The sequence below is a fragment of the Cryptomeria japonica genome, chromosome 3 (assembly GCF_030272615.1).
Source record: "Cryptomeria japonica chromosome 3, Sugi_1.0, whole genome shotgun sequence".
NCBI lineage: Eukaryota > Viridiplantae > Streptophyta > Pinopsida > Cupressales > Cupressaceae > Cryptomeria > Cryptomeria japonica.
In genome coordinates, this window is record NC_081407.1 from 316,817,027 (window position 1) to 316,961,205 (window position 144,179).

At 37.1% G+C, this 144,179-nt stretch overlaps 1 protein-coding gene across 2 annotated transcripts; it reads left to right on the forward strand.

Annotated features, from left to right (window-relative positions):
• Window positions 1-25,272: 25,272 nt before the first annotated feature.
• On the forward strand, window positions 25,273-99,612 carry LOC131035924 (uncharacterized). Of its 2 annotated transcripts, XM_057967694.2 has the most exons (11): window positions 25,281-27,378; window positions 29,466-30,295; window positions 30,394-30,627; window positions 52,820-53,004; window positions 53,248-53,593; window positions 53,700-53,777; window positions 54,059-54,877; window positions 97,961-98,203; window positions 98,320-98,423; window positions 98,573-98,903; window positions 99,124-99,612. In XM_057967694.2, exons 1-11 carry the CDS (start codon window positions 25,560-25,562, stop codon window positions 99,520-99,522), a joined length of 5,388 nt encoding a protein of 1,795 aa, XP_057823677.2. In that variant the 5' UTR covers window positions 25,281-25,559; the 3' UTR covers window positions 99,523-99,612. The 2 variants fall into 2 exon arrangements, with proteins under 2 accessions (XP_057823678.2, XP_057823677.2); XM_057967695.2 differs by lacking the exons at window positions 97,961-98,203; window positions 98,320-98,423; window positions 98,573-98,903; window positions 99,124-99,612 and adding an exon at window positions 67,765-67,953 and having other exon boundaries at window positions 25,273-27,378.
• The last annotated feature ends 44,567 nt before the right edge of the window (window positions 99,613-144,179 follow it).

Sequence of the window (144,179 nt, forward strand, 5' to 3'; positions counted from 1 at the left end):
ACTCCGATGCAACCGCCTCAGCTTGGTGATTTGACTACAAATTTCAATAGCCTCTTTGTCGGTGATCTATTGAACACACTTGCATCCTGCTTCAAATCGATGATTTGTTCAACCAAAGGAAAGCCTCAAGGTTTATAACCTACTCTGATACCATCTGACACAACCATGATTCAGAGAGTCCTCAAAGAGAACAATCCAGATCATGCCACTAGGGTAACACAACAGAAGCAACAACAACACATAGATAAAATGTTAATTTAGACATCTGCAACATCATAGATTCACCATAAACCAACTTGCAACATCCAGTATACATACAGGCTTACAGGCCTAGAACAACTTACATTCTAGATTACAATCCATCCAAACCTCAAAGAGGTATCCAAATTACAAAACATGAAATCATTGTCTTACAATCTCTCTCTGTCCCTCAAAGGATTAATTAGAACAATATAAATAGCATCTGGAACACATTCGAGTCAGTCATAAAAGATTACATTCCCCAAGATAGGAAAATGAAACATGTAAAATAGGTCGGACCCAAAGCGTGAAGATATCCTCCGCCAAGGACAAGAATGAAGTGCGAACCACCAAGGAAGGTCAGCTAAGGGCGTAGGAGCATTGTGTGTGGTGCCAATTATATCCACAAGTTGAGAAATTTCTCCGCACAAGAAGAAATCTCCAACTAGCCAATAAGCTCAAAACTGCCCTGGAAACCAAGAAACAACCAATACGAAAGCAATAACTTGTCGGAAAAGAGTCCAAATGAATTGAAAATCTAGAACAAGAAATAAGAACACGTTTGGAAGCCAATAATTTGATCCACAACGAAAAATGAACAACTACCAAAGAATTTAGGAAGTAACACAGAAACTGCAACATAAAATAAGAACAACTAAAAATAAAATATATTTTTGGTTGATGCAATATTGCTTAACGACCGAGGTGTTGGCAATTGACACTCAATTGGTTGGTTTCACTATGTTGTCATTGATGGCAACATGGTATCTTGTTTCGGCTTCATGTTTTGGTTCAGTTGTGTACCGACAGGCACTTCACAGACACTACACTGACACCGACACCGACATGATAGAAGGATTTCTTTGGTTACCGGCAATGCAGGCCGACATGGTTTAGAAAAAGTTTATCGGTATTGGAGGCCGACATCGGCAATTATTTTTGTTACTCATGTATTTATGTTATCTAGCCGACATGTAATTTGATATTGTAATAATCTTTGTAAGCCGACATAAGGCATGATAAGTTGTATAGGGTATATAGGTCAGTTGGATTAGATCATTTTGATATCATCATTGTAATGAAAATGTAATGGAGATGTGGATGTGATATTATGCGAAATATGTCAGAGAGACTATGTATGTGAGGATATTTTTGTAAGGTTTATTCCGATAAAGGGTTTAGGGTTTCAGACCAGAATAGACAGAGCTTAACCAGAACTGTATTTTGGCATAAAAGATGCTATCTTTTGCAGTTCAACACTTCTCCGGATTGTAGTATGGATTTATATGTAGTCAATGAGGCTCCTTTTGTGATTGAGCAGTGTGCTCTAGGTTGTAAGCCTTCCTGCAAGTGTTGGCCCCTTATATTTTGTAATATCTCTTCATATGGCTAGTGGATTGATATTGTGGGTCACAAATCCCACCGTGGTTTTTCCTCTTTTAGGTTTTCCACGTATAATTATGTGTGTTATGGTTCTCATTTTTGTGATTGGCTTATTGGTTTATTTACTTCTTTCAATTCTGTATGTACCGGTATACCAGTTGGTGTATGCATATTTTAATAAAGCTAAAATTGTTCTTTCCAATATAACACTGATTCACCCCCCCCTCTCAGTGTTATTGGATTCCAACACGGGGATGCTCTTGCATTAGCATATAGAGATCATAAAATATGAATCCATCATCATAATAATTAATGATAGATATCATCATCCACATAAGTCATCAAACATCATATGTCCATACAAATGTCTATCATCATGAAAATATCATATGAGATATCAATAGAGTCATACATATAAATAAAAATATCATATGAGATATCAATAGAGTCATACATATAAATAAAAATATCATATAAGAGTCTAGGTAAGTCTATCCATGCATAAATAAAAAGATAAGTCGAGGAGGGACACTACACATAGCTTGGACATAAAATATCAAATTCAAAGAACAAAATATCAAGATCTTTTGTAATTAAACCATAGAAATTAGGTAAAGTTGAAGGAGGTATGTTCTTCAAGACATTTGAATGCTCTTGGTTGGTATTGGAAATTCAAATTATGTAATTGGTTCAACAATATTTTTCACTTTTTCTACCATTATGTATATTGACTCTTCTGTTGATGTTGACTCTCTTTAGGATGTTGATTCTTTTGAGTTGTTGGTTTTCTTTTTACACTAATGTGTTCATGTAACTCCACTTAATTCTTGTTTGATGGAAGGGATCTTCCTAAAGTGTAGATCTCTATCACTGCATGTAATATTAATTGAGCTTAATAGTTGTCTTCCTACACTCTATTAATAAGTAGTTCAAGGTTTGTCTTGAGAAATGTATTGATCCTACTAATAACAATGAAAATTACAAAACCATTATAGATAAATAAATTTCTAGAACTTAGAGATTCTAAATGTTAACACCACGCTTGGTAATAGTGCCAAAAATCTCTAACTCTATCTGTTTAATAAATTAATGTAGAGAGGACATGCATTCAACTCAAAGGACCAACATATCCGGGAAATTAAGCAACTTGTTAACTTAGACATTTTTTAAAAAAAAATTGTCACCCAGGGAATCGTATGTTCTTGGATGGTGCTAGCGCTATATGTGTAGTTAAGGACTCCAAGCTATCTTATCAAATATGATTAGGAAAATTAGACTAAATAAATCCCATTGGAAACAAACTTAACTATAAATGTAATTGTTATGGAATAAAACCTAATGCTATAACAATTGCTACAGGTAACTGCTCCTAATGATTCAACTATGTTGTGACTTAATTGCACACAACTTATCCTAAACTACTATCGATAACAATTGATCATATTAATGTGGAATCAAGAAACACAACTTAATAAGTTATTCTAATATCAATAACAATCTAAACTACAAGGAGTCTTCTCGTTATGTCAAGTGGCCCTTGCTTGGATAGCTTAGCAATCCCAAAATATTTTGTATCAAATCTTAACTCTGAGCTCCATTGGTAGAATATATTCTTTATTGCAATTCAGAAAGAGTAGACGTATTGATAACACGATATTGATTCAACGAAGGTATTGATAACCATATCTATTGACTAACTATCAACTATGATAGGATCCAACATATATATAAGATACTAAGAGTATGATTATTCTTGGATTCAAAACAACTTGTAAACAAATGTCAATTCCCAAAAAATATAGGGATAAGACTTATTCTATTCTATGGAACAATGAGAATCTAATTATGCAGAAATGTGAGTATCACAAACTTTTACAACTCTGCATCATAAAGAAAACATTATAATTGAAAATGTGAAAAATAAGGGCTCATTAATTAATGAACCATAAGCTACCATTCCCACAAATATCTCCTTATTTTTGCAATTGTATTTGTTCCTATTGACAATATCAATAAAGGTGAAATGATTTATAAATATACCATTTCTACATTCCTCATCTATTTCCTCCATCGACTTGAAAGTTCAAATATTTTGTAGGTTATCATGTTTCAGTTGTGGCTTGACAATTATCATTTGCTACAACTTATTGTTCTTCAAAAGCATCGTATCAACATTAATATAAAACTCAATCACATTCACAAAACCATACATTCATTTATCATATAATATATATCATCCTTAATGCTTTAATACCTAGGATAGTTAGAAAAGTCTAGATAATATCTTAAAAGTATAAAAAATGTCATGGGAAATGCAAAGCTAAAATCAAAGAAATGAGGATAATACCAGGCTTCATCATCAACCACGTGTGATTTTAGGACACAAGCAAAGTCAAAGGCCTTCAATATAGATGTCCTGAGATAGAGAGGGTGTGACTAGCTTGTTTGTTGCGTGATGTGAAGCCCAAATTTTAAAGCTAGAAGGGCTAAGTGCAAGTTTTAAGAAATTATACAGGGCGTTACTATGCTCAACTCATTATTACTAGATAGGGAGATCGCGAGTGTGGATCAAGCACATGATGGTCACTTTGAATGTTAGATGCCAAAAAAGGAAAATTTGGTAGGTGTGCAACTACAAATAGGTGCTTAGAGAGTTAAAACCCTTGCACAAAGATGTGCCCTTGGAGATACATCCCTCGAGTGAGAGAATGAAGGTCCAAAAAACTTGAAGACCCTTTTTTTGAAAACCTACAAAACCACAATATTAGATAATGCCAAGGAATGAAACCCCAATGCCTCTTGTGTTGCATAGAGGTTTGGAAGAAGTAGGCCAAATGACCCTATAAAAAGATATTCCAAAAATCTCCCTATGTTATGAAACAATAAAGACACCAAACATAGTGGAAGCCCTAAAAAGTTCTTCATTGTTGCAAGAGAATTTTGTGCAAAAGCAAAGAACGTATACATTTTTGTATAGGGCATGACCATACAAATCATGTACCAGGCAATTAAAAAATAAAAATGAAAGTTATCATTTGGAACAGAATTAAATGTAATATTTTATTTTTCAAGCCTTTCAAACACACCGACTATGTTTGTTAAAGTTCACAACACTTCCTTGATAGAGCTAAAAGCTTAGTTTGCCAAAAAAAAAGAGAAGGAACTTGTGATTTAGTGCTTGAATACCATGTTGGAGCAGTAAACAATGAATACAAAATTCAAAACATCCACAAATGAATGAAGTGCAATGCAATAGCCAATAATATATCCTTATGTATAACTTCACTTATTTTATTTTTTAAACCTTCACTAATATTTTAATAAAAAAATTAAATTTTTGGTTGTAATTATATTCCATAACAACAACAACAACAACAACAACAACAACAACAAGAATAATAATAATAATAATAATAATAATAATAATAATAATAATAGCCATCAATCTAATCGAAACTTTATTAAAATACACATTGATGAAATTAAAATTAAAATTTATTAAACTAACAAAATTCTTAATAATATATCTATTTTTAACTATTCTAAATCATCCTTACTCACAAATTCCATAATAATTATTTTTTTTAAACCTTTACTAATATTTTAATAAAAAAATTAAATTTTTGGTTGTAATTATATTCCATAATAATAATAATAATAATAACAACAATAACAATGACAATAACAACAATAACAATAACAACAACAACAAACAACAACAGCAACAATAATAACAATAATAATAATAATAATAACAATGTGTGGGAGAAAAAGCGAGACTAGGTTATCATGCCCTAATCCTACCTTTTGACACACATTACGGAATACGAAAGAGCCTAGAGGTATCACACAATTGGCTACTTCTTTTTGTGAAAGAGAGAGCCACAAGCTACCTATTAGGATTTCTATTCCTTCGTTGTATTTGAAAGGTAAGATTATGCAAGTTCAATTCCTAACCCTAAAATGCAAGTATGAGCTAACAACAAGATTGCAGAATTGAACTTAAACAATGGAAAGCTGTAAACACAAGGATAAAACAAGAATGCAGATGCGTACCCGGAGTCAAAATTTGACTAAAAATGTTCGGGATGGGGGCGCGGGCGCCACTGTCCTGATTCTGTCCCGAAACTGCACCTGAAACTGCTGTTTTGCACTCTGGAAATTGTCTGAAATGCTGTCTGTCAGGAGGACCAGGGCGCCCAGCGCCTCTGTCCCAGGGACTAGGGCGCCCAGCGCCCCTGTCCTGGTAGGACCAGGGTGCCCCACGCCCCTGTCTTGGTATTTTGCTCTGCAATTTGGTGTGGGGTGTTGTCTCGGCCTGCTTTTTTCGGATCTGCAACCTGCGGCGTCGTCCGAGTCTCAAAACCTACACTTGTATCTGAAAAAAGGTTTTTGGGCAGCTATATAGGGTTTTACCTTAGTCAAACCCCCGCTTTGGTGATTTCCACCTCCACGAATAGCCAAGTTGTATTGTAAAAGTAATGTGTGTGCAGACCTTGTGTGTGTGCAAGATCTAAAATGCAAGTAAGTAAACTAGAGCAACCTAGAAAGTAAACCCTAATTGCTTGTCAATGATAATGTAAATGCTCTAAATCAAGATGCAAAGTGATCTAAAGCATGAATAAATGAGATATTGAAGCTTATGCAAAGACATGAAAACAATATGAAATCATACCCAACCCCTAAGGGAGAGGTACAAGCCAATCTTCAGTCGGTAATCTCCTATTGTTCTTCAATGTCTTCCAAGCCCTAAATGGATGAATGGATTTGATAAATGCTTGATAGAGGGATGTTGAAAGTTGTTGAAGTCTTCAAAGATCTGCTCTTTCGCTGCATATGAGGTTCCTGAAAACAAAATTTCGATCCCTTCAAATGAAGAAAGAGAGCTCTTATGTATGAAACCCTAGGTCGCAATTTCGTCTTTTGGCCGACCTAGAGATTGAATCTCCCGCCAATTTCTTGGGGTTAAGCTTTATTTTATGATTGGATCGTGCTCCTAAAATTTTGAGAAAAATGTCCGGGACCATGTGCACTCCGGGCGCCATGGTCCCGACAACTTTTCACCAAATTTTCAGGGCCGTTAGATATGATGATTTTAGAGAGAATCCCGAAGTTACAGGTGATTTCGAGATGTTTTGACCCCCGAAATCAAGCCCCCAAGTTTGAAATAGGACTTAATTAGGGTTTTTGATTAGATGATGTATTGGAGGAATAACATGAAAAGGGGCACACTTTAACGAAAGGGCCTGACTTTATGATGTGAAGGATGATGAAATAGGACCTTAGACCTAATTAATTTGATTAATTAAGTGCTAAAGGAGAAATGCAATGCAAAATACAAACCGCGCCAAGGCGGGTGCTAAACTAGGTGTGAAATTGTATTGCCCTAGCAAGTGCGTACAATTTACGACGCTACATTTAGCCCCCACTTTAGCGGTCATATGAGTACTACGTGCATATGCAAGCTAAAGTACAGAAAGTAAACATCACTTGAAAAAGGATATATCCATAAGTTGTCGGACGAAGCCCCCAGCGGTATCTGTAGTACACAGTTAGGAACCGCACCCTACAAAACACACGTTAGATCGCAAAATCACCTAATGCTTACTAAGGAAAGTGATGAAACTTGTGAGTAGCTATATGCCCCCCCCTGTTTCGACTTGCTTATTAGGGAGGTGAAACAGGGTAGCATGTTTACTTACGACAAATTGTGTAATAGAGTATTGATGAGGGGTGTTCACTAAAAAGGCTTCATCAGAGCACTTTATGGAACATCCCGAGAGTAGGGGAATGAAAATACGATTCCTACGCAACAAACGGTTCGAAAATCGCATCTCCTAAACTCAAGTTATGATGAAATGAGTGATAGGGAAAAATTAGGGTTTTGAAAGTAAAGGTAAAGGAATGAAAGTATATACCTTGAAAGTGACATTTGCATTTGTCACTTTGTTGATTTCTGAATATTGTTTATTGCAGCGGAGCCCACATAGCCATCATCATGCCTTCACAACGACCGGAGCGTCCCACGAGGATTGAGATCCTGCGACAGGCCGTGATCGACGACGAGCCACTGGACGAGGTGAGTTGACTAAACGTTGACTTTTGATTTTCTGCATTTGACTTTCTGTGATCGTTTGCGGGCCCTGGAATCTGACCGTGGGTCCCACACAGGGCGCCATGGTCCCTGTGGGGCGCCATGGTCCCTGATAGGGCGCCATGGTCCCTTTAGGGTGCCATGGTCCCTGACAGGGCGCCATGGTCCCAATCAGGCCTTGGCGAGAGATACCAGGGTTAGCATACGATGTTCGACAGTTTGCATGAATGATTTTGATGATTGAGTACTGATTATAGTTATGTTTTTGTGTTGCAGGGTCTCCCATACATGAGAGAGCATACGGCGGGGCAGATTCTTCGCAGTTTGCGAGATCAGATTCCCCGGCTGACTCAGGCAGAGAGAGACACATTGTCGATCGTGGGTTTATGGTCTATGATTCTTATGTCGACCATTCGATTTCATCCCACGATGCTGATGGCACTCATGGAGCGATGGGATCCTGACACATGCACGTTCCAGCTTCCAGTAGGGGAGATGACGGTGACACTTGAGGATGTGTACCACATTCTTCGCCTACCGATCAGAGGAGCTACCGTGACATATGCGACCGATCAGTCAGTAGAGGATCATCAGAGGGAGCAGGTATATTGCATAGGGAGAGTCATGCCGAGTGAGATGAGAGGTCGTATCATGGTCAGCTGGCTCTTACATCCTACAGGATAGGTGCCCCTCATGAGACGTCTTATGATAGCCATCATTGCACTAGCTGTCTGCCCTAATGGGCGAGGTACGCACATGCATGGGGGTCTCACATGGTGCATCAGGGCTATGGAGAGACATAGGAGAGTATACGCCTGGGATCGGAGTATGCTTGCACATCTCTATCACGACCTCAAGGAGTATGTTTTCGGACAGGGTTGCAGCTTGATGACATGCACACTTCTGCAGGTGTGGATATTTGAGCACTTTACATGCACCAGGCCTGTCGGCTATCCGATGAGTGCGGCTAGCGAGCGACCTAGGGTATTTGCTTATCCACTTACCAGCGAGTGGAGATTTGGAGATCTACTGTATTGGAGAGTGACATTTGACAGATTGACAACTGAGGTGACTGTGTGGAGACCATATCTGCGGATGCACAGATGGGATGGGATGGAGAGACAGTTAGCATGCTTATAGAGGAACCGCCTACTGAGAGGGCGATATCCACACATCATAGTCCCATTCTAATTTGACCGAGTGCGGAGGCAGTTTGGACTAGAGTAGTGTGTTCCAACCGATGTGCCCATCTACACTCGACACTCACGAGTCCTTCCCAGACCCAGAGTAGTAGCGAGACCTATGATAGATGATATCGAGATCACAGATGTAGAGGGGTCCGACCAGGATGTGGTCACTGATTATGCTGCAGATCCCGAGGCACAGTGCAGGTATCTCTCATCGTTTATGAGATCATACCCAGGACCTATCTTTCCACCAGATCACCCGACAGGCCACCCAGGCCCATGGAGACATGGAGACCGAGATGAGGATCAGGGATCTAGGTCGGAGGAGGGAGAGGGTCATGAGGAGGCAGGAGATCCTGATCCACCCACAGGGGATCAGCCTAGTGCCGAGGAAGAGGAGGATGATGACACAAATATAGATGAGGAGAACGAGGATGCAGGTGAGGATGCAGACGAGGATGAGGATAGAGATGATGAGGAGGGGTCAGATGCTGCTCCCCACCATTCAGGAGATGATACTATAGCCCTGGATCCTCCTCTTATTCCCCAAAAGGGGGAACATGAGGCGATACGGAGACCTGTTTCTAGTACGGGCCAGCCTACACCCATTGTGCACAGATTATTCGAGCGTGGGGAGCCTAGTAGTTCCCAGTCACAGATGCTACCATATCACGATCCCTACTGGCGTGAGGGAGATCCAGGTATAGTAGGTTTAAATTGATTGATTAATGTTTTGATGATATAAAATGGTACTAATACATAATCTGTTCTACTGCTATAGCTAATGTTCAGGAGTGGCGTTCTCTGATCCAGCAAGCAGTGACAGATATCTCCACAACGGCGCAGATCCCTAGTTCCTCACAGGTTGCTTATAGACCTCAAGGGAACGCGGGTCGGCATGATGATTTATTTTCTCCATTTCGAGTACAGGTAGAGATATGGAGGGAGAGAGAGCGAGCTCTATCAGAGGACCTTCAGCGGTCATAGCGTGATCTAGCAGCAGCTCAGGCCGAAGCTACCTCGTATCACGCGATCCTTATGGATAGGGATCATAGGAGTTCCTCTCGGAGCCATTCACGATCTATATCACGGTATACCCCTATGGGTCCACCTGCACGGCCGGATCAGGAGGGAGCATCTAGTCGTCACTCTCCATCCACCAACCCTAGGGATAGGAGATGATCTATTGATGTAGGGTAGGTCACATTTTGGATGTATAATGACCTACCTTTGTATATTGATCCACACACACACACACACAAATATATATATATATATATATATATATATATATATATATATATATATATATATATATATATATATATATATATATATATATATATATATATATATATATATATACATGCTTCTTTGTCTCAAACGTGTTATCTTTAATGTCTAAAACAATGTGTATTTTGATTAAAGTTAATACATTTGGTAGATGTACATGTATGTTCTGAATTTAATTTCCATGTGATTGATTTCTCAATGCTCCATGATTAAATTGATACATGTGTGACTTAATTAAAATATTTAATCAAGTACTACATTGATGATAGGGAAGAAAAATATGTGTTAAGCCTAAGAATCATATAACTAATGTGATTTAATTTGAATTAAACACAACATGACATGATTCAACTTAACACATAAAGATATTGTATAATATGTCAACATAATGAAAAATGTGAATCTTTTGCAATTTACATAAAATGAATTCAAGACAAACCATAAAGTAAAGAAACACACTTGTCAGGAACGAAGCAATATAGATTAAACAAAACATCATTTAATTCCATTTGCTCTAACAAAGATATGCTAACATATTATCCAATTTTGAAGAAGTGAGAAAGGAAGTAGATAAATGATAAGGAATGAGGAATTAAGCGTAGTATCTACGCAAGTGCATAGCGTTTATAAGGTCTTTAAGAGACGTATCGTCTACACCCGCTAGTTTGTAAGCACCTGATCCATAATCTTCAATAACGATATACGGTCCAAGCCAATTAGGACTAAATTTTCCCTTTTCTTCAGGTAAGGCATTCACATTGCGTTGATTCTCATAGAGCACTAAGTCACCCACTGAGAAGGAATGTTGAATAACCTTATCATTATAGCTTCGTTGTAGAGTTTTGTGATACGCTTGAATATGCTCAAGAGCATTTATACGCTGTTCATCAAGCATCTCAAGTTGTTGAAGTCTTTTTTCTCTATAAGCGTCATCATCTACTATACCTCTGAGAGAAATTCTAAGTGACGAAATCTCTAATTCTAAAGGCATAATAGCATCAGCACCATAAACAAGATTATAAGGTGTAGTTCCGGTAGCAATTCGTACGCTTGTTCGGTAGGCCCAAAGAGCATAGATTAGCTGAGTACTCCAATCCTTACCATGCTTATTCACAGTTTTATGAAGAATTTGTTCAATTATCTTATTAGATGATTCGGCTTGACCATTTGATTGAGGATAGTATGGTGTAGAAAATCGATGTTTTATATGATACTTCTCAAGGAATTTCTTCACGTCCTTGTTCTTAAATGATGTCCCATTATCAGAGATTATAGTGGAAGATATCCCAAATCGAGAAATAATGTTTTCTAGAAGAAATCGACAAATCACTTCAGTAGTAGTAGAGCGAAGGGGAACGACTTCTACCCACTTTGTAAAGTAATCTGTTGCGGTGATAATGAAAGTATGTCCTTGAGATGAAGGAGGGGAGATTTTACCAATAAGATCCAGCCCCCATGCAAAGAAAGGCCAAGAAGCTACATGAGAACGAAGTTCTTGGGCAGGAGCATGAATCAAATTGTTGTGTTGTTGACATTGATGACATTTTTTAACAAATGAAAAATAATCCTGCTGCATAGTTTGCCAATAATATCCCATGCGAAGCAATCTTTGAACCAAGGATTTGCCTCCAAAATGCCCCCCACAGGCACCTGAATGTGCCTCTTCAAGAGCAATAGGGATTTTCGATTTATTAAGACAACGAAGGAGAAGACCGTTATAACCCCTTCGGTATAGAATATTAGAAAGAATGATATATCTAGCGGACAGCTTGCGAACTCTAGCCCTAGTGTTCCTATTAGCGGAATCAGGAAAGGTACCATCAGTCAAGTCTCTTACAATATGCGAATACCATTCACCTGAGTCTATAAAGTCACAACATGTCACCAAGCTAGAATCGTCTACAATAGCTGGAGAAATAAGGTTGTGAATAACAAATTTAAGATCAACCATAGGGTCCTCTAAAGATACCAAAGAAGCCACACATGCCATTGCGTCCGCATGTCGATTATCTTTTCGAGGGATAGGTTCCATGGTGTAAGAATCAAATTTTTGTAACAAAGAGATAGCAAGGTCTTTATATTGTGATAATTTGTCTTGTTTCGCTTGATATAGTCCTGTTACTTGTCTTATAATCAATTGAGAATCTCCAAAAATATGTATGTGTTTTATATTCAAAGCTAAGGCTGCCTTTATTCCTGCTATAAGAGCCTCATACTCAGCAATGTTATTGGTACATAGGAAATTGAGACGATAAGATAAGGGAATAGACTTCTTTGTAGGAGAAATCAGAACAACACCTGCCCCCGATCCCGTACGACACTTAGAGCCATCAAAGTATAACTCCCAAGTTTCATCTTTCTCTGTACAAAGGATGAAGTCGTCAGGAAAAGACTCAGAGTTAGGGAAGGAGAAAGGTGAAGGGGCCTCAGCTAGGTGATCGGTCAATGCTTGCCTTTTAATTGCTCTTTGTGAAACAAATTTAAGGTCAAATTCAGTTAACATCATAACCCACTTAGCTAGGCGTCCTAATAAATCAGTTTTAGAGAAAAGATGCTTCAAAGGATCAAACTTTATTATGACGTGGACTTCTGAATTTAAGAGATAATGTCTCAATTTCTGAGTCGCAAACACCAAGGCCAAGCATTGTCTTTCTATCGCAGAATATCAGGTCTCATAATCGAGTAAGGTACGACTTATATAATAAACCAGACACTCCTTACCATCTTTATCATGTTGTGCCAATAATGCTGCAAGAGCATGAGTGGAAGCAGCTGTATAAAGAAGCAAGTGTTGAAAAGGTTCGGCCGGTCGAAGGATAGGAGGATTAGCCAGATACACTTTTAAATCTTCAAATGCTTGCTGACAATCTTCATTCCATTGAAAAGTGATATTCTTTTTGAGAAGTTGAGTAAAAGGAAAAATACGATCCAAAAGTTGAGATACAAACCTACGAATAGCTTGAATCTTTCCTTGTAAGCTTTTGAGTTGAGACACATTTCGAGGAGGTGGCATGTTGACAATAGCATCTATTTTCTTAGTATCCACCTCAATTCCACGATGCGAAACTATGAATCCTAATAGTTTTCCACTATCCACACCAAAAACACATTTTCGGGGATTCAAGCGCATGTGATATTTACGAATCCTTTCAAAGATTTGACAAAGGATTTTAATATGATCTATGTGAAGAATGGATTTGGCCAAAATATCATCAACATAATCTTCTAAAATCTTATGCATATAATCATGAAAGATAAGGGTCATCGCTCGTTGATAAGTTGCACCGGCATTTTTAAGTCCAAAAGGCATCATTATCCAACAAAACGTACCCCAAGGAGTGGTGAAAGCAGTTTTGAATTGATCTTGAGGGATAATGTAAATTTGATTGTATCCTGAAAAACCATCCATGAAGGATAACAAGGCATGTCCTGTCGTAGAATCAACTATCATGTCAATGTTTGGAAGAGGGAAATCATCTTTTAAAGAAGCCTTATTTAAATCTCAGAAATCGGTACACATTCTTATTTTATTATCTGGTTTAGCCACAACGACAATATTTGAAATCCACGGGGAATAATCAATAGGGCGGATAAATCCAGCCTCCAATAATTTTTCAATCTCAGCCTTAACAAGCAGAGCCACCTTAGGATTCATCTTTCAAATCTTTTGTTTCACGGGCTTAGCATCAGGAACTAAGACAATGTTATGAGTAACAATCTTAGGATCTATACCAGGCATGTCAGAGTATGTCCAAGCAAAGATCTCGGGAAATTCATGCAATAAATCTTCATATTGTTTTTGTTCCTCTTCATCTAAACATTTTCCAATTTTAATAACTTTTTCTTCATTGCAAGGATCCATCTTAACATTAGTGGTGTCACTTATGAGAAGATTACTTTGTTGAGGAGGATCATTTAACTGAGGGAATTCTTTCACAATCTCATCATTATCAATCTCTTTTCCAAAATAGGCTTCAGTGTTCAAACAATAAGGGAGTCCCCTATTGTGATGATAATGAGGAAGAGCATCATATGCTCCTAAAAACTCAGCTAAAGCATCATCGGTAGGGAAAACATCAAAAGCACAAGCACACGAAGGATCCTCCTCAATGTACTCAGGGTGTTGCATTGATAGAGATGTAGAAATAGCATTAACACTAATACATGGTCTCTTAGAAGCTTTAGTACGCTTGCAGGGATTATAGCCAAGTCCAAAGGCATAATTGTGAAGATTATTCTCTAGAGGAACTTTTATCCCTTGTTCGTGAGCGCCACAACCATTTCCATGATACCCATGCTTAGCAAAAATGCGAAAACCACGACCATAACGATCAGCCATTTCAGAAAGAGAAGGCGGTTTTTCATAAGACAAAGAATCAAACTCTTCAGAATTAGAGGTGTGAGGAGAAGAAGTTTGAGAAGCGGCCACAAAATTATTACTCATAGGCTCAGGTAATGTTGATTGATTTTTAGCTTCTTCCTTCTTTTCAGCTTTAAGCTCTCTAGAAGGAACCTTATATTCACCTACAAAGGTGGGATTAAAATCGAGGGATCCCCAATCGTCGTCTGCGAGAACCTTCTCAGGATCAAAATCCTTCTTATGTGTAGTTTCAAGTCGAGGAGAGTCTTCTTCAGGAGCTCCAGACTCCTCCAAAGAATTTTGATCATCAGAGAGCGAGGATTCATCGATAGGTATCTTGTTTAAAGAGTCATCACTAGACGAGGACGGCTTAGAAGAACCCCCTTTGGAAGTAGATGTTTGTAAACAAGCTTGGAAATTAGTATCACCTATCAAGGTATATGTCTTATTGTTATAGATAAACTTAACTTGTCTGTGCAATGTAGAGGGGACAGCTTGCATACTGTGAATCCAAGGTCTCCCTAATAACAAGTTGTATGTTAGATTTCCCGACATAACATGGATAGGAGTAGGCAAAGTAACAGGCCCCACTGTGATGGGTAAGGTGATAGTACCTAATGAATTTTTAGCCACATTATCAAAGCCTCGAATAGGATGAGAGTCCGGCTTAATTAGGGATGTATCCACATTCATCTTATGCAAAAGATTAATGCTACACACATTAAGACCAGAGCCATTATCTACTAGTGTTCGTCTTATAGCAGTGTCTTTCATGATAACCACAATCATCAAGGGATCATATTGATGTTGAATTTCACTAGTAGGCAACTCATCTTGGGTAAACACAATTTGAGCTTTAGGATTCATCACAGAGTTAACCAAAGATGCTATATTACTAGATGTATTCGGTGGAGGAACATTCAAATCTTTCAAGGCATCTTGTAACATTCCATGATGAGCGGAAGAAGTTTGAATCAAATCCCAAAGGGATATCTTAGCAGGGGTAACTTTAAGTTGTTCTATGAGATCATATTCCTTACTAAGAACTTGTGAAATACGGGGAGCTTGCGGAAGAATTTGTTGAGGATTTGGAAGAGAAACTGGAATAACAGGAGGAGGACTAGGCTGCCTATTATTTCTGGTATGATAAGTATGGGAAACCGCATGATAACTCTCTCTAGTTATTTGCTTGGCATAACTATAAGGACTTATAGGTTTTCTTCCTTGCACAGTGATGATTGGTTTATTCGGAGTACGAAAGGAATCATGATCATACCCTCCTTGGACAGTAAGGAGAGGTGATTTAGGACCTTGAAAGGTAGGAGAAGGATAAGCACCTTGGACTTCAAAGAGAGGCTTTTTATGCTCATTTAAATTTATCATGTTAACCAATTTAGAAGTCTTGTTCTTGTTTAAAGATTTTGATAAAGCCACAAAGTCATCAAGAGCATCATCCAACAAAGTATGGTCATAGTTATCAAAAGGTTTATCTTTTGGTTCGAAAGGAGATATCTCTTCATAGAGGGGATTGTTGAAAACAACCATGTTACTAGATTTAGTGGAAGAGTTGATAGGAATGTACCCTTGAGAGGAATCATTCAACTTATCTTTCTCATCACAACGAAATGGCATAGTAACAAGGTTTATGAATTTTTGGTAAAATGAAGGTTTGGCATCTTTAGGGTTCAAAAACTCATCTAAAGCTTCATCTAATTCATCTTGGCTATACTCATAATAATCATCATAAGCATGAACATTTTGCAAATAAAAGTCTGACATTTTGAAATGAAAGTTGCATGAAAATTAAACACACAATGCAAAGAAACACACACTTTTTTTTTCCTTTTTAATGAAAATGAAATGAAAACACACTAAATCTAGATCTAGATCTAACAAATGCAATGCAAGAGGAAGCAAAGATAGATTCATGTCAGGTTCACCAAAATGTGTGGGAGAAAAAGCGAGACTAGGTTATCATGCCCTAATCCTACCTTTTGACACACATTACGGAATACGAAAGAGCCTAGAGGTATCACACAATTGACTACTTCTTTTTGTGAAAGAGAGAGCCACGGGCTACCTATTAGGATTTCTATTCCTTCGTTGTATTTGAAAGGTAAGATTATGCAAGTTCAATTCCTAACCCTAAAATGCAAGTATGAGCTAACAACAAGATTGCAGAATTGAACTTAAACAATGGAAAGCTATAAACACAAGGATAAAACAAGAATGCAGATGCGTACCCAGAGTCAAAATTTGACTAAAAATGTTCGGGACGGGGGCGCGGGCGCCACTGTCCTGATTCTGTCCTGGAACTGCACCTGAAACTGCTGTTTTGCACTCTGGAAACTGTCTGAAATGTTGTCTGTCAGGAGGACCAGGGAGCCCAGCGCCTCTGTCCCAGGGACCAGGGCGCCCAGCGCCCCTGTCCTGGCAGGACCAGGGCGCCCCACGCCCCTGTCCTGGTATTTTGCTCTGCAATTTGGTGTGGGGTGCTGTCTCGACCTGCTTTTTCCGGATCTGCAACCTGTAGCGTCGTCCGAGTCTCGAAACCTGCACTTGTATCTGAAAAAGGTGTTTGGGCGGCTATATAGGGTTTTACCTTAGTCAAACCCCCGCTTCGGTGATTTCCACCTCCACGAATAGCCAAGTTGTATTGTAAAAGTAATGTGTGTGCAAACCTTGTGTGTGTGCAAGATCTAAAATGCAAGTAAGCAAACTAGAGCAACCTAGAAAGTAAACCCTAATTGCTTGTCAATGATAATGTAAATGCTCTAAATCAAGATGCAAAGTGATCTAAAGCATGAATAAATGAGATATTGAAGCTTATGCAAAGACATGAAAACAATATGAAATCATACCCAACCCCCAAGGGAGAGGTACAAGCCAATCTTCAGTCGGTAATCTCCTATTGTTCTTCAATGTCTTCCAAGCCCTAAATGGATGAATGGATTTGATAAATGCTTGATAGAGGGATGTTGAAAGTTGTTGAAGTCTTCAAAGATCTGCTCTTTTGCTGCATATGAGGTTCCTGAAAACAAAATTCTGATCCCTTCAAATGAAGAAAGAGAGCTCTTATGTATGAAACCCTAGGTCGCAATTTCGTCTTTTGGCCGACCTAGAGATTGAATCTCCTGCCAATTTCTTGGGGTTAAGCTTTATTTTATGATTGGATCGTGCTCCTAAAATTTCGGGAAAAATGTCCGGGACCATGTGCACTCCGGGCGCCATGGTCCCGACAACTTTTCACCAAATTTTCAGGGCCGTCAGATATGATGATTTTAGAGAGAATCCCGAAGTTACAGGTGATTTCGAGATGTTTTGACCCTCGAAATCAAACCCCCAAGTTCGAAATAGGACTTAATTAAGGTTTTTGATTAGATGATGTATTGGAGGAATAACATGAAAAGGGGCACACTTTAACGAAAGGGCCCGACTTTATGATGTGAAGGATGATGAAATAGGACCTTAGACCTAATTAATTTGATTAATTAAGTGCTAAAGGAGAAATGCAATGCAAAATGCAAACTGCGCCAAGGCGGGTGCTAAACTAGGTGTGAAATTGTATTGCCCTAGCAAGTGCGTACAATTTACGATGCTACAAATAATAACAATAACAATAATAATAATAATAATAATAATAATAGTAGCCATCAATCTAATCGAAACTTTATTAAAATACACATTGATGAAATTAAAATTTATTAAACTAACAAAATTCTTAATAATATATCTATTTTTAACTATTCTAAATCATCCTTACTCACAAATTCCTCTTAGTACACCCATTAACTTAAATACCATTGCTAATTATATTCTTATGAAGAGATGGAAAAATAGTAATATGAAACATGGAAGTGCTAGGAATAGCATAGGGAACATTGTTACCAGTAGGAATAGTATAAGAAACATTTCTAGTAGAGCTCTCTTTGGATAAACATAGATGCACATAAGAGGATAGAGCACAATGAGACCCCATGAAAAGTGAAAAGGTGGTAGAAAATAAAGTCTACTGATCATTTTTCATACTTCTAAAAGCATACATGCCAAGAACTAGATTTGAACTGGTCACACAAGGATATTTAGTCCTCTACTCTACTAACTAAGCTATCCCGGTTGTTCCTCTATGCATCATATTAGCATAGCAACCAAACTCTTGTCAACTAAAAACAAAAAAGGTAAAAGGCAACATTTGAAAGAGTAGATTTCTTATCCATTTTGAAGAGCTTATGTTGTCATTGGAGCCATGATGAGGTTTATATCTATTATAACAATGAAAAGGTTGATAGTGGACAAAGTTGAGATGACATTTAGAAAAGCTTGGAGGATTTATATTCCAGAGATAGATCATGAAGCTTGAAACCTTTTTCAAGAAACTGTAAATGACAACTAAGCAAAAAACCTTGCGAATATGACAATCTATGCAACCAACAACAAATCTACTCAATATAATCAATATCCTAAGTTAATCTTCTTCATACATTGTAAAAACATTTTGAATTACAAAAACATTTTGCATAGCTTGCCGATTTAATGTATAAATTGCACCCATTCATATTCAATTTTTCTCCATATTTCAAGGTCAACATTAAATATTGATTTAGACACATATTTTCTTGTAATACTGTTGGTGAACAGATTGTCCTCTTACTTAATTTCTTTTAATTTACTCTATGCCCAATGTTATGAAGAGAACAGAATCATTCACTACAGTTGAGAAAGTATTAATTTTACTTTAACTTCCTCTCTGAATTTTTTTACAGGTACAGCTCCCTTATCTGATTTACAATGAATTCAACTTTTATAATTACACTTTTTCCTAAAAGTGCATAAGGTTCTCTCAACTACTCTTAGGTAGTGAGGTAATTACAAAATACAGATCACAAATGAAAAGATTCACGTACATATAATCAATAAAATCTATCTCAAAGAATGGATTTTCTGCTAGATTTTCAACATATATCAAAATAGGAAATAGATGAACTTATGACTAACCAACAGCAATAAGGAAATTTCGAATCGCCGAGTTATCTCCACAAAGTGATAATAATTCAACACTCAGAACGCAAAGTTTCAAAGCATAACTCAAAATTTTTCATATATGTATATCCAACTTCAATGCACAAAGTCTTTGGAAGCTAAAACATGCATATACTATCCTTGATCACTGTACTTCCGAAAAATCTATCTTAAAACTATATTTAACTTGCTATTCTTTTTTTCTCTATTGCTAATCCCCCTAGCCCGTTTTATGCCCCAGCATTTATAGTCCTTTTTAAAATCCCGAAGGGCCTCCCTTAGAACCCAGCCCTATCGGGTTAATACAAGAAACCGTTATGAAACTAGAAAGCAGTTATCAAAAAGATAGAACACCAGCGGGTGACGATTCAGTTCCCACTATATTCGCCGGCTTCCTCCTCATTTCCGACGGTTTGTCGTACCAGCTTCCAGCTCTGGAAAGTAGACATGAATTCCTGCGTGGCCTGTGAGTGCGGGTTCTTTAAACTCATCAGCCGGGCTCTACATGCATCCTTCTGCCACCTGTACTCCTTCATCTTTAGGCTCTGACATGGCATCAGCTTCTCATTGAGGCGCAACATGGATTCTATACCTGCCAACGAAGTGAAATCATCGACCTTGGGTGTTTCTTTATCTCTAATCTGTTCAACTGCTTCGGTGAAACTTTTGGTTAACACTTCAATGTCCATGCTACCTTCATCCAATTGTAAGATGCCTGTGGGGTTGACAATCTTCATGTCTTTAACCAGTTCCTTATGCATGTCTGTGATTTGATTCTTGACGCCTTGGACCTCTTTGATGGCTTCTTTGTAGATGGACTCCTTCCAGCTCATATTACTTTTCAGGATAAATAATGTGCACGGGTCCACGGCTTTCATGGGGTTTTCACCTAAGAATTTGAGAACTCCAAACTTTTCAACCTCAGTTACCCGGGAAACTACGGTTTGGCACCGTGACAATTCTGTCTCCCATACTGGTATCAAAGTTTGAATCTCCCCGAGCAATGCTTCACCCTCGGAATAGATACTAGTAATTTCGGAAATAAATTTATTCCCTTGCTCTAATATGCTATTTACCCAACTAACCACAGCCTCAGACAATAATTTTCCCCTCTGCATCTGTTTCATCAATTGCTGGCTTTCGGCGGAATTTGGATCGAATGGCTGAGGCAGCTGGATTATTGGGTTAGCCCCTAAATTAATCAGCGAATTGATGTATGTGGCCATCGTCACCACCATTGCTTTCAATTCTTTCTTCTCTTTAGAATCTTTTTCTGATTGAGTGAGCATGTGATCAACAAAAAGTTTAAAGAAATTATTACCAGTACTCCTATTAAGGGTACCTAGTTCAATAGAAGTGACTTTGAATCCTTCCTCATCAATTTCCCCTGATTCCCTTTTCTATTTATAAGTAGCCACCTCCGCTATGATTTTCCCCGTCACTGGATCTTTAGTGAGACAAGCATCCGTTTTCATTTTCTTTGCTTTAGATCCTCTAGCCGCATACCTAGTGACAATATCTTTTACTGGCGAGGCCACTGGTTGTAAACTCCGTTTCTTATTGATTGAATTTGACAACCATAAAGGAACAGTGGGAGTGGTTGATATCATCTGAGTATCTTTAATCGGAGTCAAGAAATTGGGTTGATCTGTCTTTGGTGTTTCAATGAATTGGACTTCATCGTCTGCTTCATCTTGAAAAGGGGACTTATCACTTGAATCCCGCTCTGGTGATGTCATTTTCTGCTTCTGGGAACTAGGCTGCTTCAAAGCTTTGTTCCTGGAATGGGATCTCGTCCTAGGCACCGTGACTTGGGAAGGAAACTTTATTTTCTTATCTGAGGCCAATGTATCACCTGCAACATGAGAAAGTGGAATGTCAGATTGAAGCGGTTCCGAGAGAGAAATCACCTTAGGAGAAGACTCATTGATGTTTCCATTTCTTTTCCTTTGCAGCCAGTCATCCGTATAAGTTAATATGGATCTGGCTCTCAAATTAATATCGTCATCTTCCTCCTTGCTCCAATCAACTGTCAAGAATTTTGCTTCGTTTGATCCTTCCCATCCGGGTTCAACTAAAAATGAACCATCTTCGACGATTCCCTGTGTTTTGAACTTCAATTTGAAAGAGCTAATTTGCTGCAAGGTGAGTCTAGAATGATCCCTTTTCAAGACTTCTTCTTCATTTTCACAGTCTTCCCATAGATCTTCTAGCTGCGGAGCAACTGATGAGTTGATTTCAAGGCCGAGGGTCAGAGCTGCATATCCTTTACTATCGAAGTTTCTCCTGCTGCGGTAGAAACCAAGATTGAATCCCAGCAAATTGCTTCCGATGATGGAAGCGTCATTCATGTTATTACAGACCAAAGAGTGCAGCTTAATAGGGAAAGCCGTCTCCCATTTCTCCTGAGGGAGATTATCCTTAATGATAGCAGAAAGTTGCCTGCACAATTCGGCTAAAATGAAACAATCAAGGGCATATCGAGGCAACCTCACAGGTTCTTCCTCAAACCCTCCGACTCTCAAATATGTGAACCTAGGAAACTGAATAAAAGAACTCCCATAATGTTGAACCAGCCTCAGCGATTCAGAAGAGAGTCGTGGCATCTGAACACCTTCTAGAGCCAAATAAATGTTTTCAAACAATATATCATGCACCTTACGGAAATCCTCCAGAACTCTGTCTTTTTGCAACAACGAACAATATTGGAAGATGGTCATTTCCTCATTCCATACCTCATGTGGAAGAGCGGCTAGATCACATGTGCAGGCAATACAATAAGTCAAATACGAGGCCATACGAAAATCTTCTCTAGACTCTTTGGCGCGTTTGAGCTGGCTTCTCAGGGAAGTGGCAATGATCTCCGCCCAATCCATCCATTGTTCACCTTTTAAGATAATTTCAATGTACCTATACATCCATTCTTCGAACAAACATACATCAGCTGAACCTTTCACCCTGTGTAATAATACCACCAGGTCGTGTATGTGGGGTTTCATGTGGCTTCTAGTAATGACCTTCGGGAGTCTAGACCCACCTCCATAGTTAACCTTGGTCCATTTCCTAGCAAGGGTGTTTCGGTACACACTAGGGTTTTCCCGATACTCAGCTTCAGCTTGAATGGGTGAGAAAGCGGCAAAGGTACTTGCTGTTAATTTCAAAACAGAAGAAATGGTTTCCCTGGAGACAGGAAGTATGACATTACCATTTTTGCTTACTATGCTCTTGCTTCTTACATCATAATGGTCAATGCAAAGTTGTAGGAGTTCAGGGTTTACGAAGGCGGGGGGAAACGCAACAGCTTCAATTAACCCGCTCGTTAATATTTCCATACATCCCTTAACCTCTTCCGTATTCGCAAGAAAATTTGCTTGAAGACTTTCCACATTTACCCCTTCTAAATTGATATCACAAATCACTGGTCTTTTACATTCAAGGCTAGAAACATTACCGAGAAAATGCATAACCGACTTCATTCTCAACTTAAACAAGCAAGACCTCTTTCAGACAAACCTTTGAAAATAACAGTTTTGCAGAACAGAACAAAGGTTACTAAACTCTCACCTGTTTTCCATTGAAAAGCAAATAATCTCCTCTAGCTTCCCTAACTGCTCCTTCTCTCCGAAATCAGACCTCCTCTCCTTTATCCTTTTTCTTTGTTTTTTGGATAACTTACCAGGCAACTGAATGAAAATTTATCACAGGGGAACTTTATACATGGGAAGATCGGATAATGATAGTTCATCACCTCACATCAGGATTGACATGCTCGAGGCGTCGATGCATAAATGCCTCGATTAATGATTTACCCTCTCGCATGAGTTAATAATAATTGATTTCATGCGATATCCAGTCATTCATAAAACGAAGGTCTACTCACACTCATAACAATGATGCCCTTTTCCTTGAAAAAGAAATAAAATCTTTTGATTTGACATGCTGACGGGACCATTGATTGCTTTGAGAGAAAGGAGGCGCATCGTACTCCAAAAATAAACTCCCGCCGTTAATACTTGCCAAAAACCACTTTGAACTACTTCGAACCGAGCTTCAAAATGGTTCAAAGTATTTCAAAGAAGACTGCCGCGATAAAAGATACTTCCTGCCAAAGAAAGAGTATTAGTATGAAAAATTTGGTCGAACCACTTTGAACTACTTCGAACTGAGGTTCGAAATGATTCGAAGCGATTCAAAAGGGAGGGGAGGAATGACCGTGGAAGCTTGAGAACTTGACCAAATTTCTTCAAAGGACGATAGACACTTAGATGATGAAGGGGAGACCTCGAATAAGATAGGTGTGGTTTTTAAAGGGGAACCCTTGAATTAATATGGCGACTCTAAACACAACTAACAAATACATATCTCTCTTTGTATATTCCTAAATTGAATTCTATATTTTTGTTTCAAAGAAATACATAAATAGAGATGTATCTTGTTTTTCCAAAAAATACCTTGGTCCTTCTTATTGTTCTTAGAGGAACTATTGTGTTTGACATACATTCCTTTTATAAAAATAAGAACAATCACATCTTAAGAAAAACAATGAGGAGCAAGGCATTTCTTTAAAAATTTAGGATATCATTGATGTTCTTCTTATTTTATTATTTGAAATTAAATTTTTTCCATTTGTTATACATCTTTTTATGAAGACATCACTAATATATGATTTGAACATTTAAATAATTATTTTAAACATACTTTTACTTTTATTTTGAACTTTGTTTAAAATTGATTTCAGCATTTAAATAATTGCTTTTAGCATACTTTTATTTTTAGTGAGAACTTTGTTTGAAATTGTAATATATTTCTATTGTCTTGATCCTCTATGGAATTATAGATTATTACCATTTCAATAATGTTTTGTCATTATATTTCTTTGCTTCTAACATTTCACCATGCACAAGAGTAAAGTTCTTCCTTTAGTTGAAAATTTGTTAGAAATTATGATATATTTATATTTATACGATTCTCAATTACAAAATAATTACAATTATAAATATAATAAATAATAATAATATACATCTATAATATACTAACTTACAAATATTTTCTTATGAAACTAACCCTTGCACCTCCTTGGTACAAGTGCTAGTATATCCATTTTTAACTATTCTAAATGATCGTTACTCACAAATTCCTCTCAGTACACCCATTAACTTAAATACCATTGCTAATTATACTCTTATGTGTATGTTCCCATCATTTTTAATAAATAATCTTTAATAATATTTAATAAAACATCATAATAATAATAATACCCCTTTGTTGAAAAGACGTTATTTTGGCACGAGTTGGCAGTAGTTACGTGGCATTTGTTATGAAGCGTGCATCAGTCTAATCGAAACTTTATTAAAAGATAGATAAAGAAGAAACTCGGAACGTGCCCATTTTGATTTACATTAAATTCGGGTCTCACATAAGTTCTTCAAAAACCATAATGTCTTGAGTTGTTAGCCTTTAGCCTTGCATTCAAATTATAACAAATAAATAAGGTTAAAAAAATCCCCTGTCGCTGTCAGACACCAAAAATGGCGCAAACGGGACGCGAGACGGTTTTCGCGGAAGGCGCGCAATTGAGTAGAATTTATATAATAAAAAATAAAATGAGTGGAATTTGCTACTACGTGTACGGTCAATACATTCTACGTCATGTCTTGATGTGACTCGCGCTATTCTCCTTCCTCTTTTTCAGAGCAATTACGAGGAAGCTAGCGATTCAAATTCTCTGGAATTTTGAACATTTACAGATGGAATGTAACAGTATGAAAAAACAAGATGCAAAACTTAGTATGCAAGTTAATGGAAAGGAGTATATAAAAAGATTGTTCAGTGGACGCCTTTCGTTATCAATCCTCAGAGGTGAGCAGTGGGAAGTCCATAATCAGTATAACTTTAGCCGTTACGCATGCAGTGTGCTATCTGAATTATAGCTTAGGCGGCGGCTAAAGATTTGCTTGTAAACCGTTTTTACAGTGCAGAAAGAATGGAGAATAATAATGGCAGAGGCAGAGGCAGAGGCAGAGGAGGAAGGAGTCGAGAGTTTTCCGGTGGTCAAAGAAGTAATGATAATAATAATAATAGCAGAGGAGGGGGCAGAGGAAGGTTTCGAGGCTCAGGAAGAAGTGGGCAACAGGGAGAGAGGGACTCTGATGAAAAGCCGCTCGCGGTAGCAGCCAAGTTACAGGTCGGAGAGATTTTGGCTTTACATTCGAATGAGAATTTTGGCTTCATTAAATTGGAGGGCGCTTCACAAGATGTGAAAAAAGATGTGAAATTCAGATACGGCGACGGTTCGAAAACCGACACAGGGCTTCTGGATCTTGAAATCGGTGATGTATTGCAATTTACTGTAAATGATAATTCAGACAGGCCCCGGGCAGCTTACGCGCGTCTTGTGCAGTGCACAAGGAGGAGTCCGGTGGCTCTGGAAAGCTATCTTGATAAGCTTCTAGGTCTCTGCTCAGACGGCCCTGGAAAGGTACTGCGAGAAATTACTAAATGTCCGGTAGGGTTTCTTCTCGTTTTGGAGCTACGGCAGCCGCCGCAAGGTCTGGTGACTCGAGTGCTGGAATTGGCGGAGATTCTGCAGCAAGGAGGTGCGGCTTTCTACGGTGCGAGGGTGAAACAATTTTACAAATTCTTCTGCGGCACCGAGTTTTTGAGGTCGTCGGGCGCATTAATGGAGTATATTAGTATATTTTTGAGGTCGTCGTGCAGGAAAGATGATGGAGAAAAAGGTTTGCTCATCGAAAATTTCATGCTCCGCCTTGTCTCGCAGAGTCCAGAAAGCGTTAGCGATCTTTTGCCGCTGATTGAATCGATGATAGAAATTGTAAAGCAAGACAATTTTACTCCGTCTAGATGTTGCGATTTTCTTTTGGAGCTTCTGCGTTGCCATGCTCGGGTTTACAATTCAGGCGCCTCGGCGGTCGAGGCAGCGTCGCTTGAGAAGCTGCCGTGGGACAAAATGCCTCTTGTTCCAGTCTCTGCAGAGGTCACAAGCGGACAGCAATGGGCGCTTAAACCCCTTCCCTCCGTCAAGAAGAAGGGAAGCTATGGCTCTGTGGACGAATACCTAGACACTTATTACACGCTTTTAAGGGAAGACTGCTTTGCGCCACTGAGAAAAGGCCTCGCCGATCTCAAAGCGAACAAATTGGATCCCAGAGATATGAAAGTATGGACAGATGGACAGGTCCTAGGAGTCCATTTTAGTAGAAGAAAACCAGGCATTACTTTAGCAATAACGGCTCAGAGACTTGGCGGTGAAGGACCTGCACAACTTCCCATGACAGGAACCCTTCTCTGTATATCTGACGCCGGAGGAAATTTTGAGTCTTCGACTTGGGGTGTGGTGGCCAAATGCGAGGAGGACAAGAAAGCCCGTGTTATTTTCGTGGAGCCAGTGGACGGAAAAGGAGGCGCTGGAGGTTCATCGGCTGAATGTATGAGCAGACTGTTGGGATCATCCAGCCTTGTTTTTGCTGAAAATCCAACGTTTTACAAGGCGTATGAGCCGATCTTGAGAGGCTTGCAACAGATGGATTGTCACAATTTTTCATTCCTTGAAGAATTTGTGCATGCTAGATGGACACACCAACCTGCGAATTACCTTTCGGACCCGGCTACCACTGTGGACTGGGGATGCTTGTTTGGTGAGACTTGCGTTCGGTCTGGGGTTAAAGAATTGGATAATTTAATCAAAGGCGGGTACAGGACCACTCTGGACCCAAGCCAGTTGAGTGCAATTAAGCTTGCAGTAAACAACCGCCTGGTTTTGATTCAAGGACCTCCCGGTACAGGTATGGGCAATCCATTTCCACCACATATAATTTTCTTTGTAGGGTTCAGATGAACATGAATTTATTAATTGAGTTTTGTTGTTGGCCAAGTAAAGGGCAATATTTGAAAAGTGTTGGAACATATAAATATCTCAATTGCATTTTACATATGATCTTTTAAGAAATTGCACATCCCTACAGCTTTTTTACTTTCAGTCTCTTAAATCTGCTTTTGCCCTTTATGAATGTGGATAAGAAAACAGAGAAACGGTGAAAAACATCCCATAAACTGTTTCAACCTGAACGCTGAAAGGTCAATTTTGTATAGATAAATGCAGAGGTCTTTTCATTTGTAGGTTGTCGGAGAGACATTCAATTATTATGCTTGGTTTTCTGGATGTGATTAAAAACATTCATTCATTTTGCTGAAATCTAGCAAAATTTGTTAGATGTATTTTATTGTACAAAATAATTTTAGGACTTTGTTTCAATAGTAATCTGGGAAGAGTAATCTCAAGCTACTAAGTTTTCAACAAAGGAAATAAGTGTTGGTCATATCTATTTTATATCTTATTATTATTACTTTTTATATGTTATTATTATTATTTAAATTGATCTGGAGGTTAAAAGTGGAGTTTCCCTTTCATCAACATATACAATTTAGAATCATAATAGAAGTCTACTAGTCACCATTTGGAATTCCAATTTGATGTCATTTTGGGTATTTGAACAACCTTGCCATTTAAACACAACCTGATTAATCATATGACATTTTATATGTTATTTTTATCACATAATTTTTTTTTTTTCAAAATATATATTTTAAAGAATTTGTTTGTTAACTTTTTGGAAAATAATTGTTTTGGTTTTGATTCAACTTTAAAAGTATTTGGTTCTAAAGTTCATTTAATAGAATGCTACACACACATTTACATTTAATACAAACTCAAATTCATAATTATTTAATAAATACTAAGTTGTTGGTTCCCATTTAGGTTCAGGTTCAGTTTGGCTAAATTTTTTTTTTGAGTTTGGGTTTGACTAAATATCAAACAAATTGTATTCATTTATTAATCTTTCTTTGATCATATATCTAAATAAAAAATAGATAAAATCTTAAGATAAGTAGTACTAATGATTCTCAAAGGTTTTATAATTTTTCAAAAGTTCAAAGGAAAAAAAATTAAATTCAAATTTTACTAAAAAATAAGATTCTAAGATTTTTTTAACCATTATAAGTTTTACATTTTTTTTTTTTTGTGCTAAACTTATTTTAAATAGATATATTTAAGATATTATAATTTATATTAATTATTTAAAAAATACTTTTATTTATTTAATTTTTTTATATTTTATTTACTTGAATTTTATTTTATAATTTTAATTATTTAAAATCGTTTAATAAAATACGTAAATACATTTTTTTTATAAAAAGCATTAAATAGAAGATTTTTTAATTTTTAATTAAAATACTAAAACTTCAATATCTATTCAATTGTCAAAACACATGATTTTAGGTGTAATTGCGGAAACATTCGAATCTTCATCCCCAACAAAACGATTATTTTCAATTTTATGTAATTTGGTTATATAATTTAATATGCTTCTTGTTTGAATATTATTTTTTAAAATGTTTTATATGTATATTTTTAAAATATATTATTTAGTTGTGAAATTAATTTAAAAAAAATATAATTATAACTATACGTATAATTATTATCATTTTTCTATATTTAAAACTATTTAATCAATAAAAATACATATGTTGTAAATACGTCATGCAGCCATCAAATTTATATTCTTCTTCATATCACCTTTTCCTTTGGCAGGTTTATAAAGGGTTTTGTCTCTTAAAATAAAAAGCTACCTATAGGTATATTTTATTTTACCCACGTGTCAATTTTGATTTTTCTTTCTAGGGTACCACCTGCCACGTATCCTGTGGATGGGTAATGAACTGTTTTCAATTAATTTTTACATAGAAAGATGGTCCATTGTCTTCAATAATTTACTGAAGTGCACATCTCTATGTGGGTATTTACGGTCCATGTATCCTAAAAAAAAAAAAGTTTGAGAGCTTTTTTCTCACGTTTCGATCCATCAAACAGGCAAATCGTTTGTGGGAGTGAGGATATTGCAGATAGTGTTATCTGCAGATACATTGCCAGCGGGGCCTGCACTGGTAGTGACATACAAGAACCAGGGTTTGGATCACTTCCTCCAGTCCTGTTTAAACTTCTGCCCTGAAGGAATTGTGAGAGTGGGAGGCAGAAGCACTGAGCCATCCTTGGATAAATTTAATTTGTTTTCATTAATACCGAAATTTGATGAATTCACACCGGATTACTTCGACAACACAAAAAAGCTGGAGCGCGCCCAAACAGAAATTGAAGAAGCTCTAAAACAGCTACCGGAAAGCCGCGACTTGAAAATAGAGTCGGTGCTTCGCCACATGACTGATTTTCAACTGAGGCAGCTGATTTCACATGTTTCACAAGTACCTGCTGGCGCTGCTGATTTTATGCCGTCAGAGGAAATTTCTCTTTCGGATTTCCTTTGCGAGGATTCACAGGACTCTACAAATTTGCTTTACGTTATTTCCCAAGCTCTCAAAAATTGGATGCCCAATAACAGGACTTTTAAGTTGGTACAGGATTGCTTTTCTCGTCAGAAGACGTGCGGAGCACTGAAGCAGCAAGCAACCGGATGTGCTACAAATGAGACATATAGTGATGTTCTTGATGGGGAGAACAAAGATAACGTCAATGTGTTAATAGAACAATTTCTTGAAGCTAAGCCCGAAGAAGAAGAAGATTTGGACGAGCCTGATGAAAAATCATATAGAGGTGGAAAGAAAAATGAATGCCGTTGGCTCAATGAAACTTTCTTCACTTACAAATCCCAAGCAGTTGATGCAAGTTTAACAGCATCAAATGATGTGAGTGAATATCCTGTATTCTTCCAGTTCCAATTATTAAAAAATGTGTACTGGTTCTTCTCTACTGAAAGTTATAGAGAAGCGTTTTGTTTTTGCAGATAGATTTTGAGCAGTATCAGTGGCTGCTGGATGAAAATCCATGGGATCTGAACGAGTCCCATCGGGCGATATTGGTGCAGTTGATCATGCAAACTAGCCGCCAAAAAATAGTCAAGAAATTGGAAGAGGCAAAAAAAGCATACGATGAAATATGCCAGGACATGGAAGAAATCAGCAAACGGAGACAACTTGAAGTGTTGAAAAAAGCAAAAATTGTTGGCATGACTACCACGGTACGCCATGTTCTCTTTCGTACACTCCCGTATTTTCCCATTTATTAGTATGACATTTTTTCCTTTTTAATCCTCGGTACTCACGCATTTTATTTATTTATTACTAGGATATTTGTTTATTTGAATTTCAAATCCTCACACCGTCACACGTGTTTGTTCATTTAGTTAGATGGTATTTATGGTACGTCTCTCGTGTTCTTCCACTATTGACGTGCGTATGCTTATAAAAGCAAAGAAATATTACTGCGTAAAAGCATTCATTTTTCTATAGAGCTGTATCTTTATTTAAAGTTAATCTTGAGACACGAGCTGTATTGCTTTATTTGCTTTCAAGTAGTTCAGAATATTTTTATACTGCAGTACGGATGGGAGAGTGGGGCACAACTGCTTTTCTAGAGTTGTGAAGATGTATGATAATATTATTGTTTACTCTTCATAGAGCGGAAAGGTTTCATTTGTCGTACATGTGAAGTTATTTTGCAAAATGCACTGATACATATTCTCATGTGAATGCGTATTTGACCAATGAATGTGTTCAATTATACATGCAACTGCATTTCTAATATAAGACATGTTGTTTCAATATACTAGCTTTTATATTTTTTAAAATTCTTTATGTTTACAATAACCACTCACTTGCATAGGGTGCAAAACTCAAATAGGGGAAGAGCACCAGTAGTCGTCATAGCTAACTTCACGCACCCACAGATCTTAAATGGTACATCGGATTTTGATTTTTTTTTAAGTTGTCTTCTTATGCGACTTAACTGCTTATAGCTATCGATCTGGCTTCTGGTAGTAACGATGCACGCTGTGGAATCTGTTATGCGCTCAAAGGTCAAAAAGTACACATTTCAAAGTGTCGCCTGATACCTAACTAAGATGTTCCAGTAACCGTCAACTCAAAATTGCTAGTACTTGTTGACAAATGTCCCAATAGTTTTGCATGTAAACATTCCAATAGTGGTGCACAAATGGTCCAATTATGAACAAAAAACTGCAAAAATTGATCTGCTATTGGTACAAAACAAATTTATTAATGGTGTTTTCACTATGATGGCTATTGGGGGGTCAACATGGCAATAAGGTGACGGTTATTGGAACTATGTTATCTATTTGGTGCTCTTCCCCTAGATTATATTTACACATCTTCATGTACATTTATTGGTTCTTAATCTGCCATAAATTCAAGCTCCTATCAATTTTATGGCTATAAAATGCACATTCTCCCATACTTCCTCTCACACATTTGTTAACTCCATCTATTATGTGTACTTGCATTAACAATAAATGGTGTAAGGCTCCCCTACTAGACATCAAACAAAATATAATTCATAATTCAATCATTTCAATGTAGAATTCATACAGAAATGACAATTATAAATTCAAATGATCAAATCATTATTAAATTAATTCCAATTTCAAAGTCAACAACCAAAGAGAATGCATTTGTTTTTCAAATTTGAATAAATTGAAAAGAGGGAAATAGCCAACTTCATTTTCACAATGCAACAACACTATCGCTTTTGTCTAGATTTTTCACTAATACGCTCTGCATGCTATAGAGCATCAACAAGCATCCTTTGCACATTCCTCAAATACTCAGGCATCTTCAGGTTGGTGCATCTTAATTTCATTGCCTTATCAACGCAATTTCTAAATGACTACATAAATTCACAACGATATATATGGTTATTAAATTCCATGTCCACAACTTTTTGTTATGACTTTATATTTTTTATATTCATGAAACTGTCTATATATGTGTTATTTTTCTTACCAATTGAACAGATATATGCTAGTACTAAGCTTTTATGACACTATGTTACTCAAACAAATATTATAGTTCGGTCATTTGTTTTTTTCATTATGCATCGCTCTCGGTTGGTTGGCTCCATCACATATGATATGCTTGTGGGATACCCTCCATGGTTCCAAGTGACATCAACCTATCATTTGTCCAATCAATTTGTAGACAATGATGCTCATGTACCTATTTTGCTCAACTAATCAAATCTTTCTCCCTTCATTGTGCAATCTGTATAAGGGTTCATTCTCATTATCCCATTGCCCTTTTTAGGATGAAAAAATCAAAAGTTCATGTATAATCATATGCCTTCATTATTGATGGTTTAATTCTAAAAACCTTCATTTCCATTCATCAATAGAGAGTCCATAATCAACACAACAACATACATTCATATATATATGGCTTCCTATACATGATTGGTGAAGCATGTGATCAAGTTCCCTATATTTAGATGATAAAGAAAAAAAACACCGAGCTTCATTTTCATGCACATTTATTGGTTCCTAATCATGATAAGCGTTTGCTATTGTCATCCACAATGTCTGAGGTGGCCGTGTTTTCACATATACATATATATATAATCAAATTAAGTATTAAGCATATGTTTGCTCCATTGTTCCTTAGAAACAATTATCACCTTTCAGTCATATGGTTTTCTCACCATGTATGTTTTTATGTTTATGTTGTTGTCATACATATTTTTGCTTTTGTCACAAGTATAATTGGTTATATTTTTGCTTTTGTCATACTTATTCATTAACAATGCTACAAGTATTGCTATTATTTGCCTGACGTTCAAGTTTAGTGAAAAATATGGCATGAGGTAAAAAGGGAAAGAGATCATTTGGAAGTTGCATAGTTAGAGTGACTTGTTGTGACCTAATCACACATCACCCCATCCTAGATGGGGACCCCCTACTTTTTAGGCTCTCTCGGTCTTTTGTTTTTGGTTTTTGGGGTCTTGGTGGCAGTCTCGTCAGCCTCTCTGCTTAGCAAGTGTTTGGGGGTCAAATTGATCAAGTTTGCTTTTCGTTTGAGCGAATTTTGGTTAAGTCTAGGGCTTGTTTTGTAAATTTTAGGGTTTCTGCCTTCAGTCCTAGATTTTAGGAGTTTCTTTTAGGGTTTTGGAAAAACTAAATGTAGAACTCGAATCAGGACCCTTTGATGAACCTCCTTGTAAAATTTGAGCGAAATCGGAGCTAGAATGTTCCTATTTTTTAGGGATTTTACTGTGTCCCGGAATGTCTTCATTTTGCCAAAAATCAAACTTACTATTTTTAGTAAGTTTCTATTTATAGTAAGTCATCATGTGTCCTGTTTTGGGCTCTAACTTTGACATTTTGAAAGGTTTCTATTTTGGGAAAGTTCATTTGTGACAGGTCCCTGATGGCAAACGATGAAGACTGAACATTCCTGAGGAATCTGTCTAAATTCGGAAGGTCAAAAAACAGATGAGATTGATAAAAAATGGCTAAGTGTTGGCATCCATTCCTGGAGTGGAAAGTGATAAAAAATGTTCTAAGCCTGGAGAAATCCACTTCAAAACCCAAAATGGCACTTTAGTCTGGAGGAGGTCAAAGTTGGCCAAGTATGGAAGGAACAGGTAAAATTCCTTGGTTGAGTAAAATCCAGGCCCATTTCCCAAGAAGGGCGCCAAAAGCAAGGAGTCAGGGAAAATCCAAGATGGATGGAATTCCATCTCCAAGTCAAAATTGCGCCCATAGAGGAAGAATGGCGCCAAAGTGGTCAGGTCAAGGATAATGAAGGAAACAGAGGATTCCATGCCTAAAGGAGATTAGCGCCCAACACATGGCCATGGCGCCAAATAGAAGGAGTCAAGGAAGATGGCAAAAAGTTAAAATTCCTATGCACATTGAAAATTGCGCCCATGTCTTGGCTAAGGAGCCAAACAAAGGTATCCATGGAGAACACTGAAAATGCTGAATTCCCTCCTCAAGCCAAAACAATGCCCATGCCAAACCAAAAGCGCTAAAGGTGGGGTATCATGGAAAGGTCAAGGAATTGTGAATTCCTTCACACATGGAAAATTGTGCCTAGGAGAAGAGTCAGGGCGTCAAACTTATAGGAAGCCATGGAAAATGTTAAAATTGAGAAATTCCTTGACATGATGCAAATTCCGCCCTAGTCCTAGCAAGGGCACTAAAATCACATGGTCTTGGAATATTTATGGTATTTTGGGCAAATTTGATGTAATGGGGTGCATTTAATGCACGTATGGATGCCATTTTTGTGCTTATTTGAATTGATTGTATATGGGCTTTGTGGGTATTAATTGCTGATCCCCACCTTGTTACATCTTGAGTGGAGAATCTTTTGGTAGAAACCCTAATTAGAGTTTTGCATGTAATCCCCCTCACTTGTAAGGGAGGAGAGATTGTTGCTAAGAGTTTTTGAGTAATCACTCAATACATTGTTCAATTGTTGGTGTATTCTTGTGTTGTTTCGAAGCTCGCATGGTCTCACTCTCTTCAATTAGATTATATTTGCTTTCGTGTTGTTAGATGAACTGGATTTGATTGGGTTGCTTGTTGAAGAATTTAAGCTCATACCTTTTGTGTGCAGCTGATTGTTGTACACTTTGCAAGGTTAGTCTGAGCCCATTATACGTGTATGCTGAACTTCAATCATCGGTGAAGATTGTTGAAATTGATGGTTTCCATTGATGACTTGAAAACCCTTTACACACCCTCTAAAGATTGCACTACCTTCGTGTAGTTGTGCTCTGTTGGCAAAACGAAGCGTGGTTTGATTTTGCATAAGTAATTCTGTCTCCTTGTTCATAGGATTAGATTAGATTTAGGTTAACATTCTAAACCCTTTCCCATTTACTTTCTTGCGTATCTTAACCCAAACATCCAAAAACAGAGCTTTCATTGCAAATCATTCGCATAGAAATCCTTGAACCTACAAGTTTGTTAAAATCTTCTGTGAGCATATGTAAGGCCCCTTGGGTTAACAACAAACCCATCAACTAACTGAGTCACATCCATGCGCAAAAGGAATCTTGAGATTAGCCATTTGATCTTTCTTTGCAATCTTAGCATACGATCTGATTTTAGCCACGAGAGAGTGAAGTGACCGTTGGGAACTTTATTCTGTGTTAGACGTAGTCCTAAAAAACACATCAACATGACTCAAGGAGTGAAGTTCACTTCTGCGCAATCTAGCGAGGACGGTACAACAATGCCCAACTAACAAAATGTTGTTTATGAATGTGTAGACCACTCAACACATGATTCAGGTTTGGAACCAACCGTTAACATTGATCAATTAGGTTTAGAACCGGATATTCTACTTATTCACTTGCTCAATCAAATGATGTGCACTTGGTGTCCTCAAATGTCTCCAAATCTTATTGGTCTCTTTCTAACATGCAAAGTATAGTAGAAAATCATGAAGATAACCATAGGTCCATCAAGGTTGCAATGATCAAGTGGGGAATCCTGCCTAGTAGCTTGAGGACATGGCTGAATGGAGTTACCAACAACAAATAGAGGGGGCCATGAACCATTATATCTAAGGGGAAGGCTGAAGTTTCCCAATGGTGCAAGGACATGGTTGATATTGTCCATGGACTTCAAGCTTCTCAACTCAAATCTTGTATGGTTCACGTGATTGAATGTAGGCCTAACCGTTCAAAGATGGGATGTTGGGGAAGTCATGGTGGGAAGGGTTTGAATTAGACACCTAGATTTGATGATTAGAATTGTAGAGGTGGTGGACATGGATAGAGAAATGATTTTAAGACCCTCCATTGTTGCATCCTTTTATGACCACTTGCATAAATTATATAGTGAGCACCAATATCAATCTAGCGGAATTTGGAACTGCGATGAAATTGGTGTATAGGTTGGCAAAAATTGTAGCATGCGGGTGATTGCAAGAATGGGTTCTAAATGTGTCCCCCACTTAATCTCCAAAAGCAAGGACTGGATCACAATTTTAGTATGCATTGGTGCAATGAGAAATTCTCTCCTTGGTTTCTATCTATTTAAATAAAAAAGGCATATGAAGAACTATATTATTAATTGTGAGTTGGGGGTGTGCATGGCAGCCCAAGAACATGCTTGGATGATAAAAGAGTTATTTATCAATTGGTTGGAACTTTTTTCTACATCAATCTTAAGTGGGGTGTAACCTACAAACAAAGCTCTTCTTATTTTTGATGGCCATGGCAAGCATGTGGCATTCAAGGTAATAAAGGAAGCAAGGTGTATAGACATTGACTTGCTCATCCTCATTGCACATATTGGGCACAAGTTATTGCCCCTGGACATGAGTGTCTTCTCTTCATTCAAAAATTATTTTCAACAACAAAGGACATTATAGACATCAAATTGCCCCCAAATTGAAATAGGAAGGGAAGAGTTGGCGATTCTTGCTAGCAAGATATTCACATAGGTAGTGATTCCATGCAATATTATTAGTTGCATCCAAAGAACATGAATTTGGTCGTTAAATCACAATGCACTTGACAAGTATACGAGGTCAAGTAAGGATTTCACAGTTGGAGAAGAAGTAAATACTACTAGAGCTGAAAATGATGCCATGATAGTGGAAGATGATACACAGTTTATTATGTTATTGGGTTGCCTAGGGAAAGCCCCAAATCGTGGTCCGGTTTGAACCCGTTTCAGGGTCTAGGTCTAGTCACTTGTTGATTTAGATAGGGTTCAACTCATAGCTCATGGGTTCAACCTAGAACCCGAGTGAACTTGGGTTGAGTTTCGCTTCTAGCTATGCCAATCCACCAAATTTGGGCATTTTTAAAACTTTCTTTTACTTTTTTGACTTATGTATTCCGAAAAGTCAAAGGACTTGGTGTTTGTGCATTCAATAGATCACACTCAAAAAAGGCAAAGGACTTGGTGTTTGTGCATTCAAACTTGTGGCACCTTGCACACAAACAAAGTGGCTACAAAGAAAGGGAGACAAGGAAGTGAGATATCAAGAGAGTATCGAATTGGATGCTTGCACTGCTCACTTTGCTGCACTTGATGTTGATGATGACTATGAGCTTAGTGAGCAGGAGAGTGTTAGTGCCAATGCTCGTGGTAGTGCCAGTGCCAATGGCCCTATTTGTGGTTCCAATTTACCACAACATAGATCATCTAATATGGATGATGACAATGATATTTTCGATGATCCATACAATATTTGATCAATGGTGGGTGATTGTTGATGCTTGACATTATTATTTTTTAACTTCAAAGTTTAATATATATCGTGACATTTGAGTTTTGACTAATATTTGACTATTAATATGGTAGTGTATTTTGAACTTAATTATTGCTACAAATATGTATATATTTCTTGTTTTTAGATGTTTTATTATTGACAAACTTAAAATGAACCCAATCCCCAAAAGATTTTTGATTGAACCATCAAACTTGAACTTGAACTGGTAACTTAGATAGTTTGTTGCAGCTGAAACTTGCTTGTGCATTGTTGGATATAATGAGGATCAAATAGATGAATTTGTCCAAACATACAATGCAGATAATGCCCCCATTGCAATAAACGATTTACAAGAGGAATGCACACAATATCCTGATATTGAATTGTGGGACAATGAAATCTCCGCTATTCAAATTGTCTGCAATGAGGCTACAGATAATGGAGAACGTCTAAGTTTGCCCACACAAACAAGTCAACCAGAGTGGTTGAAAGAAGCAGTTATAAATCTTAGGATGCAAACAAATTTCAGTGAAGTGGATGTCGGTCTAGATGTTAGAGTGCCAACAATTATTCTTAGTATCTTTTATCATTTAAGAGTAGCATTTATTTTCCAACTTTTGTAATTATCTTTTCCTACAAGCTAGAATTTATTTGGTTGATTTAAAGATGATGATGAAGCTTGGTGTTCCTTCTTTTTATCAGCTCAATATAGGGAGCTTGATCACATGCTTCACCAATGGTATGGCTTGACCATTAAGGCTTACCTTATATGGCTATTGAGTTCTCCAAATAACTTCACCTCCTAATTGGGTTCCTTGCTTCCTTAATTGGACCATGTATTCTTCTAGTTGGTCCTTTCATTTTCTTATAATTTTTATTTATTATCATCCATAAAATTAAAATAATAGGACAAGATCAAGAATTGATTAACTTATAATTTTCATTTTATCTCATCAATCATGTAATAAAATTAGTATAAGATCAAGAATTGATTAGTTTCTAAATTCCTCACTATTTCAGGATAATTTCTTTAGAACCAAAGAATACACAAATTCCCTGAAGTGATATAGGGTCTCTTTGTTGAATCATCTCTCTAATAAACACAACTAGATATTTTTAGTCTTCATAAGAAATAAGATCTCGTAGAAGGCCATATTTTTTTAAGAGACAATAAAACTTATCAAAAATATCATACTACACAAAAATAAAATACTCTTCCAATCCAAATCACTTATTTACACACCCTCTAGAAAACCTCAAAATCCGATGAGCTCAAATGGCACAAAGTATTTGCACTAATTAAAGATGTCTTTACGATATTTTGATACATGGGACTAAAATAATATTTAATAATCCGACCCCTGCTACAAGATACATCAACTCCATTATGATTGACACAACAATCCACCATTGATCGTCACCTTCAAAGAAAATAAGCGCAAATAGTTGAGATGTTTTAGAGTATTAAACTCGAGTTGATGGCATGGAATGAATGAACAAATAAGTTTAATGTCCATGAGGCTAAAAATGGCCTATGGGGCAGTTAGCCTTGCCATTTTTTTTCTTCTGCATTTCATTCCTTTTCCTATTCAAGGAGAAGATGAGCATACCTAACTTCTCAACAGTCTCTTCACTGGATAAAATGTTCCATCCAAGAAACCACTGTCATGATATGGACATGTTTGTCCTTGATGTCCTTGAAGGCATTACGCTCCATAATAAAGTGTTTTTCTGATTCTACTATCCCAGTAGTGCAAAATATACACACTTTCTTCCCACATTTATTTAATTCTTTTCCATAGGCTCATTTCACATCAGAGTTAATGAGAGATGGTTCTTAATTGAGCAATAAGAATCTTAGCTCTCCATGGAATACTAGGTGCTATGTATGCCTTTTATAGATGATCACACATGGGGTTAAACTCCTCAAGATAATCCATCTTCTTTCTCCCTTGCACTTTACCACATATGCGCTTGTGGAACTTATCGAAAACAAAAGCCTTTATCAATGTACATTTTGTTTTTTGTTGATGTTAGTGTAGAATAACTCTAGATGTTATTAATATTTTCATGTACGATGACTGCCAAATTTAATGTAAAGTAAAAGTTTTTGTTAACAATGTTATTACTTTTACCATTTCTGTCATTGCTCTCCAAAATTTAAAAATAGGAATATATTGCTCTAGATGTTAAGAATTGATTTGTCAATTTGTAGAAACTGAACTCCTTGATGGCAGAAGTGAAATTGACACAAGGAAATGAATTTAACTTGTAGAAATGAAATGACATAACACTGACAATTTAACTGATATACATCAACTTGACATACTTATATTTGAAATAAAATAGTAAAACTTGCAAATACAAAAATTCTTCTCCTTTAATCAAGCCCCTAAAACATTAATTTTATTGCAACAATCGAATTTTTAAATATAAACTATATGTTATTTTTAGTAACAAAATGAAGATATTATTTCTAGTTTAAAACACCTTTCACCCCATATCCCGCCATTTTTGCTAACTGTACTGCTGTCCAAGGTTATCATGATTTCCACCTCCATTAGCTAATGTGCAGATATTTTCATAGGAATAAAAAGGAGGCCATTTCACCTTTATTTATTTTTTATTTTTTGGAAGGATATGCTATTCAGGAGTGTATGAAAAGCCACATTAGATACTTTTCATTGTTGGAAATGGAAACCTGTGTCAACTAGGTGGTTACAATTACTTGGTGCCTACATTATCAAAGTGAAACTGTTACCTCACCCATTGGCTATGTGTAGCGGAATTCACCATGCTACATGGATCTTTTGTCCAATTTGGTATGTTTTTTTCACTCATTTTGCATTTTGCCCTGTTTCTGTGCCTTATTTTCTTACATTTTGCTTATGTTCCAGGTTGATTAGTTTTCAGGGTTTTAGCTGGGAAATTTATGGAAGAAATATTTTTGGGTTGGAATGTTGAAAATGCTCCAGTGAAGGGTTCACCAGCCAGTTTTCTAGGTTAGTTGTGTAGTCTTGTATTGATCTCAGAGGCTGTAGTAACCTGTCTAAACCATGTATATATAGTCATGGAGTTCATACATGATACATTGTGTCATGGTGTTTATAGATGATACTTTGCATCATGGTGATTACTTAGATTGTGTATGATAGCATTCATATTAGTAGGGATGCATCTTGTGTATACAAAAGATACATGAGAGGTTTTGCAAAGAAGATATATAAAACCTACTTGCTAATAGTGTGAATTTTTGCTTTCATTACTTGTGTACCCTCTTTCTCTATGGACTTTTTTTGTCTCCTTGTTAATTACTGTACCATGCTTCTATATGTTTTTATGTACTAGGTAACTCACCCATTGGATAGTCAACGAACAGGATATCAGGCTATTGTATAACTTATCATTATCACTAATATTTATTTAATGTATGACATGCTTTGTTGCTTTAAAATTGATGAACATTATATCTGCGCTTGTGATTCTTAGTTGAATGGCTTTAGATGATTTGTGAAAGTTACTTAGAGCTTAAATGAAGTTATCATAAACTGGATGGTATGAGAAAGTTGGTCTAGAACATTTATATGATGGAAATGTTTGTTATAACAGTTCGAAATTTGGTTTTCACATAGTATACCTTTTGAAAAATTGGTACAGATCTGGTCTCTATCTAGTCTAATATAGCAAAGGTCTCTGCAATAGGCGTGGTATGTGTTGACGTAGCTAAAATCGCGGAACTACGACTCTCTCCAATCAATGCAGAGTAAAATGCTAAGTATCCTATCCTCTCTTGAGATAAGGAAATCCCTAATGCTGTTTTAACTGATCAATGGGGACGACCTCAAGGTTTCGATTGTCAGGTCTCGATTGCAGGATAACTCAACAGTTGATGTGTTTTGCTGGAAACACAAAGGCGACTTACGGTTAGACAGAATTGGTTTCGCATAGGTTCCCTAAGATCTTACAGTTTGATTTCATCTGATTTACCTTTAACATGATGTTGCTTTAGCTTTGACTTGTGGGTTAAAAAAAAAAAGGAAAAAAGGGATAAGGATAGAGAGTAATAAGAACAACTAGCTAACTTAACTAAGACAACATATTGAGACACATAGATGGAAATCTTAAAATAACCAGAAATTACTTTGCTAGCAAACGAGCACAACTAGGTAAAAACTGATGCAATCATCTTGGAACTTTAAATTTTCAAGTTGTTGAAAATAAATGCTGGATTTTCACACCCATTCATTCAAATTTAACAACTGAACTTGGGATAAAATTGGGCTCAGACTAACCATACAGAGGAAATAATCAGTTATTTCTTAATGTTATGAACCAAGATTTCTATCAAATATATATATCTAAACAAGCTATCTAAAAATTAAATACATTTGTAGAAATTTAAAAAGGGTGGAGAAGAGGACTATGCACTCACACTATAAATTTTGCCAGAGCTTTTGCAACAATCTTTAACTTCTTACTAAAAATAAAGGAGAAACCAACTCCTTTATATAGAGTTTCAAAATGGATGAATGACCAAGATTAAACTTAAACAAGTGGGCCAGATTCATCCCTTAAAACAAGGCTGCCCATACCCATAAATGGAAAGCAAAATATCAACACCAACCATAAAGTAACTAATAACTGCCAACTACCAAATATAAAGCTGCTCCAAAAAGTGCACTTGCACGGAGCTCAAAAAATTTACAATGACTTTGGTAGTTGGAAAGAAACTTTATGTTGAAAAAGTGCACTTAGAATTTGAAAGAAACAAATATTTTCAAGAAAGCAGTTTTTCCTTCCCCGTGGTGTACTTTTTCTCCAAAAATTCATCCTCTTCATGCAAGTAACCTTTCCAGATGTCCCGGTGTGCCGCATGTTCTTCCCGAACATATTCTTGAAATTTTATACAAACGGGGAACAAGTCCTCATTAGGGGGAAAAGGAGGATTGCGCATTTTGAACTTCGTGGCTTCAAGATGAGAGTCGACTATCCCTAGCCGTTCGCGCCAATCCGATTGTTGATCTTCGAAGCGCAATATGTCTGTATGCAGCTTGCTGATGCACTCTTATGTCCTCCACAAAGTATGTTGTTTTATTGGGCTTCAACCTGGCATTCCATCGTGATACTACATCAGCATCCTCCATGGTATCTGTCCAGCCAATGACCAATGCCTTATGGATATTTTCACCGCCATTTTCGATATGGGATAAGTCCATCTCACATTCCTCCTGAATTTTCTTAACGATGTCCGCCATGTCCATCTTCATGCTGACGATCCAATACCACTCTTTCAAAGTATTCACATTATAGGGATCTAGGATAGAATGTAGTGCTGGAATCCGAGTGTGAGTCCAGAAAAGAGCCCTCATGAGTGGCTGAGCTAAGACAACCACTTCCTGAATTTTGGTGTACTCCCTTTGCACCTCCAACATCTCTATCCGTGCTGCTTGTATTTTGATTGTTACTTCAAATACATCATTAATAATCTTCTTTCCTTTTATTTTAATGCCTCGAATCCATTCCTTGATGGCCTTGGCAGTGTCACGCACTCCTTCAAATTCAGTTGTAGTCTTTTGTGCTAGCGCCAATGGGGGAACATGGGATTCAGCGGCATGCTGCAACGGTTTCAACAGGTGATCTATGTACCCCTCAGCTTGCTCAGCACGAGCCCGGTACATATCTCTCTCAGCGGTCATTTCGTCGAGCTCTCTGAGCATATTTTGCATGGAATCTTTGAATTATTCCCTCTCCTGCTCTTTGGTGGCTCGCCCTATTGGGATGGTCGTGACGTTGTAATCAGCCAATGCAATCTGATCTGCTGGTTTGTCTACAGGTGGGGTAGCAATATGAATCGTGCGGTTCCTTTGCTCGTCTTGGGTAATCCTGGTGTAAGTCTTCGGCTTTTTCTTGCCTTTGGATTTTATTTCTCCTATTTGAAAGAAGATATCCTCCAGGTTAATTGGTGGCTTGATAGCCGCTTTCCGCTGTGCACGAGCTAATAACTAGTCCTGAGGGATGGTCTATCCAGATGTAATTGTTAGATTCTGACTCTGTTCTTTGGAGGCCTCAGCTGACTAGCTGCCTATCTGTAACTGATCGGGCATAGGAGGAATGGGTGCAGTATCTAATCCTTTACTCATGGCTGAGTTCTCCACCACCTCACCGAAGCAATTGTTGGGTATCCTCTAGTAATGGCTGCTCTTCAGTTTTGCTAGGTTCTTGAGTCGCATCTTCTTTCTATTCTCCCTCAACTGTGGTGTCATCTTTGTTGCCGCTTTCCGGCTGCAACTCATGCCTGCTCTCTTGCGTGAGCTCATGTTTACCAATCCCTTGATCAGGTGCAATCTCTCCCTCCTCGACCTGATTTCCAGGTTCATCCAAGCCAATGATCCTCACCTCTGCCTCTTGCTCATTTTGTGTTTGAGGATTATTTGCCTCGAATGCAACAGGATCATTTTGTGAAGGTGGAGTGGTGTTGTGACGTTTTCACACATCGCCCCATTGCAAATGGGGACCCATGTTTTTTGCTCGTTTTGCTCATTTTCGCTTTGCTTTTTTTAGGGTTTTGTTAGTTTGTTAGTTGTCTGGATTTAGGGTCAAGCCTTAGGGTTCTAATTACCGTCTTTTCGGACCAAAATCCAGTCACTTTTGAGAGCTTTTTGAATTTCCTTTTCTAGAATGCAAATTTTGAATGAAATGAATTCGCCAGAATGGTCTAATTTTCAATTGGAATGTTGATGCAGAGCTTAAATTTGTCTAAGTGTTGAAGATGAAATGTGAATTTTTGTCCAATTGAATATTTTTGACCAAATTTTGACTTTTTTTGAATTTTGATCCTAGGCATTTCAAATGATTTGTTTTCGCCTTGTAAAGTGATAAAATGTGTAAAATCATGATATTTTGGCCTGTAGGAGCAAAATCGCTCCTGTCCCTTAGTGAAGGACGGGAGCTCGTTTTCAAATATCTTACTATTCCTGCAGAGTCAAGATGAATTACGAATTGGAAGTGATGGAGAAAGGCGAGATCTTTCCATTGAATATAAATTGAAGATTTTCATGAGCACAGAAATGCCTCCAGGGGAAAAATCGCTCCTGTCCCTCAGTGAAGGACCGGAGCTTAAAATCAAATATTGCTTTGTCCTTGCAGGATTTTAGCATCTTGACGATGTGAAAAGGTCCAAAGAGGTACATTTTATCAAATGAATATAACTTGAAGTGCTGTCGGGGAGATCACATGGATAAGCAAGTCCGGCTTGAGTGAGGTCCTGATCCTGAAATTTGGCTAAGTCTGGAATGTCCTGACCCTGAAATTTGACTAAGTCTGGAAACTGAAAAAACCTCCAAAAACTAGATTTTGCAATATAACTCCTGGAGGTCTGAAACCACTCTCAAACATCCTGAAAGTATATATGGAATATAACTTAAAGTATAAGAAAGAAGAAACATAGAAGGAAATGTCACTTATACTTGAATGTTATATTCCATTAAAATTGTCCTGATCGAGAGTGCGAAAAGTCAAATTTCGCTCGTGTCCTTCTCCAAGGGTCCAGAGCGAAATGCGCTCCTGTCCCTCTCCAAGGGACCAAGGCGAATCGCTCGTGTCCCTCACCAAGGGTCCAGAGCGAAAATGCTTAGTTGAGCCATTCCTGACCTTGTTTGGACGAATCGAGACATCAAAGGCATGGTGAAGGACGAAATGAGCATGATAGAACATCCAGACTTGATCAAAAACAATGAAATGATGAAGTTTTGCCTAGAGGGTCAAATTCGCTCCTGTCCCTCACTGAAGGACCAGAGCGAAGTTCTTCATAAGGTACGTCCTGAACAAAGACCAAGCAAATTTTATGTTCGAAGGCAAGAAAGGAGGTCAATCGAACCCGTTGAAGACAAATTGAAGATTATCAAACGTCAACAAAGGACCAAAATGCTTAAGTTCGCTCCTGTCCCTCAGGAAGGGACCAGAGCGATTTTTGTTGTAGATGATTTTCTCACCAAATTTCAACCGATCTCAAGGCATGATTGAATGAAAGGAGGCATTGCGAATCCGTTGAATATAATTTTCGAAGGTGATGAAGTGAAATGAGGCCCATAAGAGCAAAATCGCTCCTGTCCCTCTCCAAGGGACCAGAGCGATGAGGTACGTCCACTTCATTTTCATATTTTTGGCGCCAAATAAACATTTCAAATTTTCCTTAAATGCCAAAATCGATAAATTTTGAAAATCTTATTAAATTAGCATTTAATATAGCATTGATCATTTATTAATTATTTTGCCTTTATTAAAAATCGAAATTTTACAAATTAAAAAACGTTGGCAAATAATTAATTAAGTTTTTTAATAAAAATTGAGTGGAGCGCTTGATATTTATTTGTTTATTTTACCAAAAGTCGGCCTTTTACTTTATTTTAAATTCGCTTTTAATTACAAAGTCGGCCTAGTAGTAATTAAGGTGTGAGCGCTATAAAGGGAGGGTGAAAGATTTCATTTTTACATCACCTTTTTATCATTCAAATGCGATCAAAGGGAGAAGTGCGAAGTTGTATTCAAAGAGGCGAATTTTATTTCAAAGCAAGGTGGTGCGAACTTGAAGTTTCCATTTGAGTGAAGTTGCCTAGGACGTCAAAGACATATCAAAGATGGCGAAATTGCTAACTTGAAGAGGAGATCATGTCCAAGACTTGAAGGGTGGCGAAGTTGATAAGAAGAACGTTCTTTTGAAGATCACATCAAGACCATCTTATTTCAAATTTTGCCTAGGCGATTTTATTCATTTTGCATTTTAGAGTTAAGCTCTCGAGTAAGGTATGGCAAGATCTCTTGTTTTAATTTCGAATTTTGATTGTCATTGCCTTAATTTTGAATTTTGAAATTTTGTTTTTCCTTAGCTCAATCGTTTTTTAGGAAATGATTAATAAAGGACTTATCATTAAGTTTCCTAAAAAATTGCTCTCTAATTTATGTTATGTATTGCAAAATCATGGTACTAATTTTGAAATGTTGTGTAGGCATCAAATGGAGGTCTCTTCAAGGAAAATCAAGCCGGATCCAGGACGGTCTTCGCCGGGACGGTCTTAGCCAGGACATGGGCGACCTCTTTCAATCCAGCGTTCCAAGGCGAGGTACATCATCTTCCTGCACATCAAGGACGCAAGGAGTTAGAACAAGGGCTCGTTGAAGAAGCAAAATAGATCCAGAGGAATTAATTAAAGCAAGTTTCTCAACAACATCAAGATGAATATCTACCAAGTTACAAGTGTTAGATGAGGTGGCGTCCTAGTCATCATTTCTCCAGTCAGTGTGTTCCACCTCAGCATGTCCAGATTCAATGTACTTAACTCATGGAAGGTGGCACAAACTCCAATGTACCTACCCTGGCTATCCATTGGTCGATTTTTCTAGAGGGGACATGTGTCCAAGCAATACAATTTTGTCATTGGTCAAGCATTAAATGTTATGTAATGGTTGTAACAAACCCTAATTAGGGTTTTTCATTGTTGAATCTTGGCCATTGATCTTGAATTGATCTAAGCCATCAAATTGTATTGTGGGCACTATATAAGCCCAAACATTTCATTTGTAAAATATAATTTAGAATTAGAGAGAGATAGTATAGAAATAGTTGAAAGAGTTAGTAGATAGAGAGTAGAATAGGAGGACAAGGCAAGAAATTGTTGCCATTGATTGTAAACAAACTCCATTTTCATTGAAGTAATGGTGAAATATGTCGTTTTCTTGCAATTTGCATGGTTTCTTGTTGAGTCTTCAATCTTAGATGGTAGATAATTAGATGAATGGAGGAAATGTGCTTGATTGATGGTGAAATTCGTATATCCATACTACTAGCAGTTTGTTGATTGCAGACTTGCCTTGCGTAGTCAACTGGAATCGTTCAGCCTAAGCTCAATTTCAATTTGTCGCCTCTTCATTGATATGCATCAACTTGGATGGTATCTATGCCTGCGGTGATGATTTGAACATCATAAAGCTTCCCATAGAAGATCGCACTAGTCTTGTGTAGATGTTCCATTGATGTCAAAACAAGACCTAGTTAGAGTTTCATCAAAAGTCAAGTCATTGCTCCTACATTCTTCGTATTAGGATTAGATCCTCTCTTCGCCCTTATCCTTTTTTCATTTTTCAAATCTAAGTTAGTCAGAGCCTGTGTCCAGCAAAGCAGATCGGAAGTTCAATGTAAGTCCCCTTGTGATTCCAGCAAATCACATCATACCACTGGAGCTTGTCCACACGTGGAGACCCCACTAAAAGAACCTTGGAGTCCATCTAACTGATCCTTTTTGCAGATCTTCAGCAGTTAGAGACTATTTTCTCAAGAGAGGATAAGATGCCTTTAGGTATTTTATTCTGTGTATGATTGTGTACAAAATACACGTCAACAAGTGGGTATGTAATCAAGTTCAACCACATCATCCTCTGAACTGGGGTCCTTGGATGAGGAAGTAACCTCTGGCCGCCTGACTGGGATCTTTTCTCTTCTTGTTCTTTTCGATGTTCGAGTCCCTCTATTGGCCCTTGCTTTCTTTCTCTTCCTTTCAGGTTTCTCAACCTCTTCCTTTGGCGTGCTTGAGGTTCCTTCACCTCTGAAGATTGGGAATTGAGACTACCCATCAAATTGTATGTGAATTGGGTACCTTCATGGGTCAACCTCTCAATTTGTTGGGATAACCAGTTATCTGTGTACCTTATTGGACCTTCCATGACTGCTTCAAAATCTATGATTGGGTCTCGAGTCCAATCAATGGCTAGCGGGAGGTCCTTAACTGCTTCAAATTCTCGGACTTGCAAGCAATTTCCATAGTCTGTCACTTGATCTGGGACCTGGCGGTACTCATAAAGCCGAATTTGCTGAACACTCAACCTAGAATATTCTCGCCGACGGACCTCAAAGTCATCTGAACAATTGCTCCAATAGTCCTCTATCGATGCCTTGGCCCTGTAATGCTTGCCGCAGGCCTTCTTTCCCAATCCCTCATGGTCAAAGCATTTCCTGGGGAAATGCTCCTATAAGCAATAGGATGCCAATTCAGCAAATGACTCTTCAGCTTGCACCGAATTTTTGAAGTGCACATCAAGATTACCCAAAATCATGGGGAAGGTGAACCTGGATTGCTTTGTGTCTCTGAGTAAGCTGCCTGCTGGGTGTGCCTGCCTTGCTACCTCCTTGAGGACTACTTTGTCTGATGGATAGCGCGGAAGCTGGAATGGTGTTCCCTAAAAGCCTGCTATTCTGATGTAGGTGAACCTGGGGAACTGGATAAATCATGCACCGTATTTCCGGATCAGGGTGGTAGCCTATTTTGACAGCTTTATATGCAATCCTCCTTGCATTAATCTAACCAGGTACATTGTAAAAGTATCATTAACACGCTCGTACTGACCAATTGTGTATGCGATGTTATTCTTTTCTCTTTGGGCAATGTCATAGTAATGCAAGTTACAACTGAGGGTAGCAGTCGTATACCTTAACCGGATTTGGCCCATTCCCAATCTCACCTTTCTTAATTAATCCCGTCAGTGCCTGGTGTCGAGCAAACATGTAGACCAAGTAGGAAGTCATGGCAAAGTACTTTTTTTCTTCAAGCTCAACCAGCTATGAATATTGTCGCTGATGATTTGAGCCTAGTCGAACTTAGACTTCCTAGTAAATACTTGCTCAGTGAAGTAGAACATCCATTCCTCAAAGAGATCGGATTGAGGAAGTCCCATGACTCGGCTGAGTAAGGTAACCGTATCACCATACTCATTGTGAAAATCGCTTCTGGGGGTCTTTTTACTGATTCTAGTGCTTGGTGGTCTTCTCTCACTGAACCATTCCTCGTTTATCAATGTTTTGCACTTAGCAGGATTCATGTCATAAACAACCTGAGCCTCATCGATAATTGTGGCAATGGGATCATCGGGAAACGGGATATCGAATGCTTCTCCAAGGGCTTCAGGCGTGAAGTCAGCTAGTACCATCCCCTTCAATACCACTAATCTGGTTTCCGACTGATAATGTTTAGCAGCCTTAACCACTAATTCATAATTCTGCACGACCGGAGGAAAACTAGCAGCCTGAGCAATACCACTCTCCATCATCCGTCTGGGCTTGCCATAGGCGTTCGGAGAGTACACTCTGTTCCTGAAATCCTGAGTATAAATGTCCTAGGTTCGTGTCTCCTATGTTTTCCCACACTCTGGACCTTTGAGTCCTTGACTCCTCCTTGGTACTGGTACTTCATTTTTTCGACCTTGCGGGGAATGTCAGCTTTGGAAATCTAGGATGTTCTAGTTGTGCCATGTGCTTTTGAGGACTTTGTCGCCAATTTAGGCATCTATCCTGCGCAACCGGACACAGATTACAAGACGACATTAAGGTAACAAAAACGGGTTAGCAAAACCAGAATACGGCGTTAGCGTTAAGATTGACGATCAACGAGGTAATCAAAATTTGAAAACATTGCTAAAACACGACATTTAAACAATTTAAATCTGATCCTCTGGAAGCTAAATGCAATTTGAAGCTGAAAGTCAAGTTGGTTTGGTTAATTGCTGTTCTTGGAGCCAATTTCAAAATGTTACTCCTGATTGTTAATGGCGGAAAGTTGCAAACGTTCTGGCTTGCGACTTAGTGTTTGAATGTTTTGATAACTGTATGCTGATTGTTTCAAGAATGTACTTGGAAAAGAGTGTTTTGGTGAATGATTGATTGTTTCCTAAGGTTTAAGTTTAAATTTTCACAATTTATTTTTCAAGTCCATCTTAAGTAAAAGAAATATGATCATTTTTCAACCATGTGAAGGACTAATTTAACTTACCTGGCAGCAATATGATAGGTTGTTGACCAAAAACAGTTGAAATTCGGTGATGAAGGGAGAACTTCTTGGACTTGACTCTTTAACCCATGCCCTATTTATTTTGCATGATTCCTCTCAAATGAACTTAACTCCTTTGCGATTTTTGGCTTCGAAAGCTAGAATGCAAACTTTGAATCTATTACCTCCAAAATGCAAACTTATCATTTTCGGCTCCTAAAGGGGTTTGAGCGATTTAATATCTTAGAGCATGATGGATGTGTTTGAAAATATCGGCAGAATGAAGGAGATTTAGAATTTACCTTCCTTTTCGGCTTCTCATATGATTCTTTCCTTGAATGATTTCTTGTGATTTTTCCTTTGACGCGACTATGCAAACTTGTGGATTTTCGGCTTGAAACTTACTTTCGCGATTCTTTGATGCTTTGGTTATTCTCGGCTTCATAAAGGGTTTCGCGTGTTCTAGAAAACCATTTTAAGTTTTCGGCCTTTGACTTGGTATTTAGCGAATTATCTCTCTGACGATTCTCATATTGCATGAGTTTCCTCCTTGATGCGTTTCACGATTTCCGTCCTTGACGATTTTCGACCTAGAAGTATGATTTGCTCGAACTTTCCTGTACTCTATTTTCAGGGAAGATGGCTCTTTTGCGAGTTTAGTTGTTCCTTTATCGATCTTTATTGAAATCTTAGGTCATACATTTTAAAATGCGAGATGATGTAAAATGAAGATAACCCCCTATGTGGATTTCGGGCTAAAAGGGCTTTTGTGCGATTTATTTCTACCTCTCTTAGCAACTTCGGTTTGAAAGCTGATTTTACAAACCTTCTCTTTTTGGCCTAAGAATTACTTTGCGCGACTTCGACGTAAGTTTATTTTCGGGTGAAATGATTATCGCGTGAAGTGAACCTTTTGAAGTTTTCGGCCTAGAAGTATGATTTTGTGAGATTTAGTCCTTATTAACTTTTCGACCTCTTAAGTAGTTTTGCGAGATTAGCCATTTTCGGCCAAAAGACCTCTATTGCGCGATTTAGACTCTATTAACTTGTGCTTTTTCGGGCCAAAGGCTATTTTCGGCTAATGCACCAATATTGTGAATTTGATTTGAAATTTTCTTCTTCATGCTCGATTTTAGAGCTCTCAAGTGGTTTTCGAGCTTAAAGGCTGTTTTGTGAATTTCGTCTTAAAGGCCGATTTGGAGAGCCTTTGCTTATTTTCGGCCTAAAAGGACTTTTCGCGAGTTTTGCCCATTTTCAGCCTATAGGGCCTTTTTGCAAACTATGACGTGATTTACTTCTTTTCACTTTTCGGCCTAACAAGCCATTTTGCGCGATTTAGATTTTTCGGGCTAGGAGGCAATGTTGCGAGTTTTCTTAAGTGACCTCCAACTTTGGCTTTATGGCCTGAATTTTGAACTTTTCCTAGCATTTCGGGCTAGTTGACCGAATTTCAACTTTACATTGTAATGTTTTGGGACTTAAAGACTGTGAATTCGCATTTTGGCCTTAGGCGATTTTGGATCTCGAGAGGTCCTAAAGACATTTTCAACTCGGCCATAGGATTATTTCAGAAACTGAGAATTTTCAAAACCCCCTTGGTGGCTTGGTCATCTGACTTGGATGCAAAATCTTGCCTCTTTTTTCCAAGATGTAAACACTCCAGTACCTAGAACTGAGGCTAGTCATTCTCTCATCATTCAAAAATTTCTTAGCTGCTACATCTTCCCTGCGAATTACCAGAACTCCCTACTCAGAATTTGAGCGAGGATGAGACGAGAAAACAAAAAGAAAGGGGGGGGACCCTGTCGACGACGGGGAGTGTGTGCAAGGCACAACAGTATGGTTTAAAGTTGCTTAGTTTAAATATGTATATTGTTTCCTTTGAAATATCTAAGCATCTTAAGTGAGAGCATATAGCCCACGTTGTAACACTGGAACAGTTTTCACTTGTTTAGACAATGGATCTCTATTTGATTGGCATTAAAATACTTGTATCTAATGTTTGTTCTGAAGGTGTATCCCACTTAGTTTCAGAACCAAAAAAGAGGGGATCTTGGCCCTATCTTCAACACCTGGAGCTCAAATTTCAACCATTCATTGCACACAATATGACCAATTTATGGCCTAGTTGCCTAAGTGCTAATGTTTATTAATTTGTTTTGCATGCACTTTGTGCTTCTACAAAGAGTATATATATATGAAAAACTTTCATGGGTTTGTATTTTATCAATTCTCTGCCCTTCTCTGTAGTAAGATCTTTGAGTCCTTAATACAGATCACTGCTTCATTCATAGGCGGGAACAAATTTAAAGTGTAATATGCTGTTTTTCTGTTTGAATAAATGATTTACTGCCATTTTTGCATTTCACAGGGCGCAGCATTGAATCAGGAAATATTAAAAGCATTAAACCCGTCAATTGTATTTGTAGAAGAAGCAGCAGAGGTCTTGGAACCTCAGTTGTTAGCCGTGCTTGGCCCAAGTGTACAGCATCTTATTCTAATCGGTGATCAGTACCAACTCTCCCCAAGTGTTGAAGTTTATGAACTTGAAAGAAGGTAATATTGGTATTTAGAAATTGTACTTTCTGATTGTGTGCGCTTAAAGTTTTTCTTTCACCTATAAATAATTAACTTCTGATGCTTTTTTAGGGTGATAAGAATTAGTGCTGAAGATGTTTACAACGGCTAGTAAGACATGTTGTATAGTTATATGTTAAATTGCCCTGGGAAAATTAGAGAGCTAATATTTTTTCAAGAAACACTATTAAACATTTCTAAATTATTTGTAAAATGTTTCAGGCATGGCTTTGCAATTTCTCTATTTGAAAGACTTGTGGAGCATAACAAATTGCCTTTTCAAGCACTGTCCTCACAGAGCCGAATGAGAGAAGAGTTTGTGCCCATGATCTTACCTATTTATCCTAATTTGCAGACCAACACTCAATTTGTATCAGGAGAGAGAAACAGAGCACCTATGTGTATGTCAAGCCCAATGTATTTTTGGTCTCATTCATATGGAGAGTCTAAACAACGCAGTGTTACGAATGAGGGTGAAGCCAAAATGGTGATTGCCCTTGTGCACTGGATGATAGCTGAAGGACAAAATCCTGTCGAAATAACTGTCCTTGCTGCATATAATGGGCAGGTATGAATGCATTAATATTTACAGAATATTATGTGTGATCACATGTTATTGAAGGTCATCTTAGAAGGATTTATACAATACCATTGTCCTGGTAAATCTTTGCCAGGTAACACTATTACGAGATATGATGAAGGTAATCCCTGCTGTTGAAGCCATACAAGTCCTCACTATAGACAGATTTCAGGTATGTCATCATCTCCGTCTAGAGTTTGTTTCAAGTAATGCTCCATTTTGCTCTTATCTGGTAACTAAAGAATGCCCTTTTGAGTGAGTCATCCTAACATCAGCAGACTTGCATTTATTTTCATATAGTTCTGTTTCTTCATTTCCATTGTAGGTAATTTGTTAGACATATTTTTTCTTATGTTATCATTGCTGGATGTACTTCTAGCTTTATTGACTTTGGTTATTTACTGACATTTTTATAGTTTCATTTTATTCTAAGAAAACTTAGATTTGTTGCAGGGTTCTGAGAATAAAATTATCATACTGTCTCTGGTTCGTTCTAATGATGAAGGGAGCATTGGGCATCTAGCAAAGCGAAATAGGTTGTGTGTAGCAGTTTCAAGAGCAAGGGGGGCAATATATTTTTGTGGGAATGATATATCTTTGACAAAGAAGTCTGAGCATTGGACAGAACTTCTTGAATACTTGGCTCGTAAGAATTGTGTGGGTGACACGATACATCTCCGTTGCCCACGACATCCACTTAGCTCACCCTTTAAAGTATCTAGCAAACTTGTTGAGAACTTCAATCCTCTTTTGTGTAAAAGGACATGCAACAGTCAGCTGAACTGTGGTCACTATTGCCAAAGTACCTGCCACTACGGGAATCATCCAAAATGCACTGAACCTGTACAGTTTATATTCAGTGTTTGTGGACATGAAATAACAAAGAAGTGTTCAGAGGATGGAGAAATGAGATCATGTCAGGAGGAACTAATGTATACATTTGATTCATGTGGACACAAGAAGCTTGTCAAATGTTGGGAGAAAATGAAGAAAGAGCTGAAATGTAATGAATTATGTCGTAATGTTCTAGAATGTAGGCATCCTTGTATGCTGAAATGCTCTGAAAACTGCAGAGCAAAACCTTGTTCCACGTGTACCGAAATAGAAAGAATAAAGGCAAAAAAGGCAAAGCAACTTGAAGCACAGCAACTGAAAATGAAGCTTATGGAAATAAAAGCAGAAATCAAGAGATTAGAGCAATCTACAGATGACCTGAGAATTTCGGTGATAGATATAAGTCCAACAGGAGATTTTGCAGCTGAATACTTCCAGGTACAAGCTCTGTATTCCAAATAACGGGTGGTTTCTGAAGATGTGTTTTTTTAATTTTTGAAGTAATTTTGAGCAAATATTTCTTTTGTAATATAAGGAACAGTTTTGAATATTAATAAATAGATTTCAAATATAATATGCCTTAGAAAGTACACACATTTTTACCTAAACTGTCAAATTGACAGGCAAAATTTGAGCCATGTGCAAGTCCAAAAACTATATTTCTGTAAAAACACCGAGGAACTAACTAATGGGAAATTCTCTATCAAATTTACACCAGGAATTTTTGCAGCAATTTTGATTTCCTTAACTTATTCCTCAACCACAATTTTTAGCATTTTCAGAAGTTTTATGTTCATTTTAATTCGAATCAATAATATTCATGGAAACATTAGCCAAAAATTTATTAGAAACGGCAAAATCTATTGCATAAATATGCACATTAGGTACACTGACATGATCAGCCGGTCAGTGGTGAAACAATCAGAAACTAGTAAGAAAAGAAAACCATTGATGTTGTCAGCAATATTAGGTTCTAGATGAATAGCAATTAAGCTAGGAGCCATGTTGTTCCAAGTTCCAATTAATAGGACCTGAGGATGATAAATAGGACTGTCCACCAATGTGAATATCTCAAGATTTTCTCTATTCATGAGTTGCAAACTTTAATGAACCAAATTTGTGGAGAAAGATTCTAACCATCCTTTTCAAATTGTCTTCTTGATGAGCCACATACAAGTTGTTGGTTTAAATAATTATTCATCATTGATATTATTACACCTTACTTAAGTTTACTTAGGAAATGCATTTCATAGTAGTTTGGGTGTGAGACACTTAGGTGTTTGTGCCACAATGGGATAGTGTGTGTAGGAGAATTTCCACCTTTTATGGTGTGATCTTGTTACTACTTTATCATATCCACTTATTGTGGAGTGATAATTCCACCTTTGGTGGGTGATCCACCTCATGTGGAATATTTTATTGTTTCTCCTACCTGCCCACACCTATTTCTTATCTACCCTTGTTTCTTATTGAGCCACATGTCATCTTTGTGTGCTCACATATCCATATAGCCTTGCCTATATAAGCAGGCTCATATTCATTGTATGTAACAACTATTTGAATTATTGATCATTTATCTATTGATGAGAATATAGTTTATTCTTGTCCTATATCTTGTCTCTATTTTGTACATTTCATTGAGCTCTTGATCTTGGCAAAATCTCACATGGTATCACAATCGTTAGAGCGTCATTTATTCGTCCTTGAGAGGCATTATTGTGATGTCTAGAGGCAGATCTGAGGAGCAACATCTTTTGGAGGCGTCCTAGACCAGATCCGACCTCGCCATTGCGTCTGGGTGGTCGCTTCCATGAATTTTGACTATAAAGTCGGCCTATTTTGGTGAGAAAATTTTTCGCCAATTTTGCTATATTTGTATGGATTTTTTTTTTTTTTTTCTGCAAATTTTTTTTTTTATTATTCCGTAGAAAAATTTCAAAGATTGTTTTTGAATTTTTTTTTTTTTTGGAAAAAAGGCGAAGGTTATTTTATTGCAGGTTTCGTGCTCGTACCACGACGACATCTGCCCTTTCTTTGGTCGGCTTTGCTTCCGCTGCCCAGCGACCGCAGACCCCATACACCGGCAACCCCTAGTCTGCCGGCACCGCTAATCTCCCTCTGACTGGCATCCAACTCTCCCCAGGCCCTTTGTCGCTAGCCCGACCCCTGCTGTTGCGTCGATGTCCATCTCCGGTCAGGCCCCTGCCACCCTACTGGACCGACCTCCCTGCTCGCCCGACCTCTCTTGCCAGCACCGGCCTCCGCAGCCCCGCCGACTGGCTTCCAATCAACGACAACCTCCACTGCTGCCGGCCTCCCTGCTAGGCCCCATGCAGACCACGTGGACCCCACCGAGCCACGTAGACAACGCCAACAAACCCCCCACGTCAGCAATGCCATCTCGTCGAGCCACGACCTCTGCCATGTCTGCAGCGCCACGTCAGCTCTGCCACCTCAGTAGTCCTGTCATCACCACGTCATCTGTCAGTACAGTACGAACGCCATGCAGGCAGGGAGGCAAAGTTTTTGCGAAGACTAGACGACCGTCAAATTTAGGCTCACAGTTTGCTGACATCATCAATTTTTTGAAATTTTTGTAGGCCTCTCTCATTGAGCTTTTTGATTTTGCAGTTCAACTTCAAATGGCCATATCTTGCTCATTTTTGCTCCTTTTTTGGTGCAATTTTTTTTGAAATGGGCTAGAATTTCGTGTACTTTCTCGTGGTGGCATTATTTTCTGATTTTGATGGATAGATTTTTCAGAAATCTCAGTTTTTGGTGACTATACCTGTCCAATCCTCGTTTCTGCAACTTCCAGGACTCTATTTGGGCTCATATGGACTCTTTTTCAGGTGCTGTTTTTTTTGAAAGTGCATAAGTTTTTGTCTACTCTCGTAATATGCTATCAGTTTGCAACAATTTTGGGTAGAAATTTTACTTTCAGCATATGGTCGTTTTTGGCCAATTTGGCAATTGTATTGCATAGATCTATCTTGTTGGTCTTTTGCATTATAGTTCTTAGCCTATTTCTGCAGTTGTAAAACAAAATCAGAAGTCCAGCTTGCCATTGTTTGCAAGTGGCCTATTGTACACGCACTACATATAAAGTGCCAAAATCATCATTTTTGGGGGGGGGTGTCTCCTGTGCTATTGTGCTCTTGTGTTCCTTCCCTTTTTCTACTATGGGTTCTTCTAAGTTTCCTCTCTTAACTTCTCATAATTATGCTACTTGGAAAATTGATGCATGGAGTAAACTTATGGAAAAAGGACTAACTCATTATATTGATGGAACTATTGTTGCTCCCGTTGATCCTAAGGCTGATCCTGTTGGTCACTTGGATTGGCTCACTAAAAATATCATGGCAATTGGTACCTTAAGAAAGTATGTATCAAAGGATCTCATTTTTCATATTGAGAAATGTATTCTAATCAAGGATGCTTGGCAAAAGTTTCAAGACTTGTATGGTCAAGTTGATGAGATTAGGGGATATCAGATTGATAGTGATCTCACCATGTTAGATCCCAAGAACTTTGATACTATACAAAATTATGTCACTAAGACAAAAGAGTTGAGGGCACAACTCAAGGATTGTGGCATTGATTAGAAGGATACTCAATTGATCTTCAATTTGATGGGCAAACTTCATCAAGAATATGCAGCATTTGTTTCTAGTTTCTAAACCCATAGGATGACAATGGGTTCAAGCTACACAATACCTACATTTGATGCTTTTGCTGAAATGTTGATGATGGAACAAACTAAGTTGATAAGCATGGGCATTCTTAAGGCTTCTAAGTCTCAAGCATTAGTGGAAAATCAAGGGAACAAAGGAAATCAAGGAAAGGACAACTCCAACAAGAAGAAATGGCAATCAAAGCCTAAGGACAAAGCACCATCTTCTCCACAACAAGGAGATTCATCCTCTTCCAAGAGGGACAATTCACCAAAGAGTGAGAGACCTACTTGTGCCTATTGTAAAAAGTTTGGTCATGAGGAGCGTCGTTGCCATTCTGAGAAGATTGATGAGCTCACACACATCCTCAAAAAGCATAACATTGATTTGCCTAATGTCTACAAGAAGGATGATTCATCAACTTCCACTTCCTCACATTCAAAAGGGAAAGGGCAAGCATTCATGGCTTCTACAAGTGGGAAGACTCACTCTTTTGGGACAAGAAAAGGAAAAGCTTTTTGTGCTACTACAAGTCATGATTCAGGGAGATGGCTTTTAGATTCAGGGGCTTCTCATCATATGGCATCTTCGCAGTCTATGTTTTCTTCATTTGAGCCTTGCACCATGCCGCAAATTTTGATGGGCAATCATACATACATGGATGTGATTGGGAAAGGAACTATTGACATTGGGGATAACTCCTTCAATGATGTGTTGTGTGTACCCCATTTGACAAACAATCTCCTTTCCATCTATCAAATCACACATGGCACAACTAAGAGAATTGTGGAGTTCACACCTGAGTTAGTTTTCATTAGAGACTTGGAGACTAGAGCTATCATTGCGACTGGGGTGGTTGATCATGCATCTCGGTTATATTCCTTTTCAGATTTTGTTGATGATAATGATTTCACATATGATGATTCTACACATGATGATCACACTTCTTGTGATGGTTCAGATTTTGAGGAGAACTTTGGGTACTTGAACTTGGGGATTCTCACATGTGACCCCGTTCTTGAGCCTTGTGTTTCATCTCCTCTTATTGATATCACATCACCTATTGCACCTGATGATGCGGATAGTGCGACAGTTTTGCCTTCATGTGATTCAGTGCAACAGGATATTCATTGTCTTCCAGCTTCAGATTCATGGGATGAGTACTTGACAAACATTGCAGGTTTGTTTGTGGAATCCTACATTGCAGATTTGAGAGACATTATTGATGATATGCATCTTCTCTTTGATGAAGATGATCCTTCTTCGATTGTTGAGAGGGAACACTCTGACCCTCTTGTTCATTCTTTACATGATCATTCTTTCGAGGTTGATATGATTATGGATTCTTATGTACAGCAGTTGAATGAGGTCTCTTTATGTTTAGAGGAGATATGCGAGTCTTTGGGACATGTTCTACATCCATCTCCACTGGATCTTCGAGTGCCTTTTTCAGCAGCGTGGAGCAGTTTACCACCTTTGGAGGTGGTATCTTTTAACATCGACATGGGGACACTTGAGCAGTTTTCAGAGACTTCATTCATCATTAGTTTTTTTCATACATCTTCCCTTCATGATTGGGGAGACTTCATGGATACACCTTTGGTTTTGTTTCTTCCTAAGGGGAGGAATGTTGTTCGATGTTCGTGGAGCAGTTTCTTCATACATCATCGAGCCTCTATCATTGGTGCAGATTCTACATTGAGGGGGGGCTTCCTAGCTTCTCTTCTTCTCTCATATGAGGGGGACTTTTTCCTCACACGAGGTTTTGTTCCTCACATACTTCTATGAGAGTTCTCTTGTATAGTTTTCATCTCTCTTTTGGGGGAGGGTTTTTTCCCATTGGGTTTTTCTCTCTTTCTCCACTTTGCGAGAGATTTCATTGCATTGGTTTGCATGCATTTGCATTTGTACATGGGTACTTAACATGGCCTTGTAGTCAGGACCCATCTTGCATTGCTTAGCTGCATTGTAGACTTAAGTGCATTCCCCTAAGTTGCACTTAAGGGGGGGTGTTGGTGTAAATAATTATTCATCATGGATATTATTACACCTTACTTAAGTTTACTTAGGAAATGCATTTCTTAGTAGTTTGGGTATGAGACATTTGGGTGTTTGTGCCACAATGGAATAGTGTGTGTAGGAGAATTTCCACCTTTTATGGTGTGATCTTGTTACTACTTTATCATATCCACTTATTGTGGAGTGATAATTTCACCTTTGGTGGGTGCTCCACCTCATGTGGAATATTTTATTGTTTCTCCTACCTACCCACACCTATTTCCTACCTACCCTTGTTTCTTATTGAGCCACATGTCATCTTTGTGTGCTCACATATCCATATAGCCTTGCCTATATAAGTAGGTTCATATTCATTGTATGTAACAACAATTTGAACTATTGATCATTTATCTATTGATGAGAATACAGTTTATTCTTGTCCTATATCTTGTCTCTATTTTGTACATTTTATTGAGCTCTTGATCTTGGCAAAATCTCACACAAGTGATATGTTTGTTCTAGGATATATATTTGGTAGACATCTTCAAGAATCCGTTGATCTTCTTGAAAATTTTCCTCTTTCTCTATCTCTTTTGTCAATTGGGGAAAGTTGTTTGATCATTTTTGTTCATTTGCATCTGGAGAGATATGGGAGATGAAATCACAAGAAATGTGACTTCTTGATTGAAATCTCAAAGACCCATAGGTTTATCTTAAAATGACTTTGAATTGTCTTTTTTCTACACATTTGTGCATGAAATGCACTATATTGCAATCCCGTGTTGGTGGGCTCCTAGACAACTAGTTGTAGTTTCTTCTAAAGGAATAAATGTAATACTAGGCTTTTTTTAGATAAGCAATTCTTGTAACTGTGTCTCCTTAATTTATGAGTTGTACCTTACGGTGCTTATATTGAACCTGGTATATCTTTTATAAATAAGTGAGTTGATGTGAGATGAAATCAACCTAAGGTTTGACATTTTGTGTGAGATGAGATTTATTTCTCATCCTTCATTCAAGATTCAAAGTGCTAAATTGATAATCCGTGGCAGTCATATCCTATGATTCTTTCTATGTATTATTATGGGTGCTTATTGAAGATCATCATGATGTGCCAATGCAATGGATTAGATGTGGGTTTTGTCTTGATAAATTGTTATATAATTTATTCACCCCCTATGGTTTTAGGGAGTGAAGCTACATATAATACACATAACTCTTGAAAAACAAGAAAATAAAATAGGAAAAAATTCTATTAAGTATATGTTGAATATTTAAGAACTGCACGTATACTAGAAAATTCTTGGGAAATAAAGGGGTGGCATAATTTTTCTTTTTTCCAGAATCTACCATTATTATCTACATTTTGTGCAATTGAAAGATCATAGGCCTTCCTCCAAAATTCAAATTTTGAATTTGAAATTCCTAGAGCGTTCTAGTTGATTGTGTGAATTTTTAACTCTTTTATTTTGGCTACGGAGAGTAGCAATCTGATCTTCAGTTGAGAGGAGTTAATGATTTGGTTGTGATTAAGAGGAATTAATAGATGTTGTGGTATGACAAAAAAAACTTGAAAGGGTGACATTGGCAGTGCTACCACAAGACCATAGGAAGCAAAGAATGTAATGTCCCCTTTGTAAGAGACCTTAATTTTGCCCTAGATTTACCCTAGATATGATTTTTAACCAATAGGAAGAGGATTAGAGGGAAAGTACCTTTATCTCTTTAGGAATAAAGACCTACAAAACAAAGTTAGGAAACATTCTACAAATCATGCTAAATAAATAAGTAATCATAACAACTATAACCAAATAAAAAGAATGATTGAAAAATAAAGAGAGAATAAAGTAGGCACACATTCTATTGTTAATACAGAAGTTAGAAACATGAACCATGATCTACTAACTGTTCATACTACTACTTGGCTACTAATGAACCCTCAAGCACGGTAAGCTATTATGGATGCTTGATAAGGTGTCTTGATCAACCGTTCCTCCTCATCAAGTCCAATTGGATAGGGTGTTTTAATCAACCGTTCCCCCTTTCAAGCCAAACCCTATAGGATGTCTTATCAAACCGTTCCCCCTATCAACCATACACGATAGGGTGTCTTATTAAACCGTTTCCCCTATCAAGCCATACATGATAGGGTGTCTTGTTAAACCGTTCCCCCTATCCTACAGTATTCAGATTATAATCAGCATAAATTGATTTATAGTGCTCAAATTATTATGAATTAAGTTATAGTCCTCAGATTATTATGAACATAGACCAATATACAGAAGTATGCTAGCAGCGTTGTCCCCTTTATTCATATATAACGTCACCAATGACCATATCTGTTGTAAGATATGGATGATGTCATTATTTAATGCAGAACAATGTTATAGATTTCCCTTATTATTATCATTGAATGATTGATACAGGCTTATGCACGTTTTGTGTTTCAATGTTATAGAACATCAATGCTGATATAATTGAGTTGTATATGTATAGAAACATTGGTAGAAACATGTATTCATTACTTACCTGATTGTGTGTGCCAGCCACGTCCACGATGTCTGTTTACTCTGATAACTCCTGATGCATTATTTCCCTTCCTCGAGGACTGTTCGATCCGATATTATTTTCTTATTCTTCCCATAATGGGATGGCAGATTGGACGAAAGCTTTAAAGGAATCCAACACTTTGTAATTAACAAAGTTTGCTGATTACTCATGATATAACTGCAGTGAGATTTCTTTTCTTATTTGATTGTCTATCTATTGTCTGCTGTTCAATGCCCCTTGGATGATGCTTTTCTAACTGTTAAATATCCCTCAATCTTGTTCGAGGGTTAAATATCTCTTCCACGTGCCTCTTCATTTATTTAATTGTTGTACTCCTTAAAAATCGCTGCCTTAAATCAGTTGTTAATTCTTAATTAATTCTTATCATCATCTCCATCTTAAGATCACTATTTTATCTTAATGCTATCCCCCAACATTGCATTGACAAGTCACTAATCTTCCAAAGTGAATCGCTACTTTATTCCAAGCTGTTGTACTTCCTCTACATTGATAAAGGGTGACATGGCACCAAGACTGGAATATGACAGTCCCCACATATACCACCAACAATAAGGTTGTTACTGCCTGTAACTTAATAACAGTTCTGATCTGATCTGATCGATGGTGATCCTACTAGATGCTTTGGATTTCTTTCTTTTATATCTCTCAATGTGAGGGAGAGGTCACACCTCTTCATCATATATGCCCTTTGTCAAGATACACACCCTTTCACCATTAGCACCCTTTGGAAGAGTGGAACTCTTCATTATTTCTGCCCTTTGAAAGGGACACGACTTTTCTCAATCAGATCTGCACTTATTATTTAAATCAGAGCTGAACTTCTGATTCCCAATTTATCGCCCCCTTCAAATGAGTTCTCTTCTCCCTTTTATACCTCATATTTGAGGGAGTCACAACTTTTCATTCAATGTCTTTTGACCATTCATTAACTTCAATCTAATTTTAGTCATATTTAGTTATATTATTTATATTTTAATTTAATTCTATTGTATTTTAATTTAATTATTATTATTTATTATTAAATTATTTCTCAAAGTGGGGACATTACAAAGAAAATCAAATCACTTGGGTTTTCTTCGAGTGCAAAGTGTTAGTGTAGAATTAAGCTTGCTCAGGAGTTCACTATTCCTAGCCATGTGTTATTTTTATCCTAGTCTTAGATTAGTGGTTACATGCCTATTCTTAGGCTCACCATTTTTTAGGTTCCACTAAATTTAGCTGGCTAATCCTCTATATGTATCTCCCTATTGTGAGTTAATTTATTCAGTCAACATTCAATTGATCTTGTAGATTCTCACATGGTATTAGAGTTGGATTGGAAATTGTTTGCGTAGCTCGATAATTGTCTATTAAGTTTTTTTGAAACACTAGTTGCATACAATTTTTTGGTTTGCTGCGTATTGCATTTTTGTGTTTTCTCTAAAGGATTGTGCACAAGAATATTAATTTTGGGTGATTTGAGAGAGGTTGAATGGATCTAGAGGTTTCATCTCTCTATGTTCATGGTACTCTATCATGGGTGTTAACTCTTTAGAGTGGTAGCAATCTTCTGTGTTGCATGCACAGAGACAGAAAGAAGTGATCAACAAAAAGAGAGGTGCAACAACCAGCAAGAGGCATGAGTTTGTGATTTTTTTTTTTTATCTAGAAAAGAATGATGATATGCATTTTGTACTTTTGAATTTGAATGATTATAATGTACAATAATGAATGCTTATTAAAGAAAAAATAAAACCTTAGATGAAACCCTAGGTGAGGATTAAGTTGATCATAACAAGTGTCCTCGTCCTATGCTATGGGACAACATGACCTACACATAGAAAAAACACTCCTAAGTTTAGCTTAACTGAAAAAAGTAAAAGGGGACCTAAAATTAATTAATGATTAATTAATTAGGTGATTATTCTATTTACTCTTAACACTGCCCCTTGAGTAGAATTTAGGGAGAAGCTAAATACCTAATGATGGATGCATGAATGGGTCTCGGTTACAAGGCTTGATGAGGTGCATATGAACAAAAAAAAGGAATATCTCATAACTAGAGAAAAAGAGAAAACCTCATGGGAAAAAAATGATCTCCAAAAGAGAGAAAATGCAATAAATGCACTAGTGAAAGGACTCGATATGATCCCCCAAGATTGCTGTTGTCATGTAAGTACAATAAATGTCCTCTCAATAAGAGAGAGAAAATGACGATATGAATCACCCCCGCAAAGAAGAAGCTCCTATACCAATGATGAAAGATTGAAGTCAGATCATGATCCATGACTTGCAAACATTTCTAACCTTAGGAAGAAACAATTCCATTGGTGATTGGAGAAGCTACTCCCATAAGTTGGAGGAATAGGGATGTAATGTATACCCCCTGATTTTTTTTGAACTATCTGCAAATGAAACTCATGCAAAATATGCACAGATAACACGTGGCTGCAATAGTCTGATATTGATTTTATTAAGTTCACATATACATTATTACATGCTCTTTGGTGGATAAACAACCCCAAGGTACGTTCAACACATGGGTTGAGAAATAGGTACCTTATATTGAAGACGAATCTAAAGGTTGCAGGTCTGATACAAATCTTCTGAGGGCTTACAAGCAATGGAGCCAATCAGCACTCTTCCAGCTCACCAACGACACCCACCAATAGAATGTTCTAAGATTGTGCCACTAAAATAGCACCTTCAAACCCCTAGGAAATGGACTAATTATATGTGGTCAGGTCTGCAACATCAAACTAAGTTGCTTTTCAGGTCTCCAACAGCTACCTAAACACCTTATTCCAACTCCCAAACACTTTGCTATCACCTGACAAAGATAATCAACAGGTAAGAGTACCTTCAGCTTTGTGTAACATTACCAAAATGACAAATGGAGTATGCAACAAGTCTGAAAACACCTCCAGCAAGATACCCACAAAATCCAAACCCTTTTCTAGTTTCTTTTTTTTTAATAATGCCAAAGGGGGTTCTACAACTAGGGCATCATTTGAAACTCTCAGTTGCATTTCCAGCAATAAGAGTGCTTGAAAACACCAGCGAAAAACACCCAAAAATCTTTGCTAATCACCAAAAAGCAAATCCACAAATCTGCAATCAAAGTTACCTTGTATATTTTTATTTTCTTCAAGCCCCGATTTTGGAAAATCTATGAAAACCAATGTGTTTCCTGTTTGAAAAACCAAACCAGCTAAGTAAGATCTTTCACCACCAAAACTAGTGTATCTGATGAGAGTTTCCATCCTAAATCAATCTTAGAAGAAGTTCTTTGTTCATTCCACCTGCATTTCTTTAAATGTGCCAACTTTGAATAATATAAATGAGGGCCCCAATCCTCCTTTTATAACTTTTGAGAGTTATTTTAGTAAAAAAAAACTTTTTTTTCTTTTTTGCTGCTTTTTGGAATTTTTTTTTTCTTTTTCTTTTTCATTGTTTTTTACCAAAAACTCTTTTTTCTTTTTTGCTATTTTTTTGAAAAAATGATTTTTGCTCTTTCACTACTTTTCTGAAAATGTGCTTTTATACTTTTTCACTACTTTTTTCAGAAATGTGTTTTTTCATCTTTTAGTTGCTTCTTCAAAAAAAGCACTCTTTTTCCTTAAAAAAACAATTTCCACTCGAAAAAACTTATTTGAAATATTAAAAACAATTCATGTTCAAAGGTGCCCCCTTTACCTCTCCTAGGTGTCCACTTTTGAGGAACATAACTTAACTATATAATATTTAACACTAAAGTAAATATTAAAACATAACTTTAGTGCAAATATTAAAATAATTCCAAGCACATTGTGGAAAGGTCCACCAAAGCATCAAAAACTGAAATTGAACATGCTGAGACATCAATGGTGTTGAAGAATGATGCTCGATGTTAGCATGAGCACATACTATAAATAGCATTGTTCTCCAAAAACCAAACAAAGCAAACCGAGAGTGGTTGGTGCCATGCAAAAAGCACTTACTGTAATAGCAACTATTGTCCAAACCCATTGAAACTGAGAATTGAGCTCACCAATTACACTAGAACCCTCCTGGTGCATTTGGAAAGCTATGGAAAACCTTGAACCAACGCTCATAGAACAATATGGCGTAAAAATGGGGACATTAAAAGGGGGTTCAAATCCAAATGATGTGCACCTCTAAAAAACTACTCATGCTGTTTGTAATTAGGGATGGCGGATTCCAATTGCCTTGGGCAACATTGGAATCCACCTAAGGGGGCCAACCCCTTCTCCAACGTGTAGGGCTGGGCCCTATACCTCTTGGCATCTCCTAAAGACTCCACGCGACATCTCCACACTACATTCAAGCCTAACACGCCATCATGATAGGGCCAACCCTATCCCAATACATTTCGCATTAAATAAATTAAAAAGGTTTTAATTCATAGGGCAAGCCGACATGTTTAGGAGTATTGCTCCTCATATAAATAAGTATAAACCTCACATCACAATTCAATCATTCAGTTTTTCATGCGAAATGCATATGCCTGGCTAATGCGAACTTCAGGGAGAAATATGACATCTGCACTTACAGCAATTACCTCTGCCACATCAGCAATTTACATCTGCTAGTTGAGGTGCGAAATTCATCATTAGGAGTCAGCGAACTTAGTGAATACACAGCGAATTCCTTGAAGGTCTGCAATCTAGGTTAAAGGAGCAGCAAAATGGTAGCAACCATCACTCAGGTGACAACAAGCTAATCTTGAAGGCAGCTACCTCAATCTGCCATCCTTCTTGTGACAGCAACATCTGAACCTACAAGTACTTGGGATAAGTGTTGTAATGATTACATAACTATAATCCATAATCAGATCTGAGGATCTTTTCTGGCTGGGTTTTTCCTCCTAGGAGGTTTTCCCAGGTTAACTGTGTCTTGTTGTCAATTTGTTCATTTCTATGTTGTCACTAATTCTAACTTCTTTCAGTTAATCAAACTAATTAGAAACTAAATATAAATTCTGAGTTTATATCAATCTGAAAGTGTTAAAATCAACATGGTATGAGAGCTATAGGCTAGATCAATTTTTCAGATTTCAGAATTTAGTACTCTTTTATTTCTAGATTGTTGTCTTATTTGCAGGCCAGGTCAATGGGGCTGAAAGTTGAAGATAGGCTTGATGGAAATATCAATTTTGCTGCATGGAAGGTTCGAATCATGTTGGCTCTAGAAGAAGAAGATCTTCTCCACTTCATAAAAGCGAAAGAGCTAAAACAATTCAAGAAGGATGCTGTTGTAAAGTTATTTCAATTTTAATTAATGAACAAGTTATGAACTATGAATGCTATATATGGATATGAGGAATTATGTCAATGTCTAATAATTTTGATTTTTATCTGCAAGTCTGAAGGAGAGAGATCATTTAATATTTTCTATGTCTTCTCCAAATGAATTCAATTGGCATATATATCATTTAGGCAACCGATCAATTGGTGTATTGACCGGTCATGCCTTTTAGGCATGACCGATCAATGCACCCATTGATCGGTGCCTTTACAATTATACCATTAACACAATGCTGATTATCGGTTCAAAAACCCCCGATAGCATATTGTAATATCATAATATAATGACTGATCAATTTAATGAATCAGTTCATATAAACACTGATGATTCAAAGTGCATGATGAATATAATCCAACCGGTGCATTTGTTAAACAATGTTAATGCCAAATGAAGCGGTGTATTCATTAAACCCGATAACAAATATGCCCGATATAATTAAGCCCGATAACAGATGTGAGTCGGTGCCAATGTTTATGCATCCGATAGCAAGTATGTAATATAAATCAGACATGAAGCATGTAGATAAATAATAGAACAAGGAAGGTTAGGAAGATCTTAGCTTGCATAAGCTACCATGCATTAACAGCTGTCAAGGCCAGAAAGCTCCTCATTGATTCAGTTAAAGACCACCTTGTCACCTCCATTGCCTCATTTACTTCTGCAAGGGAAATGTTCAGTCATCTACAAGGTACATATGAAATTAACAATCTCAGTAGGGCAATTACCTTAAGACAACAACTACTTAATATCAAAATGTCAAAAGAAGATTTTGCTGTTTCCTATTTTATGAGAATTTCAGAACTAAAGAATCAGCTAGGTACAATTGGTCATAACATGGAAGATAAGGACCTTGTCATGATTGCCCTAAATGGTTTACCACACTCATGGGAGTCATTTATTCAAACCATAAGTGGTAGAACTAAGTTACCTACCCTTGATCGCCTTAAAAATGATTGCATCCAAGAAGAGTCTCGCCTCATCACAAGAGGGCAAACCATAAGTCTTCATGTAGATGATCAACACATGCTTGCAGCCCAATGCAAGAAAGGTGGAAATTGGAAGAAGCTTTATCCAAAGAGAAATAGGGAATTCAGACCATCTAGTTCCCAACACTCTTGGAAGAAACCAAGAGATACCTCGCGTGTTCGATATTTTAGATGTGACAAGTTTGGTCACTATGCTAAATAATGTCAGAATAACCCTACTCAAAGAGAAGGCAACCTAAATGAAGTCTCAGAACAAAACGATAACTTCTTATTCATCTTTGCTTTGTCTAGCAGCCTACCTACAAATGGTAATACATGGCTGATTGACAGTGGTGCTTCCAGACACATCACAGGCTACCGTGATCATCTTTCAGGCTTAGTAGAAAAAGATACCAGCCTTCACGTGGTAATTGGTGATGATGCTCGTTATTCGGTAAGAGGTTTTGGCACTACTTCTTTAAATTTAAATTCTAGTATTTCACTGCATCTTAGTGACATCTTGTTTGTTCCTGGAATTAAAAGAAACTTAATTTCCATTTCTGCTCTAGAAGATAAAGGTTATCGAATTGCATTTTCTGAGAGAAAAGTGCTTGCTTGGCCTAAGAAATCTAGTTTTAAATCTGCTCGTTTAATTGGTAATAGATATGATAGTCTTTATAAGCTCTCTACTAACCCTGTTCAAGTCCTCATTAATGATGCTCTCGAATCCTGTGAGCTATGGCATAGAAGACTTGGACACTTACACTATCAAGCACTTCCCGCTCTAGAAAAGTTAGTCAAAGGTATGCCTAAACTCAGTCAAATTCATGATAAAACTTGCAAAGGTTTTGCTATAGGTAAAAATGATAAATGTCCCTTTCATAAAAGTGAAAATAGAGCTAAAGATAAACTAGAACTTGTTCACTCTGATTTAAGTGGTCCTATGTCTATAGCATCTCCTAGTGGATTTCTTTATTACGTAATCTTCATAGATGATTTCTCTAGGAAAACTTGGATCTACTTCTTGAAATCTAAAGAATCTGATGAAGTCTTAAGTAAATTTAAAGAGTTTAAAGCATTAACTGAAAACTCCTCTGGTAAAAGAATTAAATGTTTAAGATTTGACAATGGAGGTGAGTACACGGTCGGTAGCTTCTATGATTTTTGTGTTGAGTCAAGAATTAAGAGGGAGTTTTGTGCTCCATACAATCCTCAACAAAACGGAGTTGCTGAAAGGAAGAATAGAACTATTGTTGAGGCTACAAAAGCTATGATTCATGATCAATATTTGCAGACCTTCCTATGGGTTGAGGCTTCTAGAACAACAGTATATATCCAGAATAGATGTCTACACCGTGTTCTAAAGAACATGACCCCTGAAGAAGCCTGCACAGGATTCGAACCAGACATTAGTCACCTCAGAATCTTTGGAAGTCCCGTTTATGTTCATGTGCCCAAGGAAAAGCGAACCAAGTTGGAACCCTCCGGGAAGAAAGGCATGCTAGTCGGATACAGTGAATCCTCCAAGGCATTCAGGATATACATCCCTGGTCAAAGGTATGTTGAGGTAAGTAGGGATGTTACCTTTGAAGAAGATATTTGCTTTTAAGAAATCAAAAGGTTCTTTTGTTATTGATGAAGCTAATGACAATCAAGACATGAATGTTGATACTAACCCTGAGATTCAGAGGGAGCCTGTTGAACCTCCACCTCAAGAAAAACATGATGATCCACCAGAGCCCATGAATCCCACTGAAATTCCTAGTGACATTGTTGTTACCAAAAAGAGGCCACCTTGGGTAAGAAACACCATTCAAGAAGCCGAAAGATTTGCTGCTCCCAGTGGTACCTTCCGTGAAATCAAGAGACCTCAAGTATTCTCCAACTACGTTGCATTGATGAACAATCTCATTGAATCTGAACCTTGCAATGTTGAAGAAGCCTTGAACCATCATGCCTGGAAGCTTGCTATGGATGAAGAGTATCAGTCAATCATCAAGAATGATGTTTGTGATATTGTGCCCAGACCTAAAGGTAAATCTGTTATTTCTTCTAAATGGTTATTTAAAATTAAACATAATGCTGATGGTAGTATTGAAAAGTATAAGGCTAGATTTGTAGCTCGTGGTTTTTCTCAAAAGGAAGGCATAGACTATGAAGAAACATTTGCTCCTGTTGCTAGATATACTTCTATTAGAACTATAATAGCTATTGCTGCTGCTAGAGGTTGGAAGCTACATCAGATGGATGTTAAGACTGCCTTCCTTGATGGTGTCATTGAGGAAGAGGTCTATATTGAACAGTCTGAAGGTTATGAGGTTCGGGATAGAATAACTCATGTGTGCAGGTTGAAGAAAGCTCTGTATGGCCTCAAACAGGCTCCTCGTGCTTGGTATGAAAGAATTGATAAATACTTGTTAAGTCTAGGTTTTTGTAAAAATGATGCTGACTCTAACATCTACTTTAAGTTATCCAATAATGAAATGCTAATTCTAGTTCTATATGTGGATGATTTATTCCTTACTGGTAAAGATGAACTTATCTTTAGATGTAAGAAAGAACTAGCTTTAGAATTTGAAATGAAAGACTTAGGTCTAATGCATTATTTTCTAAGTCTAGAAGTATGGCAAAGATCTAACGAAATTTTTCTAAGTCAAGGAAAGTACACTATTGGTATCTTGAAAAGATTTAGAATGATGGATTGTAAACCTATGTGTACTCCTATGGAATCTAACTTAAAGAAGTTAAGTGTTTCTACAACTAACTCTGATTTTGCAGATCCATCGAGTATAGGTAGTTGATTGGATCACTAATGTATCTAGTTAACACTAGACCAGACATGTTTTGTAGTGAATGCTCCCAGCCAGTTTATGAGCATGCCCAAACATGTTCATCTTGTTGCAGCCAAGCACATTCTAAGATACTTGCGAGGCACAGTTGGCTATGGGATGAAGTATCCACTTAACACTTCAATAACCTTGGAAGGTTATTCAGATGCAGATTGGGTTGGAAGCGTCAAAGACAGGAAAAACACTTCCAGCATTTGCTTCAGCTTAGGATCCGCAGTGATCTCTTGGGCTTGCAGAAAACAATCCTCAGTGGCACTAAGTATTGCTGAAGCTGAATATATTGCAGCAAGTGTAGCTTCTAGGGAAGCAGTATGGCTTCACAAGCTTCTTGCTGGGCTGTTTGGTCAGCCTTGGGATCTTACAGTTATTCATTGTGATAATCAGAGTTGTATCAAAATGTCTATCAATCCAGTGTTTCATGATAGGTCAAAACATGTGGAAACTCATTATCATTTCATTCGGGATATAGTGCAAAGAGGCGCCATTCAGCTGAAGTATGTCAGCACTGATGAGCAGGTTGCAGATATTCTTACCAAGCCTCTGTCCAAAGTGAAGTTTGTGTACTTCAGGGACAGACTCGGTGTTGTGGAAAATTAAACCCTGATTGAGAGGGAGTCTCAACCTCAGTGATACATTGTGTTGTATCAAACCACCCTCTGCGGGCAATGTAAGGTGGTATTGTAATCTTCTCAGGGAGAAGTGTAATTATTAATCATCCTCTGCGGGTAATGTAAGATGGTATTGTAATCTTCTCAGGGAGAAGTGTAATTTTTAACCATCCTCTGCGAGCAATGTAAGATGGTATTGTAATCTTCTCAGGGAGAAGTGTAATTGTTAACCATCCTCTGCGGGCAATGTAAGATGGTAGAAAAGATCCTCTCCACCCTTCGCGGGCAATGTAAGGTGGATCCAGTCTATGCTTGTGTGCGAGCTGGAAGATTAAAATTATGTAGTTCCATTATATGCTTGTGTGCAAGATGGAAGACTACTATATTCTGATTATGTAATCCATACTTTGCTTGTGTGCAAGATGGAAGATTATGGTTATGCTTCTCTTTCCTAATTAAGAGGGAGTGTTGTTTGTAATTAGGGATGGCGGATTCCAATTGCCTTGGGCAACATTGGAATCCACCTAAGGGGGCCAGCCCCTTCTCCAACGTGTAGGGCTGGGCCTTATACCTGTCGGCATCTCCTAAAGACTCCACACTACATCTCCACGCTACATTCAAGCCTAACACGCCATCATGATAGGGCCAACCCTATCCCAATACATTTCACATTAAATAAATTAAAAAGGTTTTAATTCATAGGGCAAGCCGACATGTTTAGGAGTATTGCTCCTCATATAAATAAGTATAAACCTCACATCACAATTCAATCATTCAGTTTTTCATGCGAAATGCATATGCCTGGCTAATGCGAACTTTAGGGAGAAATATTACATCTGCACTTACAACAATTACCTCTGCCACATCAGCAATTTATATCTGCTAGTTCAGGTGCAAAATTCATCATCAGGAGTCAGCGAACTTAGTGAATACACAGCGAATTCCTTGAAGATCTGCAATCTAGGTTAAAGGAGCAGCAAAATGGCAGCAACCATCACTCAGGTGACAACAAGCTAATCTTGAAGGCAGCTACCTCAATCTGCCATCCTTCTTGTGACAGCAACCTCTGAACCTACAAGTACTTGAGATAAGTGTTGTAATGATTACATAACTATAATCCATAATCAGATTTGAGGATCTTTTCTGGTTGGGTTTTTCCTCCTAGGAGGTTTTCCCAGGGTAACTGTGTCTTGTTCTCAATTTGTTCATTTCTATGTTGTCACTAATTCCAACTTCTTTCAGTTAATCAAACTAATTAGAAACTAAATATAAATTCTGAGTTTATATCAATCTGAAAGTGTTAAAATCAACAATGTCCACATGGCAAAATGAGATGATGTCAGTTTGGAATCTTGTGAAGGCTGATGTAGAATAGGCTCCAAAGACAATGAGGATGGTGGGATAATAGTGACGATGTGGCTGTAATGAAAGAGGAGATAAATGTCCTCAAAATAATCCTCCAAATTCACAATATGGGACTCCACAAAGGATGGTAAGTTTGCAATATATAATTCCCAAGTAGCTATGTCTAGAAGAGGATGAATGCTCTATTGCACTGAATCAATAGGGGCCATGGATGTGGTAATACTAATCTGATCATAAACAATAGAAGATGAAGATTGGATCTCGATATGAGGAGTATGAACAAGGAGACAAGCCTTTGAACCATGGGAATATGCAATCCTTGTAATATACACAAGCTCCTCTAAAGTATCATCATCAAGGGGTATGCAATCTGCATCATCAAGATGGATGAGACAATGGATAGAGAGATTGTCTTCGAATTGAGAGATATGAGGGTCTCCATGGATCTCCCAAAGTTTAGTGCAAAGTGTGTGGGGAAAATCAATGTCCAATACAACACACAATGTTATGTTTTAAACACTAGAACAAATAATTCCTACAACATTGTCAACAATATTACCCCAAGCTGATCTACTTGTAGTCACCGTACAATGTTTATTGTTATGTTTGATAATATTTGTTATCTAGTAATGAATTAATTGTCCAAATTACATTTGTTGTCACTCTCGAGTAGTTATAAGTGTCGGTTGGTTGACAGTTGTGTTCCTCTTGGCAACCATTGGGTCCTTTAAATATGTTATGCACCATTAAGGAAGGTAGTATGGTATAGTCAGATCAATTGTAATTCTTGGTCGACCATCTCTGGTCTGCTTCTCTATAATAATTTCATGTGCGAATAAAGATATATTTTACTCCCGAATTAGGTGTGCATTGTCATCTTTATTGTTCATGTATTTAGTTTACCAAATATAGCAGTAAACATTTGGTGTCGTTGCCTTAAAAGAAATTGGGTCAGATTTGAATGATTCATACCCTTAGATCCCAATAAAGGCAAGAAGAGGCCACAAGGTGGTCAAGACCAAGCGATCTTTAAGGATTGTAGAACAAAGGGAACGGAGAAGAAGATTACGCGAAACATTTGAGGAAAATCTAGTCAGACAATCAGACCATACATTTGTACAATGTAGGTGACAATTATGTTGCAACTAAATAAAGTATGTTTTTTATGTTTTGAAATGGCAATGTAACGAGTAATTAGTTCTCGTAGGTAGTTCCTGACGGTTGGCCTCTTCACCAACTGATTAAGTGGTATATATCCTGGGATTGTATCGGGTGCAGGGAGATTATGATTGAAGATATATTTTGCATATTGTTGTACTATCCATTAAATGATGCAATAGAGTTATATCATTCTTCCTATGTTGTTGTGATTGTTATTTGTGTTTTATGCACACTGTAGTTTCTTTGTTTATTCCGTGAAGTTAAAACATATTCATCTTACGGAGTAAACATATAGTCAACGTCGGACAAGAAGTACGAAGAGGGAAATCTTGAGCTCAAGACATATTTTGCCATCTATCCATCTCAAGGGAACCAATAATTGGAGGATCCGAACCGCCAACACTCGGACAAACAGAGCATAAGAATGAGTTAGAGCCTAAAAGTACTTGGAGTGTTGGGGACTCTAGAGGTGGACGTGTGGAGGACAAGTGTGTGGCCAAGAGTGTTGTGAAAGCGCCAAAATGTAGTTGTCGGAACAGTCCACCTAGGTCTGGCACACAAGGGAGTAAGCAAGCGAGAAAGATGGTGACTCATCCGTCAAGTCCGAATGTGGATCTATAGAAATTGCTGAAGTTTAGGGGAATGGGTCAGGGGATCCTATGAGGCAGTACAAGATGTGTGAGACTATATGGTTGGCAAGCGGCCAGGATGATAGAGACTATTGGTTGAGGTCATTCCCTGCAACATTAAGGAGAGTGGTGATTGATTGGTTTTCAGAGTTGGAAGAGAAACACACGGAATCGTGGGATAGACTAGAGAAGGCATTTCAGGAGGAATTTTGTTGATGTTTTATAGCTTCGGTCAGAGTAGTCTCATATGTATAAGTAATGCTAATTATTGTTGATATGAATATATACATATTAATATATGTAATAATAATAAGTGTTCTTATTATTATTATATATATGTATATATAAATATACATAATTTATATTTATCATTGTTTATGCAAAATCGAATATTAGCACCGTATCTATATAAGTATCGATTATATTGATCAAATGAAATGATCAATATAAATCGATTCTCCACATTAAATAGTTCGATATCAATTTATCCCTGTGTATATCAACTTTAGTCGATCTCCCTTCAAAGACGATTATGAGAATCGTTGTCTTGCATATCGCTTTACGACTTTCGGTATAGAGACATATCAAAGAAGAGATATGTCTCCACGTACGTGGAGGCATGTCTATTCATCGACATGTCTCCATGTACGTAGAGGCTTTTTTGTCCATTGACATGCCTATACCGTAAGGTATATATCATGATGCAGTTCAATTTTAATAGGCAAGTACAGTAATCGAAAGTGCAAGCCTTTAGATATCGATCTCCTTCATTCAGCAGACTCTCAAATACGTTATGCATTAAGTTGTGTTCCCTTCACATGAGCAACAACCTGCACTCAAGAGTTCATTGTCATATAGTTTAGTGAGAACCAAGTATTAGAAAATAAAAACTACTTACATATCTAATCTGATCCAAACTTTAACATGGTATCAAAGCTAGTTTGAAGAAAAGATCTGATCAGATTTATAAAAGGGAAACAACCAATCTCCATTAAAAGTTCTAGAATTCTATATTCGACAAAATGGTGAATGGAGTTTGACCTGAGGACCGACTTGAAGGAGCTGCAAATTTTGTATCTTGGAAGTTTAGAATGATGCTCGCATTAAAGGAACATGAATTAAACACTCTTGTGGAAAAGGCCTTACCCATGCCCAATGAAGAAGACGAAAAACTCTTATGGACAAGAAATAATAATAAAGCTATGAAACTATTGGTGGATGGAGTAAAAGATCACATTGTTCCTATTATCTCAAATCTAAATACTACTTATCTAATGTTTTCAACACTAGAGAACATGTTTGAGATAAATAACACTAGCAGGTTTCTTGCTCTAAAACAACAACTACAACACATCAAAATGAACCAAAGTGAAACTATCACTTCATATTTCATGAGGATAAGGAAGCTAAGAAACCAATTGTCTACTATTGGTCACACATTCGATAGCAAGGAGTTGACTATGCTGGCACTCAACGAACTTCCTACTTCTTGGGAATCATTTATTCAAGGAATTAGTGCTTGATCCAAACTCCCCAAATTTGATCGATTGAAGACTGATTGTATACAAGAAGAATCTAGATTGAGCACTAGAGGGACTGGAATTAACTCCCAAAATGAAGAAATGCACGCCCTAAACTCTCAATATCACAAAAGAGGAAAGAGGAATAACTCCAAGAAGAGGAGAGGTAAGGACTCAACTAGGAAGCAATCTTTCAAAAGGAAGAGGGACCTATCTAAAGTACAATGCTTTAGATGTGATAAATATGGTCACATTGTTGTAAAGTGTCCTAACAGACCTAAGCCTCAAGCCTCGATTGCTGAAGTCTGTGAGCCCAACACAGACTCTGAAAGACTTGTATTCTACTCAGCTCTATCTAGTCAAGTATCAACCAGCGTTAACACCTGGGTAATAGACAGTGGGACATCTCGGCATATAACAGGATTCAGAGAGCACTTAGACACTATGATAGAAAAATATGATGAGGAAGTCACAATTGGGGATGATTCAAACTACCCAGTGAATGGGATTGGAACTTGTACCATTAAACTAAAATCAGGGATTGCCCTTCAATTAACAGGTGTACTATTTGTGCTAGGCATAAAACGCAACCTAATTTCCATATCAGCTCTTGAAGACAAAGGATATAGAATCACCTTCATGGATGGAAAAGTCTTAGCCTGGCCTAAGAACTCAAACATCAAGAAGGCTCACACCATTGGAGTTTGACATGGGTGCCTATACAAACTTTGCATCTCTCCTTCACAAGCATTTATTCATGAATCTTCTAACACTTGTGAATTATGGCATAGAAGATTAGAGCATCTTCATTTTCGTGCTCTACCCTCTATAGAGAAAATGGTGACAGGGATACCTAAGCTGACTCAAGAACATGAAGGAATCTGCAAAGGGTGTGCCTTAGGGAAAAATACCAAGGGCACATTTCATAATAGTGAAAGTAAATCCAAAAATGTATTAGAAATTGCTCATTCTGATTTATGTGGACCTATGTCAGTACCCTCTATAGGAGGATTTTTGTATTATGTTATTTTTGTAGATGATTATTCTAGGAAGACATGGATATAGTTTCTAAAGTGTAAAGAGTTTGATGAAGTCCTTAAAGGGTTTAAGGAATTCAAGGCTTTAGTAGAAAATATATCAAGTAAAAGTATAAAGACACTCTTAGATCAGATAATGGGGGGGAATACATCTCTAAAAACTTTAAATTTTTTTGTAATAATGTTGAGATTAAGAGGGAGTTCACTGTTCCTTACAACCCTCAACAAAATGGGGTAGCAGAAAGGAAAAACAGAACTATAGTAGAAGCAGCCAAAGCCATGATGCATGACCAAAACCTTCATACCTCATTTTGGGTTGAAGCCTTCTTGATAACAAAACTCCTGAAGAAGTATTCACAGGAATCAAACCAGACATAGGTCACTTAAGAATTTTTGGCTGTCCTGTTTACATTCACATACTGTTGATGTGTATTTTGTACACAATCATACACAGAATAAAATACCTAAAGGCATCTTATCCTCTCTTGAGAAAATAGTCTCTAACTGCTGAAGATTCGCGTAAAGGATCAGTTAGGTAGACTCCAAGGTTCTTTTAGTGGGATCTCCACGTGTGGACAAGCTCCAGTGGTATGATGTGATTTGCTGGAATCACAAGGGGACTTACATTGAACTTCCGATCTGCTTTGCTGGACACAGGCTCTTACTAACTTAGATTAAAAAAAATAGAAAAAGGATAAGGGCGAAGAGAGGATCTAATCCTAATACTAAGAATGTAGGAGCAATGACTTGACCTTTTGATGAAACTCTAACTAGGTCTTGTTTTGACATCAATGGAACATCTACACAAGACTAGTGCAATCTTCTAAGGGGAGCTTTATGATGTTCAAGTTATCACCGCAGGCATAGATACCATCCAAGTTGATGCATATCAATGAAGAGGCAACAAATTGAAATTGAGCTTAGGCTGAATGATTCCAGTTGACTACGCAAGGCAAGTCTGCAATCAACAAACTGCTAGTAGTATGGATGTACGAATTCCACCATTAATCAATCACATTTCCTCCATTCATCTAATTATCTACCATCTAAGATTGAAGACTTCAACAAGAAACCATGCAAATTGCAAGAAAACGACATATTTCACCATTACTTCAATGAAAATGGAGTTTGTTTACAATCAATGGCAACAATTTCTTGCCTTGTCCTCCTATTCTACTCTAATTGCTATTCTATCAACTATATTCTAACTCTTCCAACTATTTACAACTCTCTCTAATCATCTAAAAATTATTTTTACAAAATGAAATGCCTGGGCTTATATAGTGCCCACAATACAATTTGATGGCTTAGATCAATTCAAGATCAATGGCCAAGATTTTACAATGAAAACCCTAATTAGGGTTTGTTACAACCATTACATAACATTTAATGCTTGACCAATGATAAAATTGTATTGCTTGGACACATGTCCCTTCTAGAAAAATCGACCAATGGATAGCCGGGGTAGGTACATCGAAGTTTGTGCCACCTTCCATGAGTTAAGTACATTGAATCTGGACATGCTGAGGTGGACTTCACTGACTGGAGAAATGATGACTAGGACGCCACCTCATCTGACACTCGAAGCTTGCTAGATATTCAATTTGATGTCGTTGAGAGGCTATCTTTAATTAACTCTTGTTCTAACTCCTTTTGTCCTTGATGTGCAGGATGATGTACCTCGCCTTGGAACGCTGGATTGGAAGAGGTCGCCCTTGTCTTGGCTTGATCGTCCTGGCGAAGACCGTCCTGGCGAAGACCGTCCTAGATCCGGCTTGATTTTCCTTGAAGAGACCTCCATTTGATGCCTACACAACATTTCAAAATTAGTAACAAGATTTTGCAATACATAACATAAATTAGAGAGCAAATTTTAGGAAACTTAATGATAAGTCCTTTATTAATCATTTCCTAAAAAAGACTGAGCTAAGGAAAAACAAAATTTCAAAATTAAGGCAATGACAATCAAAATTCGAAATTAAAACAAGAGATCTTGCCATACCTTACTTGAGAGCTTAACTCTAAAATGCAAAATGAATAAAATTGCCTAGGCAAAATTGACGTAAGATGGTCATCAACGTGATTCTTCTTCAAAAAGACAACTTCGCCACCTTTGATATGTCCTTGGCAAGTTCGTTCAAGTGAGATTAAGTTCGCACCACCTTTGGATAGATGTTTCGCCTTGGATAAAACTAGTGCCTTCTTTTGTTTTGAAATGAAATTCGCTCCTTCAAACACACTCGCACTCCCTTGATGATGTTTGCGCCTTCCTTGTCAAGACCCGCACCTTGAAGATAATTTCGCACTTCTCCCTTTGAGATCGCATGAAAAATGATAATGTGAAAATAATGATTCTCACCTCCCTTTATAGCGCTCATCTCACAATTACCACCTTAGGCCGACTTGATAATTAATAAGGCAAATTAAACGATTTTTTAATAAATAACAAGGCCGACTTTTATAAACCAATAAAATACCAAGCGCTCCTTTTGATTTTCTATTAATTAATAAATAATCAATTAAATGCCTTTGTCATTTAAATTAACAAATTCGATTTTTTACAAGGCAAAATAATTTAATTAATATCAAGCGCAATATTTAAATGCCATTTAATTGAATTTTCAAAACTTATCGAATTTTAGCATTTAAATAAATTCAAAAATGTTTGTTTAGCGTCCAAAAATGAAAAAGTGGGAAGATACGTACCTCATCGCCTTGGTCCCTGACTGAGGGACAGGAGCGATTTTGCTCTTGTGGGCCTCATTTCACTTCATCATCTTCGAAAATTATATTCAACGGATTCGCAATGCCTCCTTTCATTCATTCATGCCTTGAGATCGGTTGAAATTTGGCGAGAAAATCATCTACAACAAAAATCGCTCTGGTCCCTTCCTGAGGGACAGGAGCGAACTTAAGCATTTTGGTCCTTTGTTGACGTTTGATAATCTTCAATTTGTCTTCAACGGGTTCGATTGACCTCCTTTCTTGCCTTCGAACATAAAATTTGCTTGATCTTTGCCCAGATCGTACCTTATGAAGAACTTCGCTCTGGTCCTTCAGTGAGGGACAGGAGCGAATTTGACCTTCTAGGCAAAACTTCATCATTTCATTGTTTTTTGATCAAGTCTGGATGTTCTATCATGCTCATTTCGTCCTTCACCATGCCTTTAATGTCTCGATTCGTCCAAACAAGGTCAGGAATGGCTCAACTAAGCATTTTCGCTCTGGTCCCTTGGTGAGGGACACGAGCGATTCGCCTTGGTCCCTTGGAGAGGGACACGAGCGCATTTCGCTCTGGACCCTTGGAGAAGGACACGAGCGAAATTTGACTTTTCGCACTCTCGATCAGGACAATTTTAATGGAATATAACATTTAAGTATAAGTGACATTTCCTTCTATGTTTCTTCTTTCTTATACTTTAAGTTATATTCCATATATACTTTCAGGATGTTTGAGAGTGGTTTCAGACCTCCAGGAGTTATATTGCAAAATCTAGTTTTTGGAGGTTTTTCAGTTTCCAGACTTAGTCAAATTCAGGATCAGGGCATTCCAGACTTAGCCAAATTTCAGGATCAGGACCTCACTCAAGCCGGACTTGCTACCCTGTTGATCTCCCCGACAACACTTCAAGTTATATTCATTTGATAAAATGTACCTCTTTGGACCTTCTCACATCGTCAAGACGTTAAAATCTTGCAAGGACAAAGCAAAATTGGATTTGTAGCTCCGGTCCTTCACTGAGGGACAGGAGCGATTTAGGCAATTAGCACTGTTAGGGACGTCCCAAAAATCTTCAATTTATATTCAACGCATTTATCTCATGTTTTTCCTTGTTTTTGAACGTAAACTTGCCTTGACCCTTGCCTGGATTCTGTCTAATGAAGGAAATCGCTCTGGTCCCTGGGAGAGGGACGAGAGCTACAAGGTACCTCGCCCTGGTCCCTTGGAGAGGGACAAGAGCGAACTAGTCAATATAGGTCATTTTCCTTCGTTTTTGCATCTCAAATTATATTCATTTGGCAAAACATCTTCCTTTGGACGTCCTCAAATCATTAAGTCATCAAAATCTTGCAAGGACAAGGCGAAATTGAATTTGTAGCTCCGGTCCTTCACTGAGGGACAGGAGCGATCTTTCCCCTGGAGGCATTTCTGTGCTCATGAAAATCTTCAATTTATATTCAATGGAAAGATCTCGTCGTTCTTCATCACTTCAAACGTAAAATTTGTCTGGACTCTGCAGGGACGATGAGATATTTGAAATTGAGCTCCCGTCCTTCACTGAGGGACAGGAGCGATTTTGCTCCTACAGGCCAAAATAACAAGATTTTTCACATTTTAACACTTCACGAGGCGAAAACAAATCATTTGAAATGCCTAGGATCAAAATTCAAAAAAGTCAAAATTTGGTCAAAAATATTCAATTGGACAAAAATTCACATTTCATCTTCAACACTTAGACAAATTTAAGCTCTGCATCAACATTCCAATTGAAAATTAGACCATTCTGGCGAATTCATTGCATTCAAAATTTGCATTCTAGAAAAGGAAATTCAAAAAGCTCTCAAAACCGACTGGATTTTGGCCTGAAAAGACGGTAATTAAAACCCTAAGGCTTGACCCTAAATCCAGACAACTAACAAACTAACAAAACCCTAAAAAAGCAAAGCGAAAACGAGCAAAACGAGCAAAAAAAAAAAAAACATGGGTCCCCATTTGCAATGGGGCGATGTGTGAAAACGTCACAACACATACCTAAGGAGAAAAGATCTAAATTAGAACACTCTGGGAAAAAGGGAATCTTTGTTGGGTATAGTGAAACTTCTAAAGCCTATAGGGTCTATATTCCAGGTCGAAAACAAATTGAACTAACCAGGGATGTAATATTTGAAGAGGATGTTGCATTCGAAAGATCTAAGGATGTTAATGAAACAGAAGATGAATCCCCTCAATACAGTGAAAAGGATCACTCCTCCGAGATTCAGAGTGAGACTCACGAATCAATTGAAGGTAACAATCACATTGAACCTATGGACTATATGGTTGAACCTAGGGACACTAATGTGACTAAGAAAAGACCACTATGGGCCAAGAAGATGATTGAGGAGGCTGAAAATTATGCAGCTGTAAAAGGAACTTTCAGGGAAAGTAAAAGACCTAATAGATTCTCTAGCTACATTGCTCTAATGAGTGAAATCATAAATTCAGAACCTTCTATTGTTGAGGAAGCCTTCTAACATCAAGCCTGGAAAGAAGCCATGACAGAAGAGTATAAGTCTATTCTCAAGAATGATTTCTAGGACATTGTGCCTAGGCCTAAGAACAAATCAGTAGTGTCTTCTAAGTGGCTTTTCAAAATCAAACATGTTGTAGATGGAAGTATTGAAAAATACAAAGCAAGGTTTGTCGCCAGAGGTTTCTCTCAGAAAGAGGGAATTGATTATGAAGAAACATTTGCTCCTGTTGCCCGATACACTTTTGTCAGAGATGTGATTGCTAGTGCTGCATCTAAAGGATGGAAAATCCATCAAATGGATGTAAAAACTGCATTTCTTAATGGTGTAATAGAGGAGGAAGTCTATTTGGAACAACCTGAAGGATTTGTAGTGCATGGACAACATTCTCATGTTTGCAAATTGAAGAAAGTCTTATATGGGCTCAAACAGGCTCCTCGGGCTTGGTATGAAAGGATAGATCACTATCTATCAGGACTTGGCTTCTCAAAGAATGATGCAGATCCAAACCTTTACTTCAAGGTAATAAATGGAGATATGTTAATTCTTATCCTTTATGTTGATGACTTGTTAATAACAGGCGAAGAGCATCTCATCATCAAATGTAAACAAGACCTTGCAGCCGAATTTGACATGAAGGCCTTAGGGCTTCCACACTATTTTCTCGGTTTAGAAGTATGGCAGCAGACTGATGAGATCATTCTAAATCAAGGGAAATACACTATTGACATTCTAAAAAGGTTTGGAATGATGGATTGTAAGTCTATGTCCACTCCCATGGAAACAAACTTACACAAGTTAAGAGAGGCAACTGCAAGCTTTGAATCAGTAGATTCCACCCTGTACCGGCAGATGATTGGATCATTGATGTACTTGGTCAATACTAGACCAGATATTTGTTATGTTGTGAATGCACTTAGTCAATTCATGTGTGAATTGAAGCAGTTACATATAGTTGCAGCAAGACACATCTTGAGATATCTTAGTGGAACAATTGGATATGGCTTAAAGTATAAGAATATAGATCTAAACTTATATGGATATACAGACTCAGATTGGGCTGGAAGTGTGGCAGATTGTAAAAGTTTATCAGGGTGTTTCTTCAGTTTAGGATCAGCTATGATATCCTGGTTTAGCAAAAAGCAATCTACAGTTGCTTAGAGCTCCACAGAAGCAAAGTACATTGCAGCATCTATGGGAGCACGAGAAGCAGTATGGTTGAGAAAACCCCTTGTAGGATTGTTTGGACAATCCTTAGATCCTACTATCATCCACTGTGATAACCAGAGTTGTATAAAGATTTCAGTAAACCCAACATATTGAAATACCTTATCACTATATTAGAGACATGGTGGAGAGAAAGGTAATTCAGTTGAGATGTATTAGTACTGCAAATCAAACAACAGACATTCTCACCAAGCCTCTCGCCAAAACAAAGGTAGAACACTTCAGAGGTAAGCTTGGTATGGTTGAAATGTAAATTTTGATTTTTGAGTCTCAGCACTATTATTGTACTAATTTATTCTAAAGATGTTTAATATAAACTCTTTCTGTCATTATGGGCACCTGTGTACATCATTAAGAAGTGACGACTTCTGAATGATAATCACTTGTATTTCTAGTAGTTATTGGAAGGTGACGACTTTACAATAACTCTATAGTCTATCATGATAGATATCATATGGTTGATATCTGTGAACATGTCATGATAGTACATATCTCTTAAAACAATTTTCAACTACATATCATAAGGTTGATATCTTGAAATTGTTGAGATATGTCATGGTGGATATTAAGTGCTTAATATCTATGAGTAATCCATGATTTTCATACATCCCTATGGTAGGCATCATATGGTTGATGCTAGTGCACATAGCATATTGGATATGTTGAGTTCTGGTGAGTATCATAAGTGTTGATACTTGTAAGACCATTGCTCCTGATATCATAAAATGATATCTACTACACTGTGTAGTTCTTCTATGAATACCTTGTAATTCTCCTCCCTAGCTAAGAGGGAGTGTTGATGTTTTATAGCTTCGGTCGGAGTAGTCTCATATGTATAAGTAATGCTAATTATTGTTGATATGAATATATACATATTAATATATGTAATAATAATAACTGTTATTATTATTATTATTATATATATGAATATTTATATATACATAATTTATTTATATAATTGTTTATGCAAAATCGAATATGAGCACCGTATCTATATAAGTATCGATTATATTGATCAAATGAAATGATCAATATAAATCGATTCTACACATTAAATAGTTCGATATCAATTTATTGCTGTGTATATCGACTTTAGTCAATCTCCCTTCAAAGACGATTATGAGAATCGTTACTTGCAGATAACAGTAATAACTAACGATTCTTAGATTAGAAGAATCGTTAACTGCTAACAAACGATTAAGAGGAATCGTTGTTTGATTGTCAACTGAATAACAAACGATTAGGAGAATCGTTGTCTTGCATATCAGTTTATGACTTTCGGTATAGAGACATCTCAATGAAGAGACATGTCTCCACGTACGTGGAGGCATGTCTATTCATCGACATGTCTCCACGTACATAGAGGCATGTTGGTCCATTGACATGCCTATACCGTAAGGTATATATCATGATGCAATTCAATTTTAATAGGCAAGTATGGTAATCGAAAGTGCAAGCCTTTAGATATCGATCTCCTTCATTCAGCAAACTCTCAAATACGTTATGCATTAAGTTGTGTTCCCTTCACATGAGCAGCAACCTGCACTCAAGAGTTCATTGTCATATAGTTTAGTGAGAACCAATTATTAGAAAATAAAAACTACTCACATATCTAATCTGATCCAAATTTTAACAAATTTAAACTCTCGAGGGATGACAATGAAGTTGTGGCAGAAATTTATAATACCAAACAAGGGAAGTATGAGAATGTGAGAGCTTACAATCGTAGGCTCAAGGAGTTGTTGAGTAATATGGAGAACCAGCCAGCTGACAAGTTGAAGAAGAGGTAGTTCGTGGAGGGACTAATCCCCTCGTTGCACAATAAGATGAAAATAATGCTTTTGCCCTCATACACCGATACCTATAATCGGGCAATGGACATCAAGAGTGAAAACAAAACATTCTCTTGAGGGAAGAGGAAGACTAACGATGATGAGAGTATCGAAGGTAGTAGCAATGAAGAATCCAAAACAGTTCAGGTCCTACGATAGGATATGATGAGAATGATGAAAGATTTGAAGGCACAAAAAGGAAACAATAAAGAAACTAATTTGAAAATTAGAGGTACACAATTACTAGTCATGCAGGGAGATTCCACTCCATCAAAACCACAAAACGCATCGCCAAGCAGTTATCGAAATCAACAAGGAGGACGAAATCAAATACACCACGACTCCAGAGGACGTCCTATCATATAGTGCTAACAATGTAGTGAATGGGGACACTTTGCCAGAGATTGCTAGAATAAGAAAGACAACGTGCACATGGCGTGGGCCAAGGACTCGCGAAGACACCGATTGTCTGAAGCAGATTGGGGTGAATATGCTAGTTGTGGAGGATTGAAGTCCTGGCAATCACCAGGTTGCAAGCAAAGAAGGCAATATATCTAGATCCCCATCTGGTGTAGGAGATACTATGATAGTGAATGGGGACACTTTGCCAGAGACTGCTAGAATAATAAAGACAACGTGCACATGGCGTGGGCCAAGGACTCGTGAAGACATCAATTGTCTAAAGCAGATAGGGGTGAATATGCTAGTTGTGGAGGATTGAAGTCTTGGCAATCACCAGGTTGCAAACAAAGAAGGCAATATATCTAGATCCCCATCTGGTGTAGGAGATACTTTGATAAGCCAAACCTGGTGTGGAACAGGCGATGGTGAGTGAGAGAACCTCCAAGGAGGCCACCAATACTCCATTACGGTCGGAGTTGGAAAAGAATATTGTACGATAGGTCTTGCAGACAACAATACCTGTAAAGGTAACATACCTTCTACAAACTATGCCACAATTGAAAATGGAAATTTCTAATAAAGTCAGTGATGACGTAAATGACGAGAAACAAGATAAGCCACAAGAGGAATTGACAGTGAAACCATCATGGGAAGGTAACTATGCCATTGGTCCTATGTTGCTAACATTGAGCATCGGGAGGGAGTTGACTGTTGTTGAGATGGAGCTAATGGGGAGTCAGTTGACAAATATCATTGTGGACAATTAGCTCGGGAGTTAATTTGTTGTCAGAGGAAACTTGGAAATGCCTCAAAAGACCAACACTTCGGCTGCCCACCTTCGACTTGGTAGGTGCTGACCAACACAAAATCAAGTCGATGGGGATGTTGATGGTGCAAAAGGTAATGATTAGGGCACAAAAATTGATGAATGTGGATCCACAGAAATTGCCGAAGTTCAGGGGAATGGGTCAGGGGATCCTATGAGGCAGTGCAAGATGTGTGAGACCATATGGTTGGCAAGCGTCCAGGATGACAAAGACTACTGGTTGAGGTCATTCCTTGCAACATTAAGGGGAGTGGTGATTGACTGGTTTTCAGAGTTGGAAGAGAAACACACAGAATCATATCCAATTGTATTGCATAAAGAGAAAACAATCATTTATCTAATCAACAACATATATAACTTAGCATTAGTATCTGTAACATCTAGTTTGAATTTTTTGTCACATCCTCAAGGCATTATGCACAAAATCCTCGTGTAGCAACATCTTAATACATAGGTCCTACAACTGAAAATGCATAGACCTTATAGCAGAAATACACAGGTCCTGAAATAAAAAAGAATTCAAACCCTTTCACCTTCTTGTAGCAACTTACAAACCCGTGAAACTATTTTGTGACAACTAGAAGAAAGCCTATAGCAATTTGTAGATTTTTGGTAGCTTAGCTGCAAGTCAACATCCAATTTGAAACTAGAAGTCTTTCTATAGAAACCCTCCTAAGGAAGCAAGTTGATATGAAGCCACAAAGTAGCAAATACACCAAAAATGAAGAAAATAAACAACTAATGTTTTTGGTGATGGGGGATTATTTGTGGACCCGGATGCTCCTACAATACTTGGTCAAATTGTCAAACGTAGTATTACAAAACCATTCTACTAAAGGTAGATATCCTTGTAGTTAATTATCAATTCCATCTACCCATTTGATTAAGCGTAATAAGAGGAACTATGCATGACTTCAATACTCCTTGACAAAAAGATATCTATCCAAAAAGTGATGAATATGGAATCTGTTGATGTGTTTTCTATGATCCCTCGAACACGGAATAAAATAATAAGTATTCTATCCTTTCTTGAACAAGGAAACCTCAAATGCTAAACAACGTGATCAAATAAGGCAACCCCAAGGTTTACAATGCAAACAATGCGAGTTTACGATGGATAGACTTAGTAAATGACGTGATTTTGCTGGTTACACAAAAGGATTTACGCATTGTTGAAACTTAAATACTAAACTAACTTGACTTTAAATAAAAGAAAAAAAGATGAAGGGTTGAGAAAAATCTAATCTAAACCTACGAACAATGATAATAATGAAATGTGCCTAGATAGATGGATTCCACAAATCAAGCCTTGCTTCGTTGTGAGGAAACAGCTACAAAAAACTGATGCAATCTCCAAAGATAACAAAGGATTTTCATATTGTAAATATTCATCCAAATACCCAATTCTAGCACAATCCAAATGAAGATCCAGAATCAAACTAGTGCTAAATTAGGTTCAGACTAACCATACACTGCGGTTTGCAATCAACAAACTACAAATGGTATGAACCAAAATTCCATCAAACATCTTCACATTTCTCCATTAAAATCAATGAAATTCAACTAAAATTTGAAGAAGTAGAAACCATGCTAAATGTTGAAACAACACTTAAAGATCCACCATATCTTCAATGAAATCATGCATTCATTCCAACATAGTCTTAGCAACAATCTTTATACCTCTCCTACTATTTCTAACTCCTAATTATCAACTACTAACCTTTACAAATTAGAAGAGCAAGCCTTACATAGACTTCCCAATTACAAATGAAGGACCTAGATTGAGTCCAAATCAATGGTTGAGATAATTCAAAAGAAACCCTAATGTGGATAGTTACAACTACCACCTACATTCATTTAATGTCCTCCAATGAGAAAAATACGTTGTTTTGAATTCACATCCTTTGAGGAAAAGGACCAATGAGAAAATTGAGTTGTTACATTTAATTTAATATCATTCTACACGTCCACTTGTCTTCTTTGTAGGATGAGTCAAGTTCAATGAACTTGGGCATGTCGGCATGGCATCACTTGATTGGTTGAGGTGAATAGGCACCACATCAGCTTGCATATCTTATAAACTTTCATCTCCTTGCTCTTTGGTCCAATATCTCTTGATACTCAACTTATTCCTTCTTTTTGACGGATTCTGATGGGTCATAATCCCAAATTGCATCATCTTGATCAAGTTTCTAATTTTGATTAATTCTTCTAAAACTATCACAATGTACTCCTTGATCACATTTCATCTTCATGTTTTGGAATCTTCCTTGTGTTCACTATCCTTAGCTTTGATTTTCTCATCCTTTTTGTGCCTTGAACTTGTCTTTCCTTCATTTGTACGCCATCACTATGAAGTGTTCCTCATTGTGAGCTAGTCCTCATCTTAACTTTTGGAAGTCTTTGTCTTGATAATCCTTGATTTCCTTGTCGTTGTTGTAGAGTCCTTCGTTTAAGGTCGTGTAGAATCCTTCATGATAAAATGATGTCTTGAAACACCTCCTTGCATTACTTGATCCTCTTGAATGTCGTGACGAAGTGTGAATCTTGATATTGTAAGTCCTTCTTTGTTCCATTCTTTGAGCTTATCTTCCCTTGACTTTACTAAGTATTGTCTTTGTTCCGCATTGTTGTAGAGCTCTTCATCCTTTTCATTCACCTTCCTTGCAATTACATAAAAGAGAAAACTTTGAACCATGATTATGAATAAAGCAAGATGTAAATAACTGTGATGTTAATTCAAAATTGTGCACTATAACTTAACAATAATTACATCAATCATGAAACCAATCTCAAAAATGATGTTTACAATTCTTTTACAATTTGATTGTCATTTCTTCTGCTGGAAATTGCTCCTGTTCAGGTCTGTAAATGTCTGATTCTATGAATAAAACACATTAAGACTAGGTATATTGCTTTGTATTCCCTTAAACACTTATCTCCTTGCGATTTTTGTCATCAACCCCTTTCTTCTTCATGAATACTTGGCTTTGCACCTGATTCGGTTGAATTCCTCTTCGCTACTGGAAACTATTCCCTCTTGCTGCTATAATTCGCAGTTAATCTGCTCTGCTCCTTAAATTTATTCAGATTGCATATGATATAGTTTGCAGAATGATTTTGGTTTCATCTTTATATGCCTTCATGCAAACACCTCTATACTTAGCAAGGGAGGGGGTCGGCTATGAAGCATTTTCCTTTGTTTCTTAATTTGAAAGTTGTTTTCATTTTGATTGTAAGTCGGCCTCTTCCCTTTGATTCACATTTCACTTAAGTTTTACACACGTTTCACCTTTTTTTTGAGGTAATTTGGCCCTATTCACCTTGGATTTCATCTCACACATTTTGTAGAGATTTTTTTTCAATTTTTCATCCTAGGTCGGCCCGGACCTATTCTTTGGCAGGATTCCTATAAGTATGTAAGTCAGCCCTATTCACCTTGGAATTCATCTCACACATTTTGGAGAGAGTTTTTTTTTCAATATTTTATCCTAGGTCGGCTTGGACCTATTCTTTGGCGGGCTTCCTATAAGGACAACTAGAGCACATTTTTGAGGTACCCAACGACTGTATGGCACAAAATGAGGGCAGATTTGGACCGATGGGCGCAATTTACCCCTATCCAAGGACTTCAAGGTGCATATCAAGGTGTTACAAGGACTGCATGGCACAAATCAGGCCTTGTCTAGAACTCTAGGGCACTATTTCAAGGTGGAGGACTATCCAGCACAAATTCTACCTCCTTGTGGATTTTTTGGATCAAATCCAAACTTCAAATCCGAATGTGGCATTTTATTTAAGCATTCCATACGTCAAACATGGATTTTGTATTTCAATTTGAGAATTCCATATTTCACCTTAGGACTTTACATTTTGAGTTTGAATTTTCATTCCCTAAGTTTGGATTTCTCAATTAATTCCTTTCTTAATCTTGGATTTTGATAGGAAACATGTATGAATGAAGGATTTTCAAGCAAAGTACATTCCAAATGTGGATAATCAAAGGGGAAAATCGATTGCATCAAGTATTTTGAATGAGATGCAACCTTCAAACATAAATTTTGAAAGGGTAAATCACCCTAGTCCTAGGATTTTGAAGGGTACACTATCTAGGCTTGGATTTTCCAAGGGGAATAATAACTTGAAGAAGGGTAATCCTTTTCTCAACCTTGGATTGCACATTTCAAACAATAACTTGAATTCCACATCTCAAACAAGGATTATAAACAACCCGACCTTGAATTCCACACCTGAAACAACGATTACACTTTAAAATTGCACTCTTGTCAAGGATTTTCACAAAATTTTCCCTAATTTTCCTCTCTTGCCAAGATTGGAAAATCCGACCTTTTCCTTGTCAAGCTAACATCCTTGGATTTTTCATCATTTTTCTACATTTAGCATTTCCAAAATCTCAATTCCCTATCAATCTTGTCCTGACAACATTTTGCAACATTTTTTCCATTTTTAACAACTTTGACAACATTTTACAACTTCTCTTGCAATTTGACAACATCTAGCAACATTGACATCATTTTGCATGTTCGACCTCAATTCTCAATCTTAATGTTTATTCATGGATTTTGGACTTAAAACTTCAATTCCTGACTTGATCACACCCTAAGGATAAAATCTTGCACTCTAACTCATTTCAAGGATTGATCAAAGTGTTATTCTCAAATTTTCAAGACAAAACTACCTTCTCAAAAAGGCTAAAAGACTAAAACCATTGCCGAGCTAAAACAAAACTAAGCAAAACTATCTAATCTAGCAAGTGAAAAAAAGTGGGGTCCCCATTTGCAATGGGGCATGTGTTTTTACAAAACAATGGAATCCATCTCACTAACATTTATCCTTTGAACCCTATGAAGTTTTTGCACATTCTCCATGAATTTTTATAGAAAGTGCATCAGCCATCACATTCCTTTCCCTTTCTTGTTGACCATCACAAGTCTTAACTCATCGTTTTGCATAACCATTTTGTTATTACCTTGTAGAGAGTTGCTGCTACAAATGTAATTAGAGTTTTCATGACCACTTTTTAACCTTTTTAAGTTGTTCCCCATCAAAGAATGTCATTGCTTCTCAAAAGCAGATAAAATTGCTATCATTTCCATTTTGTAACTTGACTTTAAAGTTTAATGTATTATTTAACTTGAGTTAGTAACAATCAAATGCTAGTGGTCTTCCTTTCTACAAGTGTGTACTGATCCTATAAGCCAAAGAACTAGACTTTAAAAGAAGGGGTTTACTGATAATACACTGCAGCTATGATTGTTTTTTCTTTATGCAATACAATTGGATATGATTCCGTGTGTTTCTCTTCCAACTCTGAAAACCAGTCAATCACCACTCCCCTTAATGTTGCAGTGAACGACCTCAACTAGTAGTCTCTGTCATCCTGGCTGCTTGCCAACCATATGGTCTCACACATCTTGCACTGCCTCATAGGATCCCTTGACCCATTCCCCTGAACTTCAGCAATTTCTGTAGATCCACATTCATCAATGTTTGTGGCATAATCGTTACTTTCTGCACCATCAACATCCCCAACGGCTTGATTTTGTGCTGGTCAGTACCTATCAAGTTGAAGGTGGGCAGCCAGAGTGTTGGTTGTCTAAGGCATTTCCAAGTTTCCTCCGACAGCATGTTAACTTCTGAGCTAATCGTCCACGATGCTATTTGTCAACTTCCTCCCCATTATCTCCATCTCAACGACAATCAACTCCCTCCCGATGCTCACCGTTAGCAACATAGGATCAATGGCTTGGTTACCTTCCCGTGATGGTTTCACTGTCAATTCCTCCTATGGCTTATCTTGTTTCTTGTCATTATGTTGTCACCGACTTTACTAGGATTTGTCATTTTCAATTGTGGCATAGTTTGTAGAAGGTATGTTATCTTTACAGGTATTGTTGTCTGCAAGACCTATCATACAATATTATTTTCCAACTCCAACCATAATGGAGTATTGGTGGCCTCCTTGGAGGTTCTCTCACTCACCATCACCTATTCCACGTCAGCTTTGGCTTATCGGAGTATCTCGTACTCCGGATGGATATCTAGATATATTGCCTTCTTTGTTTGCAGCCTGGTGATCGTCGGAACTTCCTCGTCCGAATCCTCCACAACTAGCATATTCACCCCTTTTTGCTTCAGACAATCGGTCTCTTCATGTGTCCTCGGTCCACGCCATGTGCACGTTGTCTTTCTTATTCTAGCATTCTTTGGAAAAGTGTCCCCATTTACTACATTGTTAGCACTATATGATAGGACATCCTCTAGAGTTGTGGTGTATTTGATTTCGCCCTCCTTGTTGATTTTGATAATTGCTTGGCGATGTGTTTTGTGATTTTGATGGAGTGGAATCTCCCTACGTGACTATTACTTGTGTACTTCTAATTTTCAAATAGTTTCATTACTGTTTCCTTTTTGTGCCTTCAATTCTTTTATCATTCTCACCATATCCCATCGTAGGGCCTGAACCGTTTTGGATTCTTCATCGCTACTACCTTCGATACTCTCATCATCGCGAGTCTTCCTCTTCCCTCAGGAGGATGTTTTGTTTTCACTCTCGATGCCCATTGCTTGGTTATAGGCATTGGTGTATGAGGGCAAAGGCATTATTTTCATCTTATTGTGCAACAAGGGGATTAGTCCCTCCATGAACTACCTCTTCTTCAACTTGTCAGCTGTCTGGTTCTCTATCTTACTCAACAACTCCTTGAGCCTACGATTGTAAGCTCTCACATTCTCATACTTCCCTTGTCTGGTATTATACATTTCTGGCACAATTTTATTGTCATCCCTCAAGAGTTTAAATTCCTCTTGGAATGCCGCCTTCTGGCTATCCCACGATTCCGTGTTTTTCTCTTCCAACTCTGAAAACCAGTCAATCACCAGTCCTCTTAATGTTGCAGAGAATGACCTCAACTAGTAGTCTTTGTCATCCTGGCCGCTTGCCGACCATATGGTCTCACACATCTTGCACTGTCTCATAGGATCCCCTGACCCATTCCCCTATAGAGTGGTGGTGGAACCATAGAGGTGATACCCTTGAATTGCAATCATTTGCAATAAGATTGCTCTCACAAGTAGCTAGCTCTTCATCTTGTGAGGGAAAATTGGATTACTTATATTTTTATTCATTCATTGCAGAGGAACCGATTAGGGTCAAAGAAAGTAGAGAACTTGGTGTACATTCATAGCTCACTTCTTTTCTTTCGTGTTGGTCCCGCATACATGGAGGGTCCTTCAGCAAAATGGGACCAAATTGCACCTAATGGAGAAGCTGCAGCGATGTTGGATGAAGCAGTTGAACTAGATGGCTTTAATGAATTACCCCTAGTTCTACTACCATTTGAGGAACACAACCTTGAGAGTGATGATAATTTGGAGAGCATCATAATTGAGGACCTTGAAATGGATGATCAAAATGTTGAAGAGTAAACGATAGAATATAGATTTCTGATTTTTGTTTTTTGTTTTTTGTTTGCATATCAACATCAAACTATCAATATTTTTGAATTTCACTATGTAATGATAATCTAATATGAAATATGTAGTGTGAAATTTGAACTCTTTGACACAATGACATTTGTGTCTTTGACATTTTGATTTGTGTATTTAAACTTTAATGTTAATGTTAAACTTTACAACTGTTATTTTTTTCAATGTTCGAACTTCTATGTCATGATATTTTTTGGAAATTATTGAATTATATAAAAATAAATATTGCTGTTTTCAAGTACCCTCATCTATTGGGAACCTTAGCCACACTGGTACCAGTACCAGTCTCCGAAGTTTCCAAGTACCCCTGTCTCTTGGTAACTGTTGTCATTTTATGACACCCTTGGTCCATCAGTGAGAACCGATCAAAGATATGTTCCATCGACCAGCGCTGCCCAGTTGATCAAGGAGAAAAGCAGTGAAATCATGGTTTGAAGTGTTGCCTTGTCGGAAGTTCCTTGGCCCTCTCTTTCTTTTCTTCGGAACTCCGGAACCCCAAGGTTCCGAGTTTCTTTGCCTTAGCCTCTTTCTTTCTTGCTCCGGAATTCCAAGCTTCCGAAGTTCCCTTCCTTCCCTTAGCTTTTCTTTTGTTCTCCTCCCCCTGGAACTCCGTAACCCCTAGGTTCCGAAGTTCCTAGTTCCTCAACCCCGGAACTCCGAAACCCGTAGGTTCCGAAGTTCCTAGTTCATCTAACCCCGGAACTCTGGAACCCCCAAGTTCCGACTTTCTTAGTTCATCTAACCCCGGAACCCCCAGGTTCCGAAGTTCCTAGTTATCTAACCTCGGAACTCTAGAATCCCCAGGTTCTGAAGTTCCTAGTTCCTCAACCCCGGAACTCCGGAACCCCCAGGTTCCCAAGTTCCTAGTTCCTCAACCCCGGAACTCCAGAACCCTCAGGTTCCCAAGTTCCTTGTTCTTCAACCCTGGAACTCTGGAACCCCCAGGTTCCCAAGTTCCTTGTCCAACTACGGTGACCCTGGTCTCGGAAGTTCCCCAACTACAATAACCTCGGTCCCTGAAGTTCCCCAACTACGGTGACCCCGGTCCCCGAAGTCTTCTAAACTTGCTTCTAGCTTGCAACACTTCCGGATGGCGTGATCGACACTCAAGGCTTTTAATGCTCCGACAGTTTTGGTGACTTATGCACTTTTTTTGTGGAGCCACAGGGGTGCATTTAATGTTTTTGGCAGGATTTCCATCAAGGGAGATACGGGGCCATGCTGGGTGACTTATGTCATGTCTGACTTTGGAAGGTCAGTCAATCTATCTTCCTCAGAATTGTCTTTGGAGGTATGGCTAGGTTGCTTGCACGTACAAGTCAAGTGCATGCACTTCCCTGCACTTCCAGACTGACATGTAGGGGTCATGATCACCATTGTAACCCATTTTTTTTTATATAAGGTTGTTAAGCCTTATTGTGAAGGGTTCTCTCCCTACTGCCTGGAGTTTTCTCATGCTCTCCTCTTCTCTTGAAGACTTGTAATCTTTGCATTTCTGCAACTGTAAGATTGGCGTTTGGCCTTATGATTAATTGAAGAGCATTATTCTTGCCTTCTGTCAACCTGTGTGTGTTGTGTATGCTTTCTTACCTTCATCATAGGTGCGTGTTGTGGCTCTTTCTCTTCATATATGCTGTGTTAACTGGTTTTCTGAGTGTGACTTGTGGGAACCCTTCTCCCCTCTTGGCATTCAGTGGATTCTAACCTTCATCTATGCATTGGGGTTACTCATATAACTGAAAGTTGTGCATCTTTAGGGTGTTTCAGTTAATTACTTGTGTCATTTAGGTAGGGAGAGGAACTTTCTCTTCTTGTTGCATCACCTCCTTTCATTTTAAGCAATTCTCTCTTCCTTTTCCTCTGCAAGTTGTTAGGATAGGCTTAAGAGTTAGTTTTTAAGTGCTGAGTTGGTTCAACACCTGCACCTGGATTGAGAAGGAAGTCGGCCTTCTCCGGAGATTCAACCCCCATACGCAAGGTCCCACACTTCGAGGTTGTTTCAATGTTTCACAAGGTTGCTGAGTTGATAGCTCAGCAAGGGTGCAAGCTTTTGTGATAACAGTAACCTTGTAAAATACTCATAAAAATTCTCAGCAGCACCCACTGATTGTTTTTAGGAAGCCCCCCTCCATGGAAACACACCCTTAATCAAGGCTGTAAATATAATATCTAGATAATTCATTTATTTCATTGCTATATGAAGATCTGTTCTATTATATCTGCTATATTTTATTGTTGATATTGTGCTAATCTTCTATGCATGCTATTGGATCAGCCATGAACAATTGTTAAGATCGGAAGAATCTGTTATTTCTGCAGTAATTTTTGTGTACAAGCAATCAATGAATATAGTGAGATTATTTCAGATGTGTCTCAAACTCAATTTGTTCCGTTTTAGAAATGTGAAAAAACAATATTTAGTTCTGTTCACAAAGAAATTGAGGTGTTACCCCTACAATCTATATCAGCTTTCCCACAAACCCAACCTCAACGTTCTGCTGGAATGAATTTATGTTGTTAGTTTTCCTGCTGGACAGTGTATGCACGTTTTATTGTTATCCTTTGTTTCATTTTCGTTGCTATCTATTGACATACACTATTCGTCTCAATCATGCGTATTCACTCATACTTTTTCTTTCATTCATCAGTATTTGAGTACTTACAAATTTTACATTACCCATCACTATTTATCAAAATTAGAAACAATAACTAAATGACGTCAAATGGACATCCATTTAAAACAAGCCATTTCAAGCACCAGATATGAATCAAAAATATATTGTCAAACTTTTTGGGACTTCTTCATTATATACTTGCATTGAACATGCAGGTCATGGATCGCACGGAAAAGTTTATTCAACCAGGGCATGATGTTGTACTTTTTGTAACAAGGATTCAGAAAGTTTTCAACCCAAAACTAGAAATTAACTTCCTAAAAGCTCAACGGGATCTATTCCAACCAACTTCAGTATCACATCTACTATTTCATGGGACAGATGATGCTGGTGTCGAAGGTATAACACAGAATGGATTTCGGTTGCCAGCAGCAAATACAAAGAATATGTTTGGACGAGTAAGTACACATAATATTCAAAATCTTGTGGGAATTTGTAGTTCTTTCTTAATTCAAATGATAATAGATTGCAATTGTTGTTAATGAGCTTCCGAAGTTGTGCTTTGTGTTCACAGGGATGTTATTTTGCTACTGACTCAACAAAAAGTGCTCAAGCAATATATACGAAGGGTAGTAACAAGCTCTTACTGTGTGAAGTTCTTCTTGGTCGCACATGGACGTAAGTTTCTTGTGTTTTGTAGCTCTATATTTTACCAAAAGATAAACTTATTACTTTTTAGAGCATGTCTATTTCTAGAGGAATGCAGTTTTATTGTATTAGAATGGCTCGTGAGAGAAAATATGATCAATGCATTGGAAACCTTTCAGAGTACAAGAAGATCATCCAGAGATGGATAAAGATGAAATCAGAAAAAAAGGATACGATTCTTTGTTTTCAAAGAGAGGTGGCAGGGGCACAGGCGGCACACTTTACGATGAATATGTGATATATAATCCCAACCAGGCAAAACCTCGATACATTGTACACTATAAAAGTCAGCGTGAGCCACAAGCTCTGCATGCACACAATTTTCAGAACAACTTAACACGGATTTTATATGAACCATCCTTAACTTATAACGACAACGATCCCGGAGAGTACCATTTCCGACAGGCAGAGTCTCAATTCTATAGAATGTCTAGCAGGCGTGACCAAAAGGTAAGTTTTATCATAAAATGGATGTGCATAATGCTTCTTGAAACTACAGAAATGGAATTATCTTTCTAAGGATTTCGACAATTAGCCTGTGCTATTAGCTTATCCAATGGACTCCTTGTTCTCGCTATTTCTCTGGTAACCATTTATTGCATTTATCTGTCTGGTGGGAACTTTATCACTTCCCCATCTGAGTAGAATTTATGTTTTCGAATGCATCCAGGTTAAGAAGGTGGAGCTCATATTGAATAAAATTCTGCAAGACCGTTATGATACCGCAAAGCAAGAGCTTCAGAAAAATCAGGTCAAAGTGCAGGAGATGTTTGTATTCCATGGCACCGATAAAGCTGCTATTGACAAGATTGTGCAAGAAGGATTCAAGATAGGGGGCGAAGGTGTCAGTGTGAGAAATGGGGCTGCATATGGAACAGGGGTATACACAGCCGTAGATCCAGATATATCAGTGGGTTATAGCAATGGGTCAGGGATGATGCTTCTATCTCTTGCTCTGGTTGGCCAGGAAGGAATTCATTACAACAAAGGAGGTTCTGCTGATGTCTATGTTCTTCAAAATGCCGATCATCTACTTCCTAGATATATTGTTCACTTTGCCACCAATTGAGAAGGATTATTTATTTGAAACGAGTCATATGTTGGCTATCAAATTTTGTAGCATCCGTTTAAAACTTAAATTTAGCAATGCTTTCTTTCATTCTCTGCACATACAAAAACACCATAAACTAATTGTTTGTATTTTTCTTTACTAATTTATATTAAATTACAAGTTATAACTTCCAATAGGAATTTGCAGTGTTCTTACCATTTTTTATGACTATTAGGCTATTTGATATTCCTTCAACTATAAATTTTACAATTAAGATATATAATAGCAAAGAAACAGAAGAAATCTCGACTTCTCGGATACCATTATACTGAAAGTGGGGTCAAGGTTGAGGCTCTAAGATGAATGTGTTAACGCCCCACGAAAGTCATGTATAATCCAGACATTGCAGTCTTTGAATTTGCAGGATTTCTACCTATAAGCAGACATGAAGTCACAAAACCATTTCTAAAGATCAATTGGCAGGCACACAAGCAGCTCTTATTACATAAATATTATACTTTGCATTCCATTTCAATTCAAAGTTTTATAAGCTAAATGCACCATTATATTGTTCATAGGGACTGGTAAATTCTCCATCGTTATGTACTACTAAATTATTATTTTTTCAATTGACATATACTTAACTTAAACTAACCAAGCATTCTCTATCTAATTTAGAAGACCAAATTCATAAACATTCAACCACAATCGTGGCAACAAGTCTATGGCACCATTTAGATACTCACACTAGAATAGGGTCATCCTTAGATATATAGCTAATCTTTGAAGATTTATTTGTGATGGCCTTGCTTATGTATCCTTTTGGGGAATTTGAAGTTGTCATTTGTACACTAAAGATTGAGAAAACATTCTTCTTTTATGTGAGATCCTTGATCTTGCTTTGAAATTATAACTATTCATTAAGTTTATGTTTTCAATTTAATCTGATTACAGTAGAATGATAACAAACACATTACAATCAAATGTTGGTTCCATGACAATATTAGTGTACGAAGACAAAACCATTTAGAAACCACATCATTCCAATGTCCCATGTTCATAGTGATTAACTTAGACATGCATCATTTATGCACAATGTGGTTAGCTTTTGCTTGTGTTGCACTCACATAGGTGGTTAGCTATTATACATCTCATAGGTACCAATGGGAATTTACTTAGGCATATGTTACCTACACACAAGGTAACTAGTGCATACCCACACCACAAGTAAAAATGATGACTAGCTTAGGCATGGACACATAATGCAATTAACTTAACCTCACAAGTACATAGAGTGACCAACTAGGAAAAAAAAAATTGTTATACCTTAAGCATCATTTTCTTCTCTTGGCCCATTAACATAAGTTTGTAAGTACGTTTTATTCAAAAACAATGTTGGTGCATTGAGGGTTCCTTTTTTCCCTCCAATCCATTGCTAACTATGATGAAAAGCAAAACTTCCATACTACTTGTAATCATTGGCATGGGCATAAGTGTAACAATGTGCACAATTCTTGAGGCCATTTTATAAAGGTACATAATGATTGATTCATACATGGTGAACGACTAGTAGTAGGAAGAGGATGTGACACTATTGCATGCACTTTCCCATTACCTAGTTCACTAACATTTATTTTTTTAGTGCATTCTAATCATCAAAATAATGTTGATGCATCCTATGCTATATTTTGGGTCCCATCCTTTTTTTTTGGCACCACTTATAATGATGGGCAAGCATTCCATACTACTTTGCAATCATCATTAGATAAGGTGTTACGGTAATGACATGTCACCTAAGGCTAGTAATAAGATTTTCATAGCTTCTTGTTGATCATCTACGTCATCATATGATCTAAGTTATCGGGTACTCCCATACGGCCTCTCACACTTGTATGGGTATGTTTGGGTACGGGTTCCCTCAAGGGTATGCCTTGGTATGCCCAGAGTACCCAGAGGAGCTGACTGCCAAAAAGTAACAAAAAAGACATTTTTTGACCTTTTTTTTGCATCCAAAAACCCTAAAATGTTCCTAAAAGCATCATTTTGTCCAATACAAAGATCATTTTTCTCTCCACTCTTTTTTTTCTCATTTCTCCCCACACCCCCTCTATCACCAAGTTTTTCTCACCTCTAACACCTTGTCAACTTATTATTGTTGCCCCTCAAACCCATTAGGGTCTCCTCTCCCAACCCCCCCCCCCACTAGTTATTGGGATCTCTTGTCATAGGAAATATGATTACAATGAGGGGGTTTGGGAGTGGATACCAAAATCAAGAACTTAGACAACTAAAATTGCCACTGTTAAATACCAATTGATGAAGATAAATATCAAAGCTAACAGATTTCCACAATCCATTCTAATCTTGTATGCAAGTTTCTGGATTAGATTGTGTGAGCACTTTTTTCCATCAACGTTTCGAATCACACTCCGTGATTCATCATCAGGATGCAAGAGAGTTTAAATATTTGACTATCAATTGACATTTATTATTTATCTTTATCACTACCATTTTGACATTTGGCATTGATCAATGATGAAGTGTCATACTATGAAATATATTTGGTTTTACAATTTTGTAAATTTCTTTAAATTTTTATTATTTTTGTATATATATATATACACATTGTGCCCAAACTTACTATACCCAAGAGAGACAAAGTGACGCATCGATGTACCTATGTCCTATACTTGTACCAATATTTGTTTCAACAACGCAACATATAATTGTATTAGTTCTTAATTAGGATGTCTTATGATATTAGCACAAACCCAATATTAGTGTTTATACTATCATATCAAAGGATTGGTAGTAATCAAAATATTGTCACCAAGCAACAATTATACAAAAGCTTCAACATGGATTTCAATGATTTCCTACCTATAATATAATTCAATAATATCAATATCATAATAGTATTATGATTAAAACATCCTTCTTGGTTAAAAACACAATATGCATCTACAAAAGCTCATAATAATCATTTGAACTTTGAAGACATACATACACATGATCAATACCCGATTCATACTCAAGATAGTTGGCCACACTATATACCTTAGATCATCATATAAAGATATCCACTTAATAATATTAGTAATAATAATATTGTTAACCTTCTCATATGTTGACCTTATTCTATAATCCTATATTCGTATAACAATCCATTCAAGAAGAAAGCTTGTAAATAGCTCCAAGGTAGGTAGTGACATAAAACCAATTTAAGTTTAATTCAAACATCCTTGTCATTGGTAAGGATAAGGCATAACTATCCTTGAAACACATTCAAGCTTAGGTAGCTAGGACAACCTAGAAATTTGCATATGTTAACTTTCTAAGCCATGGTTTTATTCAAGAATGAGACTCTAATAAGCTCTTTACTAGTAGTTAATTTAGTAAGAAGATAAATAAGTAAATGCACCTAAAAGGTCCAGGGTATCATATCTTCTAAATAATATTTAACTTATGTAAAGAGGAAAAATCGAACCCTAGTCGTTCTCCCCTCCCCAACTCCGAGGAGAGAGAAGGGAGAGTCACTAGGGTTGATGGTTTTCACTTAGGAGGGACTTTACATTCAAAAGAGGGGTTGAAACCCACAAGATCCAATCCCACGCAATGCAAGATTGGATTCTATATGAGTTTCAAGGGTTGTGATAGCAAGGATACCCTCTTTTGTAAAGAATGTAGATAGAAAGATTAAGCTAGGAATGCATAGAAAGTGAGAAAGGTTCGCTTATAAACTGAGATAGGGATATAGGATGAAGCTGCGGACCTGGAATTAGCTGTAAAATGTCGATACGGCGCTGTCCTGCAAATTTGAGCAAAAGTTGACGGGACGATGGCGCTCAGCGTGCACACGGTCCTCCGAAAAATCCGCAAAACGAAGGGGGATCTGTTCGTCTCTGCACAAGGATTCCAGATCTTCAATTTCAGCCGCGTACCTGCAACCTACACACAGAAAAGCGAAGACGATTGGGGGGTTAGGGATTAGGGGTTTGCCCTTAGGTCAAACCCCGGTTTTGGAATTAACCAAGAAATGAGAAATGCTGTAAATGTAATGTAAAACAAGTACTAATACCTTGTTGTAAGGATGTTTGTATCCTTATATGCGAAGGTATAGATGTTGTTGTTTGTTGTATGTTGTATGTTGTAGCATGTAATGTGTTGTAAGTGATCTCCTCTTCAATGGTTGAATCCTTGTCTTGAATGCAACACTTAGCCTTGAATGGAGACTTAGAATGATCAATTGCTTGAAGGAATGCTTGAATGCTTGAATGCTTGAATGTTTGAATATCGTTTTCACCTTTTTCCCTCCTCCTCAAATGAGAGAGGAAAAGTAGTTTATATACTTGCCAATTAGGGTTAAAAGACTGATTTTCCTGACCTTAGGCCGACCAGGAAATGTTATTTTCCAATTTGCAAACAAAAAGGCCCGAAGTCCCATAGGAGACCGGGCCCAAAATAGGGCGAGGGACCAGGGCGCTGGGCGCCATGGTCCTGAAGGACCAGGGTGCTGGGCGCTCTGGTCCCACCTCCCAGGACAACAGGGTGCAAAGGAGGATCAGGCCAGGGTGCAAGAAAATGCAGTTTTTGGTGTCGTGAGCAAGTTTCGGGGTCTCCATTCAGGTTCCGTGTTGTGTCGCCATCGTGAAGACCGAAATGCAGTCAAAATTGCAAGTGTCGCAATTTTAGGACGCTACAACTTAATGTCATGGACTAATAAACATATTGATTACACAAGCTTTAGACAACTAGTTATAATATTTTAAGTTGATTCTAAAGCCCTCCAAGATGAGTTATTAAGCACTTTATTAACTTACATTGTATCATTTAATAATATTTAAATCATGTCATAATTGCAACATCTATAATTCCAAGAGGAGGCCCTTTGGTGAAATTGTGGGGCTTCTTGCCAAGGTTCAATCCTTGTGGGGTTGCTCTCTACCATGTCAACAATAGAGATTGTTTACCTTGGTGTTAACACATCAAATTATTCTAGGGGAGACCCTTTGATCAAATAGTGGGGCTTCTTGATTTTAGTGCCAACAACCAAGGTTCAAACCTCACAAGGTCACTCTCTACCATGTCAACAATGGAGATTACTTATCTTGGTATTAGCACACCAAAACTTTATCTTGTGTATTATTGGTTAACAGATTTGTCTCCTCAAATAATTAATTTGTATGACTATATTATTCCCAAAAATGAAGAAAAAAAAGTAACAAATAGTTATGTAAGTAATTGACTTCCCTATGAATTTTATTAAGATACAACTCCCTTTTATGATTGAATTTGTGATTTAAAAAAAAAAATATAAAGAATGTGGTATACTAAAAACCAAAAAGTAGAAAAGGAAAACTATGATTTGTCCCATAGCCATGATACAAATACGATTAGTGGATTTAATGCAATATTTTATAGAAGCATCTATCCAAAGAATAGGTTTTGAAATTGAAATACTTATTAATGAAAATAATATCACCAAGTATCCCAACACAAAGATTGAAAATATCAGCGAAAGAGATATAACTTTGAATGAAAATTTCCCTACACTACAAAAGGAAATGAATGTCATGTGATTGGATATCACATTTACAAAGAAAGACAATATCTAGATGTTTACCCAAAGCTCATAGACTTAGAAATAAGCATCAAAACATCACATTCAATTTCATATGGACACAAACAAAAATGAATTCCTTTATAAATTAGTTTTTTTTTTCCATTTTCGATTGTGCCGCAGTCTTGCATTATAAAGCAATGGGGATCAAAATTTTAACCCTTCAAATGTCCTTTAATTACATATATATAGTTTTTCAAAGTCTAATTGCCAAAGTAGTTTTTAAACTGTTTCTTTAAAAAGAATAATTAAAATAAAGGTTTAATAGAAATGAATTGAATAAATTCAAAAGCTCAAAAAGAAACAAGTGACTATTGTTGAGGTGGTTGATTCTATGGGTCTATGTTAACACCATCCAATAGGAGCTACTGTGGCAATCACAGGTGCCTTATAATCTTTCAATGCTTGTCTCATTGATGGAGTATTTGTATGTTGAGGAATACCACTTTTTTTGTCTTGAGCTTCTTGAGGGATTTATTAGCACAAATGTTATCCATTTTGGTAGTGAAATTGGCTAGATGATTGTCATACCAAGCCAATGTTAAATTGATCCTCACCAACTTCTTCAAATTACCCTTGTTGAAAACTCTCTCATCTTAAAACACATCAATAACCTTTCAAAATTATTCTTTGATCTCATTCATAGTGGCATTACCAATGTTGTCTTTCTTTTACTGTAACATCCTATATTTGAGAATTCTCTAATAAAGTTAGTCTGCATGTGGTCATGCTCCCTTAATAGATTACCTTATTCTTTGATGTTCTACTTGAGAGAATAATATTTATATTTTTATACTTTCTCTCCACATCACACACCTAGTATCATTCACCTTTTGAATTATTTGCCTTGCCATAGCTTTGTCTAATTCCATATCTACGATTTATTTAAGCTCTTGATACTTTTGTAGCCATATAGCCTCTTCTTGTTTTGTAGCCATATAGCTATCTCTTTGTTGACAACATTCCTCAACAATATCAAATTATCATAGAATATTCTCAACTAATCAATGAATGTGGGGCCCTTGGCCTTCAAATCATTCACCCACTCTTCTATAGATCTACCATAAGATAAATCCTTGTATACTTTAATAACCATTTCTTATCTATCTACAACATTGGGATCAAAATAAGAACCTGCTTGATCTATAGGTTGAGTGAGGGGTCAAATGAAATTTTTTAGGCAACTTCTAAGCATTTCCACAACATGCTTGAGTTCATCTTTATCTTTCTTATCTCTTTATATTATCTGCACTATCTTGAAGGAAATCACTTGGAAATTATGGACATCCCCATATCTACTTGTGGGCCCCAAATCTACCTTCATCATATTGTAGTAAGTTGTTGTAGCCTAAGAAAACTCTTTTTTAACATAATGTTGAGCAATTGTTACATATAAGTTTTGAGAACAACTATCCTCCATCATCCTTGAGGTAGTTTTTAACTTATTGGTCTTTGGGGACCTTTGCAATAGTTGTCCACAATGTCATCAATTGGTAAATTCACAAGTACAATTTTCCTCTTTCTAAACGATATATTCTCTAACCATGATGGAGAGGAAGTAGTACCAAGAGCTTGAGATGAAGAGTCAAGAAATGAAAAATGAAGAGCTCTCCTCAATGGATGATTCTTTCCTACATTCTACAAATTAAAAGGAAAAGAGGGAGGATTTTTAACTTTTTGGGCAATTTTATCAGACACATTTTGGGAAGATTCTAGTAATGGTCTAGTAGAATCAACATCCATTATCTCCATTTCCTGGTCTTGTTCATTAAAATTTTCCTTCCCCTTGTCCTTGTCTTTCTCAACTTATTTATCCTTTTTTGTTTCCACTTGTTCTTTTTGCTTTGGTATTCTTCGATGAGTCATCCCCACAAGTCATTTCTAGACTTTTCCTTTTATTTAGTAGATGTTCTCCATCCCAACTCGCTCTTGGTGTAGCTATGTGTTGATTTTGGGTTGGCACTATTGTCCTTAATTTTGTATTCATAAAATTGGACAACCCCCTTTGAAATTTTTATCCAAAAATAAAGATCTTACTCTAAGGCATTCTTTCCGAGGTAAAATTCTTGCTCCTTTTTGAACTAGACTAATCTTTGGTTCATCCTTGATCCACGTTTCAAATTTCATCACGTTCTGGGTTCATTTGCTTAGTCTTTTCTCCAAAATGGGATTTTATTCTTTGGACTGTGAGTGGGAAATTTTCCTTCTTTTGCAAGTAAAGAGACTTTTTGTTTTTAAATTATAGGAGCTTTTTCTAACAATTACAAGTGAAATTTTATAAAAGATGTGTAGCTTGTAACTTGTTTTTTTTCTTTTCCATTTTCCCTTTATGCCTTTTAAGTTGTTTTGTAGAAACTTTTTGGTCATATTGGATGTGAATTTAAAAATACAAGTTTATAAGAACTTGTAAGTTCTCCTACAAGTTCATACTTTCCTTTTGTTTTTCTTTATTTTAAAATTTGTAATTGGATTTCAAAAACCTGACTACAAGTCCTTAGTGCTTTTTATGTTTTGTATGTTTTTGCTTCCCAAAACCCGATTTTGGAGGTTTGCAAGGGAAGTATGTTTTAATTAAAACATGATTGTGTGTTTCTCCAAGGACAATGACTTCTTCTTTGTGGCATTCAATCAAGAATCTTGTTGTTCTCAAATTCAGATTCCCTCCTATCCTCCCTATAAGAAAATTTGATAACTCTGTTTGCATATGAAGAGGACACCAAGAAAATAGAATTCCAGAATGACATATAACAAGGTTTCAACAAAACCTTCTACACTTTGAACTTATCCAAAGCTCAGGTGGGTATACCTTTTGTGAATACTTTCACACTTTTAAATTGAGATCCACAGTAAACCAATGCTAAAAATCTATGGACTTCATTACCTCAATAAAACTGAAACATTAAAGAAAACTTATGCTCATTTTCAGTATTTGATCCCAAGAAAGATAGAAAGAATTCTACAACTGATATCAGTGCCTTATCTAGGATACAGAGTCACCTAAATCAAGCAAGAGTTCCAAAACTGAACATTCTCATGCATTTCATCACTTAAGCTTTCATGAACTCTATACATGCCTGACATATATATTATAAGTCCTTTCCCTTTAAACTAAAACCATTTATCAAATTCAAAGCAGCAAACAATTGATTTACTGACAGAAATATTTCATGCATATTTAATTCCTCTCCTGAAGAGAAAAGCCAGAAATATATCTATAAGATTGCCTTACAATCCATGCTCAATCGAATAACCCTAAATTATTCAAATGAAACCAGCAAACTAATGAATGCACACCAGAAGACAATGAAGATTTAGGCCTGAAAAACTTTGATTTGTATATTTATATTCATTTTTGAAAATTTTACATAACTCAAGGTAATTTATGAGAGAACCAAAAAACCCTAGATATATTTCAGCAGAGTCTCTTTACCAATTCTTGTGATCATTTTTCTCTAAGTCCTGGTATCCATTTATAATAATATGGATGCAACACAAGCTTCGGAATTTCCTAAGAATAGTTTGTTACAACTACAATTTTTCTTCAAAAAGAAGTTACAAGTCATTTTCAATTCTAGCGACCTTTTAGTTTGTTATTCCGCTGCAACATCTTCTTGAACCTCTGCTTCTTGCACCGCATATTTTCTTTTCCACTCTTGGAACACATCATCAGTAGGCCAGGAGAAGCTAACAATTTTCTTTTTCAATTTGTCGAGCCTTTTCCAAGTATTTCTAATTTTCTTAACCTCTAATTCCAAAAAAACCATAATGTGACTTTGTCTTTTCTATTTCTTCAATTGTCTTGACAAACAAAGATGTGTCATCTGTATTGATGACTTCATTCACCCTTTGAGACAAGTTAGCTCCTAGCTCATCAAGCCACACTTGTTTATCCTTCAACTGATTTGGACTAACAAAACCCCCAGGAAACAGTTCAAACTTATGTTCAGTGTATTCCTTCCTGTATAAGTTAGCCTTCCTCTCTACGCCAACTCTTCCTTCTGCTAACCTGGTCATCCCTTTTACTAACTCACAAGTGGATGTAATATTGGCATTAGACCCTGCCTCATCATAGAATGCACACATAAGTTCCAAATCCACCTCTCTAGGCATCCACTTATTCAAAATTGGCTCCAGAATAGCCTTGTCTCCATTCAGCTCAATCAAAATATCCAAAATTCTTTTCATGTTGGTGTGCGCAATGGAGGCTCCCACAGTGTCAGCAAAACTCAAAATTGTGGCCCTTACCTTTTCCTCATATTTGTTTGCAAATAGGGCCTGAGCCTGTTTCAACTTTTGTAATTCATCTTGTAATGTTTCAGCTGGTTGAAAACCCGAAGACATAGGTGAAGGGGGAAATTCGATGATGGGACTGGTGGGTGGAGGTCTTGCTGGAGAAGATGCAATCATTACAGTAGAGGACTCACCTTTATGGTATTGCCCTGCCAATTGATTCTGTAGTTTAGCAATGATGCTATCCCTATTGACTATCTCCCCTTTGGCTTCATTATAAGCCTTTAAAATTGTTTCTAGTTTTACTTGGAGATCAACCCTCTCCTTAGCTTCCTTCTCAGCCACTACCACACTGAATTTTGCAGTTTCTAGAACTGTGCTGGTAGCTTCTACCAACCCTGTGTCCTGCACTCTCTTGACAATCATACCTCCAAGGTAGCTAGACTCTGAAGTGTCCTTCCTTCTTCTTCTCTCATCCCTCTTTAAGGACCACATGACCAAAGCAGCATTGTCCTTGATGAATGTCACTCCTTCCATGGGCTTGGTTTCTTTCCTTACTACTTCAAGCACTAAGGCATCTGCTATGTCCCATTCAGGAAGAATTAAAACACCATCCTTTGACACCATTTCTCTCCCCTTTTCAGGAGTAATGGCTTTGAACTCTGCCATCATTTCATGTTTCACCTCTTCCTCCACTGTAGTTGCATCTTTGTGGGGTTGCTCATTCTTTTTCTTCTCACATCTTGCCTTAAATTGCTCAATGTTTTGTTTCCAAACAAATTGCATAAAGGACCCTGTTGTAACAAAATTATTATCACCCAGGAACTCCTCACTGGCTTGTTTGATAGTAGGGTCTAGCTCCTTGCCTTTGAACTCATCTGCAGTCAAGTTCATCTCAACACTCGGTGGTTGTTCAGGCATTCCCTCTTGTGTTTCCTCATAGGTGTAGGCAATCTCCCTGAGACTCCCTAACTACAAAAATTGCTCGGCCACTGCATGTTCATCTCCCACATGGATTGGGGATTGGGATGGAGAGTATAGAGGTTCACCTGTTTGCACCTCTTTTCCCACCCTTTGCCTCTTAGGGGAGTCTTGGATGTCAATGACATCTTCTATTGCTCTCTTCCCTTTTGAAGTAGAGGGTTCACCAGTTATCAGCACCAACACACTGTACCTTGGCTTCTTGTGCATCACATACTCACCTAGAGGGATGGCCTTAGCAAAGGTAGGCTTAGCTAGAACCAACTTAGCCTTTTCAGGATCATTTCTCATTATAGCTTCCCTCTTCTCCTTTAAGGTCTGCATTAGATCTTCAAAATAAAGAATTAAGAATTTGGCCTTTTCCTCAAAGGGAGTAAAACTAGATAGAGGGTCATAACCACTATCAAATTGGTGAATAAAATCAAGAGCCTTTTTGTATGCTACCCATTTTTCTTTCCTCAATTCCTTCTCATCTAGATCGAATTCATTTCTAATCAGATCCTCAGAAAAATGGAACTGGTGAGCTCTGCCTTTATACACCGCTCTCTTTCTGAACATGCCATTTAAGAAATCTTCAGGGTCAACAAACCTTGATACTACAGTAGACAACCTATATGGTTGAAAGAAATCATCAAAGTGTTTCCAACCACCCTTGGTGATTACAAATTGATGAGCCATGGTGACAGTTGGGAAAATGGTTCCTTTTCCCCTATTTGTTAATTCTGCCTCTTGCACACCCCTGATTTGCCTCAGGACCTCTGCAATTCCTATCTTCAATGGGACTTGATAGGGGAGAAAGTATGGGGTACCTCTAAAACCATAAACTCTAAATACAATAGAGATAGGGTATAAATATATATCACCCCAATTATGAACAATCTTAATACCTTCAGCAAATTCTTTAGGCCTAAGGAATTCTAAAGAGCCTTAGGGATCCTAGGGTTTTGTGGGCACAAGAGGATCCTAAGCCTAGATGTAAAACATCTATCAAACTTCAAGTAATTGGCATCCTCTCTGTCCCAAGACAAAATTGTGCTCCACAATTGAACATGCATCTCTTCACCATCCTTCTCCTTAACTAGGTCCATTCCCTTGGCAAAATAATCAGCACCTTTGAACAAAAACATGTGCATAAGAAGAGAGTACCACCTAAAAGGTCTGTCTACCTTACCATTTTTTATCCCTATCAGTCCAGCATGAATTGCATCAGTGAGATAAGGTGCAAAATCAAAATTTACTGCCAGAGAGGGGTTCAGAATCTGTGCTATCATTAGCATATAGTGAGTTGGCATGGTGGTTTCAACATCTTCCCCAAAAATATGACAAAGTGACCAATACATGCCTTTAGCCATCAGAGTGAAAAGATTTAGAGAGAAGGGTTCCATGGTACTAGGGCCTACAACAGTTAATCCTCCTATTTTGATAAAAAAATCTTTCAAAGGGCCACTCCTGAGGTGATCTCTCTGCACATTGTAGAGTTGTGCAAGTGTATCAAAATTGATTGGCTCTAAATAATTTGATACCTCACTGAGTTTAAACACCTTCCTAAATTCATCATCATTTATCTCAATTAAAGCTCCCCCATTTACATTTCTAACACATTTAGCAATAGGGTCATAGTTATTTGCAATCTAGGTTAATAAATCTACATCCATAAAAACCCTAGGGACTATGAGCTTTCCCACATCTAACTCCCATATACTGTTCATTGGAGCAGAGGAATGTCTTTGGCCAAATCCCACTTTGAAGAGTCCCAGACCTGATATCCCTATCTGCGAATCCCTTAACCAGTTCCCTTTATCATACAAACCATCTCCAATTCTTAAACGGAGGGCCTTGGGCACTAATTCTTTTATTTTAGCAGCGACATTTGTAGACATGGTTAATTGTTCTAAGAAATCATCACATATAGCTCTATCCTGTTAATTCACCTTCCTTGTGAAATCTCTTCGAGGTGCCATCTTTGAATTACAACTATTTCAATTTAAACTCAAAAAGACCTCTGAGAATTTAAGCATCCAATGATACCAATTCGAATTGTAACTTTTAAACAATGTGCAGAACTTACTTGTTGCCTGAAGAAATTCGCTCTGCACAATGGTTCCTCTGCAAAACTCCTTGAAATGACACTAAAATTCAGTTGATGTGAGGCTTAATACGACAACAGAGCATTGAATTGAAACATTAATCCGCATGCTTCGGCAATCAATTCGCAATTGAATTTGAAAAAAGGCTCCAACGGACCAGAAAGAAATTCTCAGTGTCTCGGATTTTCGCTGTTTCGTGAAGGTTAAAAACCTTGCATCTTTGCCATGCGAAACAACGCCGTCCATCAGATCCTGGAGAACATGCACGTCTCTTACCTTATCCGGGTCATCCTGCTTAAAAACGGGCCCCACCTTCCTTTCGCTGCTTCGCGAAGGATAAACCTCGCGCATCTCTTTCATACGAAACAATGCTGGCTGTTGGATCTTCTACCATCCGCTCAATCTTTACTCTTTACGGTGACCGCTAGTCTTTTTGACTAACCGCACACAACCGTCACCGCTAAAGGTTTTCGCTGTTTCGCAAAGGTTAAAAACCCCACATCTTTGGGCTGCAAAACAACGCTCATCATTGGATCACTTTTGAGATGTGAGGCCTTTAACATCCCTTAAGCTTCAGAGTGGACCCTCAGCACGGAATCCACTTTCCCTATTGATTTTTGGCAGATAGCTCTTACGTGTCAGCCACCCACTCGTCCAAGAACTCCATCGGAATCCACATCTTAACTGCCATGTGTTTTACTTTAGCCATGAATTTCATCACCATCGTTGCTCAATCAAAGTGGGCCCTTCACAATCCTTTGGGGCTATGTGTGTCTGACAGATTACCTTTTGCCTTAGCCAGGCGTCCAACTGTTATGCCACATCATCCGCCACGTAGTCACTAGCTCATTTTGCCACTTCGCGAAAGGTAAATTTCGTGTTGCTTCTGGCTGCGAATCAACGCGAGCTGTTTGATCAACTCCAAGTTGATCGGTCTTTAAAAGCCAGGAACTGTCTATCTGCCAGACCCACTATCCTTTCGCTGCTTCGCGAAGGATAAACCTCATGCTATTTCGCCCAACGAAATAGCACGGACCGTTGGATCTATCTCAAGATGCACACTTTTTACCTTACAAGCAACCCTTTTGCTGGGCCCATTACCTTTTTGCCACTTTGCGAAAGGTAAACTTCGGACATCTTCGCCAAGCAAAAAAGCGCTGACCACCAGATCTTCTTGGAGATGATCGATTTTTAACCGAATGATTTTCTTACCTTTTGGGGCCCGCCAGGCTTTCGCTACTTCGCATAAGATAAGTCTCTAGCAACTTTACTTCACGAATCAACGCGAACCACTAGATCTTGAGAAACATGCTCAATTTTTAACTTCATTCTTTAGCCCACCTGCTCGGGTCCACCATCCCTTCGTTGCTTCACAAAGGTTAAAAACTACGCATCTTGGGGCTGCGAAACAACACGGTCTGTTAGATCTTCTGGGAGATGATCGTCCATTAGCTTTCCTTGTGACCACTTTACCCGGGTCCACCACCTTTTCGCTACTTCACGAAGGGTAAGTTCCACACATCTTCCTTTCGCGAGATCGCGTGCACCGTCAGATCAACTAGAACCTGCATGATCTTTAGGAAACCCGACAAGGAAATAAAACTTAGGGGAAGACGTAAAAATAAAACATATTTAAGGACCTGCCTAGGATAAATGTAAAAGGGGGGGACCTCTTTTCACGGTGGAGCGACCCTTCCACTTAAGTGGAAAAATTAACACAGATATAGAACGCATGGACTTCAGATAGAAAAGGGTAAATTGCAGAACCTTAAACCCTTAGACCAAAACCCTCAAAGGTAAAAAAAATGAAGTACAAAGCACAATTCTTTGCAGATTACAACGGACTTAGAGAACAAAATCACCCAATAGTAAAAAAAGTGACAACAAATCCGATTCATAAGGGGATGGTGCCATGAATGCATACCAACGTGGGGGGTTTTTGCTTCTCTATTTGTTGTTATAGCTCTACGTTTTTGGCACTTTGCCCTTGTATTCCGTCATTTGTTGCATTCAACATTGAATGTTTAGTTTTCAATGCCTTTTGGGAGTCTTCTACCTTGTCGATTTTTGTGCTTTCGGGTTGAATGCCAAGCCATTTTTTCCGCAACAAGGAATGTGACATGGTGGCTTCATTATCTATTTATAGAGGATTTTGGGTCTTCTCTTGTTCATTTATTTTTATCTAGGGTATTTGATCAAACAAGGTATGTATTTTTCAACTTTGCTTTGTTTTCTTTAGTTGTTTTTATTTGCTTTTAGTTTCTTTATGTTCTTGTTTGATCAAGTTTATAAATAATCATGCTCTTTCTCTGATTTTGGATTTCCATAAGATCTTCCCAAGTCATTTTTCTTTTTGAAAGCAATTTATAAATTTGTATGTTTTTCCCCTCTTGCAAATTTTTTGTATTTACTTGTACTTGGGATTTTGAAACCCGATTACAAGTAACAGTGGTAACATTGACCTTTCCCTTGGTAAAAAGAGTAAGCATTCTTTTTACAAAATTATAATGTTGAGAGTTCAACTCATTCATTAAATTTTGGGTTTTATAAATCTGGTTGCAAGTATAAGTTTTTCCCTCTATCCAAGTTGTCAAGATGAAAATGTCCCTTTCCATACCTGTACATGGTCATCCAAGTTTGCCATCCTTGGTCAAAATCATTATTTCCATCATTTCCGTCATGTCAAAATCCCTATTCCCACCATTACATTTATTGATCACACCTTCATTCATTTTCCCCATTATGAATCTACTTGCAATCAGAATTTTAAAACCGGATTGCAATTATGTCTTCACAAGAGTTTTTCCCCATTTTCATACTTGCAGTATAACTTTCAAGATCCATGCCTTTAAAACCTCTTGTTTATCCATCACTCCTTCTTCAAGAGCTTTAGGGCTAGGGTTTGAGTTTTTCCCATTTTAAGGAGATAATATGACTTCTTTTACAGATCGTGATGTTGCTTTGACACTTCTGAATTTTCATCGCAACATTACAGATTCTTATTCAATGACCGGTTTGCTGACATCATCTTCCCACAAGAAGATGAAGTACAAGTATGACAAATACCAGAATGAGATTTCTCCTTCTCAAATTTCTTCTTCGTTGGAGGAGATTAAGGATATAAAAATCGGACATGTGGATATGTCAGATTTCCTTAAAAGGGTTGAAAAAGCTAAGGATCACAATATGTAGCGTTTGTTGGATAGTCATATTCATCTTGCTCCCTCTTTCCTAGTGGCTGCGCTAGAGCCGAATTTTGTTCTTGCTTGTGCCGCTCATTTTGATCGGGAAACTAGAACTATCAGAGATGATGATGGAGAAGTTGTTATCCGTCTAGATGCTGAAACCATTGAGAATATTTTCAAAGTACCTACAACTCCTTTTTATGTAGAAATCTGAAAAGAAAGTGTAGTAGAGTACTATGTACAAAGGGAAAAGTAGTGCAAGATCATATTAACAACTAGATTCATGAACCCCAGACTTGTCTCACCCGATGGGCCAAGTTGTTTCGATGTGAGTTCAAAGGAGAGATTGGTGACACAATTAGTCTATTATGCAGGATCATGCATTTAGAGAATTCTAATATCTTTGAACCATGGATCTACCAATTCATTGTGCTCATCATGCAGTCTCAACACATCTTTTGGGGTGAGATTATTAGTGATACTTTGTGTGAACATCTTGCCAAAGTTCCTACCAGTTTTTCCTTCTACATGAATTCATACTTAGTATATATAACATCACTCAGACATTTCCTTGGTATTTCTACCAAGGGTGATCGCTTGCTTGTTCTCGTGTGGGAATATTATGGTCAGCTAGTTGCCCTTGAGATCTACTAGGATCAATTACAGAAGAGTCCAAGATGCTTTCTTTGGTTACTATATGTGTTTATTTGATAAAACATTGAAGAATAGAAGGGTGTCAGATGCTGCATGGGAGAGAGAATGAATACGGTTCCTTATTCCTTTAGTTCCCAACTTTTACCTATATGAGAGTTGGATGCTACAATGGGCAACCCTATATGCTTCTGATATTCCCAACTGATAAGATCATCCTTATGGAGTTGGGAAGATAGATTATGGCGGTTCATGCACAACAATAAATTCAAAACAAAGCTAGAATGGGGATATCATCAATTAACCCATTAGAGATTGGTTGATATTCCCTCATGACGTCTACAAAAGCTAAAGCCATGGAGACTAAGATGCAGGAGATCAAACTCAAAAGGTTCAAAGCAAGGACAAATTTTGATTACCGAAGCATGAAAGAAAGGATTAAAAGATCTTTAACACATGTGCATCGCATATAGGACATCTGGGTTGATCTTCGCACAGAAGAGGAAATTCGTAGGATGGACTACTGTAGGCTTGCACTTGAGAAAATTGTTGACTTGAACCTGGAAAACATTTGTGAAGGAGCGATTGACGACAAGAACATACTTGTTTCTGAGTATGCTGAAAAAAGAGTTGATGAAGCACCACTTCCATCAATTCAATGGTCACAAAAAGAATGTACCTCCAATCAGGATAGATTTCAACCTGTTTTGGCTAACACCAGTGCTTGGATCAAAAGTAATGGTGTTAGAATTATCAAGATCAAGATTGGCAAAGATGATGATTCTACAGGGCCTATTGGACACAAGTTTGAAATTAAAATTGATAACAAGGAAGGTGCATCATCTTCTGCTACACGGATTAAGTTAAGAGTCAATAGAGCAATGGTGATTCCTTCTGAAGAAGTAATAGTGAAAGGAAAAGAGAAACCTCATTTTCATATTCAGGTTATTAATTCCGAAGATCCAGGAGAATAACAACAACAAGATGATGCTCCTAAATCTACAACTTTGGAACTTCACCTCACAAAGTTCCTTCTCAGATTCCTTTGGATGTACCCATGTCTCCTTTTGATACTGATGTGAATTATTTTTCCACTGTTCACATTGCTCCTATTCCATTGAGTGTGTCTTCTCAGAGTGTTATTCCAATTTCAGCATCGGAGCCATCTCTTGATCATTCACATGAGGACTTGTTGAACATTTTTTATGAGAATCTTGCATATGTTTCTTTGCCTAGCTTATCGCTGGCAGAAATTGATACTTTTTTTACCAATTTTGATAAGTTCATGATGCAATCATCACATCCTTTGATTGTTGAGTAGGAAATGATTGATATTCAGACGAAAACTTCTCCCAAGGTAACAACTGTATTTCAAATGGACCTTGTTTCCTCATCACCTCCAGCTATTTCCGAGACAAAGTCGATGGCTTTACCTCCATGGCTAAGATATTTCACTCATAAAAGAAAGAAGCAAGAAATTTCTCCCGACATATTTGATTTTCAGCAACTTAAAAGGTCTAAACCCAAGGCTGCTAAAAGGGCTAAGACAATTTCAAGAGTGATAGTAGACAATGACAAAATGAAATTTGTAGAAATTGTTGAACCAATTGTGGACAAGCCACATGAAGAGATGCAAGCTTCTGGTTACAGAATCACAAAGGTGGAGCTTAATAAACAAACACATGTAGTTGTCATGCATGATGCTCAACACTTAGTGACTTCATTGGCACAACGATATGATGAAATTCTGGCGAAGAAAGACAAGTTTAAAGAGGAGAATTTTCAATTGATCAAATGTTTAGAAAAAGAGATCAATGCTTCAACTTCTTTTTTCTCAGAAGAATCAGTTAGGTAAATTGAACGAGCTGCTCAAAAAGCACGAGTAATTGATTCTTGGGTGGATCAGATTTCTGATGTATGTGCTCAGGTGTTGAAAGCAACATTTCAAGTCATGATCAAACTGGAAATGGCCAAGGTAAAATTGAACCAAACTTATGAGGCTTTCAAACAGAATCTGGAAAATATTGAGAACAATTTAAGAATTTGGCATAAGTTGCCACAAGAAAAGTTGGATGTTCTACAAGAAAATGGCATCATTCCTACTAGAACCATGTATATAGAATATGAAGAAATTTTGGAGAATAAATCCCTTGTTCTAAAGGAGCTTATTCAATAAGTTGATGCTGCCTTGAAATTACACATGGAAATGATGCAAGATATTGTTTCTCGTTTTGAGAAAATCTCTTGTAAGTTTGTAAATAAGGATGAGGAGTTGTTGTCTGAAGAAGAAGTTTTTTCTGATTTGAGAAGAAAGATTCATTAGGAATGAGAAGTTGAACAATTTTTTAGTTACATCAATTCAGGCTTTGGTGAAATACCAAACCTTTCTAGAAGAAATTCAAGCTATTCTAGAGAAGCATATACTTACAATTCTTAGTTAGTGTGATATTGTTATCAAAACGGTTGTTGTTGCTAAGAATACCCGTGAGCCAAATTCTGATGAACTACAAGGAATCATACATAAATTTGAAGAATACATGGCTAAACATGTTGCTACATAAGTGTCTTTGACACTTGATTTTGTTTTCAGATTTGTTAAATTGTAGTTTTCTTTTCAACAAGTTTACTTGTAAAAACAATTTTGTAATTGCAAGTTAACTCATCACTTATACTTTTGTAATTACAAGTCAATTTAGAATAGGACTTGCAACTTTGAATAAGTCTTAGTTAGTTGTTGAATAGGTCCAAGTTAGTTGGAGTTATCCCTTCTTTTTCTCAAGGCTCCTTTCCTATAAATACTTGAGGGGGTCTATTGTAACTTTTATCTTTTGGAAAGCATGCAAGTAAACTCTGCCACAATTTAGAACAAGGAAGACTTTGAGCTTTTTATGTGTAAATTGAAGTTGAAAGGAATAGAAGAAAATCATTCAAGGATTTAGACTTTGTGTTTAATCTCTTGAATTTTGTATTCATTTATTGCACTTCTTGCATGTAATTCTTGAGAGCTTAATAAAATTTTCTTTGCAGACTTTGTGCTGCAAATATTGGAGATTAATATAGATTAAAGTAAAGTTCTTATCAAGGGAAGTTGTAAAACTTTGTGTCTACACTTGTTCTTGAAAAAATTTAGAGTAGAAATTGATTTGTGTTAAGGAGGAGCTATGAGACTTTAAGTTTACACTTGTTCTTGTTTTTTTGTGTTAAAAGTTGTAATATACTTCAGACTTTGTGCTGTTTTTCGTTGCTATTTTCATAAAAGTCCTAAAAAAGTTGATAGGAAGTTAAGGTTAAAAGACTTTGAGCTTTTGGTCTAATTTTCAGTCTCGGAGGAAGTGACAAATGTCTTTGTGCTTTCAGGAAACTTCATTTCCTCTCTCTCATTTTACTTTATAAGTTACCGCTGTTATTTATTTACAATTACTATTACTTTTTTGTGAAGAGAAAAGAATATAGTTTTTCTTGAAAGAAGAAGAGAGACTGTTGTATCACCTTTATTAGATTAGTTTATTTTATAGATAGGGGGAGCCTTCCCTAAATTAGGAGAGTTTTATACTAACACACTTTGGTTGAAACCATAATTTTGCACGCCTTACCAGGTGTACAAAATTTTCAACCAACGGGCACCACAAAGGAGGAACTCACACTTGGTTAGGATTGGCATGTCCTCCTATCTTCTACCCCCCTTTAGTATGTGGCTTAGAAGCTTAAAATATTTTCTTAGCTAACCAAATATGATTTTTCTTCAAAATGACAACAGTTCTTGAGTGAAGGTCTTTGTTTTTCTTAAGAATCCAATCTATTGGAACAATAAGTTATGTTTGTATATAACTATGGTAGATTGGGTCTACCTAATCAAATTTGTCATCTTCAACACTATCAATATCCCATTTCAATCTAAATATAATATTCTACCTTAGATTTATTCTCATCCAACTTCTTTTTCTAACCTCAATCATCTAATAAATCCACCCAATAGTCTTCCATACGAGGGACATGATTGAATCCAGGTTCAACCTACAAATTGTTCCTTACAAATCTCTTACTATCAAATGGAATCCTCATCTCATAGGTCAAGGTGGTGTATTTGATAATGTCTGTCTCAATATTGAGAGAATTTGATTGAGATTGACAAGAATATTATCCAAGTCTAATGGGGAATTTGATTCTTTCTTTCTTTCTTTCAACACATCTCTTATATCCTTTTGCAACTTGCTTGCAAATTTCTATTAGAATAAATTTGTCCTCTGTATATTTGGGAAACTTGTGGGGAATCCCATCATAGGTTCCTACTTTGATGTAGGTAAACATTTGAAATTAGATAAAATGTCTGCCATAATGGTTTACTAGTTGAATGGCCTCAAAAGAAATCATTTGGCCCAAGTCTCCTTGCAAATCCTTGACAATCCTCATTGTGAACACATCATTTACCCTCTTGAACTTGTGGTAGCTTCTCTCTAGTTAGAAGTCATGATAGTAGTTATAAATATATAAATGGTCATCAATAAATTCAATAGGTTGAAGTCCTAGCCATGGTCTCATGCATGCTAGATCAAAAAATAGATAAGACATGCAAAAAAACTTAAAGAAAAATTTGAGATCATATAATATAGTATATCACTAACTGGGGCTACACAATCTAGGTATTATTACCAAACGCAAATGATGTGAACAAAGAAAAACATCCACTCTTTAAATTCATGGGCATTCATATTATGTTTTAGTCTATGCAGTAATATGATGATTTACAGATTTAATCTTTGAAGTGTGATCTATGTGAAATTTTAAGAAGTTAGATATATGCCTCTCTTAGGCACTTCAAACCATTATCTTGCTATGTTGCTCTTGTAATGTCCCTTTTCTCATTAAATTGTCCTTGTGATGCGGTGAAGTCAAAATTTGGATAAACTTCCTTCTCAAGAAATTTGAAACATCCACTAATAATTACCCTATATAATTTGATGAGAAAGTTATTATTGTTGGTTCTTATTTCCCTAGTGTTTCGGTGTAGTCATTCATACACTCAAGGATAAGCTTTGTGCATTGCACAATCATGGAAAAAATAGTTGCCTCCAATAGGCTACTTTCTACTAGCCTTTGGGTGATTGGAGCTATGTTCGGCTTGTTTATTCTTTCCTATAAATATTCTAAGTTGATGTGCCTTAGCCAAGTATCACCAATTTTTAGTATTGTACTCTCTATATCGGTGAAGTGTTCATATCCCAAGTACTTATTCTTCATATTTTCTGAATTTCAACTCAAAACTTTTCCTTTTTGATTTTGGAAGAATTTTGATAAAATAACACCTAGGTTACTTGATTTTTACTCTTAATAATTATTTAAAAAATGCTCAAAATGAGAAAAAATAGTAATTGCTAGAGTACCAAGATTGTGCTTTTATGAATTTTATCACCTCTTAGAACAATCCTAAAAGAAATTCTACCTTTGTCACTATCCATTTTTATGACAAAAAAAATATGTTCTTCGTGCACGCAAAATCCTTAATTCTCATTTGAAAATGTTAGAGTGACTTAATTTGATTGATTTTCCCTTATTACACACTGTGATTAGTTCATCTACCTTGACTCTGACAATAATTAATGATGGGTAGATAGCCTCCACTAGCTCCTACTTCTCAAAATTGTCTTTTGGAATGTAGTGTCAAAACTTTAGTTGATTTCAAAACCTTATCATAGTTTGACAAAGGTTTCAATACCTTAGTTGGTCTTTGCTTTCATTCGCTTCTTTCTCTTTTCTCTTGCTTTGTTGATTTCTTTTCTTTTATTTGACAAACTTTTGGAAAATTGAAACAAAGAAGAGGTTGTGAGTTATGTGTTAGGTGCTAACAAGGTTTTGACAACCTTGTTGGCTCGCAAAAGAGTTGTCAAAATTTACAAAAGTGCTTCAAGATTTAATAATTTTTTTTTTCATCTTTCCTTCATTAAAGTTATTGGTTTGTTGTCAGAGTGCAAAAAGGCTGTGAGAACTTATTGGCTCTCGATGATGGTTTTAAAACCAAGTGAAAAATATGCTTTAAAAAGAAACAAAAAATTCCTTTGAACACTTTCATCTTGAAGAAAACCTTTTTGGAAGGGAACAAGGTTTCAAAAACTATGTTGGCTTTTGAAGGGATTGCCTAAACCAACATTATGACCTACACTTGAAAGACTTAAAACTTTGAAGACTCTTAATGAACACTTGTGAAGATAGGGTTTTTTAGAGTCAAGACAGGTTGTGAGAACCCCATTAGGCCCATTGGTAGTTTTGCAACTAACTTAAAAGGATGATTTAGACAAAATGACTAATTGTTGAGGGACTTAAGTGAAATTATAGCAAGATGGGAAGATCTCAAAGAAATTTGGTACTATACTTATCCTTATAATCAATAAAATGAAAATTTGAAAATCAGAGTGTCAAAATTAGGACATGTAGAATACTATTTTTTGAAATAGACTCTCCTACTCCTACTCTCGCTTGTTTGTCATCTATTGTAGGGATCTATTGTTCCTTTACATTTACTTCTAGTGTATTGTTTGACACTGTGATTGTGAAGAGAGTTTTGGGATCTCTTCTCTCAAGGTATGATCCTAAAGTTTATTTTTTAATTAAAGAAGCTAGAGATCTAGATAAGTTTAAAATGGATGATTTATTTGGTTCTCTTAATCCTTATGAGTTGAGAAATGTGAGTATTGGTACATCAAAGAAGGTAGTTTCCTTCAAGGTTACTAAAGATGAAGAATTTGATCTTGAATGTGAAGAAGCTAACTTTCTAAGTGTTGTGACGTTTTCACACATCACCCCATTGCAAATGGGGACCCCATTCTTTTTAGGTCTTATTGGTCTTTTGGTTTTGGTTTTTTGGGTCTTTTCGTGCTAGTCTCATTAGTCTCCTTGTTTTACAAGTGTTTTGGTGAAATTTGATCAAGTTTACAAGTTGTTTGAGCAAATTTGGCTAAGTCTGGAACTCGTCTGGTCCATTTTATGTTTTTTCCCTTTAGACTTAGACTTGAGGTCTTTTTCTTAGGGGTTTGAAAAATTGAACATTGCATTGGAATGAGAACCCTTCAAGGAAGCTACCAGTAAAATTTGAGATAATTCTGAGCAACTTTCTATTTTTAGAAAGTTCCTATTTTTTATGAAATTTCACTGCCTCTTGGATTGTCTTTATTTTGCTAGAAGTCATACTTACTATTTTTAGTAAGTATCATCCTGCCCCAATTTGCCCTAATTTTGACATTTTGAAGTAATTTCTATTTTTAGTAAGTCTATTTTTGGTAGGTTCTTCACAGGAAAGGGTCCTGACACTGAAGGCAGAACATTCCTGAGAATATTTGTCTAAATCGAAAAAGTTGAAAAAGTAGGCAGTTGATTGAAAAAAATGACTAAGTGTGGATTTCATTCCTGAAGTGGAAAGGCATGAAAATATCCTAGGGTAGAGGAATCCACTTTAATCCCAAATTGGCATCCCAATCCAGAAAAGAGAACAAATTGGTTAATTCTGGTGAACAATCATGAAAAATTCTTACCTTGGCATTAAATTGATTCCAAAAATGCATGGGCACCAAAGTGAGGTCATAGAGGAATTTTCCTCCATGACAAAATTCCTTCACCTAGGTCAAGCATAGCACCAAATATGGGTTGTGGAGGAATTTTCCTCCACACCCAAATTCCTCCATGACATGCAATCAATGCCCAAGGTTAGGGGTAGGGTGCCAAATTGAGGGTTTGGAGGATTTTTCGTCCTTGGCCAAAATTCCTTCACCTAATGGATTCAACGCCCAAGCATGTGGAAGAGCGCAAAAATGGAGGTAGGAAGGAAAAATATTCTCAACACCAAATTCCTCCATGAGGTCAAAACAACACCCTAACCTGGGAGAGAGCACCAAAATTGGGTGATGGAATTCTTCCTCAACTCCTAAATTCCTCCATGATATGAACTCAACACCCAGTCAAAGGTGTAGAGTGCCAAATTAAGGTAAGGAAGGAATTTTCCTTCTAAGGTGAATTTCCTCCACATGATGAAATTGGCATTAGAAGAGGGGCATGAAAATCCCAGTCAAGGAAGAATTAAAAATTCCTCTCCCTGACATAGAAATTCACCAAAGAATGAAGAAATTTCAAGAGGAGAAGAAAATTGGCCAAGTGAAAGAAGTTTTCTCTCTCCTGAATTCTGGAGCCTAAAATGAAAAAAATCCTAAAAAATAGGAAAGGTGAAAGATTGACTAAGTGTTGGAAATTCCTTCCTTCGGGATACAATTCTTGGAAAAAGTAAAAAATTGACAGTGTTATAAATTACTTCCTTCAGGAACAAATTTCCAAAATTTTCAAAATTTCTTCTCTAGCTCAAAATGTGCCCAAGGTTGGGAGCAGGATGTGGAAATCAAGGTTCAAGAAGAAAAGTTCAAAATTCAAATTATTTCTTCCTCAAGGTGGAATTATGCACAAGATGATGAATTTCAATGCGCGAAAAAAATTGGCTAAGAAGATTTTCTCTCTCCAAGAACTCTGGATAGGATAAAATTTCCCAGAAATACAAGAAATGGTTAGTTGATGGAATATCTTCCTTCAGGACAAGGTGTGCACGAGAACATGAGAGAATTCCTTTAGGACAAAATTTCTCTCTCCAAGAATTCCAGATGTGTAGGTTTCCTGCAGGAGTGGATAAATTTGTTAAAATTCTTCTAAGGAAGGAAAATCTTCCAGTAAATCTTTTGTGAGCCCGGAATGGAAAGATTCTTGTAAAGGATGAGTTGGTGTGATGCAAAGAGAATATTGTGAATTAATGAAACACAATTAGGAAAATTATAAATGATGGCAATGTCTATTTGCATAGCAAGAATCTATCGAGTACACGAAGGCATAGTGGAGCATTCATTGCTAGAATATTTGACCAAGGTGGCGGCTAATTCACTGCATGGTAGTCATCATATTTAATGCAATGGTGGAGAATATTTTGCATGTAACTGAATTTGAAAGTGATGGTGCATTCAATACACATTGGGTGAATTTGAAAGAAGTGGTGCATTTAATGTACAATGAATGTCATTTTTGGTTGGAATGCAATTAATTGATAATGGACATGATAGGTCATTGATGTTTATTCCCATCTTGTTGCATCATGTGTGTGGAATATTTTTGGTCAAACCTTAATTAGGGTTTGCATGTAATAAAGGATGGATGCCTATATAAGACGATGAATCCTTCATTTGTAAAGCATGGAGATTTGTATGAAATTGTTGCAATAAGTTCTTGAGATAATAACAGTGAAACATTATTCTTTGATGGTGCCCACTTAGTTATTTTTTTTAAACTTGCATGGTTTCACCTTCCCCACTTAGAGTAGAAGTAGAGTTAGTGATTTGATTTCAATGGAGAATGTAATCATGTTTGATGAATTTTCATGGTTCATACTTTCCGCATCTTGTTTATTATAAGTTGCAATGTAAAGTTATCCTGCGCTAATAAATTTGTGTTGAGTTTGATTGTGGATAGTCATTTGGATTGCATAGTTTTGGGTATTCAAATGCACTTTCTTGATGTGAAAATCCTTCAACATCCTTGGAAGATTAGACCAATTCTTATGGAGTTGTAGTTAATCTTGGTGAAGCAGAAGTTGGTTTATTTGGAATTCATCCATTAGAATGCTATCTATTGATATCACTTCCCTTAGCAGTAGATTTAGATCCTTCTAACCCTTTCCCCTTTAATTTTAGTTCATTTGAAGTAAAGAAGTTCCAACCATAACAAAGAAGTGAAAGAATGATCCAAACGTAAGTCCCCTTGGATTACCAATAAACATCTAGACAAATGAGCCTATATCCACATAAAATTGCGAGTACAAAGTTGGAACCTTGGAGTCAATGTATGATCTTCCTGCAATCTTAGTACACATTTGATTCTGATCAAGAGAGGATAAGGTAGCAGTTGGGAAACTTTATTCTATGTTGGTGTGGTCACAAAAGGCACATCAACAGTGAGATGGTTGAAGAAAGGCTTATGCAAGTACAAAGGTAAGTTACCCTTCAAATGCTTCAATTGTAATAAAGTATTTCACTATGCTTCCAAAATTTTCTCATGGCAATGAAAGTAGTTATCAATGTAAGGATTGCAAGTATAAAAAGGGAAACATTCATAAAAGTTTGTATTTCAAGGAAAATATTTTTTCTTCTATTGTTGATGATGATACCCAATGTGCCTTTGAAAATGAGAAAGAAGAGCTCTTATTCATGGCTATAATTGAGAGATATAATTAAGAGAAAAACAATGAAATGCTTGACCTTGGGGAAGAAGAAGGTGAAGTAGATATAGAAGGTGAACTCATCTCTACCCTAGATGATTTCAAATCAGCAAGAAAAGAAAATCAGAAGCACATGAAGAAGGTTGAAGAATCTAAAACTTTGGTTATCACTCTCAAATTTCAAATAGAAGAAGCGAAAAAAAATTAATTATGTGTTGACAAAAAAGCTGCAGGAAAAAGAGAGGGATTGCGAGAATCTTGAATTATAAATTATATCTTTGAGAAATTCCTTAAAAAGGGAAAATGGTAACTTTGAAAAGAGCCTAAAGTTTGAGAAAAAATTGGAGTACTAGATGAGATTTAAAGTTGTAAAAGGTCTTCATTCATCAAGGCAGGGCTTGGTTATGAAGAAATATATAACTCAAAAACCATTGAGCCTACTATGAAGGAGAATGCAGAGAAAGATAAATCAAACACTAACACATCCATGAAAATTGAAGAGAAGAAGAAGGATGGTGGATTTATCAAGGTCAACAAAAAAAGAAAAGATTTAGAGGACCTACACCTACAAGAAAATCACACCCAACCAGGTTCAATTACTCATTTTCTAGTTATTAATTTTCTTGTAATGAGTTTTCTCATAGGGCAATGTATTGTAAATTCAATTTGAGAAGAAATACTTTCACAAGAATTTTTTTTTTGCACCTTTGGTTGATTTCAATGTGATATGTTACAAATGCAACAACTTTCAAGACAATTTTTTTGTAGACATTCTTTGTGAAGCCCCTTGGATAAGAAAAAAACTACTTCTTGTAAAGAAAATAAGAAAAATGACATTGTTACAAATCAAAAGTAAGAACCTAAAAAATAATGGAAGGTGAAGAGAGGAGAGAAAAGGGATGAAAACACTTTTCTTGTAAAAGATGCATTTCATGCACAAAATTAGAAGAGTATTGTTAGGATTATTGATAGTCCCAAAGATACTGAGAGCGGGGGGGGGGGGGGGGGTGGGGGGTTGTGAATCAGTATCTAACCGGTTAGCAGAATATTTAAACTTATTAAGAACTTTGCATCCCAAAACAGTGTATCAGTAAATAAGAATTAATGCAGCAAATAAGAATAACAGAGACAACATAGAGAACACACCATAACACAAGATATTTAACGAGGAAACCTAATGTGGGAAAAACCTCGGTGGGATTTGTGACCCACAATATTCACTCACTGGCCAATGAATAAATATTACTTACAATGAGGGGCCTACACATGCAGGAAGGCCAACCGCCTAGAGCTCACCACTCAATAAAAGTCACACTGACTACAAAAGTGGATTATGAAATCCAATACAATGTACTGCTTCAAATCAGCATCAACTATGCCAGGTTCAGTACTAGTTTAAGCTCATTCTATAACCAAAACCTTCACTGTCAACTATATCTCCTTATACAAAAATATTATCCATATATTCTCTCCATGCATACTAAATGACCTATAAGATCTCATACATATATATGAGTCTTTTACAATATGCCATGTCGGCTTTTACAAAAGATAATTACATTAAAATACAATAAACAAAAGTTTATTCCCTGTAGGCTGGGGTGCCGGTATGCATTGCTGCCGCTGTTGGTGAAGTGCCTACTGGTGTATGTAGATGTCTATTGCTGGTGCCGATAATAGCTGGTGGCTTACCAGATGAATGCCAGAAGGTTGCCAGATGGTTGCCATCAATGACAACATCAACTATTCTCATAAGAGTGTAGAATGCCAACAATCTCCCCCTTTGGCATTGATGGCAACACTCATGAGAAAAATCCAAAAACTGTTCCAAAACTGAAGTCCAAAAAGTTACCAAAAAGATGTGCTCCCCTTGAGAAAATGATCTCTTTTGAATAATCATTTTTCTCTCTCCACTACTCCCCCTTTGACATCAATGACAAAGGTTGTCAAAAATAGTCAAATGAGTGCAAAAATTCATCTCAAAGTTTGTAACCGGTTGGTTACAATCTGAAATATATCTGCCAAAACCAAATTTAGACTCTGCATGAATCTGTTGTTGTTGTTCAGGGTTGCCTCAGTCTGTTGGATCGTGTCGGTGAGATGATGCATGTTCTCTTCCGGTGATCATTCTACTTGAAGTAATGCCTTAGAGATTTCATTTCTCAGAGAGATTAGATTGTCCAACTTAGGACCAAGTTTGTATTTAAGTTCTCTGGCATTTGACTTAATCCTTGCCTTCTCTTTCTCAAATTTCTCCAATTTCTCCTCAAAACCTGCTATTTCCTGCTCAATAACTGATATAGGTTCGGATGAACCAATTATGTTATCAGCTATGTCATCTATTTCTTTTTGTACTCTGCTGATCTCCTTTTCTATGTCCTTTGTCAAAAGATGTGGTTTGCATGTTTCTCTGTACAACTCTTTGTATTCCAAAATTGTAGTGTTCAGTGCTGGTAATAGTGTATTCATGTGTTCTGTGCACTTGTTTATTGTGTCCTCAAAGAATATATCCTTCTCCTTTTCAACTTTCTCTTTGAAGGTGTCTTCATTCACCTTATCAACCATTATTACATTGTCAGCAATAAATTTGGACAATGTGTCCAATTTACCTAAAGAATCCTTGACATGATCTATATTATATTTTGGTGCAATCAATTTAAGAATTGGTATGGTGTCATCAATTGCTTTGTAGGCCAATGCATTACAGTCTGTTATCTTCTTGATTGAATCCAGGAGTACCTCTGTTACATTAGTAGGTCTGAATTCACTTGATGAAGTGCTGGATGCCTGACCAATTACCTTAATTACCTCTGTGCTTCCAACAGTTGTAACCATTTTGCTTGTGTTTACCTCCAGTGGATCAGTCTGAGTTTGCATTTCAACCTGTAAGGGTTTTTTGATTGTTTAGGTATCTCAGTGATTGTCGGTTGCTCTGCTTCAATATGTAGCTCTGCCTCAGTAGGTTTCTCTGTATGCTCAATTGTCGATGTCTGAGACTGACCAGGTTTCTCTATGCCAACATCTATACATTCAGTATTCTTCCCAGTATCCAATGGTTTCTTTGTTTGTAATGATTGCTCTGATTGTAATGATTGCTCTATTGGGATCTCAACCTCAACAGTCTCTACCGGTTTTTCAGCAATGTTGCCACTGTCAACATTATCATCCTTAACCTCTGTAGTGTCCTTGTCCACAACAATATTCACTTCTTGAGTATCCACATTCATGGTGAATAGTATTTCAGATTCAAGATTAGTGTCATCATGTGTGATACCTTTAGTGTCAGTAACCGGTGGATCATCATTATGTACCGGTGCAGTATCCAAAGGTGGCGGTAAATTGTCAGTGATCTTGATGTTTGGAATACCACCAATTTTACCTTTCCCCTTGTCCTTATCCTTTTGATACACCTTGAATGTTTTCTTTGGCTTGTTCATTTCCTCTTGTTTTTCTTTTTCCACAAAAAATGTATCCCATTTATCAGTAGTCTCCTCTGCAATTTCATTTACTCTACCTACCATCAAACTTACTTGTTGGTGACCACTAGCAAAAATGGATCTTTTAGCCTCACAAATCAAATCATCAATTTCCTCTTTTGAGTTAACCGGATGTACAGCTAGAAGTTTTTCAACTTTTAGTTTCTTATCCAATTCCATCATTGCAATCCTTTTTGCATCTAATCTTCTATATAGTTCATTAGGTAAATCATCCGCTACGTCAATTAAAACCTTTTTGTATATATCTAGATGTAAAATTATGTTGTTCTCAATGGTTTCCTTTTTCTGAATCTTTGAATGTGTTATACAATTTACTCACATTAGCCAATTACCATCATCAGTTATTTCATTTAGTAAATCATCTAATGAAGGTATGACCGGTTTCTGTTTCTTCTTGGGAGTTAGTTTCTTAGCCGGTTGCGTTACTGCCTGTTGTTTCTTTCTTAAAGTCATTGTTCTTTTGGGTGAAGGAGAGGGTACCAGTGAAGGTTTTCTCTTCCTCTCAACTCTTTTGAATTCAGCTGGTATCTCACTGTTAGAAGATGTGCCAACTGGTGAAATGTGTGCCTCCGGTTGCAGTCCTTCCAACTCACTAGCCGTTATCCCAGTAAAGTTCATAACATTTTCTTTGATTTCCTGTCCCTTCTTTGATGCATCCCTAATATACTTTTCTCTTTTCTTCCTTTGCTTCATTGTTTTCACACCACTCTCAATAGTTTCAGCACTACCAAAAACTTGTTCTGTTGGTTCTCTTGGTGCATGCTTTTGCATATGTTTCAATAATGTTGAGAACTACCTCATAGCCCATTTCAGTTACCCATATAGTCAGAGGGAGTTAAACTTCCATCCATGTCTCATCCTTCTTGATGACAAAACATATTTCTTTGTCATATTTGTCCACTACACTCTGCGTTAGTCTTTCTTTGGTTTTCATTTTAGCTTGAAAAGCTTTAAAGTATTCAGTTATGTTGTTGTGCTTTGCAGTTCCCATGCTGGTAAAAGCTTCTTGCAATTTTTTTCGTACCGATATGTCATATCCAAAGTCTTTTGGTCCTATACCAGGAATTTCCTTAGTGAAATACAACATTAAGCATACTAAAAGATTACCAAAGAGAAATGTCCCTTTCTTATCTCCTTTAATCTTTTTCAAATTATCAATGAGTTCATATTTTAGCCATTCACAGACATCAATCATTGCATTGTTGTTGACCATTTCATAAGCACTATTAATGCAAAGACTAGAAACTGAATTAAGCCTGTTTGCATGTGTAGTCTTGTAACCTAACACCATACTTATGAATCTCACATTGATGTCTTTGATGTCATTCACTCTTAGTGATCTACTGTCTGATGTTGCTCCAATTAGGGTCATTACTTTGTTGTTAGGAACTTTCTTTGTTTTGTCTGGTTTGCTGTTGGTTGAGGGTAAACCAATTACTGCCCTAATTGCTTGTCGGGTAAATTTGTAGACAGAATCCAACCATAGAAATTCTCCATGTGCTCTACTTAGGACAATTCTCACTACTTCTTCCAAAAATTTAGGGATATTCAATATCTCAACAAAACCTAAAGTCTCCACAATCTTGTGTTCAGGTTTAACAGTGCCATTTTCATCACAAATTACCATTCTAAGCATTTTCAACAACTCCTCAGAACCTAGTTCTTTAATGTTGCAATGAATATAAATCCTAGGGTCTTCAGCATAAGCTACACCTTTAGAAATTTTTGAAAATGCACCTATGGAATCATCTTTCTTAGCTACTTCGGGAATTATTTTAAACACGGGCCTAGGGTGTTTTATGTTTTCCACAATAGTAGGGTTCGCAATAAATTCGGGAGTAGAAGAAGAAGCCATTTGAAAAATACCTTTAGCTGCCTTAGAGTATTCTAAATGCTTGAAAAGATCACTTCACTCCTTTGCCTTGAATGATTTTGCTCTTTTTTGCACTCTTTGCTAATTTGAATGCTCGGTGAATAAAAAATGAGGCAAATCCAATGATTTATAATGAAATTTCTCTTAACAACCGCATTAAATGCTCGCCGGTTAAGTGAAAACTTAACACATTTGCCGGTAAAGAAGAAATCTATCTTCTCACCATCGACCGAGGGTAATTTGCATGATATTCAATTTGCTGCAATACCCCCAAAGGGTTACTTCTCAGTTGGATGAAGAATCTCCTGTCGGTGGAGGGTTACTTTGTTCTACCAGTATAGAGATAGTCACATCAACATTCTGATTTGTCTTCCTAATCCATTGTTTTGAAAATTCTTGCTTTACCTCATCTACCTTTTCTTTGCCTTTCAAACTGGATCCTTTATTATTTGCCGGTGAAGTCTTGCTTCTACAAAATTTTGTAATATGTCCAATTTTGTTACAAGCATAACAAGTCACATGATTCTTCTGAATAGCCTTTCCATATCCTATTCCGGTTTGTGTTCTGCATTGATTAGATAAGTGCCCAAATCTTCCACAAACATAACATTTCACATTCATTCTGTAGTTTTATGAATTATAACCAACTTTGTTGCATTTGAAACATTGACCGGTGGGTGCATTAATGTTCTAATTGTTTCTAAATCTACACTGATTTGCTCTATGACCATACTTGTTACATTTAAAGCATTTGCCATTAAATTTATAAGCACTAGGTTTTCTTATCGGTTTACTGTGATCATGATTGTTTGCAGTACCAGAACATTCTCCAACTTCAAATCCAAGTCCATTAGTATCTCCATTTAGTTTCTGACTTTTCAGCATATCATCAAGTTCTTTTGAACTTTTCTTGAATTTCTCTTTGTATTGATTTGCAGTAGCCAACTCATTTTCCAGAATTCCCTTTTGTCTCATAAGTTGAGTTTTATCATGTTGCATGTGAATGAGATCTGTCTTCAACATATCATTTTCATGACTGAGTCTTAGATTTTCATTTCCAGCATCATTGAGTCTCCTAGTCAAGTCTTCTTCATTCTTCTTCCTGTCTTTAATGTCTTTACAAAACCTCATAGTCATATCTTGCATTTCATTCTTCATAGTACTATTTTCTTGTCTCAACTTGTTCACAAGTTCATTACAAGTTTCCTTTTCATCATTATCATTATGCATCTTCTCATGAAGTTCTTTTCTTTTATTTCGAGCTATAGTAAGACTCTCCTGAAGTCCTTGAATGAATTCCTGTGCAGTCCTCAGATCATCTTCAACTTTGATATTCTTCAATTTTTCTGCATCATAATATACAAGAGCTCCTTCCAATTGTTTTCTTAAGTTCTCCATCTGTACTTGTGTTAGAATCTTCCTCAAGTTGTTAGGCTTTTGAAAATAGAGGACCAGGATCTAATACCAATTGTTAGAATTATTGACCTGAGAGGGGGGGGGGGTGAATCAGTATCTAACTGGTTAGCAGAATATTTAAACTTATTAAGAACTTTGCATCCCAAAACAGTGTACCGATAAATAAGAATTAATGCAGCAAATAAGAATAATAGAGACAACATAGAGAACACACCATAGCACAATATATTTAACAAGGAAACCTGGTGAGGGAAAAACCTCGGTGGGATTTGTGACCCACAATATTCACTCATTGGCCAATGAATAAATTTTAGTTACAATGAGGGGCCTGTACATGCAGGAAGGCCAACTACCTAGAGCTCACTACTCAATAAAAGTCACACTAACTACAAAAGTGGATTATGAAATCCAATACAATGTACTGCTTCAAATCAACATCAACTATGCCAGTTTTAGTACTGGTTTAAGCTCATTCTATAACAAAAACCTTCACTGTCAACTATATCTCCTTATACAAAAATATTATCCATATATTCTCTCCATGCATACTAAATGACCTATAAGATCTCATACATATATATGTCTTTTACAATATGCCATGTCGGCTTTTACAAAAGATAATTACATTAAAATACAACAAATAAAAGTTTATTCCTTGTCAGCTGGGGTGCCGGTATGCATTGTTGCCGCTGCCGGTGAAGTGCCTACCAGTGTATGTAGATGTCTATTGCCAGTGTTGGTAACAGCCGGTGGCTTACCAGATGAATGCCAAAAGGTTGCCAGATGGTTGCCATCAATGACAACATCAACTATTCTCATAAGAGTGTAGAATGCCAACAAGTATATGATACATTGATAGTGGTTGCTCAAACTACATGACTAGAGGAAAGAGCACATTTCTCTCCTTAAAGGAAATTGATGAAGGTACCATGAGGTTTAAAACATATGATACTGCTACCATATTTGAAAAAGACACTATCACTTTAGACAATAGAAAGATAAAAACAACAAATTTATTGTATATTGAAGGCCTCAAACATAAATTACCAAGTGTCAGTCAGATGTGCATGATAATGGATACAATGTTGTATTCCATAACAAAGTATGTGGAATCAGAAAAAACTGGGAATTTGATTGCCAATGTTTACAAGACTGACGTCAATTTATATATCTTCAACGAAATAAAAGGACATAAATGCTACATGGGTCAGAAAGATGAAAGTTGGCTATGGCATAAACTGATGGGTCATGTCAATTTTGATAGTCTTGTGAAGATCAGTTCCAAGCAAGTTGTAAGGGGCATGCCTAAATTACAAACTCTTCAAACACTTTTTATAGGTAGTGCCAATTAGGAAAGTAGAGAATAATGGCTTTCAAAACTAAGGAGCATTCAACATCAATTTTTTTGGATCTAGCTCATACCAACCTCTTTGGACCTATGAGAACCAAAGATTGACTAGGGAAAAGTCATTTCATGCTACTTACTGATAGTTTTACTAGAATGGATATGAAGCTTTTGGTAGATATAAGACTTTCATATCTATGGTTGATAATGAAACTAGCTTAAGACTCAAATGCCTAAGGTCTGATAGAGGTGAAAAATTTACCTCAAATGAGTTTGCAGAATATTGTGAAGAACGTGACATAAAAATATAATATTCTACACAAGAACTCCTCAATAGAATGGAGTATTTGAAAGGAAGAATGAGGTAATGCAATAGATGGGAAGGACAATGTCGAATGAGTACAATCTTTCTAAGTTTTTTTGGAAAGAGGTAATTCATATTGTTGTGTACAATCTTACCATAACACAACTAAGAGTAAATAGTACAAAGACTCCATATAAGCTCAAGACAAATAGATCTGCATCTATTAGTCACTTCAAAGTCTTTAGAAGAAAATGTTACATAAGAAGAGATGAAGATAATCTAGGCAAGTTTAATGCATGGTCAACTGAAGGCTACTTTGTTGGCTATTATTGAAGAAGTAAATATTATAAATGTTATAACATGAGATTACAAAGAGTAGTTGAAATAATAAATGTAAAGGTTGATGAAGGGTTACATCATGTGTCAATATCGAACACTAATTCAGATAATCAGAACCAGCAAATGAAGAATTAGTTGAAGAATATCTTATAAAGAAAGACACAAAGGCACCTGAAAGATATGTGTAGAGAGATCTCTCTAAATAAAAAATTATTGGAGATAAGGATATTGAGTTTGGAGTGGGAGAAAGGTAGTGTAATGTTGAAAAAATTAGGGTTTCACAAGTTATGCTTTGTAAACTAGGGAAGGACCTAACTTTCTCATGTCAAAATATTAAAAGGAGCATAAATACAATATATCCAACCTCAATCCTATTAGAATAAGGGATGAATGTTGATTGGAGCCTTATTCCCCTTTTGTTTAAGTTGAAAATTAAATTGAAATTGTAAAGTTGAACTTAGGGAAAATATTTGAGAATTTGAAGTAAATTGATGAGAATGGACTGCTATAGATATTCAACAGAGCCACAATCAAGGATATAGGAAAAATAAGATATTTAGAATATTGTAAGAGTGGGGAAATGATGTGTGATAGATCAAGAGGAAAACTAACCCTTTCCCTCAAAGAGAGATGAGAGTTTCACTATTGCTTATCCTTCAAGCACTTTTCACCATTACATTAGGAAGATAAGGGATAATTCACTAGATTTTATCTCCACACAAAGATGATAGATTGAATTTTGAATGAATTAAGAATGTTAAGATGATCCCTTCTTCCTTTGTTTAATTTGGAAAGAAATTGATTGAATTATGTAGTGCAAAAGTGATAAAGAATCAATTATAACTTGAGATCTGATTATGGGATTAAGCTGTGCACTTGGATTTGGTAGGAGAATGTCAAGACGAAGTCACCCTGCAAATTTGACAAAAAATTGTCTGGACCGTGGCGGGAATATACACGGTCCTCCGAAAAATCCACGAAATGAAAAGGGTTTTTCTGCCTCTATAAATGAAGCCTGAATCTGAAAGTACAGTTGGGCACCTACAACCTACACACAAAAAAGAGAGGGAAATGTGTTGGGATTACGGGTTTGCCTTTAGGTCAAACCCCATTTTTGGAATTAACTAAGTAATGAAAGAAAGTACTTGCAAGTAGATGTAAATGAAAAACTAAATTGTAAATCACCTCAAGGGAGGTTGTAGTAGAAATGTTGATAGAAATCCTTGTATGGAAATTGTATATTGAAATCAATCTCCTTTTCAATGGTTGAATCCTTGAATTGAATGCAACACCTAGCCTTGAAGGGAGACTTGAGAGTGCTCAATGCTGGAAAAGAATGCTTGAATGCTTGAATGCTCTTGAATGCTCTTGAATACTTGATCTCCAATCTTATCCAACTCTAACTTATGCAAATGAGAGGATGAATGCCCCTTAAATAGATGTCTGAAGGATTTGAATTTCATCATGGGCCAACATCGGGGAGATTTCCCGCTCACTGCACAACCCACAATGCTTGCTCTAGAAAGGTCCTACCCCAAAATAGGGCAGGGACAGGGGCACCACGCCCCTGTACTGGGAGGACAAGGGTGCCACGCCCCGATCCAAGGGGGGACAGGGGCACCATGCCCCTATCCTACCCTTGTCTTCAAGGTAGAGTTCCAATAGAGTGATGCAGAGGCCAAGGAAGAAGCTATTTTTGAAAGTCGAGCATTATTCGATCTTCGATCAGGCTAGAGGATTCGAGTTTGCATGCATGAGGACCCTAATGGAGATGTAAATTGCTAGGGTTGCAATTTTATGACACTACATTTAGCCCCTACTTTAGCGGGAGTATAAGTGTATGCCAATACTACTGGTAAAGTACAAGGAAACAAGATTGAAAGACTTTTACTATGTCAAGGAGGCAAGATGCGCCAAGCCCCTAGTGGACTTAGGATCTTATGACTTTGATTGACAAAGTAAAAGGGAAGATCGAGAAGGGGAGAACTATGACTGCAAGTGGCAAAGTTCCATTCACTATGAGTCACTAATGCAAGGATACGGGAGATTACAAAGCAAAGAAAACTTCACTAAGTAATTCTAAGTATCACAAGAAGGAAAGTATGAGTGGAGTGTATGCCCCCATGTTAAGGAGATCGCATGTGCCTCATCGGGAGCAATTTATTTAAGGTAGGATACACCCAAGAGAAAGAGAAGAGAGGGAGCACATTATCACAAGGATTTAGCCCCCAATCGAGGTATAAACCCAAGGATAATGAACACAAAACACGAGGTAGTGTCACTTTCCTCAGGGTCAGTATGCTGTATGATAACTCATGTATATCATGTATCTATATGCATATAATAATCTTCATTCCCCAAAGAAGGAAACTACCTTAGAAGAAACGGAAGAGAGGATGTCTTTTGAGTCAACATGAAAAATTCCAAGAGAAGATCTCAATTCTTTGCATCATCCCCAAGTAGACATTAAGGGAAAAAATATAAGAATAGGGATACATATAGAAGAATGGTCACAAAAGAGAAAGAAAGGAGAGAGAAAGATCTGCTGTACTAATATTGCTAATCTAGTACGACATCCACCGCCCAATCTTGCTGATCACTATTTTGAGAAGGTGAGCAACATGCCAGAGGAGAGATATTTAGCACAACAGATTGAGCTATCACAAGATCTAAACAAGGACTATGCTCATGTGGTAAGTCACTTTGTTCGATTCTAGGAGCTAGGATTAAAGTTTGTGAAAACTCATCCGATAAATGTTTGTCCACGTCAATATCTTCATGCTCACTATCGGAAGCATTAGGAGTTGTATTTCCATTATGAATAACATCTTCACCCATTTCTTCATCAAAGTTTAGAGAAAGAAGAGAAAGAACACAAATAGGAGTAAAACCATCACATGTTTTATACAACTTATGATTCGGAGATGTTGGTTGAACATCTTGCTTAGGAGCAAAGGGAATCATTTCAACTAATGGAGTCTAAGGAGATTGAGTATTTTGAGGGATAGCTTCATGAGATTGAACACGACGTCTTCGTTGATGTTCTCTTGCACAATGATTCTATCGAGTCTTAGTGGAAGCCTGAGGAGGAGTAACCTTTGAGGAAGTAGGAACGCTTCTCTCCTTGATAGTGGAAGGTTTAGGTTGAGGTCTTTTTGGTCAAACAATAGGAGAAGTAGGCCTCTTCTCTCGATAAGAGGAAGGAGGTGGAAGTGCGCCATAGAAAGGTGAAATATTAGGTGTAGGAAGAAAACCAAGTCCATCATGGGGAGGAGGGATAGGTCTAACCTTAGGAAGAATATTTTTTTTCTCCTTAAAAGAATGTAAAGTCACATCCATAGGAGTAGGTGGACAATTTTCCTTAGGAGAGAGATTAGTTCTATCTGAGAGGGGAAGAACCTCATCTTGAAGAATAATATGAGTGTCAAGTGTTGGAAATATAGGTTGACTTAAGGATAAGATCATATCATTCTTCTAATTTTGATAAGATTGAAAAAGAGCATCGCTCCTTGATGGAAGAGATTGAAATTATTTAGGCAAAAAGAGATCAATAGGAACACCAGGGCTTCTTTCAGATGGACAAAACAAGCTATGATTCACACTTATGATTTCTCCATTGTGAGTAAATTTAAGACACTTGTGGATTGGAGAAGCAATAGGCTTCATGGAAGATAGCCAAGGATAGCCCAACTTCACACAAAATTGTTCAGAAGAAGGTATAATAACAAAGTCAACATCCATGGATGTAGTATGGACTTCGACAGGAAGGGTGATAGAACCAATGGTAGGACAAGAGAAGCCATTAAATAACTTCACAACTACATTATAAACATCATATAATGGTTTATGCAATCGTAAAGTGAAAAGATAATCTTCAGTTATGATATTAACCATGCAAGATGGATGAATCAGGGCACCACAACAAGGGATATCCTTAACCTTTGCAGCTATGTATAAACGTCCATCAAGTGCTCTAATGGTCTCACTAGGGTCAAATGTAATACAAGGATCCTTAGGCGAATCTTGTTTTTCTACCATATTAACCAAATTTGGAGCCATACAAATGAGTGTTTCAGAAGAGAGAGAATTCAACACAATCTCAATAACGTTAGAGGTATGAGATGGCAAGGGATCACTGAAAATATTAATATTTTGATTAGGAGGAGCAACTGATTTATTCCCTTTATCATTCACATCTGCCACATATATAGTATTATTATCAATCAAGTCTTGAACTTTATGTTTCAATGCAAAACATTTCTCAGTATCATGACCAGGTTGATGATGAAATTGGCAAAAGGTATTGTTTGAGATGCAAGTTTGGAAGGATCAACTTGTTTTATAGGAGGAAGTTTGATAACATTTATATTCAATAACTAAGACATAATACTATGCAAAGATTCATTCAAAGGAGTAAACTGTCTTTCTCTTTGGAAAAATTTAGAAATAGGAGGCACACCTATTGTAGCATTCACATGGTTGTTGGTGATTGGATCATTGAACTTGATGAATCTTTTTGTTGGTTTGAACTTCACAAATGGTTGTTGAACACTCTCCGCCTTATCACTCAAAGGTAGAGGAGTGGATTGCTCCATTTGACTCACAACCGGTTGATAATTGTGGAGTGTTGAGCACAACTGCGAAAAGGAAGTAAAATCAGACAAAAGAAGCTTTTCCCTGATATATTTTTGTAAATTAGAAATGAAAATTCTTTGAATATCATTATCAGGCACATGAAAAGAAATTTGAGCACACAAATGCTTATATCTACCAATGAAATCAATCACTTTCTCTTTAACACCTTGTTTACAATGCTTTAAATCAGTCAAAGTGATTTTAGGACTAATGTTGTTTAGAAATTGTTGCATGAAAGCATTTGCTAGTTGTTGAAAGGAAGTGATAGAATAAGAAGGCAGAGAGAATAACATTGTAAGGCCTTATCTCTTAGGGTTCTTGTAAATAGTTTTGCAAACAATCGTTGATCATAAGCAAAATCAGTACACAAGGTTTGAAATGTTTTGACATGCGTAATATGATCACCTTTTCCATTATAGAGTTCCAATTGAGGGATCTCAACATGTTTAGGTGGCACGACTTTAACAATATCAAGAGAAAGTGGGCTCGCAACATCAAAGGTGGGCACACTAAACTTGGATTGACTCATGGAAGCAATTTGTTGTTGTAAGGAAGACACAGTTTGGGCAAGATTATTGATTGTCATTTCGGTGGAAGAATTCATGTTAGACATAGGTGATTGAGAAAGTGGTGTGATGTTGTTGAAAGAAGGCATGAACTGATAATAAGGTGGTGGGACACTATGATAAGTAGGCATTGGTGATGATTAGGTAGGAAATGGGACACTTAAAGGAGGAATAAAGTTGTTGAAGGAATTTCCCCCTTGTGTCACACTGATTAGTTGAGGAATAGTAGGAATACTCATGGAAGACATAGGTAACGATAGAGGATTAAATGAAGAAGAGGGATTTCCCCCATGACCTATGGTTGTAGGAATGACATTTTGAGTTTAAGTAGCCATGATGATGGATGTGAAAGTAGGAATACTAGCCATAAGATTAGTCAAAGGAATAAAGGAATTCACTTGTGTTGAAGGTTGTGAGTAACCTAGGGTTTCAGCACAACTCTTGATAGGCATGACATTAGAATCAACAATATGTGCAATGCCACACAATATATCAATTCCATTCTTATCACTTTGAAGCATGCACTTAAGACCTTCAATTAATGGAAGAGCTTCACTATTAGGATATTATTGGGACATCTATTGTTGAAAGCTATCAAATTGGTTTTCCAATGTAGAAAGTTGATCTAAAGAAACCCTAGTTAAAGCTTCTTCTTCATCATGGGATCCATCAATGAGTACATGATTAGGATGGGAAGAATTAGCATGATCCTCATTAAAGAAGTCACCCAAATTAGGCTCCATATCCTCGATAATTAAACCTTGGGATGCCTTAATTATAATTCTTCCTCTAACAAGGATAGGATAGGTAGGACTAATAGTGGTAAAACTCATGCACTAGAGGGAAAATTTGAATTTTGAATTGTGAAACGAAGCTTGCAAAAATTGAGTAATGTAAAATTTAAGAAAATAACGATTACACAATTTGAACTTTGTTGGATAAAGGGAATGACACAATTTCCAAAAATGAAAGGAAATTGGAATTTTAAAACTAAGGCCAAGAGAAGACCACTTAATTTTAAAATTAAATTTTTTAAAATCAAGGCAGACTATAATTAACCTCTTAATTTTAAAATTTTTCTTGAAAGTTATAATGTTGGATTTTGAAGGTATTTCCAATTCTAGAGGGATAAAAAATCGATAAAATCAGCCAATCTTTTTAGGCTATTAAATATAGTCATAACAGTCTCTCGAAATTTCAGAAAAAAAGCCAAGGACCGTGGCGGGCACGCACATGGTCCAACCAATTTTTTTTGAAATTTTCAGGGATGGATATTACGATGTTTTTAAAACTGACCCCCCAAAATTGGCGAATTTTATGATCTCTAGATGGGCGAAATGAAGACACAAATGTGAAAATAGGACCCTATTAGGGTTTTGAAGAAAAATAGGAATTGAAGTGGAATTTTGAAAAGGGTCAAACCTAATGGATAGGGACACCTTGGAAAATGTTTAAGAATCTGAATGTTAATGAAATTGATTTGAAATTCACACAAAATCCAATTAATTTAAAAAATTAGGGTTTGATGACCTAACCACTTAATTTTGAATTTTGAATTTTGGGAAAAAGGGGGGAAACTAAAAATTTGAATTGTAGGATTGAAGACAAATTTGAGAACAATCAGAAATCTAAAAATTAAAGGGAAATCCAATTTTTGCACAAGTTCAAGATGATTTTTGAAAATTAGTGTTTTAACAAGTAACCTGTTAATTTTGTAAATTTTAATTGCAAATTGAACAAGACAACGATAAAATTGAATTTGACAATCAAAACAATTTTCAGATCTAAGACAAACACAAGCAGTTTTTACAAATCACAAGTTCAATTTTAAATTTAAAAACTAGGTTTTTGATTGAATTAACCACTAAGTTTGCAGAAAGTTGAAATTTGTAAATGAAAATATGCAATTTTGTTTCAAGGAAAGCATGCAAGATGTCGGGTTCACCAAAATGTAATGGTGGGAAAATGATGAGTGATAGATCAAGAGGAAAACTAACCCTTTCCCTCAAAGAGAGATGAGATTTTCACTATTGATTATCGTTCAAGCACTTTTCACCATTACATTAGGAAGATACATGATAATTCACTAGATTCAATCTCCACACAAAGATGATAGATTGAATTCTAAATGAATTAAGAATGTTAAGATGATCCCTTCTTCCTTTGTTTGATTTGGAAAGGAATTGATTGAATTATGTAGTGCAAAAGTGACAAAGAATCGATTATAACTTGTGATCTGAATATGGGATGAAGCTGTGCACTTGGATTTGGTAGGAGAATGTCGAGACGAAGTCTCCCTGCAAATTTGATGAAAATTTTTCCAGACCGTAGTGGAAATGTACACGGTCCTTCGAAAAATCAGCGAAATGAAAAGGGTTTTTTCCGCCTCTGTAAATGAATCATTAATCCAAAAGTAGAGCTATGCACCTGCAACCTACTCACAAAAAAGAGAGGGAAATGTGTTAGGATTGGGGGTTTGCCTTTAGGTCAAACCCCACTTTTGGAATTAAATAAGTAATGAAAGAAAGTACTTGCAAGTAGATGTAAATGAAAGATTGAATTGTAAATCACCTCAAGGGAGGTTGTAGTAGCAATGTTGATAGAAATGCTTGTATGGAAATTGTATGTTGAAATCAATCTCCTCTTCAATGTTTGAATCCTTGACTTGAATGCAACACCTAGCCTTGAAGGGAGACTTGAAAATGCTCAATGCTGGAAAAGAATGCTTGAATGCTTGAATGCTCCTGAATGCTCTTGAATACTTGATCGCTTGTGCATACTCCAATCTTATCCAACTCCAACTTATGAAAATGAAAGGATTAATGCCCCTTAAATACATGTTTGAAGGATTTGAATTTTGTCACGGGCCGACATTGGGGAGATTTCCAGCTCACTGCACATCCCACAATGCTTTCTCTAGAAAGGTCTTGCCCCAAAATAGGACAGGGACAGGGGTGCCACATCCCTATCCTGGGAGGACGAGGGGGTCACACCCCTATCTAAGAGGGGACAAGGGCACCACGCCCCTATCCTACCCCTATCTCCAGAGAAGAGTGTAGACAAAGTGATGTGGAGGCCAAGGAAGAAGCTATTTTCACAAGATGAGCACTCTTTGGTCTCCGATCAGGCTAGAGGATTCGAGTTCTCATGCCTGAGGACCCTAATGCGGTCATAAATTTCTAGGGTCACAATTTTATGACACTAAAAATATATACTCGAAAGTTTGGCCTAATGTTTTGGGACTAGGTAGTACAATTCTCCTTGGTCCTCTAAACTTCACTCCGTCGAAAGATAAACCTATTTGTCATCGTTAAATCTGTCAAAATATTTGAGTACAACTCTTGATTCAATTCTCTGCACATAGAAAGAGAGAAGAAATTTTTGTAGATAGGGGTTTTCCTTTAGTCAAACCTTGGTTTAGAAATTAACCTTGAAATTAAAGTAATAATTGAAATGGAAATTGAAGCAAGATGCTTTGCTTTTGAGGGAAATGCTAGATCTAAAACAAAATGATTTTAATTGAAATGTATACCTTGATGAAGCTTGTTTGGATCCTCATGTAACTGATGAATAATGATGAACAACAAATACCCTAACTGGTACTGAAAGGGGGGGGGGTTAATCAGTACATACAAAAAATTCTCAGCAACTTATCAAGTTAAAACAATGCTAACCGGTTGTCTTCATTACTAAACTTAACCATGGCAATATC

Bases quoted from the DNA above. Each gene is read 5' to 3' on its own strand.
- LOC131035924 (XM_057967694.2), top strand. From the start codon at position 25,560: ATGGAGAATAATAATGGCAGAGGCAGAGGCAGAGGCAGAGGAGGAAGG. The intron at 30,628-52,819 runs GTACGCCATGTT...TGCATTTCACAG, and splicing joins TTGTTGGCATGACTACCACG to GGCGCAGCATTGAATCAGGA. The intron at 98,424-98,572 runs GTAAGTTTCTTG...GAAACCTTTCAG, and splicing joins CTTCTTGGTCGCACATGGAC to AGTACAAGAAGATCATCCAG.